This window comes from Mastigoproctus giganteus, chromosome 2 (assembly GCF_048544385.1).
Source record: "Mastigoproctus giganteus isolate SK-2022 chromosome 2, ASM4854438v1, whole genome shotgun sequence".
NCBI classification, from domain to species: Eukaryota; Metazoa; Arthropoda; class Arachnida; order Uropygi; family Thelyphonidae; genus Mastigoproctus; species Mastigoproctus giganteus.
This window is the reverse complement of record NC_143576.1, coordinates 246309539-246453717: the sequence shown is the minus strand read 5'-3', so window position 1 is coordinate 246453717 and position 144179 is coordinate 246309539.

Genomic DNA, 144179 nt, shown 5'->3' with positions numbered 1-144179 from the left:
GTCATACTCTATGGGGCCGAAGTCTGGACTTCAACTGCTACGGCCCATTTTAGACGGATTTTCGCGGGAGCATACTGGCTACTCAAATGGGCCATATGGAAATGTCGGCTGCCCCCTGCACCAAGGACAACCCAGATGGCGACAGCCCTCAACATCAGACTTCCTCCTGCCATCATTCACCAGAGAAGACTCGTCTTTGCCATCAAAATGAAGGTCGGCATTATTTCAGTACCAGATTTCTGGGCTAACTGCGGATGGAGGATCCCGGTCCCAAGCCTTAGGGCTAATCCAATCCTACAGGCCATTCCAAACCGGTTAAAGTTATCTGACCGGTGCAAATGCTGCAAGACATACGGATGGAGGATCCCGGTCCCAAGCCTTAGGGCTAATCCAATCCTACAGGCCATTCCAAACCGGTTAAAGTTATCTGACCGGTGCAAATGCTGCAAGACATACACTCCTTCGACGGCGACCTCTACAAATTCGCAGTCGACAAGAAATATAGGCAGAAAATACTCGGTCGACTTCCTTCCCAGGTCCACGTCAGAGGGCAGTAGAACCTGCTCCCATCACTGCCATGGTTCCATCACTCCAGTGTTCAAACCTTTCTGGAGTCCTATTTTTTTTTTTCTTTCTGTTTATTATGTTTTGTTATTTCTTTCATGTAAACCCCTGGCTTGCAGCAGTGAAGGGAGTTCTGCATAGCAATGTGCCTTCTGTATATAATAAAGAGTCCTTCTACTTCTAGCCATTAATATGAACTCTCTCCTAGCTAATCAAACACCTCTTCCACACCAGTAACTTACATCTATTTTCACACTGCTCTAGTTTGTACAGAAGTTGTATGTGGATCATTATCAAACACATTACTGAAATCTGCGCGCGTGATGTCAAAATTATTACTATACCCCCTTCCTCTGGGGCTATTAGCAAATGAGCACCATCAGACATAATCTTCTTTTAGCAGATCCGCGCAGACAGTGACACATAAATGCGTTCATGCACAGATTATCGTGCGTTACTTGTTCAACCACTATGCCCATTATTTTCCTTATCACTGGATACAGCTAACAGATCCGTAATTACTCACTTCGCCCTTTCCTCATTTTCACATCTCCATTCTGCAAGGATTTTCTCCTACTCCAAGGATGTTCTCATAGTTATGGTTAACACAATGCACACCTCCTTCACTGATTCTTTTAATATAATTGTATTGATTTGTCTGGCCGAGGAGCCTTATTTACTTTTTCTTGGCTTCAGTGGTTTCTATTCCATTTTCAGTTATCACAAAATCATTCAGAGCAGTCTGGACAAGTTCATTAATATTTACACCATGCATATTTAGAGGATCGGTCTGGTTCATCCCTTTCTTTCCAGTGCTAGTGAAATACCGATAATTCTCTTTCTCCCTCTCAGAAAGAGACGACGCCATCCTGAAGTAAGGCAGCTTGTGGAAATTGCAATGAACACTGATTATTCCAACGGATGAAATTATAAAGACGTGTGCGAGAATCAATCATTGTGCATTTAAGGTATTTTATGTAAAAAAATTAAAACCGAAAAAGTTCTATCATACCTCTGTGTATTATCCAGCATTCAAAAGAACAGAAGAACGATATTTTAAAGGCAGTGTACTTTACTTTCCCCCTAAGAGCAGTACTATTTATAATAGTGCAATACGAAGGCAACTCGTGAAGTGCCTAAACAGTATGATATCGGTGTAGTAAATAGCAAACCCAGTTTACTGAAAGCTTACAGAAAAAGGTTAAGCTCAGCATTTACAGTAACATTCTTATGGAAAATTTCTTTATAACCGCCCTATAGAACAAACATTTAAAAGTTAAACTGCCTCACTTAAGTCCGGTTCTCGGGGGTTCTTTGCGTTCTGAGACACCGTCCTCTTAACTACATGTTTTTGTCTCAGATGGATTATCTAATCACGGAGAAACACCAATAGGTGAAAGTTTCTGTGTAGATGTTTTTGATAGCAGCACAGTCGAGTTGTTCAGCGTTCACTCTGAATGGTGTTAGACAACGGATGGTCTTTTAAGAAATTTTCCTTTATCGTATATGCACAGTAAAAACTTTTACTCTTAGGTGAAATCCCCACTATGAACATCAGCTGCCACTGCTTGAGTGGTCTTGCTATTTTGCGCAATTTCCTTCAACTAGCAGGAAATTGATGTTGACTGTTAATGGATTGCCGAATTTGGGATTCGTGTCATATCACGCAAAGCTCAAGTAGTTCTCGAGACTACGATAATCATACATTTATACGCTTACATTTCTAAACAAGAAATAGTGTCCCAGGTGAACCGTGAGAGATCACTGAATAATGATCACCTTACTAATACCGTGTTGAGCTATAATTCGCACGGATTATTATCGCCATTTGCACAGGCATTGAGTCCAATAGATGTCTCAAGACGTCCGTAGGGATCTGTAGCCATGTTGCCTGCAAGGCTTTCTACAGTGTCGGAATAGATGGTGGTTGCGTATCCATACTCCTTACTTCCGTTTCAAAACATCCCACTGACGTGCAGTTGGAGCGAGTTAAGGCAAATTTGCAGGCCAGTTAAGATGGATGATATCTTTACTGTGTTCCTCGAACAAAATTCCGTTTCTCTCCGAGAAAAAAATGCAATACGACACATGGTCTCCAACAGCCTCAACGAGATCTCACCAGATTGGCGTATGGGGGAATCCCTGGAAACCGGAAACAAGATCTCACCAGTGAAAGGGTTGTCCATACGTATCAAAGGTCCTAGTTCTTACCAGCAACACTGTCCATAGATCCATGCACGATGGATCTATGGACAGTGTTGCTTGTACCAAACCAGAAGGCGTGCGTCGGCGTGTTGTACAATGTATTTGGACTCATACGACCAGCATTCTCGTTTCCACTTCTTCCTTGTCCGACCAGTGTGTTGTAGACACCACAGCATTCACCTTCGATGATTGGTGATGAGGAGAGGGTGTCTCTTGGGTCTCGTCTGTTGTGGAATCCCATATGTCTGAGCGGATGGTGAGTCGTCATTTGGGATATTGTTCTTGCATTACCTATATTCAATTGGATATCATTGAGACTTACAAAGCGCTGCATCCTTCGTTCACCAGGAATTTTATATCAGATATTCGCCGAAGTCGAATATCTATTATAAAAATAGACATCCTGGCATCAAAATTCCGAGTATTCAATAGAAATCGATCTACCACCTTGCAGAGCCGCACATTATGCAAATTATTAATGCATATGAAAACACAGGTTGCGGCCACATCACTCTCCTTTTTTTTGGCTTGCTCTGTGGGAGAGTCACATCTGGAGTGCCCAGGATGGAAAGTCATCGTCTTTTACATGATTCTGCGAGATGGCACGTCGTCCGTCACTTGACCCCTCAACATGGGCACCTGCACGTGGTGAGGGGACCTCCCAGTGATGCTGCTGGCTTTTTCAGATTAGCATCACTGGGATCTAACGTCCATACCTTGGTTCCAGGGTTACATCGTTGGAATCCGGCCTGTGGAGCCGTGCGCCGCGACCCGTGGAATTGGGAAAGGGGGATCCTGGTGGTTGAGGGGTTCCACCACTTTGGGCCCTGCTCCGACAAGACGGGTGGCTTGGTCCGGCCCGACTGGGATCAATCGGCGGGTGGTTCTTACTGCTAGGGGCAACTGCGTTTCAATAAGTCTCTCTCCCTTTGGTCCTGGGACGGGATCAGGGCTTATTGGAAACGTGGGTATGGTGCTCCTAGGCGAACTTGGCGTCCCGTTCGTGTACGCAGTACCTGCAAGTTCACGAGTGGGCGTCCCCTTGTAGGGCTCCGTGGTGGGTGAGGTACTTAGGACATCGGAAATTTTCATCTTACTCATATGAGTAATTTAAATTCTATTTCTTCTGGGGCCATAACAAGGCCCATACCTAATCGAGACGATAACACAGACAAAACCTCTGTCAAAAGAGCCAGAACTGAGGATAAAACACGATCTGTAACACCGCTTTTTCTCATTCTCCATTCGACCGGAGGGCAGTCAATTGGAAAGATGTCAACCTTCTTTATCCAGAAAGGATTAGAAGAGTTGGCAGGATCACCTAAATCTGTAAAACGACTGCGTTCTGGCGACCTTTTGGTCGAAGCTACAACTATGAAACAGGCGGAAAAAATCCTGAAAGCCACATCAATAGGGGGATTACCTATCACCGTAACCCCCCACAAAACTTTGAACTCTTCACGAGGTGTCATTTCAGGGTGGGACTTGTCTTCTTGTCTCTGAAGAAGATCCCTGAAGAAGGCAGGGATCTTCTTGTCTCTGAAGAAGATCCCTGCTCTGAATTGAAAGAACAAGGAGTGATGGCTGTCAAAAGAATATCAATGCGAAAGGATGGGAATCTCGTCCCTATCCGAGTTCTCATCATAACATTTAACACCCCACGGGCTCCAAGTTCCATCAAGGCAGGGTACATAAACTGCCCAGTGAGGATTTATATTCCAAGTCGACTGAGGTGTTTTAAATGCCAAAAATACGGCCACTCACAACCCTGCCTGTGCTCGATTTGGTGCAAAAGACCACAATAACAGAAACAATGGATTTAGAAGAAAAGGAGGTACTCGATGAATCAGTCTTGGAACTGTTTACAGAGGAAGAAATGGAGACGGGACAGCGTCCATTCTTCCCCAAAAACGTTAAATCCAAGACTGACAAAAGTAAGCCTTCAGCACATCGGAAGCCGCTTGATGGACCCACCAAGCCAAAATAATGGCTAAATTCCTACAATGGAATTGTCGTGGATTTCGGCTAAATACTGATGTCATCATCAAGGCCATCCTGTAAAAGCATGAGCCAGTTTGCGTTTGCTTTCAGGAGACTTATCTAAAGGCAAATGATGATCCCACCATGCATAATATCACAATAATTTTTCGTAAGGATAGAATTGCGGATGGTCCTGCTTACAGAGGAACAGCTATCCTTGTGGGCAACCAAACCCCAGTTCAGCGCTTGCTAGTTACAACCAGCATAGAGGCGGTTGCAATTCGCCTTAGAGTGGGATTTTTATTAACCGTCTGCTCTATTTATTTGCCACCTGGGACTGACAACTCCCAGGAAGATCTTAATGATCTGGTAACGCAGTTTCCCCCCCCCCCTTCTTACTTCTCGGGGATTTTAATGGACATAAACACCCTGTGCAGTAGTGCTAGCATCAATAGAAGGGGACGAGTCATAGAGCATATGCTAAATAACAATGATGTTTCCCTTTTAAATATTAGAACAAACACCTTCTGCCACATCCCTACGCGTACGTTTTCTGCCATTGATCTCTCTCTATCTGCTCCCCTTCTCTTACTCTCTTCACTCACTTGGGAAGTGGAGGAGAATCCATACGGAAGTGATCACTTCCCTGTGATAACCTCATTACACAGTGGGAGACCGTGTCTTCCTTTCAGGTTACCACGGTGGAAGACTGATCAGGCTGACTGGACTGCCTTCCAACATCAGGCAAATTTTGACCACAGTACCGTCGGTCAGGAGCCTATCAATGACGCAGTAACGTACATCACAGAAAATATCGTCCAAGGAGAATGCCATCCCAAAAACATCTGGCCGGTTTCCACCATTTCCCAAACCATGGTGGAATTCACAATGCACAGCAGCAAAAAAGACTCCAAACAAAGCGTGGGGGATATTCGGCCGATATCTTACCACGACCAACCTTATAGACTTTAAACGCGCAGGAGCCAAAGCACGCTACATCCGCTGTCAGAATCAAAAGGAATCGTGGATCGGTTTTACTTCATCAATTACTCAGTCCACTAGTACTAAGTTAATCTGGGATAAAATCCGGAGAATGAAAGGAAAATATACATCCACACTTCTTCAATCCTAGATTATAATGGATGCACTATTACAGATCCAACTGCAATAGCCAATTCTCTTGGGGAAACATTCTCTAACATCTCTGCAACATCTTCGTATTCCGCAGAGTTCCTGGTCCTGAAACATAAAATCTAAAAACAGGCACTTCATTTTAAGTTTAAGAACGTTTATCCCTACAACGCATCATTCGCTATACAGGAACTGAAAAGAGCTCTCATTCTTTCCAAAGCAAGTGCTGTTGGAACAGTTGGCAACCATTATGAAATGATTAAGCATCTTTCACCAAAATCTATGGATCATCTGCTCCTTCTATATAACAGACACTTTCTTGAAGGGCAGTTTCCGGATTCCTGACACAAGGCAATCGTTCTTGCCTTTCCTAAGCCAGGAAAGGATCCAAAAGTCACCATAAATTATCGTCCTATTGCTCTGACTAGCTGTCTGTGCAAAATCCTTTAGAGAATGGTTAATTATCGTTTAATCTGGTATTTAGAATCAAATGACCTTCTCTTCAACATCCAGTGCGGCTTCCGAAGGAACCGGTCCACTTTGGACCATTTTATTAGATTGGAAACATCCATCCGGGATGCTTTCCTAAAACGCGAACACTTGGTGTCAGTGTTCTTTGACATGGAGAAAGCGTATGATACATTCGAATGTTATATGCACGGATACGTTGTTGTCAGTGCCATGGGTTGTTCATGTTCCGTTAGGTTCAATATTTTAACCTATGATCAAATTTTGGAGAAAAGTAAACAATAAAAGTGACTACAATGAGAATCTGTTGCCTTCGAACAATAATAAGTGATTTGGTTGAATTGTTCAGTTAACAATAGAATGTATATCTGACATAATACGTACGTCATTGCTCTAATGTATATATACTGTGGGTGTAGAGGTATTCTTGCCTTGCTACTCGATGCAAGCGAGGTCCAGCGGAGTGAAAGAGGTGACGCGAGGAACTTTAATGGGCTTTTTTTCACTCCGTGGCTCACTTAATGTAAATGTAAAATGTAAATGTATTACCCCAGAGGCTCACATCTGGTAAGTATGGGCTTGGCACACCCAGGGTCCTCAGCTGGATATCATCATTCTTCTCTTTCTTGGTGATTTCCTTACTTCTCTCTCTCTCTCTCTCTCTCTCTCTCTCTCTCTCTCTCTCTCTCTCTCTCTCTCTCACACACACACACACACACACATCTCTCTCTCTCTCTCTCTCACACACACACACACACACACACACACACACATGGCGCCTCCGTAGCCAGGTGGGCAGAAGCAGCAGTGCGTAGCACACGCTTCTTGATTAGACCGGGGTACGAGCCCGTCACCACCAAATACGGAGGATGCGGAAAGGTCAGGCAATGACCACCGCATATCCCGGAGCAATATGGCCTTAGTTGCTAATGCTCCTAAAAACCAAATAACAAACAAACAAATAACAATCACACACACTTGTAACTCAAATTTTTTTTTTTTTTTGTTTTTTTTGCCTGGTGCAGCAGAAGCCTCAGGCTTGCACCACATGTCTAATAATAATAATAATAATAATAATAGTAAAATGTAAATGTACAATGCAAATGTAAATGTAAAACAAATGTAAATCTGCTGGTTTTCCATACTACACTGGTGTACAAAACTTAAGGACCAACACTATTTCTAAATGTTACAAGCACAAAATGTTTACTTAAGTTACTCGTTCTGATGAGGGTAGATTCAGTCTCAGCAGCGATTCTGGACGTCAGCTAATCTGGCGAGAGGTTGGCACATGGTATCACCCCGCAAACATCACTGAAAGAATCGATATGGCGGTCGAAGTGTTCTTGTCTGGGAAGGCGTTGTCTTGGAGGGACATACAGAACTCCAGATACTGGAAGGCGGTGGTACTATAACTGGTGCACGCTACTGTACTGAGATAAGCCTTCCCCACGTGCGTCTGTTCCGAGGTGCCACGGTAATCTGACTGGTCTTTAAGATTTAGTCTGCGTGGGTAGCACAGTGGTATCATCACCGTCCTGCCCACACCGGGTGGAAAAGGCCCGGGTTCAAATCCCGTCGATAACGCGAGGAACTTTAGTGGGCTTTTTCCACTCCGTGGCTGAGTTAGTCGGTCTCAGGCGTAGATAGCACGGTTTTTTCCCTCATAAACTGGGGTTTTTTCGCCCAGCAAAACAGGCAAATCGACCAGAGAACACGCAATTTACAGACACGAATACGGGTTGACGTAATCATTTACGGGTAACCCTAAAATAGTAATAGTAATTTTTTTGGTCTTTAAGATTTGCACATCACTGTAATAAAACTTCTAATTTTAGCCAAAATTAGAAGTTTTATGAGTGGTGATACACGTACCTAGAAGGTACGTTTCAGTGATTTATTACAGTAATATCATGTGGGGAGGGTGGAGCAGAACTCCTTTGAGGAAATAGCCGAGGAAACTCTGAAGGCTGGTAGCATCGATCCAGTTTGACTTCAGCTGTTTCATTTTGTTGCTAGAGGTGAGGTGAGGTTGTTAGTCGGAGAAGGTGAGGTGTGGCGAGGGTTTTCTGCATGTGGACATTCGTGGCGAGGAAGTGGTGGGCTGTTATTTCGTACATTTTGAATTTGATTGCAACATTTTGAATTTCACAACTCTTTCTTTGTCTCTTTTATCTGCCGGATATTTGTGTAGGGCGAAGACGTATTTGGATGTTTACTTGCGAATAAGCGTTTCTTCGAAATCACCCATGTTATGCACGTTTGCTAGCAACCATTGCGATTCTTGAATGAAGGCGTGATAGGTTTCTCAGCACCACAGTTGTCTACGTAGTAGTATAATCCATTTATATTACACAGTCGAATGTCGTTAATACAAAGTTCAAGGGACCTAAATTTTCACGTTTCGTAATAAAGGTTTGTAGTAACGAGGTCTCTCAAAGTGTAAAGAAAAAAAATGTTTTTTTTTTTTTTTTTTTTTGGTACATACTGAATATTTAAGAATAACAAAATCGAAAATTAATTTAAATTAAAAAATAAAATAATTAAAATTCTGTACCGGGTAGTAATAGCACACTGGTGTGCAAAATTTTAGGACATCCTAATTAATTTCACAAATATATGTGGTCTCAATTCTAATCTCAACGATGTCCATTTCCACTTGCAGTCTGCCAAACCCATGTACTTTTTCTTAGGTCCTTTAGGAGAGAATGCTGTTTCGAAAATCCTGTGAAGGCGTCTTCACAGGATTTTCCCTTAATGTCTCCATCCCAAGCCAAATTGGGATGGAGACATTAAGTTTTGACCTTCAATTAAATCTGCTATTCTGGGTGCTAACAATCTTTCAAATAGTTTGCCAAGATTTGAGAAAAGGGAGATGGGTCTGTATGCTTTGGGATCAGATTTTACCTAATCTCTGGAAGCTACCTTCCAGAGATTAGGTAATATCCCTCCAGTAAGACATTTGTTGTACATAGAAGTATTTCTGGAAAGATTTCGGCAAATTTGATAATTACAGCATTTTCTATAAGATCTAAACCCGGACATTTATGAATATTTATTTTACTTAGGGCCAGCTTTAGCTCGGGAAGAGTGAAGAGATCCGTTTCATATGAGGAATGGAAGGTTGAGTTGTTATTCCTGATAGATATTTGTTCTTGAGATTCTGTGGTGAGGTCATCCACTTCATGAGAGTGATACTTGTTTTTTCTAATTTTATATAATAGACTCCAGCGATCAGAATTTCCTGTGGAGTGAACTAAGTGTTGCCAGGAGGCAAGTTTTTGTTTAGCAATTGTATTTACGTATTCGTTCCGCTGGCCTTTATAGATATTTTTTAGTCTGGTGACTTTTGGTTCAGAGCAGGACCTGCTCCGTTGAAAGTTTCTGCGTGCTTTGTGTACTTTTTTGCGCAGAGTGGAAAGTTCAGCTGTCCACCATGGAACTGTAGTATGCTTGCTAATTTTCTTCTTAGCGGAGCGTTCTGTAACACAAAGTAAGGCAGGCCTGTACACAGAATGCATATTCTGAGGCATTGAACTGGTTCAAAGACTGGCGAGCATCAACGTTAAAATCCTGGTGGATTGAAGACATAAATAAAGGCCATCTTTATTGAGGTAGACTTTCGACAACCTTATAGTACATGTTACAGGATTTTCATGGATTAGAGTTGCTCGCTCCATAAATGGAAATGTGACGAATCATGGCAAACATGTCCCGTTTTCTTTGGCTCCAATATACCGAATTGGGAATGGATTCGAAAAAGGCCACATTTGGTCCTAGTGACTTCATCAATTCCTTTGATTTCAACATAGCACAATGTTCGCATAATGAACACATTACGCAAACGGACACGTGCATTGATGGCAAAAGTCTTATGCAATTCTCTAGGACCATTGTATCTACATCGACTCGAACCTTGATAACTTGTCCGATGAAGCCATCTTGTCTGTGTTCATACCACAAACGACGAAACTGCAAAAATGGAAGTCGTGGTGAATTCAGATTCAATTGAACAAGATAAGCAGGGTGTCCAAGAGCCTGATGACATCGAATGGATCTTGGTGTCAGAAAGAGAGCAAAACAGTGTGAGTTTTCGTATATGTATATGAAAACACTGACACCATCCTGTTTTCTTAGACAACAAGAGAATTTTTTTCCGTATACGGCTTATATTATACACATACAATTACAACATATACGCCGTTGCAATTAATCGACGTGTTGTCCCTTGTGCTCGCCGTCCACGTGGTTCTAGTTCGAGCTCATTTTGTCTCCCATGATCCTTTGCTCAAACTTTTCTCAATGCTTTTTTGTATTTTCTGTGTTCAACGTTTCTCTTGTTGCACCTAGACAACAAGAGAAACGAATGGCAACTATGAATTCATAGACGTGATATTAGGAATTTCACTAAAACTCATCTGAAATAATTTTTCTTATGAAAAGTGTCTATAAAAGAATAATTGAAAACATTGAATAATTGAAAACCAGTTGGACTAAAAAACGTAATTTTGGAAAAACGTCTTTCCTAGATATAGAGTGGATTTGTCTACTCTATATCTAGGAAATGGACGATGGATTGGTCCATCTATGCGAATGTCCGTATTCCGTTATGAATCTGGAGATTAACTTTAATCCAATTAAAACAAAAACACACTACGCACGAGTTTCACATGAGAAACAATTAATTAGTCCAAAATTCGTGCAGTGTTGTACAATTGGTGGCTCAGTAATATTTTGGTGACGTTTTTGCTGCTAATAGTTAAATGAATTGTGCTAATGTGATTAGGCCAACCAGGCCTAATCACATTAGCTAAGATTATTTTTGCCAGTCATGATTTCGGTCCTCTTTTATTCTAGGATGACAACTCTTATTCCGCAGGGCCTGGACTATCAAAGTTTCTTGCGACGACCGGCTAACTGATTAAAATAAGCTGACTTGTTATACTGAAGAACACCATTCACACACTAGCTGATGAAGAGGCACTCCGTGTCGAAAGCTACTATCTATGTATTTTAACAGACACGAGATATTTTAACTCTCTTATCTTGTTGTATTTTAACGCTTTTATCTTATTTTTTTTCTGTTTTATCTTATCTATATATCATTTTAATTTTAATAAAATAGATTTTAACCAGTTAGTCGGTCGTCGCAAGAAACTTTGATGATATAAAAGAATCCGACGCACAAGGCCTGTTTTCTAAGGGCCTGGACTGTTTAAAATTGGCACGAAGAACAGAAATTCCCCGTCATTTCAATCGGCCAGTCGAATCAAGCTGAAATGCTATAGACTAATTAAATTCTAATGAATTAATGGTTAAATTTCTTTCAGAGTGGAATATTGAAGTGGAAAATTTTTTTGTTGTGACCATTGTTAATACTAAAATACTAAATTAATGTGTTAAACTGAGTAAAATATTTCCTCGTGCCGTTCTTTCAGTTTCCTTTGGCACTGTGACATGAACAAAGGTTTTCCAAGATTACAAAAGTTTTTAAGTTTGTAATCCTTTGATTTTAAAATATATATTTATAATATATGGTGTGCACTCTCAATTCTATAATCAGCAGCTGATTTTTTTGGGCTGAAGTTTCGTTCAGTTTCACCGACACAAGTTAATTCTTTTTTTAACGAGAAAAATTACGATAATGAAATCATGTTTCTTGGCTTACATATAAACAGATATAAACAAATTGCAGTGTTTACATGTGAGGAATAACATTTATCCAACACTGCTTAACTGAAGGCATTAACTTTTCATCCGCCTAAATATCCCTCCCTCCCTCTCCACTTCAATTCTCCACTTCAAATTTAATCCCTCGCCGCACCTCTCCTTCATATGTCCGATTGGCTTTTTAATGACTTCAAGCTTATTGTAAGTCCTGAAAGGGTTACAGTGATCCACCCGATGGTGCACCTGTTCGAGTGGAAAGAAGCCATCAACACACTTTTGCATGGCCCGATAGATGTGTGGTGATTGTGCACCTGCCATATGTCACTGGACAGAAGTCCATTTGTGCTTATGGCGAAATCAACATTCATTCACATCTTTCTGAATCCATGCGCTGTGTATTGACTGAAGCCACAAAATGCCTACCTACAATACCCCTCACCTCTCCTCTCCTAAATGGTATGTAGAAAGTGTGGATCGCTAACCGCAATCAACTGAAGATGAACCAGAACCAGTGGAATAGGAGACTGGTAAGCACCCGACCTGTTACGCTATCATTCTAAATTTGTATTAGTTTATATATAATTTATTCCCTACCAACTTGTTAAATTATCAGCTAATTCAAACTAGTCAACCTATTTCATCCACCGATTCAGTTCGAGTTAGCAGGAAGGAGCAGTCCTATTTATATCCAGACAATAATGAACTCAATATTACGTAACAATTCAATCCAAATTTCATTTGATGTCGCGACATTTTAAATATTCTTCGAAAGATTTTAATAGTTACGTCACAACAGCAAACAATGTAGTAGCAGTAACTGTCCACAAGAAATTGTAGGTTATTGAGGAACCAGTGACGATATAATATCCCATGATGCGCACGAATACTGGACTGACCGCAGAAATTTGCAGTAGTCTTTTGTAAATTATCATGGTTGTATCAGCGAGTCCATTTGAATCCGAACAAGTAGGTGACTTTCTGAAATACTTTCCAAAGACTGGCATGAGCAAAGTAAGTATTTGTTGTAAATGCGATTCAAGGTCAGGTAAGTGTGAACTAGTATATAAAAAGAGGCTTTTAAGTGGATACGTGGGTTCCTGATGACTGAAAATGGGAATGTTTCGTTTGCTAAAGGGAATCGTTGCATTTCTTCACATGTAGATAATTCTGATCACGAGAAGGATTCTTCAAAGGAAAAAGCCACAATTGAAATTAGCGGATACGACCTATCCGTCATTTCTCCTCTAGTTTCAGCTATCCCTGATAATATTAATTTAATTGAATTTTCAATTGTCAACATTTTTTCTTCACCTATTCGGCAAATAGAAGCTTTTCGTTGCTATCAGCTATTAATTATATGGTAATTGTTTCATAGACAGAAAGTCTTGCTAAATGATTGGCAAATTGGCATAGTGTATCGAGGATTCAAAAAGAAATTTCAAAAAAAAATTTCCGTCACTTAATGGTAGTTAATTTGATAACAAACTCGCTAGAAAATAATAAAACACTAATTGCGATCCTTGTGTAATGATGAGTTTTACTGCCATTAGCCAAATTCACACTTGCATCCTCTCTATAAGCATATATGTTCGACCTGTAATTGTCTTTATGCATATAACGAGACCTTAAAATTTGTTCAAAAACCACGAGCAATGACGTAAGTCTTTATTCAGTATCCAGTAGGGCCACATTTTGCCCTACTGCATACTGGAATGGCGTCGTGGAATGAATTCCCCAGGTGTCTCAAGGAACATAGGTCCAGATTTTAATATTCTTCCATCACACTATTTCTCAGCTGCTGTATTACGGTAGGCAAAAAACTGCGATGCCTAAATGCCATTTTTAATTGTCAACTGGATTTACTTGAGAATTGAAATTTTGCATCCACCCATGCATTAAGATCATGAAATAGGAATGCCTGTCGAGCTCTTAAAATACCATTTTTGCACGGTGAATAATTCCATGGTATATTTGAAAGAATCCATCGAAACCACTTAAAAATGAAGCATTGCAGATAGTCCGATACGACAAAGAGATTTGGTGGTAGCACGATGTTAAAGCATGAGCGGACGCAGTCCTCACCAATAGAAGAAGCACCATACAAAGCAATACAATCAACTTACTATGCAATAATTAACAGGTGACATTATATTTGTAAATGTTTAGAAATATTTATTCCTTGTTCAATGGTGATTGGTCAAGATTGAGGTCAGTATTACTCCATTACAATAATTAGCCGGTGACGTCAAATCTGGGGATCTTTGGGCTCTTAAATTTTTATGAATGAAACGATTATCGAAATATACTAAGCATTGTAACTGTTACACTGGATGTTTGAGATATCTTGCGGTATTTCTAACATTTTTCATTGTCATGTAGTGAAGTAAACTGGCATATAAAGAACACCAAAGCCCAATTTTTTAAAAAAATTGCTGAAATGGTTTCAATCAAAAACAAGGGGAAAATGCAATTCCATTTCAATCAATAAATACACAACTGCAATCGTTCGCTTTTTAAATCCTTTTAAGTCAATTATCATTTACATGGTAAATTTGGCAATTTAGCATGTACATAATTTTTATATATGAATCTCAGACAGCAGAACCTTTAAAATAATGGGTTGTTTCGAAAAAATTCGAAAGATGCGTGATCATCTAATTCCAGTGATTCGTGCATCATTTTATATTTCTTTCCACAGGCCGATCTTCGAGTGTCTGTTGAACCCATTTGGATTAAAGTATGAGTTTGATATAGACCGAAATGGTGCTTCAAATTGACATTCTTGCTCTTTCGTTCTTATTTTTATTGCCAGTAAACGAATTTTATATTGCTGCAATTTTGCATATTTAGGATTTTTTCAGCAGAAAATAAAGAATCTTTGCCTCTTCCTACTCGCATTTTCTACCTAACGTGGTGATATAGGTGATTTGTTTAACCGTAATATGTGCATGTAGACCACCTCTGTGTTAAAATTCAATTCTTTTGAAATAATCTACAACATAATATTCTCTTTATTGAGGTAGACTTTCGACAACCTTATAGTACATGTTACAGGATTTTCATGGATTAGAGTTGCTCGCTGAATATGGTAATGTGACGAATCATGGCAAACACGTCCCGTTTTCTTTGGCTCCAATATACCGAATTAGGAATGGATTCGAAAAAGGCCAAATTTGGTCCTAGTGTGTTTATAAATTCCTTTGATTGGAACATGGCACACAGAATGTTCGCATAATGAACACATTACGCAGAATGCCTAATGAACGGACACGTGCATTGATGGCAAAAGCCTTATGTAATTCTCTACGTAATTGTAGTACAATTGTATCTACATCGACTCGTATGTTTATAACCTGTCCGATGAAGCCATCTTGTCCGTGTTTAGGTCCGCCGTAGCCTAGTGGTCAGGCGCGCGGGTGCATAAGTACACGTGCCTTGAGTGACCGGGGTTCAAGCCCGTGACTGCTGAATACGGTGCTGTTTCTTGTATTCTGTGTATCTTGTAAACTCCTCTGGTCGTCCCGGAGTATAAACAGAAAATTTATTTTTATTTATTTATTTATACCACAAACGACGAAACTGCATAAATGGAAGTCGTGTGTGAAATCAAACGCTGTCACCAGATTCAATTGAGCAAGATAAGCAGGGTGTTCAGGAGGCTTTTGACATCAAATGGATCCGGGTGTCAGAAAGAGTGCATGAGTGTTTTCATATATACTTTCAATGAGAAAATTAATTTTTTCTATATACATTGTGTCTTATATTATACACATTGCTATCATTTCAACATATACGCGTAGTATTGTTAAATATTGCGATTAATGGACGTGTGCCTACCATGATCCTTTGCGTGATTCAGCTCGAACTTGATCCTCGTTTTCTCTTGTGCTCATCGTCCTCGTGGCTCTAGTTCGAGCTCATTTTGTTTCCCATTGTCCTTTGCGCAAACTTTTCTCAATGCTTTTTGTAAATTGTTACCTCTCTGAATTATCTTACCTTATTCAGAAATATTAGTTAAATGAATAATAATTAAATGAAACCTGACCCAATAATTTCATAAGGTAGATGCACATAGCTGGATGCAACAAGAGAAACGAATGGCAACAATGATTGGATTCATAAACGTGAAATTAGGAATTTCACTAAAACTCATCTGAAGCAATTTTTCTTATGAAAAAGAATTTTAATTGAAAACATCACGTCTTATTTAACCAGTTGGACTAAAAACGTCTTTCCTAGATATAGAGACGATGGATTGGTCCATCTGTGCCAATGTCCCGTATTCTATTAAGGATCTAGGAATTAACTTTAATCCAATTAATACAAACTGACCCTACGCACCAAGTTCACATGAGAAACAATGAAGCATTAGTGCAGATTCGTGCAGTGTCATACAAATTGGTGGGTCAGTAATATTTTGATGTTGTTTACTACTAATAGTTAAATGAATTCTCTCACTTGATATATCAACCAGGACTAGTCACATTAGCTATACAAATAATCCAGATTAGTTTTTTCTTACATCTGAGGAAAAGTCATGATTTCGGTCCTCCTTTATTCCGGGATGACGATTCTTGGTCCGCAGGGCCTGGACTGTTTAAAATTGGCACGAAGAACAGAGAGAATTCTGGGTGATTTCAATTGGTCAGTCAAATCAAACTGAAATGCAAAAGTTTTTAAGTTTGTAATCCTTTAATTTTAAAATATATATTTATAATATATAGTGTACACTCTCAATTCTATAATCAGTAGCTGATTTTTTTTGGGCTGAAATCCGTTCAGTTTCACCGACACAAGTTAATTCATTTTTTTAACAAGAAAAATTCCGATAACTAAATCACGTTTCTTGTCTTACAGATAAACAGATCAAAACAAATTGCAGTGTTTACATGCGTGGAATGACATTTATCCAACACTGCTTAACTGAAGACATTAACTTTCCATCCGCCTAAATATCCCTCCCTCCCTCTCCACTTCAACTCTCCACTTCAAATTTAATCCCTCGCCGCACCTCTCCTTCATATGTCCGATTGGCGTTTTAATGACTTCAAGCTTATTGTAAGTTCCGAAAGGGTTACAATGATCCACCCGATGGTGCACCTGTTCGAGTGGAAAGAAACCGTCAACACACTTTTGCATGGCCCGATAGATGTGTGGTGATTGTGCACCTGCCATATGTCAATGGACAGAAGTCCATTTGTGCTTATGGCGAAATCAACATTCATTCTCATCTTTCTTAATCCATGCGCTCTGTATTGACTGAAGCCACAAAATGCCTACCTACAATACCCCTCACCTCTCCTCTCCTAAATGGTATGTAGAAAGTTTGAATCGCTATTAGCGATTAACTGCAGATGCAGATGAAACGGAACTAGTGGAATAGGAGAATGGTAAGCACCTGACCGGTTAGGCCATCTTTCGAAATCTGTATTAATTAAAATATAATTTATTCCCTAACAACTTGTTAAATTATCAGCTAATTCAAACCAGTCAACCTATTTCATCCACCGATTCAGTTCGAGTTAGCAGGAAGGAGCAGTCCTATTTATATCATACACAAATACGAACTGAATGTTACGTAACAATGCAATCCAAATTCCATTTGATGTGGCGAAATTTTAAATATTCGGCGAAAGGTTTTAATAGTTACGTCACTACAGCAAACAATGTAGTAGCAGCAACTGTCCACAAGAAATTGTAGGTTTTTGAGGAACCAGTGACGATATAATATCCCATGATTCGCGCGAATACTGGACTGACCGGAGAAATTTGTAGTCTTTTGTAAATTATCATGGTTGTACCAGCGTGCCCATTTGAATCCAAAGAAGTAGGTGACTTCCTGAAATACTTTCCAAAGACTGGCATGAGCACTCGAATTCATCACTGATTTCGATGTGATCTCAACAAAGGAAGGTTCGAACAAATAACCCACTAGATGAAAAATGTAGTTTGTCAACAGGTTAGTCCATCGCTGCGAAATACGAAGTAAGCATTTGTTGTAAATGCGATTCAAGGTCAAGTAAGTGTGAATTAGTTTATAACATGAGGCTTTTAAGTGGATACGTGGGTTCGTGATGACTGAAAATTGGGATGTTTAATTTGCTAAAGGGAATAGTTCATTTCTTCACATGTAGATAATTCTGATCACGAGAAGGCTGCTTCAAGAGAAAGAGCCACCACTGGAATTAGCGGATACGAGCTATCCGAGCGGATATCGTAGCCACGAGCTGCTGTCCGCTCGTATCCGTCATTTCTCCTTTAGTTTCAGCTACCACTGATATTAATATAATTGGTCTAGCTGCTCTCTGACATCGTCAGACATTTCTCTTCACCTGTTTGCCAAATAGACGATATTCATTGCTATCAGCTATTAATTATATGCTAATTTTTCCATAGACAGAAAGTCTTGATAAATGATTGGCAATTTGGCATAGTGTATCGATGATTCAAAAAAAACTTCCGCCATTTAATGGTAGTTAATTTGATAACAAAATCAACAGAAAATAATAATACACTTCCTGCCATCTTTGTATAATGATGAATTTTACTGCCATTAGCCAAATTCACATCTGCATCCTCTCTGTAAGCATATACGTTCGACTTGTAATTGCCTTTATGCACATAACGAGACCTTAAATTTTTCTCAAAAACCACGATCAATGATAAGTCTTTATTCAGTATCTAGTAGGGTCACATTTTGCCTGACGTACAACCTGTACACATCGTGGAATGAATTCCCCCAGATGTGTCAAGGAAAATAGGTCCAGATTTTAATATTCTTCCATCACATTATTTCTCAGCTGCAATATTACGATAGGCAGAAAACTGCGATGGCTAAATGCCATTTTCAATTGTCAACTGGATTTAGTTGAGAATTGAAATTTTGCGTCCGCTGATGCTTTAAGATCGTGCTATCGGAATTCCTGTCGAACCCTCAAAATACTATTTTTTCACGATGAATAGTTCCTTGGTAGCTTTGAAAGAATCCATCGCAACCGCATAAAAATGGAGCATTGCAACAGTCCGATACGACAAAGATTTGGTGGTAGCACGATCTTAAAGCATGAGTGGACGCAGTCCTCACCAATAGAACAAGAACCATACAAAGCAATACCATCAACTTACCATGCAATAATTAGCTGGTGACGTTAAATCTGTAAATATTTTGAAATATTTATTCATATTTCAATGGTGATTGGTCAAGGTTGAGGTCCCTATTACTCCGTTACAATAATTAATCAGTGAACCTCAAATCTGGGGATCTTTGGGCTCATAAATGTTTATTAATAAAACGATTATCGAAAAATTCTAAGCATTGTAACTGTTACGCTGGATGTTTGAGATGTTTTATTTTTTTATTTTATTTTATTTTATTAACAACAAGATACACAACAGGTAACCATTAACAGTGTATCTGAGAGGAGAACAATGAACACAATTGATAACAAAAATTGAAATCCAACAGGAAGATAAACGTTGATATAGATTTAAAAATTAAAATCATATGTACAAAAGAGGATTGCATTAAGTTAAGTTACGGTAAAATAAATAATAAATTAATTAGTTAGAGAATAGAAAAATAATTTTAAAAAAAATAATAATAAACTACAATAATTAGATGAGAGCTAGTCATTTTGCAGTTTAAGAGAAGAGGAAAACTTGTGGATGGAGTTCATCAGTGATTGGGAGTTGTCAAAGAAGTCAATGAGAGAGTCATTTGTTGATTTGCTGATTCTGTTCAGTGGTCTGAACTTCATAAAGTCCGTGGTGGCAGAGTCAAGGCGAAACAGTGTAAGGTTCCTAACTTGTCTACAAGGAGCACTGAAGTTTATTTTACTAAGGATATCAGATGCTTCATAAGTTCCAGCGATTACTTTGGCTAGAAGGGTGATGCCAGCAGTAACTCTTCTAGTGCATAGAGGCCTCAGATGAAAGTAATCGCACAGCGATTCATAGTACACTGTGTGATAAAATAGAGGATTACGGAACGTAAGGTAACGGACAAAATTTTTTTGACTGCTTCAATTTTGTTAATTAAAGTTTTCGTGTGAGGATTCCAGATGGGTGAGCTGAATTCCAGGATTGGGAGAACTATAGTTTTATAAAGGATGACAGCATATCTGTAGTTTTTGAACTCGTAGGTGTTATTATTATTATTATTATTATTATTATTATTATTATTATTATTAATGGCCATATGGTACAAGGAAGCCTGAGGCTTATGCTGCACCAGCCAAAAAAAAAAAAAAAAAAAAAAAATTCCCAAGTTACCCCCCTGTGAGAGAGAGAGAGAGAGAGAGAGAGAGAGAGAGAGAGAGAGAGAGAAGTAGAAAGGAATCACCAAGAAAGAGAAGAATGATGATATCCAGCTCAGGACCCTGGGTGTCTTGTGGTCTTGCTCATATTCTTCATTGTTATGTAGTGCAGTAAACTGGCATATAAAGAACACCAAAGCACAATTTTCTTGAAATTGCTGGATAGTTTCATAACCAATCACCAGGTTTTTCACGGACGAAAACAATGATAAAATGCAGTTCCATTTGAATCAATAAATACATAACTGCAATCATTATCTCAGCCAGCAGAACCTTTAAAATAATGGGTTGTAACTACTAATTTTTCCTTCCCTTGTGCGCCGAAGAAATATATGCGATCGTGTGATACCGGCTCTCAAAATGTTTAAATATTCTTCTTCCCATTAATGTCGATTATCTTCGATAAATTTTTCGAAAGGTGCGTGATCATGGAGTGAAAATTGGGTGCAGATATATTAAGACACGTGTTTATCCGGTCATACTCTATGGGGCCGAAGTCTGGACTTCAACTGCTACGGCCCATTTTAGACGGATTTTCGCGGGAGCATACTGGCTGCTCAAATGGGCCATATGGAAATGTCGGCTGCCCCCTGCACCAAGGACAACCCAGATGGCGGCAGCCCTCAACATCAGACTTCCTCCTGCCATCATTCACCAGAGAAGACTCGTCTTTGCCATCAAAATGAAGGTCGGCATTATTTCAGTACCAGATTTCTGGGCTAACTGCGGATGGAGGATCCCGGTCCCAAGCCTTAGGGCTAATCCAATCCTACAGGCCATTCCAAACCGGTTAAAGTTATCTGACCGGTGCAAATGCTGCAAGACATACACTCCTTCGACGGCGACCTCTACAAATTCGCAGTCGACAAGAAATATAGGCAGAAAATACTCGGTCGACTTCCTTCCCAGGTCCACGTCAGAGGGCAGTAGAACCTGCTCCCATCACTGCCATGGTTCCATCACTCCAGTGTTCAAACCTTTCTGGAGTCCTATTTTTTTTTTTTTTTTCTTTCTGTTTATTATGTTTTGTTATTTCTTTCATGTTAACCCCTGGCTTGTAGCAGTGAAGGGAGTTCTGCATAGCAATGTGCCTTCTGTATATAATAAAGAGTCCTTCTACTTCTAGCCATTAATAAGAACTCTCTCCTAGCTAATCAAACACCTCTTCCACACCAGTAACTTACATCTATTTTCACACTGCTCTAGTTTGTACAGAAGTTGTATGTGGATCATTATCAAACACATTACTGAAATCTGCGCGCGTGATGTCAAAATTATTACTATACCCCCTTCCTCTGGGGCTATTAGCAAATGAGCACCATCAGACATAATCTTCTTTTAGCAGATCCGCGCAGACAGTGACACATAAATGCGTTCATGCACAGATTATCGTGCGTTACTTGTTCAACCACTATGCCCATTATTTTCCTTATCACTGGATACAGCTAACAGATCCGTAATTACTCACTTCGCCCTTTCCTCATTTTCACATCTCGATTCTGCAAGGATTTTCTCCTACTCCAAGGATGTTCTCATAGTTATGGTTAACACAATGCACACCTCCTTCACTGATTCTTTTAATATAATTGTATAGATTTGTCTGGCCGAGGAGCCTTATTTACTTTTTTCTTGGCTTCAGTGGTTTCTATTCCATTTTCAGTTATCACAAAATCATTCAGAGCAGTCTGTACAAGTTCATTAATATTTACACCATGCATATTTAGAGGATCGGTCTGGTTCATCCCTTTCTTTCCAGTGCTAGTGAAATACCGATAATTCTCTTCCTCCCTCTCAGAAAGAGACGACGCCATCCTGAAGTAAGGCAGCTTGTGGAAATTGCAATGAACACTGATTATTCCAACGGATGAAATTATAAAGACGTGTGCGAGAATCAATCATTGTGCATTTAAGGTATTTTATGTAAAAAAATTAAAACCGAAAAAGTTCTATCATACCTCTGTGTATTATCCAGCATTCAAAAGAACAGAAGAACGATATTTTAAAGGCAATGTACTTTACTTTCCCCCTAAGAGCAGTACTATTTATAATAGTGCAATACGAAGGCAACTCGTGAAGTGCCTAAACAGTATGATATCGGTGTAGTAAATAGCAAACCCAGTTTACTGAAAGCTTACAGAAAAAGGTTAAGCTCAGCATTTACAGTAACATTCTTATGGAAAATTTCTTTATAACCGCCCTATAGAACAAACATTTAAAAGTTAAACTGCCTCACTTAAGTCCGGTTCTCGCGGGTTCTTTGCGTTCTGAGACACCGTCCTCTTAACTACATGTTTTTGTCTCAGATGGATTATCTAATCACGGAGAAACACCAATAGGTGAAAGTTTCTGTGTAGATGTTTTTGATAGCAGCACAGTCGAGTTGTTCAGCGTTCACTCTGAATGGTGTTAGACAACGGATGGTCTTTTAAGAAATTTTCCTTTATCGTATATGCACAGTAAAAACTTTTACTCTTAGGTGAAATCCCCACTATGAACATCAGCTGCCACTGCTTGAGTGGTCTTGCTATTTTGCGCAATTTCCTTCAACTAGCAGGAAATTGATGTTGACTGTTAATGGATTGCCGAATTTGGGATTCGTGTCATATCACGCAAAGCTCAAGTAGTTCTCGAGACTACGATAATCATACATTTATACGCTTACATTTCTAAACAAGAAATAGTGTCCCAGGTGAACCGTGAGAGATCACTGAATAATGATCACCTTACTAATACCGTGTTGAGCTATAATTCGCACGGATTATTATCGCCATTTGCACAGGCATTGAGTCCAATAGATGTCTCAAGACGTCCGTAGGGATCTGTAGCCATGTTGCCTGCAAGGCTTTCTACAGTGTCGGAATAGATGGTGGTTGCGTATCCATACTCCTTACTTCCGTTTCAAAACATCCCACTGACGTGCAGTTGGAGCGAGTTAAGGCAAATTTGCAGGCCAGTTAAGATGGATGATATCTTTATTGTGTTCCTCGAACAAAATTCCGTTTCTCTCCGAGAAAAAAATGCAATACGACACATGGTCTCCAACAGCCTCAACGAGATCTCACCAGATTGGCGTATGGGGGAATCCCTGGAAACCGGAAACAAGATCTCACCAGTGAAAGGGTTGTCCATACGTATCAAAGGTCCTAGTTCTTACCAGCAACACTGTCCATAGATCCATGCACGATGGATCTATGGACAGTGTTGCTTGTACCAAACCAGAAGGCGTGCGTCGGCGTGTTGTACAATGTATTTGGACTCATACGACCAGCATTCTCGTTTCCACTTCTTCCTTGTCCGACCAGTGTGTTGTAGACACCACAGCATTCACCTTCGATGATTGGTGATGAGGAGAGGGTGTCTCTTGGGTCTCGTCTGTTGTGGAATCCCATATGTCTGAGCGGATGGTGAGTCGTCATTTGGGATATTGTTGTTGCATTACCTATATTCAATTGGATATCATTGAGACTTACAAAGCGCTGCATCCTTCGTTCACCAGGAATTTTATATCAGATATTCGCCGAAGTCGAATATCTATTATAAAAATAGACATCCTGGCATCAAAATTCCGAGTATTCAATAGAAATCGATCTACCACCTTGCAGAGCCGCACATTATGCAAATTATTAATGCATATGAAAACACGGGTTGCGGCCACATCACTCTCCTTTTTTTTGGCTTGCTCTGTGGGAGAGTCACATCTGGAGTGCCCAGGATGGAAAGTCATCGTCTTTTACATGATTCTGCGAGATGGCACGTCGTCCGTCACTTGACCCCTCAACATGGGCACCTGTACGTGGTGAGGGGACCTCCCAGTGATGCTGCTGGCTTTTTCAGATTAGCATCACTGGGATCTAACGTCCGTACCTTGGTTCCAGGGTTACATCGTTGGAATCCGGCCTGTGGAGCCGTGCGCCGCGACCCGTGGAATTGGGAAAGGGGGATCCTGGTGGTTGAGGGGTTCCACCACTTTGGGCCCTGCTTCGACAAGACGGGTGGCTTGGTCCGGCCCGACTGGGATCAATCGGCGGGTGGTTCTTACTGCTAGGGGCAACTGCGTTCCAATAAGTCTCTCTCCCTTTGGTCCTGGGACGGGATCAGGGCTTATTGGAAACGTGGGTATGGTGCTCCTAGGCGAACTTGGCGTCCCGTTCGTGTACGCAGTACCTGCAAGTTCACGAGTGGGCGTCCCCTTGTAGGGCTCCGTGGTGGGTGAGGTACTTAGGACATCGGAAATTTTCATCTTACTCATATGAGTAATTTAAATTCTATTTCTTCTGGGGCCATAACAAGGCCCATACCTAATCGAGACGATAACACAGACAAAACCTCTGTCAAAAGAGCCAGAACTGAGGATAAAACACGATCTGTAACACCGCTTTTTCTCATTCTCCATTCGACCGGAGGGCAGTCAATTGGAAAGATGTCAACCTTCTTTATCCAGAAAGGATTAGAAGAGTTGGCAGGATCACCTAAATCTGTAAAACGACTGCGTTCTGGCGACCTTTTGGTCGAAGCTACAACTATGAAACAGGCGGAAAAAATCCTGAAAGCCACATCAATAGGGGGATTACCTATCACCGTAACCCCCCACAAAACTTTGAACTCTTCACGAGGTGTCATTTCAGGGTGGGACTTGTCTTCTTGTCTCTGAAGAAGATCCCTGCTCTGAATTGAAAAAACAAGGAGTGATGGCTGTCAAAAGAATATCAATGCGAAAGGATGGGAATCTCGTCCCTATCCGAGTTCTCATCATAACATTTAACACCCCACGGGCTCCAAGTTCCATCAAGGCAGGGTACATAAACTGCCCAGTGAGGATTTATATTCCAAGCCGACTGAGGTGTTTTAAATGCCAAAAATACGGCCACTCACAACCCTGCCTGTGCTCGATTTGGTGCAAAAGACCACAAGAGCAAGGAATATTCAGCTTCCAAACCGATCTGTATAAATTGCCAAGGAGAGCACCCTGTCTGCTCCAGAGCATGCCAGCGGTCGAAGGATGAAAAAGAGATCCAAAAACTAAAAACAGAGCTCAATATCTCCTACCCAGAGGATAGAAAACGCATACAACCAATAAATAGCGGGAAGCCCAGGAGGTTTCTGCGAAGTGCATTATCGGTACGCAAACTGAGATGACTGTACCACCAAGAGAGTCATTCACTCCGATTTCACGCTATTTATTGAGTTCACAAAAACCCACCAAAAAAACACAGTCAGCTGCCACTCCTATATCCGTACCTCCTAGTGCTCCACCACTATCAAAACCAAGTGGTAAAGAGCCACAAGTAATAACAGAAACAATGGATTTAGAAGAGAAGGAGGTACTCGATGAATCAGTCTTGGAACTGTTTACAGAGGAAGAAATGGAGACGGGACAGCGTCCATTCTTCCCCAAAAAAGTTAAATCCAAGACTGACAAAAGTAAGCCCTCAGCACATCGGAAGCCGCCTGATGGACCCACCAAGCCAAAATAATGGCTAAATTCCTACAATGGGATTGTCGTGGATTTCGGCTAAATACTGATGTCATCATCAAGGCCATCCTGTAAAAGCATGAGCCAGTTTGCTTTTGCTTGCAGGAGACTTATCTAAAGGCAAATGATGATCCCACCATGCATAATATCACAATAATTTTTCGTAAGGATAGAATTGCGGATGATCCTGCTTACAGAGGAACGGCTATCCTTGTGGGCAACCAAACCCCAGTTCAGCGCTTGCTAGTTACAACCAGCATAGAGGCGGTTGCAATTCGCCTTAGAGTGGGATTTTTATTAACCGTCTGCGCTATTTATTTGCCACCTGGGACTGACAACTCCCAGGAAGATCTTAATGATCTGGTAACGCAGTTTCCCCCCCCCCTTCTTACTTCTCGGGGATTTTAATGGACATAAACACCCTGTGCAGTAGTGCTAGCATCAATAGAAGGGGACGAGTCATAGAGCATATGCTAAATAACAATGATGTTTCCCTTTTAAATATTAGAACAAACACCTTCTGCCACATCCCTACGCGTACGTTTTCTGCCATTGATCTCTCTCTATCTGCTCCCCTTCTCTTACTCTCTTCACTCACTTGGGAAGTGGAGGAGAATCCATACGGAAGTGATCACTTCCCTGTGATAACCTCATTACACAGTGGGAGACCGTGTCTTCCTTTCAGGTTACCACGGTGGAAGACTGATCAGGCTGACTGGACTGCCTTCCAACATCAGGCAAATTCTGACCACAGTACCGTCGGTCAGGAGCCTATCAATGACGCAGTAACGTACATCACAGAAAATATCGTCCAAGGAGAATGCCATCCCAAAAACATCTGGCCGGTTTCCACCATTTCCCAAACCATGGTGGAATTCACAATGCACAGCAGCAAAAAAGACTCCAAACAAAGCGTGGGGGATATTCGGCCGATATCTTACCACGACCAACCTTATAGACTTTAAACGCGCAGGAGCCAAAGCACGCTACATCCGCTGTCAGAATCAAAAGGAATCGTGGATCGGTTTTACTTCATCAATTACTCAGTCCACTAGTACTAAGTTAGTCTGGGATAAAATCCGGAGAATGAAAGGAAAATATACATCCACACTTCTTAAATCCTAGATTATAATGGATGCACTATTACAGATCCAACTGCAATAGCCAATTCTCTTGGGGAAACATTCTCTAACATCTCTGCAACATCTTCGTATTCCCCAGATTTCCTGGTCCTGAAACATAAAATCTAAAAACAGGCACTTCATTTTAAGTTTAAGAACGTTTATCCCTACAACGCATCATTCGCTATACAGGAACTGAAAAGAGCTCTCATTCTTTCCAAAGCAAGTGCTGTTGGAACAGTTGGCAACCATTATGAAATGATTAAGCATCTTTCACCAAAATCTATGGATCATCTGCTCCTTCTATATAACAGACACTTTCTTGAAGGGCAGTTTCCGGATTCCTGACGCAAGGCAATCGTTCTTGCCTTTCCTAAGCCAGGAAAGGATCCAAAAGTCACCATAAATTATCGTCCTATTGCTCTGACTAGCTGTCTGTGCAAAATCCTGGAGAGAATGGTTAATTATCGTTTAATCTGGTATTTAGAATCAAATGACCTTCTCTTCAACATCCAGTGCGGCTTCCGAAGGAACCGGTCCCCTTTGGACCATTTTATTAGATTGGAAACATCCATCCGGGATGCTTTCCTAAAACGCGAACACTTGGTGTCAGTGTTCTTTGACATGGAGAAAGCGTATGACACATTCGAATGTTATATGCACGGATACGTTGTTGTCAGTGCCATGGGTTGTTCATGTTCCGTTAGGTTCAATATTTTAACCTATGATCAAATTTTGGAGAAAAGTAAACAATAAAAGTGACTACAATGAGAATCTGTTGCCTTCGAACAATAATAAGTGATTTGGTTGAATTGTTCAGTTAACAATAGAATGTATATCTGACATAATACGTACGTCATTGCTCTAATGTATATATACTGTGGGTGTAGAGGTATTCTTGCCTTGCTACTCGATGCAAGCGAGGTCCAGCGGAGTGAAAGAGGTGACGCGAGGAACTTTAATGGGCTTTTTTTCACTCCGTGGCTCACTTAATGTAAATGTAAAATGTAAATGTATTACCCCAGAGGCTCACATCTGGTAAGTATGGGCTTGGCACACCCAGGGTCCTCAGCTGGATATCATCATTCTTCTCTTTCTTGGTGATTTCCTTACTTCTCTCTCTCTCTCTCTCTCTCTCTCTCTCTCTCTCTCTCTCTCTCTCTCTCTCTCTCTCTCTCTCTCACACACACACACACACACACACACACACACACACATGGCGCCTCCGTAGCCAGGTGGGCAGAAGCAGCAGTGCGTAGCACACGCTTCTTGATTAGACCGGGGTACGAGCCCGTCACCACCAAATACGGAGGATGCGGAAAGGTCAGGCAATGACCACCGCATATCCCGGAGCAATATGACTTTAGTTGCTAATGCTCCTAAAAACCAAATAACAAACAAACAAATAACAATCACACACACTTGTAACTCAAAATTTTTTTTTTTTTGCCTGGTGCAGCAGAAGCTTGCACCACATGTCTAATAATAATAATAATAATAATAATAATAATAATAATAGTAAAATGTAAATGTACAATGCAAATGTAAATGTAAAACAAATGTAAATCTGCTGGTTTTCCATACTACACTGGTGTACAAAACTTAAGGACCAACACTATTTCTAAATGTTACAAGCACAAAATGTTTACTTAAGTTACTCGTTCTGATGAGGGTAGATTCAGTCTCAGCAGCGATTCTGGACGTCAGCTAATCTGGCGAGAGGTTGGCACATGGTATCACCCCGCAAACATCACTGAAAGAATCGATATGGCGGTCGAAGTGTTCTTGTCTGGGAAGGCGTTGTCTTGGAGGGACATACAGAACTCCAGATACTGGAAGGCGGTGGTACTATAACTGGTGCACGCTACTGTACTGAGATAAGCCTTCCCCACGTGCGTCTGTTCCGAGGTGCCACGGTAATCTGACTGGTCTTTAAGATTTAGTCTGCGTGGGTAGCACAGTGGTATCATCACCGTCCTGCCCACACCGGGTGGAAAAGGCCCGGGTTCAAATCCCGTCGATGACGCGAGGAACTTTAGTGGGCTTTTTCCACTCCGTGGCTGAGTTAGTCGGTCTCAGGCGTAGATAGCACGGTTTTTTCCCTCATAAACTGGGGTTTTTTCGCCCAGCAAAACAGGCAAATCGACCAGAGAACACGCAATTTACAGACACGAATACGGGTTAACGTAATCATTTACGGGTAACCCTAAAATAGTAATAGTAATTTTTTTGGTCTTTAAGATTTGCACATCACTGTAATAAAACTTCTAATTTAAGCCAAAATTAGAAGTTTTATGAGTGGTGATACACGTACCTAGAAGGTACGTTTCAGTGATTTATTACAGTAATATCATGTGGGGAGGGTGGAGCAGAACTCCTTTGAGGAAAATAGCCGAGGAAACTCTGAAGGCTGGTAGCATCGATCCAGTTTGACTTCAGCTGTTTCATTTTGTTGCTAGAGGTGAGGTGAGGTTGTTAGTCGGAGAAGGTGAGGTGTGGCGAGGGTTTTCTGCATGTGGACATTCGTGGCGAGGAAGTGGTGGGCTGTTATTTTTTACATTTTGAATTTGATTGCAACATTTTGCATTTCACAACTCTTTCTTTGTCTCTTTTATCTGCGGGATATTTGTGTAGGGCGAAGACGTATTTGGATGTTTACTTGCGAATAAGCGTTTCTTCGAAATCACCCATGTTATGCACGTTTGCTAGCAACCATTGCGATTCTTGAATGAAGGCGTGATAGGTTTCTCAGCACCACAGTTGTCTACGTAGTAGTATAATCCATTTACATTACACAGTGGAATGTCGTTAATACAAAGTTCAAGGGACCTAAATTTTCACGTTTCGTAATAAAGGTTTGTAGTAACGAGGTCTGTCAAAGTGTAAAGAAAAAAAATGTTTTTTTTTTTTTTTTGGTACATACTGAATATTTAAGAATAACAAAATCGAAAATTAATTTAAATTAAAAAATAGAATAATTAAAATTCTGTACCGGGTAGTAATAGCACACGGGTGTGCAAAATTTTAGGACATCCTAATTAATTTCACAAATATATGTGGTCTCAATTCTAATCTCAACGATGTCCATATCCACTTGCAGTCTGCCAAACCCATGTACTTTTTCTTAGTTCCTTTAGGAGAGAATGCTGTTTCGAAAATCCTGTGAAGGCGTCTTCACAGGATTTTCCCTTAATGTCATAAACTCGGACATTTATGAATATTTATTTTACTTAGGGCCAGCTTTAGCTCGGGAAGAGTGAAGAGATCCGTTTCATATGAGGAATGGAAGGTTTGAGTTGTTATTCCTGATAGATATTTGTTCTTGAGATTCTGTGGTGAGATCATCCAGGAGAAGCAAGCGATCCAGGATGGCATTAACTGAGTCATTCCAGTTAGTGGTTTCTGTGTCGTTATTCACTACAGTTTTGTACACTTCATGAGAGTGATACTTGTTTTTTCTAATTATATATAATAGACTCCAGCGATCAGAATTTCCTGTGGAGTGAACTAAGTGTTGCCAGGAGGCAAGTTTTTGTTTAGCAATTGTATTTACGTATTCGTTCCGCTGGCCTTTAGATATTTTTTAGTCTGGTGACTTTTGGTTCAGAGCAGGACCTGCTCCGTTGAAAGTTTCTGCGTGCTTTGTGTATTTTTTTGCGCAGAGTGGAAAGTTCAGCTGTCCACCATGGAACTGTAGTATGCTTGCTAATTTTCTTCTTAGCGGAGCGTTCTGTAACACAAAGTAAGGCAGGCCTGTACACAGAATGCATATTCTGAGGCATTGAACTGGTTCAAAGACTGGCGAGCATCAACGTTAAAATCCTGGTGGATTGAAGACATAAATAAAGGCCATCTTTATTGAGGTAGACTTTCGACAACCTTATAGTACATGTTACAGGATTTTCATGGATTAGAGTTGCTCGCTCCATAAATGGAAATGTGACGAATCATGGCAAACATGTCCCGTTTTCTTTGGCTCCAATATACCGAATTGGGAATGGATTCGAAAAAGGCCACATTTGGTCCTAGTGACTTCATCAATTCCTTTGATTTCAACATAGCACAATGTTCGCATAATGAACACATTACGCAAACGGACACGTGCATTGATGGCAAAAGTCTTATGCAATTCTCTAGGACCATTGTATCTACATCGACTCGTACCTTTATAACTTGTCCGATGAAGCCATCTTGTATGTGTTCATACCACAAACGACGAAACTGCAAAAATGGAAGTCGTGGTGAAATCCAACGTTGTCACCAGATTCAATTGAACAAGATAAGCAGGGTGTCCAAGAGCCTGATGACATCGAATGGATCTTGGTGTCAGAAAGAGAGCAAAACAGTGTGAGTTTCCGTATATGTAATGAAAACACTGACACCATCCTGTTTTCTTAGACAACAAGAGAATTTTTTTCCGTATACGGCTTATATTATACACATACCATTACAACATATACGCCGTTGCAATTAATCGACGTGTTGTCCCTTGTGCTCGCCGTCCACGTGGCTCTAGTTCGAGCTCATTTTGTCTCCCATGATCCTTTGCTCAAACTTTTCTCAATGCTTTTTTTGTAAATTGTTACATCTGAATTATCTTACCTTATTCCAAATATTTTATTCCAAGACCACTAATTGAAAACGTCTTCAAAATTACCTACCAACTTTATAAGCTAGATGCACCTAGACAACAAGAGAAACGAATGGCAACTATAAATTCATAGACGTGATATTAGGAATTTCACTAAAACTCATCTGAAATAATTTTTCTTATGAAAAGTGTCTATAAAAGAATAATTGAAAACATTGAATAATTGAAAACCAGTTGGACTAAAAAACGTAATTTTGGACTATATTGGTCCACTCTATATCTAGGAAATGGACGATGGATTGGTCCATCTATGCGAATGTCCGTATTCCGTTATGAATCTGGAGATTAACTTTAATCCAATTAAAACAAAAAGACACTACGCACGAGTTTCACATGAGAAACAATTAATTAGTCCAAAATTCGTGCAGTGTTGTACAATTGGTGGCTCAGTAATATTTTGGTGACGTTTTTGCTGCTAATAGTTAAATGAATTGTGTGTCCTACGTTAAACACCAACCAGGCCTAATCACATTAGCTAAGATTATTTTTGCCTTGAGGAAAAGTCATGATTTCGGTCCTCTTTTATTCTAGGATGACAACTCTTATTCCGCAGGGCCTGGACTATCAAAGTTTCTTCCGACGACCGGCTAACTGATTAAAATAAGCTGACTTGTGCTATTGTAACCATTAATATATACTGAAGAACACCATTCACACACTAGCTGATGAAGAGGCACTCCGTGTCGAAAGCTACTATCTATGTATTTTAACGCTTTTATTATATATATTTTAACTCTCTTATCTTTTTGTATTTTAACGCTTTTATCTTATTTTTTTTTTCTGTTTTATCTTATCTATATATCATTTTAATTTTAATAAAATAGATTTTAACCAGTTAGTCGGTCTTCGCAAGAAACTTTGATGATATAAAAGAATCCGACGCACAAGGCCTGTTTTCTAAGGGCCTGGACTGTTTAAAATTGGCACGAAGAACAGAAATTCCCCGTCATTTCAATCGGCCAGTCGAATCAAGCTGAAATGCTATAGACTAATTAAATTCTAATGAATTAATGGTTAAATTTCTTTCAGAGTGGAATATTGATAAAATTTGTGCAGCCATAGGCTTTTCTGCACCATGTGACCATTGTTAATACTAAAATACTAAATTAATGTGTTAAACTGAGTAAAATATTTCCTCGTGCCGTTCTTTCAGTTTCCTTTGGCACTGTGACATGAACAAAGGTTTTCCAAGATTACAAAAGTTTTTAAGTTTGTAATCCTTTGATTTTAAAATATATATTTATAATATATGGTGTGCACTCTCAATTCTATAATCAGCAGCTGATTTTTTTGGGCTGAAGTTTCGTTCAGTTTCACCGACACAAGTTAATTCTTTTTTTAACGAGAAAAATTACGATAATGAAATCATGTTTCTTGGCTTACATATAAACAGATATAAACAAATTGCAGTTTACATGTGAGGAATAACATTTATCCAACACTGCTTAACTGAAGGCATTAACTTTTCATCCGCCTAAATATCCCTCCCTCCCTCTCCACTTCAATTCTCCACTTCAAATTTAATCCCTCGCCGCACCTCTCCTTCATATGTCCGATTGGCGTTTTAATGACTTCAAGCTTATTGTAAGTTCCGAAAGGGTTACAATGATCCACCCGATGGTGCACCTGTTCGAGTGGAAAGAAGCCATCAACACACTTTTGCATGGCCCGATAGATGTGTGGTGATTGTGCACCTGCCATATGTCACTGGACAGAAGTCCATTTGTGCTTATGGCGAAATCAACATTCATTCACATCTTTCTGAATCCATGCGCTGTGTATTGACTGAAGCCACAAAATGCCTACCTACAATACCCCTCACCTCTCCTCTCCTAAATGGTATGTAGAAAGTGTGGATCGCTAACCGCAATCAACTGAAGATGAACCAGAACCAGTGGAATAGGAGACTGGTAAGCACCCGACCTGTTACGCTATCATTCTAAATTTTTATTAGTTTATATATAATTTATTCCCTACCAACTTGTTAAATTATCAGCTAATTCAAACTAGTCAACCTATTTCATCCACCGATTCAGTTCGAGTTAGCAGGAAGGAGCAGTCCTATTTATATCCAGACAATAATGAACTCAATATTACGTAACAATTCAATCCAAATTTCATTTGATGTCGCGACATTTTAAATATTCTTCGAAAGATTTTAATAGTTACGTCACAACAGCAAACAATGTAGTAGCAGTAACTGTCCACAAGAAATTGTAGGTTATTGAGGAACCAGTGACGATATAATATCCCATGATGCGCACGAATACTGGACTGACCGCAGAAATTTGCAGTAGTCTTTTGTAAATTATCATGGTTGTATCAGCGAGTCCATTTGAATCCGAACAAGTAGGTGACTTTCTGAAATACTTTCCAAAGACTGGCATGAGCAAAGTAAGTATTTGTTGTAAATGCGATTCAAGGTCAGGTAAGTGTGAACTAGTATATAAAAAGAGGCTTTTAAGTGGATACGTGGGTTCCTGATGACTGAAAATGGGAATGTTTCGTTTGCTAAAGGGAATCGTTGCATTTCTTCACATGTAGATAATTCTGATCACGAGAAGGATTCTTCAAAGGAAAAAGCCACAATTGAAATTAGCGGATACGACCTATTCGTCATTTCTCCTCTAGTTTCAGCTATCCCTGATAATATTAATTTAATTGAATTTTCAATTGTCAACATTTTTTCTTCACCTATTCGGCAAATAGAAGCTTTTCGTTGCTATCAGCTATTAATTATATGGTAATTGTTTCATAGACAGAAAGTCTTGCTAAATGATTGGCAAATTGGCATAGTGTATCGAGGATTCAAAAAGAAATTTCAAAAAAAAACTTCCGTCACTTAATGGTAGTTAATTTGATAACAAACTCGCTAGAAAATAATAAAACACTAATTGCGATCCTTGTGTAATGATGAGTTTTACTGCCATTAGCCAAATTCACACTTGCATCCTCTCTATAAGCATATATGTTCGACCTGTAATTGTCTTTATGCATATAACGAGACCTTAAAATTTGTTCAAAAACCACGAGCAATGACGTAAGTCTTTATTCAGTATCCAGTAGGGCCACATTTTGCCCTACTGGATACTGGAATGGCGTCGTGGAATGAATTCCCCAGGTGTCTCAAGGAACATAGGTCCAGATTTTAATATTCTTCCATCACACTATTTCTCAGCTGCTGTATTACGGTAGGCAAAAAACTGCGATGCCTAAATGCCATTTTTAATTGTCAACTGGATTTACTTGAGAATTGAAATTTTGCATCCACCCATGCATTAAGATCGTGAAATAGGAATGCCTGTCGAGCTCTTAAAATACCATTTTTGCACGGTGAATAATTCTATGGTATATTTGAAAGAATCCATCGAAACCACTTAAAAATGAAGCATTGCAGATAGTCCGATACGACAAAGAGATTTGGTGGTAGCACGATCTTAAAGCATGAGCGGACGCAGTCCTCACCAATAGAAGAAGCACCATACAAAGCAATACAATCAACTTACTATGCAATAATTAACAGGTGACATTATATTTGTAAATGTTTAGAAATATTTATTCCTTGTTCAATGGTGATTGGTCAAGATTGAGGTCAGTATTACTCCATTACAATAATTAGCCGGTGACGTCAAATCTGGGGATCTTTGGGCTCTTAAATTTTTATGAATGAAACGATTATCGAAATATACTAAGCATTGTAACTGTGTCACTGGATGTTTGAGATATCTTGCGGTATTTCTAACATTTTTCATTGTCATGTAGTGAAGTAAACTGGCATATAAAGAACACCAAAGCCCAATTTTTTAAAAAAATTGCTGAAATGGTTTCATAACCAATTACCAGGTTTTTCATTGAAGAAAACAAGGGGAAAATGCAATTCCATTTCAATCAATAAATACACAACTGCAATCGTTCGCTTTTTAAATCCTTTTAAGTCAATTATCATTTACATGGTAAATTTGGCAATTTAGCATGTACATAATTTTGATATATGAATCTCAGACAGCAGAACCTTTAAAATAATGGGTTGTTTCGAAAAAATTCGAAAGATGCGTGATCATCTAATTCCAGTGATTCGTGCATCATTTTATATTTCTTTCCACAGGCCGATCTTCGAGTGTCTGTTGAACCCATTTGGATTAAAGTATGAGTTTGATATAGACCAAAATGGTGCTTCAAATTGACATTCTTGCTCTTTCGTTCTTATTTTTATTGCCAGTAAACGAATTTTATATTGCTGCAATTTTGCATATTTAGGATTTTTTCAGCAGAAAATAAAGAATCTTAGCCTCTTCCTACTCGCATTTTCTTCCTAACGTGGTGATTTAGGTGTTTTGTTTAACCGTAATATGTGCATGTAGACCACCTCTGTGTTAAAATTCAATTCTTTTGAAATAATCTACAACATAATATTCTCTTTATTGAGGTAGACTTTCGACAACCTTATAGTACATGTTACAGGATTTTCATGGATTAGAGTTGCTCGCTGAATATGGTAATGTGACGAATCATGGCAAACACGTCCCGTTTTCTTTGGCTCCAATATACCGAATTAGGAATGGATTCGAAAAAGGCCAAATTTGGTCCTAGTGTGTTTATAAATTCCTTTGATTGGAACATGGCACACAGAATGTTCGCATAATGAACACATTACGCAGAATGCCTAATGAACGGACACGTGCATTGATGGCAAAAGCCTTATGTAATTCTCTACGTAATTGTAGTACCATTGTATCTACATCGACTCGTATGTTTATAACCTGTCCGATGAAGCCATCTTGTCCGTGTTTAGGTCCGCCGTAGCCTAGTGGTCAGGCGCGCGGGTGCATAAGTACACGTGCCTTGAGTGACCGGGGTTCAAGCCCGTGACTGCTGAATACGGTGCTGTTTCTTGTATTCTGTGTATCTTGTAAACTCCTCTGGTCGTCCCGGAGTATAAACAGAAAATTTATTTTTATTTATTTATTTATACAACAAACGACGAAACTGCATAAATGGAAGTCGTGTGTGAAATCAAACGCTGTCACCAGATTCAATTGAGCAAGATAAGCAGGGTGTTCAGGAGGCTTTTGACATCGAATGGATCCGGGTGTCAGAAAGAGTGCATGAGTGTTTTCATATATACTTTCAATGAGAAAATTAATTTTTTCTATATACATATTGTCTTATATTATACACATTGCTATCATTTCAACATATACGCGTAGTATTGTTAAATATTGCGATTAATGGACGTGTGCCTACCATGATCCTTTGCGTGATTCAGCTCGAACTTGATCCTCGTTTTCTCTTGTGCTCATCGTCCTCGTGGCTCTAGTTCGAGCTCATTTTGTTTCCCATTGTCCTTTGCGCAAACTTTTCTCAATGCTTTTTGTAAATTGTTACCTCTCTGAATTATCTTACCTTATTCAGAAATATTAGTTAAATGAATAATAATTAAATGAAACCTGACCCAATAATTTCATAAGGTAGATGCACATAGCTGGATGCAACAAGAGAAACGAATGGCAACAATGATTGGATTCATAAACGTGAAATTAGGAATTTCACTAAAACTCATCTGAAGCAATTTTTCTTATGAAAAAGAATTTTAATTGAAAACATCACGTCTTATTTAACCAGTTGGACTAAAAACGTCTTTCCTAGATATAGAGACGATGGATTGGTCCATCTGTGCCAATGTCCCGTATTCTATTAAGGATCTAGGAATTAACTTTAATCCAATTAATACAAACTGACCCTACGCACCAAGTTCACATGAGAAACAATGAAGCATTAGTGCAGATTCGTGCAGTGTCATACAAATTGGTGGGTCAGTAATATTTTGATGTTGTTTACTACTAATAGTTAAATGAATTCTCTCACTTGATATATCAACCAGGACTAGTCACATTAGCTATACAAATAATCCAGATTAGTTTTTTTCTTACATCTGAGGAAAAGTCATGATTTCGGTCCTCCTTTATTCCGGGATGACGATTCTTGGTCCGCAGGGCCTGGACTGTTTAAAATTGGCACGAAGAACAGAGAGAATTCTGGGTGATTTCAATTGGTCAGTCAAATCAAACTGAAATGCAAAAGTTTTTAAGTTTGTAATCCTTTAATTTTAAAATATATATTTATAATATATAGTGTACACTCTCAATTCTATAATCAGTAGCTGATTTTTTTTGGGCTGAAATCCGTTCAGTTTCACCGACACAAGTTAATTCATTTTTTTAACAAGAAAAATTCCGATAACTAAATCACGTTTCTTGTCTTACAGATAAACAGATCAAAACAAATTGCAGTGTTTACATGCGTGGAATGACATTTATCCAACACTGCTTAACTGAAGACATTAACTTTCCATCCGCCTAAATATCCCTCCCTCCCTCTCCACTTCAACTCTCCACTTCAAATTTAATCCCTCGCCGCACCTCTCCTTCATATGTCCGATTGGCGTTTTAATGACTTCAAGCTTATTGTAAGTTCCGAAAGGGTTACAATGATCCACCCGATGGTGCACCTGTTCGAGTGGAAAGAAACCGTCAACACACTTTTGCATGGCCCGATAGATGTGTGGTGATTGTGCACCTGCCATATGTCAATGGACAGAAGTCCATTTGTGCTTATGGCGAAATCAACATTCATTCTCATCTTTCTTAATCCATGCGCTCTGTATTGACTGAAGCCACAAAATGCCTACCTACAATACCCCTCACCTCTCCTCTCCTAAATGGTATGTAGAAAGTTTGAATCGCTATTAGCGATTAACTGCAGATGCAGATGAAACGGAACTAGTGGAATAGGAGAATGGTAAGCACCTGACCGGTTAGGCCATCTTTCGAAATCTGTATTAATTAAAATATAATTTATTCCCTAACAACTTGTTAAATTATCAGCTAATTCAAACCAGTCAACCTATTTCATCCACCGATTCAGTTCGAGTTAGCAGGAAGGAGCAGTCCTATTTATATCATACACAAATACGAACTGAATGTTACGTAACAATGCAATCCAAATTCCATTTGATGTGGCGAAATTTTAAATATTCGGCGAAAGGTTTTAATAGTTACGTCACTACAGCAAACAATGTAGTAGCAGCAACTGTCCACAAGAAATTGTAGGTTTTTGAGGAACCAGTGACGATATAATATCCCATGATTCGCGCGAATACTGGACTGACCGGAGAAATTTGGAGTAGTCTTTTGTAAATTATCATGGTTGTACCAGCGTGCCCATTTGAATCCAAAGAAGTAGGTGACTTCCTGAAATACTTTCCAAAGACTAGCATGAGCACTCGAATTCATCACTGATTTCGATGTGATCTCAACAAAGGAAGGTTCAAACAAATAACCCAATAGATGAAAAATGTAGTTTGTCAACAGGTTAGTCCATCGCTGCGAAATACGAAGTAAGCATTTGTTGTAAATGCGATTCAAGGTCAAGTAAGTGTGAATTAGTTTATAACATGAGGCTTTTAAGTGGATACGTGGGTTCGTGATGACTGAAAATTGGGATGTTTAATTTGCTAAAGGGAATAGTACATTTCTTCACATGTAGATAATTCTGATCACGAGAAGGCTGCTTCAAGAGAAAGAGCCACCACTGGAATTAGCAGATACGAGCTATCCGAGCGGATATCGTAGCCGCGAGCTGCTGTCCGCTCGTATCCGTCATTTCTCCTTTAGTTTCAGCTACCACTGATATTAATATAATTGGTCTAGCTGCTCTCTGACATCGTCAGACATTTCTCTTCACCTGTTTGCCAAATAGACGATATTCATTGCTATCAGCTATTAATTATATGCTAATTTTTCCATACACAGAAAGTCTTGATAAATGATTGGCAATTTGGCATAGTGTATCGATGATTCAAAAAAAACTTCCGCCATTTAATGGTAGTTAATTTGATAACAAAATCAATAGAAAATAATAATACACTTCCTGCCATCTTTGTATAATGATGAATTTTACTGCCATTAGCCAAATTCACATCTGCATCCTCTCTGTAAGCATATACGTTCGACTTGTAATTGCCTTTATGCACATAACGAGACCTTAAATTTTTCTCAAAAACCACGATCAATGATAAATCTTTATTCAGTATCTAGTAGGGTCACATTTTGCCTGACGTACAACCTGTACACATCGTGGAATGAATTCCCCCAGATGTGTCAAGGAAAATAGGTCCAGATTTTAATATTCTTCCATCACATTATTTCTCAGCTGCAATATTACGATAGGCAGAAAACTGCGATGGCTAAATGCCATTTTCAATTGTCAACTGGATTTAGTTGAGAATTGAAATTTTGCGTCCGCTGATGCTTTAAGATCGTGCTATCGGAATTCCTGTCGAACCCTCAAAATACTATTTTTTCACGATGAATAGTTCCTTGGTAGCTTTGAAAGAATCCATCGCAACCGCATAAAAATGGAGCATTGCAACAGTCCGATACGACAAAGATTTGGTGGTAGCACGATCTTAAAGCATGAGCGGACGCAGTCCTCACCAATAGAACAAGAACCATACAAAGCAATACCATCAACTTACCATGCAATAATTAGCTGGTGACGTTAAATCTTTAAATATTTTGAAATATTTATTCATATTTCAATGGTGATTGGTCAAGGTTGAGGTCCCTATTACTCCGTTACAATAATTAATCAGTGAACGTCAAATCTGGGGATCTTTGGGCTCATAAATGTTTATTAATAAAACGATTATCGAAAAATTCTAAGCATTGTAACTGTTACGCTGGATGTTTGAGATGTTTTATTTTTTTTATTTTATTTTATTTTATTAACAACAAGATACACAACAGGTAACCATTAACAGTGTATCTGAGAGGAGAACAATGAACACAATTGATAACAAAAATTGAAATCCAACAGGAAGATAAACGTTGATATAGATTTAAAAATTAAAATCATATGTACAAAAGAGGATTGCATTAAGTTAAGTTACGGTAAAATAAATAATAAATTAATTAGTTAGAGAATAGAAAAATAATTTAAAAAAAATAATAATAAACTACAATAATTAGATGAGAGCTAGTCATTTTGCAGTTTAAGAGAAGAGGAAAACTTGTGGATGGAGTTCATCAGTGATTGGGAGTTGTCAAAGAAGTCAATGAGAGAGTCATTTGTTGATTTGCTGATTCTGTTCAGTGGTCTGAACTTCATAAAGTCCGTGGTGGCAGAGTCAAGGCGAAACAGTGTAAGGTTCCTAACTTGTCTACAAGGAGCACTGAAGTTTATTTTACTAAGGATATCAGATGCTTCATAAGTTCCAGCGATTACTTTGGCTAGAAGGGTGATGCCAGCAGTAACTCTTCTAGTGCACAGAGGCCTCAGATGAAAGTAATCGCACAGCGATTCATAGTACACTGTGTGATAAAATAGAGGATTACGGAACGTAAGGTAACGGACAAAATTTTTTTGACTGCTTCAATTTTGTTAATTAAAGTTTTCGTGTGAGGATTCCAGATGGGTGAGCTGAATTCCAGGATTGGGAGAACTATAGTTTTATAAAGGATGACAGCATATCTGTAGTTTTTGAACTCGTAGGTGTTATTATTATTATTATTATTATTATTATTAATGGCCATATGGTACAAGGAAGCCTGAGGCTTATGCTGCACCAGCCAAAAAAAAAAAAAAAAAAAAAATTCCCAAGTTACCCCCCTGTGAGAGAGAGAGAGAGAGAGAGAGAGAGAGAGAGAGAAGTAGAAAGGAATCACCAAGAAAGAGAAGAATGATGATATCCAGCTCAGGACCCTGGGTGTCTTGTGGTCTTGCTCATATTCTTCATTGTTATGTAGTGCAGTAAACTGGCATATAAAGAACACCAAAGCACAATTTTCTTGAAATTGCTGGATAGTTTCATAACCAATCACCAGGTTTTTCACGGACGAAAACAATGATAAAATGCAGTTCCATTTGAATCAATAAATACATAACTGCAATCATTATCTCAGCCAGCAGAACCTTTAAAATAATGGGTTGTAACTACTAATTTTTCCTTCCCTTGTGCGCCGAAGAAATATATGCGATCGTGTGATACCGGCTCTCAAAATGTTTAAATATTCTTCTTCCCATTAATGTCGATTATCTTCGATAAATTTTTCGAAAGGTGCGTGATCATGGAGTGAAAATTGGGTGCAGATATATTAAGACACGTGTTTATCCGGTCATACTCTATGGGGCCGAAGTCTGGACTTCAACTGCTACGGCCCATTTTAGACGGATTTTCGCGGGAGCATACTGGCTGCTCAAATGGGCCATATGGAAATGTCGGCTGCCCCCTGCACCAAGGACAACCCAGATGGCGGCAGCCCTCAACATCAGACTTCCTCCTGCCATCATTCACCAGAGAAGACTCGTCTTTGCCATCAAAATGAAGGTCGGCATTATTTCAGTACCAGATTTCTGGGCTAACTGCGGATGGAGGATCCCGGTCCCAAGCCTTAGGGCTAATCCAATCCTACAGGCCATTCCAAACCGGTTAAAGTTATCTGACCGGTGCAAATGCTGCAAGACATACACTCCTTCGACGGCGACCTCTACAAATTCGCAGTCGACAAGAAATATAGGCAGAAAATACTCGGTCGACTTCCTTCCCAGGTCCACGTCAGAGGGCAGTAGAACCTGCTCCCATCACTGCCATGGTTCCATCACTCCAGTGTTCAAACCTTTCTGGAGTCCTATTTTTTTTTTTTTTTTCTTTCTGTTTATTATGTTTTGTTATTTCTTTCATGTTAACCCCTGGCTTGTAGCAGTGAAGGGAGTTCTGCATAGCAATGTGCCTTCTGTATATAATAAAGAGTCCTTCTACTTCTAGCCATTAATAAGAACTCTCTCCTAGCTAATCAAACACCTCTTCCACACCAGTAACTTACATCTATTTTCACACTGCTCTAGTTTGTACAGAAGTTGTATGTGGATCATTATCAAACACATTACTGAAATCTGCGCGCGTGATGTCAAAATTATTACTATACCCCCTTCCTCTGGGGCTATTAGCAAATGAGCACCATCAGACATAATCTTCTTTTAGCAGATCCGCGCAGACAGTGACACATAAATGCGTTCATGCACAGATTATCGTGCGTTACTTGTTCAACCACTATGCCCATTATTTTCCTTATCACTGGATACAGCTAACAGATCCGTAATTACTCACTTCGCCCTTTCCTCATTTTCACATCTCGATTCTGCAAGGATTTTCTCCTACTCCAAGGATGTTCTCATAGTTATGGTTAACACAATGCACACCTCCTTCACTGATTCTTTTAATATAATTGTATAGATTTGTCTGGCCGAGGAGCCTTATTTACTTTTTTCTTGGCTTCAGTGGTTTCTATTCCATTTTCAGTTATCACAAAATCATTCAGAGCAGTCTGTACAAGTTCATTAATATTTACACCATGCATATTTAGAGGATCGGTCTGGTTCATCCCTTTCTTTCCAGTGCTAGTGAAATACCGATAATTCTCTTCCTCCCTCTCAGAAAGAGACGACGCCATCCTGAAGTAAGGCAGCTTGTGGAAATTGCAATGAACACTGATTATTCCAACGGATGAAATTATAAAGACGTGTGCGAGAATCAATCATTGTGCATTTAAGGTATTTTATGTAAAAAAATTAAAACCGAAAAAGTTCTATCATACCTCTGTGTATTATCCAGCATTCAAAAGAACAGAAGAACGATATTTTAAAGGCAATGTACTTTACTTTCCCCCTAAGAGCAGTACTATTTATAATAGTGCAATACGAAGGCAACTCGTGAAGTGCCTAAACAGTATGATATCGGTGTAGTAAATAGCAAACCCAGTTTACTGAAAGCTTACAGAAAAAGGTTAAGCTCAGCATTTACAGTAACATTCTTATGGAAAATTTCTTTATAACCGCCCTATAGAACAAACATTTAAAAGTTAAACTGCCTCACTTAAGTCCGGTTCTCGCGGGTTCTTTGCGTTCTGAGACACCGTCCTCTTAACTACATGTTTTTGTCTCAGATGGATTATCTAATCACGGAGAAACACCAATAGGTGAAAGTTTCTGTGTAGATGTTTTTGATAGCAGCACAGTCGAGTTGTTCAGCGTTCACTCTGAATGGTGTTAGACAACGGATGGTCTTTTAAGAAATTTTCCTTTATCGTATATGCACAGTAAAAACTTTTACTCTTAGGTGAAATCCCCACTATGAACATCAGCTGCCACTGCTTGAGTGGTCTTGCTATTTTGCGCAATTTCCTTCAACTAGCAGGAAATTGATGTTGACTGTTAATGGATTGCCGAATTTGGGATTCGTGTCATATCACGCAAAGCTCAAGTAGTTCTCGAGACTACGATAATCATACATTTATACGCTTACATTTCTAAACAAGAAATAGTGTCCCAGGTGAACCGTGAGAGATCACTGAATAATGATCACCTTACTAATACCGTGTTGAGCTATAATTCGCACGGATTATTATCGCCATTTGCACAGGCATTGAGTCCAATAGATGTCTCAAGACGTCCGTAGGGATCTGTAGCCATGTTGCCTGCAAGGCTTTCTACAGTGTCGGAATAGATGGTGGTTGCGTATCCATACTCCTTACTTCCGTTTCAAAACATCCCACTGACGTGCAGTTGGAGCGAGTTAAGGCAAATTTGCAGGCCAGTTAAGATGGATGATATCTTTACTGTGTTCCTCGAACAAAATTCCGTTTCTCTCCGAGAAAAAAATGCAATACGACACATGGTCTCCAACAGCCTCAACGAGATCTCACCAGATTGGCGTATGGGGGAATCCCTGGAAACCGGAAACAAGATCTCACCAGTGAAAGGGTTGTCCATACGTATCAAAGGTCCTAGTTCTTACCAGCAACACTGTCCATAGATCCATGCACGATGGATCTATGGACAGTGTTGCTTGTACCAAACCAGAAGGCGTGCGTCGGCGTGTTGTACAATGTATTTGGACTCATACGACCAGCATTCTCGTTTCCACTTCTTCCTTGTCCGACCAGTGTGTTGTAGACACCACAGCATTCACCTTCGATGATTGGTGATGAGGAGAGGGTGTCTCTTGGGTCTCGTCTGTTGTGGAATCCCATATGTCTGAGCGGATGGTGAGTCGTCATTTGGGATATTGTTGTTGCATTACCTATATTCAATTGGATATCATTGAGACTTACAAAGCGCTGCATCCTTCGTTCACCAGGAATTTTATATCAGATATTCGCCGAAGTCGAATATCTATTATAAAAATAGACATCCTGGCATCAAAATTCCGAGTATTCAATAGAAATCGATCTACCACCTTGCAGAGCCGCACATTATGCAAATTATTAATGCATATGAAAACACGGGTTGCGGCCACATCACTCTCCTTTTTTTTGGCTTGCTCTGTGGGAGAGTCACATCTGGAGTGCCCAGGATGGAAAGTCATCGTCTTTTACATGATTCTGCGAGATGGCACGTCGTCCGTCACTTGACCCCTCAACATGGGCACCTGTACGTGGTGAGGGGACCTCCCAGTGATGCTGCTGGCTTTTTCAGATTAGCATCACTGGGATCTAACGTCCGTACCTTGGTTCCAGGGTTACATCGTTGGAATCCGGCCTGTGGAGCCGTGCGCCGCGACCCGTGGAATTGGGAAAGGGGGATCCTGGTGGTTGAGGGGTTCCACCACTTTGGGCCCTGCTTCGACAAGACGGGTGGCTTGGTCCGGCCCGACTGGGATCAATCGGCGGGTGGTTCTTACTGCTAGGGGCAACTGCGTTCCAATAAGTCTCTCTCCCTTTGGTCCTGGGACGGGATCAGGGCTTATTGGAAACGTGGGTATGGTGCTCCTAGGCGAACTTGGCGTCCCGTTCGTGTACGCAGTACCTGCAAGTTCACGAGTGGGCGTCCCCTTGTAGGGCTCCGTGGTGGGTGAGGTACTTAGGACATCGGAAATTTTCATCTTACTCATATGAGTAATTTAAATTCTATTTCTTCTGGGGCCATAACAAGGCCCATACCTAATCGAGACGATAACACAGACAAAACCTCTGTCAAAAGAGCCAGAACTGAGGATAAAACACGATCTGTAACACCGCTTTTTCTCATTCTCCATTCGACCGGAGGGCAGTCAATTGGAAAGATGTCAACCTTCTTTATCCAGAAAGGATTAGAAGAGTTGGCAGGATCACCTAAATCTGTAAAACGACTGCGTTCTGGCGACCTTTTGGTCGAAGCTACAACTATGAAACAGGCGGAAAAAATCCTGAAAGCCACATCAATAGGGGGATTACCTATCACCGTAACCCCCCACAAAACTTTGAACTCTTCACGAGGTGTCATTTCAGGGTGGGACTTGTCTTCTTGTCTCTGAAGAAGATCCCTGCTCTGAATTGAAAAAACAAGGAGTGATGGCTGTCAAAAGAATATCAATGCGAAAGGATGGGAATCTCGTCCCTATCCGAGTTCTCATCATAACATTTAACACCCCACGGGCTCCAAGTTCCATCAAGGCAGGGTACATAAACTGCCCAGTGAGGATTTATATTCCAAGCCGACTGAGGTGTTTTAAATGCCAAAAATACGGCCACTCACAACCCTGCCTGTGCTCGATTTGGTGCAAAAGACCACAAGAGCAAGGAATATTCAGCTTCCAAACCGATCTGTATAAATAGCCAAGGAGAGCACCCTGTCTGCTCCAGAGCATGCCAGCGGTCGAAGGATGAAAAAGAGATCCAAAAACTAAAAACAGAGCTCAATATCTCCTACCCAGAGGATAGAAAACGCATACAACCAATAAATAGCGGGAAGCCTTCATATGCCCAGGAGGTTTCTGCGAAGTGCATTATCGGTACGCAAACTGAGATGACTGTACCACCAAGAGAGTCATTCACTCCGATTTCACGCTATTTATTGAGTTCACAAAAACCCACCAAAAAAACACAGTCAGCTGCCACTCCTATATCCGTACCTCCTAGTGCTCCACCACTATCAAAACCAAGTGGTAAAGAGCCACAAGTAATAACAGAAACAATGGATTTAGAAGAAAAGGAGGTACTCGATGAATCAGTCTTGGAACTGTTTACAGAGGAAGAAATGGAGACGGGACAGCGTCCATTCTTCCCCAAAAAAGTTAAATCCAAGACTGACAAAAGTAAGCCCTCAGCACATCGGAAGCCGCCTGATGGACCCACCAAGCCAAAATAATGGCTAAATTCCTACAATGGGATTGTCGTGGATTTCGGCTAAATACTGATGTCATCATCAAGGCCATCCTGTAAAAGCATGAGCCAGTTTGCTTTTGCTTGCAGGAGACTTATCTAAAGGCAAATGATGATCCCACCATGCATAATATCACAATAATTTTTCGTAAGGATAGAATTGCGGATGATCCTGCTTACAGAGGAACGGCTATCCTTGTGGGCAACCAAACCCCAGTTCAGCGCTTGCTAGTTACAACCAGCATAGAGGCGGTTGCAATTCGCCTTAGAGTGGGATTTTTATTAACCGTCTGCTCTATTTATTTGCCACCTGGGACTGACAACTCCCAGGAAGATCTTAATGATCTGGTAACGCAGTTTCCCCCCCCCTTCTTACTTCTCGGGGATTTTAATGGACATAAACACCCTGTGCAGTAGTGCTAGCATCAATAGAAGGGGACGAGTCATAGAGCATATGCTAAATAACAATGATGTTTCCCTTTTAAATATTAGAACAAACACCTTCTGCCACATCCCTACGCGTACGTTTTCTGCCATTGATCTCTCTCTATCTGCTCCCCTTCTCTTACTCTCTTCACTCACTTGGGAAGTGGAGGAGAATCCATACGGAAGTGATCACTTCCCTGTGATAACCTCATTACACAGTGGGAGACCGTGTCTTCCTTTCAGGTTACCACGGTGGAAGACTGATCAGGCTGACTGGACTGCCTTCCAACATCAGGCAAATTCTGACCACAGTACCGTCGGTCAGGAGCCTATCAATGACGCAGTAACGTACATCACAGAAAATATCGTCCAAGGAGAATGCCATCCCAAAAACATCTGGCCGGTTTCCACCATTTCCCAAACCATGGTGGAATTCACAATGCACAGCAGCAAAAAAGACTCCAAACAAAGCGTGGGGGATATTCGGCCGATATCTTACCACGACCAACCTTATAGACTTTAAACGCGCAGGAGCCAAAGCACGCTACATCCGCTGTCAGAATCAAAAGGAATCGTGGATCGGTTTTACTTCATCAATTACTCAGTCCACTAGTACTAAGTTAGTCTGGGATAAAATCCGGAGAATGAAAGGAAAATATACATCCACACTTCTTAAATCCTAGATTATAATGGATGCACTATTACAGATCCAACTGCAATAGCCAATTCTCTTGGGGAAACATTCTCTAACATCTCTGCAACATCTTCGTATTCCCCAGATTTCCTGGTCCTGAAACATAAAATCTAAAAACAGGCACTTCATTTTAAGTTTAAGAACGTTTATCCCTACAACGCATCATTCGCTATACAGGAACTGAAAAGAGCTCTCATTCTTTCCAAAGCAAGTGCTGTTGGAACAGTTGGCAACCATTATGAAATGATTAAGCATCTTTCACCAAAATCTATGGATCATCTGCTCCTTCTATATAACAGACACTTTCTTGAAGGGCAGTTTCCGGATTCCTGACGCAAGGCAATCGTTCTTGCCTTTCCTAAGCCAGGAAAGGATCCAAAAGTCACCATAAATTATCGTCCTATTGCTCTGACTAGCTGTCTGTGCAAAATCCTGGAGAGAATGGTTAATTATCGTTTAATCTGGTATTTAGAATCAAATGACCTTCTCTTCAACATCCAGTGCGGCTTCCGAAGGAACCGGTCCCCTTTGGACCATTTTATTAGATTGGAAACATCCATCCGGGATGCTTTCCTAAAACGCGAACACTTGGTGTCAGTGTTCTTTGACATGGAGAAAGCGTATGACACATTCGAATGTTATATGCACGGATACGTTGTTGTTAGTGCCATGGGTTGTTCATGTTCCGTTAGGTTCAATATTTTAACCTATGATCAAATTTTGGAGAAAAGTAAACAATAAAAGTGACTACAATGAGAATCTGTTGCCTTCGAACAATAATAAGTGATTTGGTTGAATTGTTCAGTTAACAATAGAATGTATATCTGACATAATACGTACGTCATTGCTCTAATGTATATATACTGTGGGTGTAGAGGTATTCTTGCCTTGCTACTCGATGCAAGCGAGGTCCAGCGGAGTGAAAGAGGTGACGCGAGGAACTTTAATGGGCTTTTTTTCACTCCGTGGCTCACTTAATGTAAATGTAAAATGTAAATGTATTACCCCAGAGGCTCACATCTGGTAAGTATGGGCTTGGCACACCCAGGGTCCTCAGCTGGATATCATCATTCTTCTCTTTCTTGGTGATTTCCTTACTTCTCTCTCTCTCTCTCTCTCTCTCTCTCTCTCTCTCTCTCTCTCTCTCTCTCTCTCACACACACACACACACACACACACACACACATGGCGCCTCCGTAGCCAGGTGGGCAGAAGCAGCAGTGCGTAGCACACGCTTCTTGATTAGACCGGGGTACGAGCCCGTCACCACCAAATACGGAGGATGCGGAAAGGTCAGGCAATGACCACCGCATATCCCGGAGCAATATGACTTTAGTTGCTAATGCTCCTAAAAACCAAATAACAAACAAACAAATAACAATCACACACACTTGTAACTCAAAATTTTTTTTTTTTTGCCTGGTGCAGCAGAAGCTTGCACCACATGTCTAATAATAATAATAATAATAATAATAATAATAATAGTAAAATGTAAATGTACAATGCAAATGTAAATGTAAAACAAATGTAAATCTGCTGGTTTTCCATACTACACTGGTGTACAAAACTTAAGGACCAACACTATTTCTAAATGTTACAAGCACAAAATGTTTACTTAAGTTACTCGTTCTGATGAGGGTAGATTCAGTCTCAGCAGCGATTCTGGACGTCAGCTAATCTGGCGAGAGGTTGGCACATGGTATCACCCCGCAAACATCACTGAAAGAATCGATATGGCGGTCGAAGTGTTCTTGTCTGGGAAAGCGTTGTCTTGGAGGGACATACAGAACTCCAGATACTGGAAGGCGGTGGTACTATAACTGGTGCACGCTACTGTACTGAGATAAGCCTTCCCCACGTGCGTCTGTTCCGAGGTGCCACGGTAATCTGACTGGTCTTTAAGATTTAGTCTGCGTGGGTAGCACAGTGGTATCATCACCGTCCTGCCCACACCGGGTGGAAAAGGCCCGGGTTCAAATCCCGTCGATGACGCGAGGAACTTTAGTGGGCTTTTTCCACTCCGTGGCTGAGTTAGTCGGTCTCAGGCGTAGATAGCACGGTTTTTTCCCTCATAAACTGGGGTTTTTTCGCCCAGCAAAACAGGCAAATCGACCAGAGAACACGCAATTTACAGACACGAATACGGGTTAACGTAATCATTTACGGGTAACCCTAAAATAGTAATAGTAATTTTTTTGGTCTTTAAGATTTGCACATCACTGTAATAAAACTTCTAATTTAAGCCAAAATTAGAAGTTTTATGAGTGGTGATACACGTACCTAGAAGGTACGTTTCAGTGATTTATTACAGTAATATCATGTGGGGAGGGTGGAGCAGAACTCCTTTGAGGAAAATAGCCGAGGAAACTCTGAAGGCTGGTAGCATCGATCCAGTTTGACTTCAGCTGTTTCATTTTGTTGCTAGAGGTGAGGTGAGGTTGTTAGTCGGAGAAGGTGAGGTGTGGCGAGGGTTTTCTGCATGTGGACATTCGTGGCGAGGAAGTGGTGGGCGGTTATTTTTTACATTTTGAATTTGATTGCAACATTTTGCATTTCACAACTCTTTCTTTGTCTCTTTTATCTGCGGGATATTTGTGTAGGGCGAAGACGTATTTGGATGTTTACTTGCGAATAAGCGTTTCTTCGAAATCACCCATGTTATGCACGTTTGCTAGCAACCATTGCGATTCTTGAATGAAGGCGTGATAGGTTTCTCAGCACCACAGTTGTCTACGTAGTAGTATAATCCATTTACATTACACAGTGGAATGTCGTTAATACAAAGTTCAAGGGACCTAAATTTTCACGTTTCGTAATAAAGGTTTGTAGTAACGAGGTCTGTCAAAGTGTAAAGAAAAAAAATGTTTTTTTTTTTTTTTTGGTACATACTGAATATTTAAGAATAACAAAATCGAAAATTAATTTAAATTAAAAAATAGAATAATTAAAATTCTGTACCGGGTAGTAATAGCACACGGGTGTGCAAAATTTTAGGACATCCTAATTAATTTCACAAATATATGTGGTCTCAATTCTAATCTCAACGATGTCCATATCCACTTGCAGTCTGCCAAACCCATGTACTTTTTCTTAGTTCCTTTAGGAGAGAATGCTGTTTCGAAAATCCTGTGAAGGCGTCTTCACAGGATTTTCCCTTAATGTCATAAACTCGGACATTTATGAATATTTATTTTACTTAGGGCCAGCTTTAGCTCGGGAAGAGTGAAGAGATCCGTTTCATATGAGGAATGGAAGGTTTGAGTTGTTATTCCTGATAGATATTTGTTCTTGAGATTCTGTGGTGAGATCATCCAGGAGAAGCAAGCGATCCAGGATGGCATTAACTGAGTCATTCCAGTTAGTGGTTTCTGTGTCGTTATTCACTACAGTTTTGTACACTTCATGAGAGTGATACTTGTTTTTTCTAATTTTATATAATAGACTCCAGCGATCAGAATTTCCTGTGGAGTGAACTAAGTGTTGCCAGGAGGCAAGTTTTTGTTTAGCAATTGTATTTACGTATTCGTTCCGCTGGCCTTTATAGATATTTTTTAGTCTGGTGACTTTTGGTTCAGAGCAGGACCTGCTCCGTTGAAAGTTTCTGCGTGCTTTGTGTATTTTTTTGCGCAGAGTGGAAAGTTCAGCTGTCCACCATGGAACTGTAGTATGCTTGCTAATTTTCTTCTTAGCGGAGCGTTCTGTAACACAAAGTAAGGCAGGCCTGTACACAGAATGCATATTCTGAGGCATTGAACTGGTTCAAAGACTGGCGAGCATCAACGTTAAAATCCTGGTGGATTGAAGACATAAATAAAGGCCATCTTTATTGAGGTAGACTTTCGACAACCTTATAGTACATGTTACAGGATTTTCATGGATTAGAGTTGCTCGCTCCATAAATGGAAATGTGACGAATCATGGCAAACATGTCCCGTTTTCTTTGGCTCCAATATACCGAATTGGGAATGGATTCGAAAAAGGCCACATTTGGTCCTAGTGACTTCATCAATTCCTTTGATTTCAACATAGCACAATGTTCGCATAATGAACACATTACGCAAACGGACACGTGCATTGATGGCAAAAGTCTTATGCAATTCTCTAGGACCATTGTATCTACATCGACTCGTACCTTTATAACTTGTCCGATGAAGCCATCTTGTATGTGTTCATACCACAAACGACGAAACTGCAAAAATGGAAGTCGTGGTGAAATCCAACGTTGTCACCAGATTCAATTGAACAAGATAAGCAGGGTGTCCAAGAGCCTGATGACATCGAATGGATCTTGGTGTCAGAAAGAGAGCAAAACAGTGTGAGTTTCCGTATATGTATATGAAAACACTGACACCATCCTGTTTTCTTAGACAACAAGAGAATTTTTTTCCGTATACGGCTTATATTATACACATACCATTACAACATATACGCCGTTGCAATTAATCGACGTGTTGTCCCTTGTGCTCGCCGTCCACGTGGCTCTAGTTCGAGCTCATTTTGTCTCCCATGATCCTTTGCTCAAACTTTTCTCAATGCTTTTTTGTAAATTGTTACATCTGAATTATCTTACCTTATTCCAAATATTTTATTCCAAGACCACTAATTGAAAACGTCTTCAAAATTACCTACCAACTTTATAAGCTAGATGCACCTAGACAACAAGAGAAACGAATGGCAACTATGAATTCATAGACGTGATATTAGGAATTTCACTAAAACTCATCTGAAATAATTTTTCTTATGAAAAGTGTCTATAAAAGAATAATTGAAAACATTGAATAATTGAAAACCAGTTGGACTAAAAAACGTAATTTTGGACTATATTGGTCCACTCTATATCTAGGAAATGGACGATGGATTGGTCCATCTATGCGAATGTCCGTATTCCGTTATGAATCTGGAGATTAACTTTAATCCAATTAAAACAAAAAGACACTACGCACGAGTTTCACATGAGAAACAATTAATTAGTCCAAAATTCGTGCAGTGTTGTACAATTGGTGGCTCAGTAATATTTTGGTGACGTTTTTGCTGCTAATAGTTAAATGAATTGTGTGTCTTACGTTAAACACCAACCAGGCCTAATCACATTAGCTAAGATTATTTTTGCCTTGAGGAAAAGTCATGATTTCGGTCCTCTTTTATTCTAGGATGACAACTCTTATTCCGCAGGGCCTGGACTATCAAAGTTTCTTCCGACGACCGGCTAACTGATTAAAATAAGCTGACTTGTGCTATTGTAACCATTAATATATACTGAAGAACACCATTCACACACTAGCTGATGAAGAGGCACTCCGTGTCGAAAGCTACTATCTATGTATTTTAACGCTTTTATTATATATATTTTAACTCTCTTATCTTTTTGTATTTTAACGCTTTTATCTTATTTTTTTTTTCTGTTTTATCTTATCTATATATCATTTTAATTTTAATAAAATAGATTTTAACCAGTTAGTCGGTCGTCGCAAGAAACTTTGATGATATAAAAGAATCCGACGCACAAGGCCTGTTTTCTAAGGGCCTGGACTGTTTAAAATTGGCACGAAGAACAGAAATTCCCCGTCATTTCAATCGGCCAGTCGAATCAAGCTGAAATGCTATAGACTAATTAAATTCTAATGAATTAATGGTTAAATTTCTTTCAGAGTGGAATATTGATAAAATTTGTGCAGCCATAGGCTTTTCTGCACCATGTGACCATTGTTAATACTAAAATACTAAATTAATGTGTTAAACTGAGTAAAATATTTCCTCGTGCCGTTCTTCCAGTTTCCTTTGGCACTGTGACATGAACAAAGGTTTTCCAAGATTACAAAAGTTTTTAAGTTTGTAATCCTTTGATTTTAAAATATATATTTATAATATATGGTGTGCACTCTCAATTCTATAATCAGCAGCTGATTTTTTTGGGCTGAAGTTTCGTTCAGTTTCACCGACACAAGTTAATTCTTTTTTTAACGAGAAAAATTACGATAATGAAATCATGTTTCTTGGCTTACATATAAACAGATATAAACAAATTGCAGTTTACATGTGAGGAATAACATTTATCCAACACTGCTTAACTGAAGGCATTAACTTTTCATCCGCCTAAATATCCCTCCCTCCCTCTCCACTTCAATTCTCCACTTCAAATTTAATCCCTCGCCGCACCTCTCCTTCATATGTCCGATTGGCGTTTTAATGACTTCAAGCTTATTGTAAGTTCCGAAAGGGTTACAATGATCCACCCGATGGTGCACCTGTTCGAGTGGAAAGAAGCCATCAACACACTTTTGCATGGCCCGATAGATGTGTGGTGATTGTGCACCTGCCATATGTCACTGGACAGAAGTCCATTTGTGCTTATGGCGAAATCAACATTCATTCACATCTTTCTGAATCCATGCGCTGTGTATTGACTGAAGCCACAAAATGCCTACCTACAATACCCCTCACCTCTCCTCTCCTAAATGGTATGTAGAAAGTGTGGATCGCTAACCGCAATCAACTGAAGATGAACCAGAACCAGTGGAATAGGAGACTGGTAAGCACCCGACCTGTTACGCTATCATTCTAAATTTGTATTAGTTTATATATAATTTATTCCCTACCAACTTGTTAAATTATCAGCTAATTCAAACTAGTCAACCTATTTCATCCACCGATTCAGTTCGAGTTAGCAGGAAGGAGCAGTCCTATTTATATCCAGACAATAATGAACTCAATATTACGTAACAATTCAATCCAAATTTCATTTGATGTCGCGACATTTTAAATATTCTTCGAAAGATTTTAATAGTTACGTCACAACAGCAAACAATGTAGTAGCAGTAACTGTCCACAAGAAATTGTAGGTTATTGAGGAACCAGTGACGATATAATATCCCATGATGCGCACGAATACTGGACTGACCGCAGAAATTTGCAGTAGTCTTTTGTAAATTATCATGGTTGTATCAGCGAGTCCATTTGAATCCGAACAAGTAGGTGACTTTCTGAAATACTTTCCAAAGACTGGCATGAGCAAAGTAAGTATTTGTTGTAAATGCGATTCAAGGTCAGGTAAGTGTGAACTAGTATATAAAAAGAGGCTTTTAAGTGGATACGTGGGTTCCTGATGACTGAAAATGGGAATGTTTCGTTTGCTAAAGGGAATCGTTGCATTTCTTCACATGTAGATAATTCTGATCACGAGAAGGATTCTTCAAAGGAAAAAGCCACAATTGAAATTAACGGATACGACCTATTCGTCATTTCTCCTCTAGTTTCAGCTATCCCTGATAATATTAATTTAATTGAATTTTCAATTGTCAACATTTTTTCTTCACCTATTCGGCAAATAGAAGCTTTTCGTTGCTATCAGCTATTAATTATATGGTAATTGTTTCATAGACAGAAAGTCTTGCTAAATGATTGGCAAATTGGCATAGTGTATCGAGGATTCAAAAAGAAATTTCAAAAAAAAACTTCCGTCACTTAATGGTAGTTAATTTGATAACAAACTCGCTAGAAAATAATAAAACACTAATTGCGATCCTTGTGTAATGATGAGTTTTACTGCCATTAGCCAAATTCACACTTGCATCCTCTCTATAAGCATATATGTTCGACCTGTAATTGTCTTTATGCATATAACGAGACCTTAAAATTTGTTCAAAAACCACGAGCAATGACGTAAGTCTTTATTCAGTATCCAGTAGGGCCACATTTTGCCCTACTGGATACTGGAATGGCGTCGTGGAATGAATTCCCCAGGTGTCTCAAGGAACATAGGTCCAGATTTTAATATTCTTCCATCACACTATTTCTCAGCTGCTGTATTACGGTAGGCAAAAAACTGCGATGCCTAAATGCCATTTTTAATTGTCAACTGGATTTACTTGAGAATTGAAATTTTGCATCCACCCATGCATTAAGATCGTGAAATAGGAATGCCTGTCGAGCTCTTAAAATACCATTTTTGCACGGTGAATAATTCTATGGTATATTTGAAAGAATCCATCGAAACCACTTAAAAATGAAGCATTGCAGATAGTCCGATACGACAAAGAGATTTGGTGGTAGCACGATCTTAAAGCATGAGCGGACGCAGTCCTCACCAATAGAAGAAGCACCATACAAAGCAATACAATCAACTTACTATGCAATAATTAACAGGTGACATTATATTTGTAAATGTTTAGAAATATTTATTCCTTGTTCAATGGTGATTGGTCAAGATTGAGGTCAGTATTACTCCATTACAATAATTAGCCGGTGACGTCAAATCTGGGGATCTTTGGGCTCTTAAATTTTTATGAATGAAACGATTATCGAAATATACTAAGCATTGTAACTGTTACACTGGATGTTTGAGATATCTTGCGGTATTTCTAACATTTTTCATTGTCATGTAGTGAAGTAAACTGGCATATAAAGAACACCAAAGCCCAATTTTTTAAAAAAATTGCTGAAATGGTTTCATAACCAATTACCAGGTTTTTCATTGAAGAAAACAAGGGGAAAATGCAATTCCATTTCAATCAATAAATACACAACTGCAATCGTTCGCTTTTTAAATCCTTTTAAGTCAATTATCATTTACATGGTAAATTTGGCAATTTAGCATGTACATAATTTTTATATATGAATCTCAGACAGCAGAACCTTTAAAATAATGGGTTGTTTCGAAAAAATTCGAAAGATGCGTGATCATCTAATTCCAGTGATTCGTGCATCATTTTATATTTCTTTCCACAGGCCGATCTTCGAGTGTCTGTTGAACCCATTTGGATTAAAGTATGAGTTTGATATAGACCGAAATGGTGCTTCAAATTGACATTCTTGCTCTTTCGTTCTTATTTTTATTGCCAGTAAACGAATTTTATATTGCTGCAATTTTGCATATTTAGGATTTTTTCAGCAGAAAATAAAGAATCTTTGCCTCTTCCTACTCGCATTTTCTACCTAACGTGGTGATATAGGTGATTTGTTTAACCGTAATATGTGCATGTAGACCACCTCTGTGTTAAAATTCAATTCTTTTGAAATAATCTACAACATAATATTCTCTTTATTGAGGTAGACTTTCGACAACCTTATAGTACATGTTACAGGATTTTCATGGATTAGAGTTGCTCGCTGAATATGGTAATGTGACGAATCATGGCAAACACGTCCCGTTTTCTTTGGCTCCAATATACCGAATTAGGAATGGATTCGAAAAAGGCCAAATTTGGTCCTAGTGTGTTTATAAATTCCTTTGATTGGAACATGGCACACAGAATGTTCGCATAATGAACACATTACGCAGAATGCCTAATGAACGGACACGTGCATTGATGGCAAAAGCCTTATGTAATTCTCTACGTAATTGTAGTACAATTGTATCTACATCGACTCGTATGTTTATAACCTGTCCGATGAAGCCATCTTGTCCGTGTTTAGGTCCGCCGTAGCCTAGTGGTCAGGCGCGCGGGTGCATAAGTACACGTGCCTTGAGTGACCGGGGTTCAAGCCCGTGACTGCTGAATACGGTGCTGTTTCTTGTATTCTGTGTATCTTGTAAACTCCTCTGGTCGTCCCGGAGTATAAACAGAAAATTTATTTTTATTTATTTATTTATACCACAAACGACGAAACTGCATAAATGGAAGTCGTGTGTGAAATCAAACGCTGTCACCAGATTCAATTGAGCAAGATAAGCAGGGTGTTCAGGAGGCTTTTGACATCAAATGGATCCGGGTGTCAGAAAGAGTGCATGAGTGTTTTCATATATACTTTCAATGAGAAAATTAATTTTTTCTATATACATTGTGTCTTATATTATACACATTGCTATCATTTCAACATATACGCGTAGTATTGTTAAATATTGCGATTAATGGACGTGTGCCTACCATGATCCTTTGCGTGATTCAGCTCGAACTTGATCCTCGTTTTCTCTTGTGCTCATCGTCCTCGTGGCTCTAGTTCGAGCTCATTTTGTTTCCCATTGTCCTTTGCGCAAACTTTTCTCAATGCTTTTTGTAAATTGTTACCTCTCTGAATTATCTTACCTTATTCAGAAATATTAGTTAAATGAATAATAATTAAATGAAACCTGACCCAATAATTTCATAAGGTAGATGCACATAGCTGGATGCAACAAGAGAAACGAATGGCAACAATGATTGGATTCATAAACGTGAAATTAGGAATTTCACTAAAACTCATCTGAAGCAATTTTTCTTATGAAAAAGAATTTTAATTGAAAACATCACGTCTTATTTAACCAGTTGGACTAAAAACGTCTTTCCTAGATATAGAGACGATGGATTGGTCCATCTGTGCCAATGTCCCGTATTCTATTAAGGATCTAGGAATTAACTTTAATCCAATTAATACAAACTGACCCTACGCACCAAGTTCACATGAGAAACAATGAAGCATTAGTGCAGATTCGTGCAGTGTCATACAAATTGGTGGGTCAGTAATATTTTGATGTTGTTTACTACTAATAGTTAAATGAATTCTCTCACTTGATATATCAACCAGGACTAGTCACATTAGCTATACAAATAATCCAGATTAGTTTTTTCTTACATCTGAGGAAAAGTCATGATTTCGGTCCTCCTTTATTCCGGGATGACGATTCTTGGTCCGCAGGGCCTGGACTGTTTAAAATTGGCACGAAGAACAGAGAGAATTCTGGGTGATTTCAATTGGTCAGTCAAATCAAACTGAAATGCAAAAGTTTTTAAGTTTGTAATCCTTTAATTTTAAAATATATATTTATAATATATAGTGTACACTCTCAATTCTATAATCAGTAGCTGATTTTTTTTGGGCTGAAATCCGTTCAGTTTCACCGACACAAGTTAATTCATTTTTTTAACAAGAAAAATTCCGATAACTAAATCACGTTTCTTGTCTTACAGATAAACAGATCAAAACAAATTGCAGTGTTTACATGCGTGGAATGACATTTATCCAACACTGCTTAACTGAAGACATTAACTTTCCATCCGCCTAAATATCCCTCCCTCCCTCTCCACTTCAACTCTCCACTTCAAATTTAATCCCTCGCCGCACCTCTCCTTCATATGTCCGATTGGCGTTTTAATGACTTCAAGCTTATTGTAAGTTCCGAAAGGGTTACAATGATCCACCCGATGGTGCACCTGTTCGAGTGGAAAGAAACCGTCAACACACTTTTGCATGGCCCGATAGATGTGTGGTGATTGTGCACCTGCCATATGTCAATGGACAGAAGTCCATTTGTGCTTATGGCGAAATCAACATTCATTCTCATCTTTCTTAATCCATGCGCTCTGTATTGACTGAAGCCACAAAATGCCTACCTACAATACCCCTCACCTCTCCTCTCCTAAATGGTATGTAGAAAGTTTGAATCGCTATTAGCGATTAACTGCAGATGCAGATGAAACGGAACTAGTGGAATAGGAGAATGGTAAGCACCTGACCGGTTAGGCCATCTTTCGAAATCTGTATTAATTAAAATATAATTTATTCCCTAACAACTTGTTAAATTATCAGCTAATTCAAACCAGTCAACCTATTTCATCCACCGATTCAGTTCGAGTTAGCAGGAAGGAGCAGTCCTATTTATATCATACACAAATACGAACTGAATGTTACGTAACAATGCAATCCAAATTCCATTTGATGTGGCGAAATTTTAAATATTCGGCGAAAGGTTTTAATAGTTACGTCACTACAGCAAACAATGTAGTAGCAGCAACTGTCCACAAGAAATTGTAGGTTTTTGAGGAACCAGTGACGATATAATATCCCATGATTCGCGCGAATACTGGACTGACCGGAGAAATTTGTAGTCTTTTGTAAATTATCATGGTTGTACCAGCGTGCCCATTTGAATCCAAAGAAGTAGGTGACTTCCTGAAATACTTTCCAAAGACTGGCATGAGCACTCGAATTCATCACTGATTTCGATGTGATCTCAACAAAGGAAGGTTCGAACAAATAACCCACTAGATGAAAAATGTAGTTTGTCAACAGGTTAGTCCATCGCTGCGAAATACGAAGTAAGCATTTGTTGTAAATGCGATTCAAGGTCAAGTAAGTGTGAATTAGTTTATAACATGAGGCTTTTAAGTGGATACGTGGGTTCGTGATGACTGAAAATTGGGATGTTTAATTTGCTAAAGGGAATAGTTCATTTCTTCACATGTAGATAATTCTGATCACGAGAAGGCTGCTTCAAGAGAAAGAGCCACCACTGGAATTAGCAGATACGAGCTATCCGAGCGGATATCGTAGCCGCGAGCTGCTGTCCGCTCGTATCCGTCATTTCTCCTTTAGTTTCAGCTACCACTGATATTAATATAATTGGTCTAGCTGCTCTCTGACATCGTCAGACATTTCTCTTCACCTGTTTGCCAAATAGACGATATTCATTGCTATCAGCTATTAATTATATGCTAATTTTTCCATACACAGAAAGTCTTGATAAATGATTGGCAATTTGGCATAGTGTATCGATGATTCAAAAAAAACTTCCGCCATTTAATGGTAGTTAATTTGATAACAAAATCAACAGAAAATAATAATACACTTCCTGCCATCTTTGTATAATGATGAATTTTACTGCCATTAGCCAAATTCACATCTGCATCCTCTCTGTAAGCATATACGTTCGACTTGTAATTGCCTTTATGCACATAACGAGACCTTAAATTTTTCTCAAAAACCACGATCAATGATAAGTCTTTATTCAGTATCTAGTAGGGTCACATTTTGCCTGACGTACAACCTGTACACATCGTGGAATGAATTCCCCCAGATGTGTCAAGGAAAATAGGTCCAGATTTTAATATTCTTCCATCACATTATTTCTCAGCTGCAATATTACGATAGGCAGAAAACTGCGATGGCTAAATGCCATTTTCAATTGTCAACTGGATTTAGTTGAGAATTGAAATTTTGCGTCCGCTGATGCTTTAAGATCGTGCTATCGGAATTCCTGTCGAACCCTCAAAATACTATTTTTTCACGATGAATAGTTCCTTGGTAGCTTTGAAAGAATCCATCGCAACCGCATAAAAATGGAGCATTGCAACAGTCCGATACGACAAAGATTTGGTGGTAGCACGATCTTAAAGCATGAGTGGACGCAGTCCTCACCAATAGAACAAGAACCATACAAAGCAATACCATCAACTTACCATGCAATAATTAGCTGGTGACGTTAAATCTGTAAATATTTTGAAATATTTATTCATATTTCAATGGTGATTGGTCAAGGTTGAGGTCCCTATTACTCCGTTACAATAATTAATCAGTGAACCTCAAATCTGGGGATCTTTGGGCTCATAAATGTTTATTAATAAAACGATTATCGAAAAATTCTAAGCATTGTAACTGTTACGCTGGATGTTTGAGATGTTTTATTTTTTTATTTTATTTTATTTTATTAACAACAAGATACACAACAGGTAACCATTAACAGTGTATCTGAGAGGAGAACAATGAACACAATTGATAACAAAAATTGAAATCCAACAGGAAGATAAACGTTGATATAGATTTAAAAATTAAAATCATATGTACAAAAGAGGATTGCATTAAGTTAAGTTACGGTAAAATAAATAATAAATTAATTAGTTAGAGAATAGAAAAATAATTTTAAAAAAAATAATAATAAACTACAATAATTAGATGAGAGCTAGTCATTTTGCAGTTTAAGAGAAGAGGAAAACTTGTGGATGGAGTTCATCAGTGATTGGGAGTTGTCAAAGAAGTCAATGAGAGAGTCATTTGTTGATTTGCTGATTCTGTTCAGTGGTCTGAACTTCATAAAGTCCGTGGTGGCAGAGTCAAGGCGAAACAGTGTAAGGTTCCTAACTTGTCTACAAGGAGCACTGAAGTTTATTTTACTAAGGATATCAGATGCTTCATAAGTTCCAGCGATTACTTTGGCTAGAAGGGTGATGCCAGCAGTAACTCTTCTAGTGCATAGAGGCCTCAGATGAAAGTAATCGCACAGCGATTCATAGTACACTGTGTGATAAAATAGAGGATTACGGAACGTAAGGTAACGGACAAAATTTTTTTGACTGCTTCAATTTTGTTAATTAAAGTTTTCGTGTGAGGATTCCAGATGGGTGAGCTGAATTCCAGGATTGGGAGAACTATAGTTTTATAAAGGATGACAGCATATCTGTAGTTTTTGAACTCGTAGGTGTTATTATTATTATTATTATTATTATTATTATTATTATTATTATTAATGGCCATATGGTACAAGGAAGCCTGAGGCTTATGCTGCACCAGCCAAAAAAAAAAAAAAAAAAAAAAAATTCCCAAGTTACCCCCCTGTGAGAGAGAGAGAGAGAGAGAGAGAGAGAGAGAGAGAGAAGTAGAAAGGAATCACCAAGAAAGAGAAGAATGATGATATCCAGCTCAGGACCCTGGGTGTCTTGTGGTCTTGCTCATATTCTTCATTGTTATGTAGTGCAGTAAACTGGCATATAAAGAACACCAAAGCACAATTTTCTTGAAATTGCTGGATAGTTTCATAACCAATCACCAGGTTTTTCACGGACGAAAACAATGATAAAATGCAGTTCCATTTGAATCAATAAATACATAACTGCAATCATTATCTCAGCCAGCAGAACCTTTAAAATAATGGGTTGTAACTACTAATTTTTCCTTCCCTTGTGCGCCGAAGAAATATATGCGATCGTGTGATACCGGCTCTCAAAATGTTTAAATATTCTTCTTCCCATTAATGTCGATTATCTTCGATAAATTTTTCGAAAGGTGCGTGATCATGGAGTGAAAATTGGGTGCAGATATATTAAGACACGTGTTTATCCGGTCATACTCTATGGGGCCGAAGTCTGGACTTCAACTGCTACGGCCCATTTTAGACGGATTTTCGCGGGAGCATACTGGCTGCTCAAATGGGCCATATGGAAATGTCGGCTGCCCCCTGCACCAAGGACAACCCAGATGGCGGCAGCCCTCAACATCAGACTTCCTCCTGCCATCATTCACCAGAGAAGACTCGTCTTTGCCATCAAAATGAAGGTCGGCATTATTTCAGTACCAGATTTCTGGGCTAACTGCGGATGGAGGATCCCGGTCCCAAGCCTTAGGGCTAATCCAATCCTACAGGCCATTCCAAACCGGTTAAAGTTATCTGACCGGTGCAAATGCTGCAAGACATACACTCCTTCGACGGCGACCTCTACAAATTCGCAGTCGACAAGAAATATAGGCAGAAAATACTCGGTCGACTTCCTTCCCAGGTCCACGTCAGAGGGCAGTAGAACCTGCTCCCATCACTGCCATGGTTCCATCACTCCAGTGTTCAAACCTTTCTGGAGTCCTATTTTTTTTTTTTTTTTCTTTCTGTTTATTATGTTTTGTTATTTCTTTCATGTTAACCCCTGGCTTGTAGCAGTGAAGGGAGTTCTGCATAGCAATGTGCCTTCTGTATATAATAAAGAGTCCTTCTACTTCTAGCCATTAATAAGAACTCTCTCCTAGCTAATCAAACACCTCTTCCACACCAGTAACTTACATCTATTTTCACACTGCTCTAGTTTGTACAGAAGTTGTATGTGGATCATTATCAAACACATTACTGAAATCTGCGCGCGTGATGTCAAAATTATTACTATACCCCCTTCCTCTGGGGCTATTAGCAAATGAGCACCATCAGACATAATCTTCTTTTAGCAGATCCGCGCAGACAGTGACACATAAATGCGTTCATGCACAGATTATCGTGCGTTACTTGTTCAACCACTATGCCCATTATTTTCCTTATCACTGGATACAGCTAACAGATCCGTAATTACTCACTTCGCCCTTTCCTCATTTTCACATCTCGATTCTGCAAGGATTTTCTCCTACTCCAAGGATGTTCTCATAGTTATGGTTAACACAATGCACACCTCCTTCACTGATTCTTTTAATATAATTGTATAGATTTGTCTGGCCGAGGAGCCTTATTTACTTTTTTCTTGGCTTCAGTGGTTTCTATTCCATTTTCAGTTATCACAAAATCATTCAGAGCAGTCTGTACAAGTTCATTAATATTTACACCATGCATATTTAGAGGATCGGTCTGGTTCATCCCTTTCTTTCCAGTGCTAGTGAAATACCGATAATTCTCTTCCTCCCTCTCAGAAAGAGACGACGCCATCCTGAAGTAAGGCAGCTTGTGGAAATTGCAATGAACACTGATTATTCCAACGGATGAAATTATAAAGACGTGTGCGAGAATCAATCATTGTGCATTTAAGGTATTTTATGTAAAAAAATTAAAACCGAAAAAGTTCTATCATACCTCTGTGTATTATCCAGCATTCAAAAGAACAGAAGAACGATATTTTAAAGGCAATGTACTTTACTTTCCCCCTAAGAGCAGTACTATTTATAATAGTGCAATACGAAGGCAACTCGTGAAGTGCCTAAACAGTATGATATCGGTGTAGTAAATAGCAAACCCAGTTTACTGAAAGCTTACAGAAAAAGGTTAAGCTCAGCATTTACAGTAACATTCTTATGGAAAATTTCTTTATAACCGCCCTATAGAACAAACATTTAAAAGTTAAACTGCCTCACTTAAGTCCGGTTCTCGCGGGTTCTTTGCGTTCTGAGACACCGTCCTCTTAACTACATGTTTTTGTCTCAGATGGATTATCTAATCACGGAGAAACACCAATAGGTGAAAGTTTCTGTGTAGATGTTTTTGATAGCAGCACAGTCGAGTTGTTCAGCGTTCACTCTGAATGGTGTTAGACAACGGATGGTCTTTTAAGAAATTTTCCTTTATCGTATATGCACAGTAAAAACTTTTACTCTTAGGTGAAATCCCCACTATGAACATCAGCTGCCACTGCTTGAGTGGTCTTGCTATTTTGCGCAATTTCCTTCAACTAGCAGGAAATTGATGTTGACTGTTAATGGATTGCCGAATTTGGGATTCGTGTCATATCACGCAAAGCTCAAGTAGTTCTCGAGACTACGATAATCATACATTTATACGCTTACATTTCTAAACAAGAAATAGTGTCCCAGGTGAACCGTGAGAGATCACTGAATAATGATCACCTTACTAATACCGTGTTGAGCTATAATTCGCACGGATTATTATCGCCATTTGCACAGGCATTGAGTCCAATAGATGTCTCAAGACGTCCGTAGGGATCTGTAGCCATGTTGCCTGCAAGGCTTTCTACAGTGTCGGAATAGATGGTGGTTGCGTATCCATACTCCTTACTTCCGTTTCAAAACATCCCACTGACGTGCAGTTGGAGCGAGTTAAGGCAAATTTGCAGGCCAGTTAAGATGGATGATATCTTTACTGTGTTCCTCGAACAAAATTCCGTTTCTCTCCGAGAAAAAAATGCAATACGACACATGGTCTCCAACAGCCTCAACGAGATCTCACCAGATTGGCGTATGGGGGAATCCCTGGAAACCGGAAACAAGATCTCACCAGTGAAAGGGTTGTCCATACGTATCAAAGGTCCTAGTTCTTACCAGCAACACTGTCCATAGATCCATGCACGATGGATCTATGGACAGTGTTGCTTGTACCAAACCAGAAGGCGTGCGTCGGCGTGTTGTACAATGTATTTGGACTCATACGACCAGCATTCTCGTTTCCACTTCTTCCTTGTCCGACCAGTGTGTTGTAGACACCACAGCATTCACCTTCGATGATTGGTGATGAGGAGAGGGTGTCTCTTGGGTCTCGTCTGTTGTGGAATCCCATATGTCTGAGCGGATGGTGAGTCGTCATTTGGGATATTGTTGTTGCATTACCTATATTCAATTGGATATCATTGAGACTTACAAAGCGCTGCATCCTTCGTTCACCAGGAATTTTATATCAGATATTCGCCGAAGTCGAATATCTATTATAAAAATAGACATCCTGGCATCAAAATTCCGAGTATTCAATAGAAATCGATCTACCACCTTGCAGAGCCGCACATTATGCAAATTATTAATGCATATGAAAACACGGGTTGCGGCCACATCACTCTCCTTTTTTTTGGCTTGCTCTGTGGGAGAGTCACATCTGGAGTGCCCAGGATGGAAAGTCATCGTCTTTTACATGATTCTGCGAGATGGCACGTCGTCCGTCACTTGACCCCTCAACATGGGCACCTGTACGTGGTGAGGGGACCTCCCAGTGATGCTGCTGGCTTTTTCAGATTAGCATCACTGGGATCTAACGTCCGTACCTTGGTTCCAGGGTTACATCGTTGGAATCCGGCCTGTGGAGCCGTGCGCCGCGACCCGTGGAATTGGGAAAGGGGGATCCTGGTGGTTGAGGGGTTCCACCACTTTGGGCCCTGCTTCGACAAGACGGGTGGCTTGGTCCGGCCCGACTGGGATCAATCGGCGGGTGGTTCTTACTGCTAGGGGCAACTGCGTTCCAATAAGTCTCTCTCCCTTTGGTCCTGGGACGGGATCAGGGCTTATTGGAAACGTGGGTATGGTGCTCCTAGGCGAACTTGGCGTCCCGTTCGTGTACGCAGTACCTGCAAGTTCACGAGTGGGCGTCCCCTTGTAGGGCTCCGTGGTGGGTCAGGTACTTAGGACATCGGAAATTTTCATCTTACTCATATGAGTAATTTAAATTCTATTTCTTCTGGGGCCATAACAAGGCCCATACCTAATCGAGACGATAACACAGACAAAACCTCTGTCAAAAGAGCCAGAACTGAGGATAAAACACGATCTGTAACACCGCTTTTTCTCATTCTCCATTCGACCGGAGGGCAGTCAATTGGAAAGATGTCAACCTTCTTTATCCAGAAAGGATTAGAAGAGTTGGCAGGATCACCTAAATCTGTAAAACGACTGCGTTCTGGCGACCTTTTGGTCGAAGCTACAACTATGAAACAGGCGGAAAAAATCCTGAAAGCCACATCAATAGGGGGATTACCTATCACCGTAACCCCCCACAAAACTTTGAACTCTTCACGAGGTGTCATTTCAGGGTGGGACTTGTCTTCTTGTCTCTGAAGAAGATCCCTGCTCTGAATTGAAAAAACAAGGAGTGATGGCTGTCAAAAGAATATCAATGCGAAAGGATGGGAATCTCGTCCCTATCCGAGTTCTCATCATAACATTTAACACCCCACGGGCTCCAAGTTCCATCAAGGCAGGGTACATAAACTGCCCAGTGAGGATTTATATTCCAAGCCGACTGAGGTGTTTTAAATGCCAAAAATACGGCCACTCACAACCCTGCCTGTGCTCGATTTGGTGCAAAAGACCACAAGAGCAAGGAATATTCAGCTTCCAAACCGATCTGTATAAATTGCCAAGGAGAGCACCCTGTCTGCTCCAGAGCATGCCAGCGGTCGAAGGATGAAAAAGAGATCCAAAAACTAAAAACAGAGCTCAATATCTCCTACCCAGAGGATAGAAAACGCATACAACCAATAAATAGCGGGAAGCCCAGGAGGTTTCTGCGAAGTGCATTATCGGTACGCAAACTGAGATGACTGTACCACCAAGAGAGTCATTCACTCCGATTTCACGCTATTTATTGAGTTCACAAAAACCCACCAAAAAAACACAGTCAGCTGCCACTCCTATATCCGTACCTCCTAGTGCTCCACCACTATCAAAACCAAGTGGTAAAGAGCCACAAGTAATAACAGAAACAATGGATTTAGAAGAGAAGGAGGTACTCGATGAATCAGTCTTGGAACTGTTTACAGAGGAAGAAATGGAGACGGGACAGCGTCCATTCTTCCCCAAAAAAGTTAAATCCAAGACTGACAAAAGTAAGCCCTCAGCACATCGGAAGCCGCCTGATGGACCCACCAAGCCAAAATAATGGCTAAATTCCTACAATGGGATTGTCGTGGATTTCGGCTAAATACTGATGTCATCATCAAGGCCATCCTGTAAAAGCATGAGCCAGTTTGCTTTTGCTTGCAGGAGACTTATCTAAAGGCAAATGATGATCCCACCATGCATAATATCACAATAATTTTTCGTAAGGATAGAATTGCGGATGATCCTGCTTACAGAGGAACGGCTATCCTTGTGGGCAACCAAACCCCAGTTCAGCGCTTGCTAGTTACAACCAGCATAGAGGCGGTTGCAATTCGCCTTAGAGTGGGATTTTTATTAACCGTCTGCGCTATTTATTTGCCACCTGGGACTGACAACTCCCAGGAAGATCTTAATGATCTGGTAACGCAGTTTCCCCCCCCCCTTCTTACTTCTCGGGGATTTTAATGGACATAAACACCCTGTGCAGTAGTGCTAGCATCAATAGAAGGGGACGAGTCATAGAGCATATGCTAAATAACAATGATGTTTCCCTTTTAAATATTAGAACAAACACCTTCTGCCACATCCCTACGCGTACGTTTTCTGCCATTGATCTCTCTCTATCTGCTCCCCTTCTCTTACTCTCTTCACTCACTTGGGAAGTGGAGGAGAATCCATACGGAAGTGATCACTTCCCTGTGATAACCTCATTACACAGTGGGAGACCGTGTCTTCCTTTCAGGTTACCACGGTGGAAGACTGATCAGGCTGACTGGACTGCCTTCCAACATCAGGCAAATTCTGACCACAGTACCGTCGGTCAGGAGCCTATCAATGACGCAGTAACGTACATCACAGAAAATATCGTCCAAGGAGAATGCCATCCCAAAAACATCTGGCCGGTTTCCACCATTTCCCAAACCATGGTGGAATTCACAATGCACAGCAGCAAAAAAGACTCCAAACAAAGCGTGGGGGATATTCGGCCGATATCTTACCACGACCAACCTTATAGACTTTAAACGCGCAGGAGCCAAAGCACGCTACATCCGCTGTCAGAATCAAAAGGAATCGTGGATCGGTTTTACTTCATCAATTACTCAGTCCACTAGTACTAAGTTAGTCTGGGATAAAATCCGGAGAATGAAAGGAAAATATACATCCACACTTCTTAAATCCTAGATTATAATGGATGCACTATTACAGATCCAACTGCAATAGCCAATTCTCTTGGGGAAACATTCTCTAACATCTCTGCAACATCTTCGTATTCCCCAGATTTCCTGGTCCTGAAACATAAAATCTAAAAACAGGCACTTCATTTTAAGTTTAAGAACGTTTATCCCTACAACGCATCATTCGCTATACAGGAACTGAAAAGAGCTCTCATTCTTTCCAAAGCAAGTGCTGTTGGAACAGTTGGCAACCATTATGAAATGATTAAGCATCTTTCACCAAAATCTATGGATCATCTGCTCCTTCTATATAACAGACACTTTCTTGAAGGGCAGTTTCCGGATTCCTGACGCAAGGCAATCGTTCTTGCCTTTCCTAAGCCAGGAAAGGATCCAAAAGTCACCATAAATTATCGTCCTATTGCTCTGACTAGCTGTCTGTGCAAAATCCTGGAGAGAATGGTTAATTATCGTTTAATCTGGTATTTAGAATCAAATGACCTTCTCTTCAACATCCAGTGCGGCTTCCGAAGGAACCGGTCCCCTTTGGACCATTTTATTAGATTGGAAACATCCATCCGGGATGCTTTCCTAAAACGCGAACACTTGGTGTCAGTGTTCTTTGACATGGAGAAAGCGTATGACACATTCGAATGTTATATGCACGGATACGTTGTTGTCAGTGCCATGGGTTGTTCATGTTCCGTTAGGTTCAATATTTTAACCTATGATCAAATTTTGGAGAAAAGTAAACAATAAAAGTGACTACAATGAGAATCTGTTGCCTTCGAACAATAATAAGTGATTTGGTTGAATTGTTCAGTTAACAATAGAATGTATATCTGACATAATACGTACGTCATTGCTCTAATGTATATATACTGTGGGTGTAGAGGTATTCTTGCCTTGCTACTCGATGCAAGCGAGGTCCAGCGGAGTGAAAGAGGTGACGCGAGGAACTTTAATGGGCTTTTTTTCACTCCGTGGCTCACTTAATGTAAATGTAAAATGTAAATGTATTACCCCAGAGGCTCACATCTGGTAAGTATGGGCTTGGCACACCCAGGGTCCTCAGCTGGATATCATCATTCTTCTCTTTCTTGGTGATTTCCTTACTTCTCTCTCTCTCTCTCTCTCTCTCTCTCTCTCTCTCTCTCTCTCTCTCTCTCTCTCTCTCTCTCTCTCTCTCTCTCTCATACACACACACACACATGGCGCCTCCGTAGCCAGGTGGGCAGAAGCAGCAGTGCGTAGCACACGCTTCTTGATTAGACCGGGGTACGAGCCCGTCACCACCAAATACGGAGGATGCGGAAAGGTCAGGCAATGACCACCGCATATCCCGGAGCAATATGACTTTAGTTGCTAATGCTCCTAAAAACCAAATAACAAACAAACAAATAACAATCACACACACTTGTAACTCAAAATTTTTTTTTTTTTGCCTGGTGCAGCAGAAGCTTGCACCACATGTCTAATAATAATAATAATAATAATAATAATAATAATAATAGTAAAATGTAAATGTACAATGCAAATGTAAATGTAAAACAAATGTAAATCTGCTGGTTTTCCATACTACACTGGTGTACAAAACTTAAGGACCAACACTATTTCTAAATGTTACAAGCACAAAATGTTTACTTAAGTTACTCGTTCTGATGAGGGTAGATTCAGTCTCAGCAGCGATTCTGGACGTCAGCTAATCTGGCGAGAGGTTGGCACATGGTATCACCCCGCAAACATCACTGAAAGAATCGATATGGCGGTCGAAGTGTTCTTGTCTGGGAAGGCGTTGTCTTGGAGGGACATACAGAACTCCAGATACTGGAAGGCGGTGGTACTATAACTGGTGCACGCTACTGTACTGAGATAAGCCTTCCCCACGTGCGTCTGTTCCGAGGTGCCACGGTAATCTGACTGGTCTTTAAGATTTAGTCTGCGTGGGTAGCACAGTGGTATCATCACCGTCCTGCCCACACCGGGTGGAAAAGGCCCGGGTTCAAATCCCGTCGATGACGCGAGGAACTTTAGTGGGCTTTTTCCACTCCGTGGCTGAGTTAGTCGGTCTCAGGCGTAGATAGCACGGTTTTTTCCCTCATAAACTGGGGTTTTTTCGCCCAGCAAAACAGGCAAATCGACCAGAGAACACGCAATTTACAGACACGAATACGGGTTAACGTAATCATTTACGGGTAACCCTAAAATAGTAATAGTAATTTTTTTGGTCTTTAAGATTTGCACATCACTGTAATAAAACTTCTAATTTAAGCCAAAATTAGAAGTTTTATGAGTGGTGATACACGTACCTAGAAGGTACGTTTCAGTGATTTATTACAGTAATATCATTTGGGGAGGGTGGAGCAGAACTCCTTTGAGGAAAATAGCCGAGGAAACTCTGAAGGCTGGTAGCATCGATCCAGTTTGACTTCAGCTGTTTCATTTTGTTGCTAGAGGTGAGGTGAGGTTGTTAGTCGGAGAAGGTGAGGTGTGGCGAGGGTTTTCTGCATGTGGACATTCGTGGCGAGGAAGTGGTGGGCTGTTATTTTTTACATTTTGAATTTGATTGCAACATTTTGCATTTCACAACTCTTTCTTTGTCTCTTTTATCTGCGGGATATTTGTGTAGGGCGAAGACGTATTTGGATGTTTACTTGCGAATAAGCGTTTCTTCGAAATCACCCATGTTATGCACGTTTGCTAGCAACCATTGCGATTCTTGAATGAAGGCGTGATAGGTTTCTCAGCACCACAGTTGTCTACGTAGTAGTATAATCCATTTACATTACACAGTGGAATGTCGTTAATACAAAGTTCAAGGGACCTAAATTTTCACGTTTCGTAATAAAGGTTTGTAGTAACGAGGTCTGTCAAAGTGTAAAGAAAAAAAATGTTTTTTTTTTTTTTTTTGGTACATACTGAATATTTAAGAATAACAAAATCGAAAATTAATTTAAATTAAAAAATAGAATAATTAAAATTCTGTACCGGGTAGTAATAGCACACGGGTGTGCAAAATTTTAGGACATCCTAATTAATTTCACAAATATATGTGGTCTCAATTCTAATCTCAACGATGTCCATATCCACTTGCAGTCTGCCAAACCCATGTACTTTTTCTTAGTTCCTTTAGGAGAGAATGCTGTTTCGAAAATCCTGTGAAGGCGTCTTCACAGGATTTTCCCTTAATGTCATAAACTCGGACATTTATGAATATTTATTTTACTTAGGGCCAGCTTTAGCTCGGGAAGAGTGAAGAGATCCGTTTCATATGAGGAATGGAAGGTTTGAGTTGTTATTCCTGATAGATATTTGTTCTTGAGATTCTGTGGTGAGATCATCCAGGAGAAGCAAGCGATCCAGGATGGCATTAACTGAGTCATTCCAGTTAGTGGTTTCTGTGTCGTTATTCACTACAGTTTTGTACACTTCATGAGAGTGATACTTGTTTTTTCTAATTATATATAATAGACTCCAGCGATCAGAATTTCCTGTGGAGTGAACTAAGTGTTGCCAGGAGGCAAGTTTTTGTTTAGCAATTGTATTTACGTATTCGTTCCGCTGGCCTTTAGATATTTTTTAGTCTGGTGACTTTTGGTTCAGAGCAGGACCTGCTCCGTTGAAAGTTTCTGCGTGCTTTGTGTATTTTTTTGCGCAGAGTGGAAAGTTCAGCTGTCCACCATGGAACTGTAGTATGCTTGCTAATTTTCTTCTTAGCGGAGCGTTCTGTAACACAAAGTAAGGCAGGCCTGTACACAGAATGCATATTCTGAGGCATTGAACTGGTTCAAAGACTGGCGAGCATCAACGTTAAAATCCTGGTGGATTGAAGACATAAATAAAGGCCATCTTTATTGAGGTAGACTTTCGACAACCTTATAGTACATGTTACAGGATTTTCATGGATTAGAGTTGCTCGCTCCATAAATGGAAATGTGACGAATCATGGCAAACATGTCCCGTTTTCTTTGGCTCCAATATACCGAATTGGGAATGGATTCGAAAAAGGCCACATTTGGTCCTAGTGACTTCATCAATTCCTTTGATTTCAACATAGCACAATGTTCGCATAATGAACACATTACGCAAACGGACACGTGCATTGATGGCAAAAGTCTTATGCAATTCTCTAGGACCATTGTATCTACATCGACTCGTACCTTTATAACTTGTCCGATGAAGCCATCTTGTATGTGTTCATACCACAAACGACGAAACTGCAAAAATGGAAGTCGTGGTGAAATCCAACGTTGTCACCAGATTCAATTGAACAAGATAAGCAGGGTGTCCAAGAGCCTGATGACATCGAATGGATCTTGGTGTCAGAAAGAGAGCAAAACAGTGTGAGTTTCCGTATATGTAATGAAAACACTGACACCATCCTGTTTTCTTAGACAACAAGAGAATTTTTTTCCGTATACGGCTTATATTATACACATACCATTACAACATATACGCCGTTGCAATTAATCGACGTGTTGTCCCTTGTGCTCGCCGTCCACGTGGCTCTAGTTCGAGCTCATTTTGTCTCCCATGATCCTTTGCTCAAACTTTTCTCAATGCTTTTTTTGTAAATTGTTACATCTGAATTATCTTACCTTATTCCAAATATTTTATTCCAAGACCACTAATTGAAAACGTCTTCAAAATTACCTACCAACTTTATAAGCTAGATGCACCTAGACAACAAGAGAAACGAATGGCAACTATGAATTCATAGACGTGATATTAGGAATTTCACTAAAACTCATCTGAAATAATTTTTCTTATGAAAAGTGTCTATAAAAGAATAATTGAAAACATTGAATAATTGAAAACCAGTTGGACTAAAAAACGTAATTTTGGACTATATTGGTCCACTCTATATCTAGGAAATGGACGATGGATTGGTCCATCTATGCGAATGTCCGTATTCCGTTATGAATCTAACTTTAATCCAATTAAAACAAAAAGACACTACGCACGAGTTTCACATGAGAAACAATTAATTAGTCCAAAATTCGTGCAGTGTTGTACAATTGGTGGCTCAGTAATATTTTGGTGACGTTTTTGCTGCTAATAGTTAAATGAATTGTGTGTCCTACGTTAAACACCAACCAGGCCTAATCACATTAGCTAAGATTATTTTTGCCTTGAGGAAAAGTCATGATTTCGGTCCTCTTTTATTCTAGGATGACAACTCTTATTCCGCAGGGCCTGGACTATCAAAGTTTCTTCCGACGACCGGCTAACTGATTAAAATAAGCTGACTTGTGCTATTGTAACCATTAATATATACTGAAGAACACCATTCACACACTAGCTGATGAAGAGACACTCCGTGTCGAAAGCTACTATCTATGTATTTTAACGCTTTTATTATATATATTTTAACTCTCTTATCTTTTTGTATTTTAACGCTTTTATTATATATATTTTAACTCTCTTATCTTTTTGTATTTTAACGCTTTTATCTTATTTTTTTTTTCTGTTTTATCTTATCTATATATCATTTTAATTTTAATAAAATAGATTTTAACCAGTTAGTCGGTCTTCGCAAGAAACTTTGATGATATAAAAGAATCCGACGCACAAGGCCTGTTTTCTAAGGGCCTGGACTGTTTAAAATTGGCACGAAGAACAGAAATTCCCCGTCATTTCAATCGGCCAGTCGAATCAAGCTGAAATGCTATAGACTAATTAAATTCTAATGAATTAATGGTTAAATTTCTTTCAGAGTGGAATATTGATAAAATTTGTGCAGCCATAGGCTTTTCTGCACCATGTGACCATTGTTAATACTAAAATACTAAATTAATGTGTTAAACTGAGTAAAATATTTCCTCGTGCCGTTCTTTCAGTTTCCTTTGGCACTGTGACATGAACAAAGGTTTTCCAAGATTACAAAAGTTTTTAAGTTTGTAATCCTTTGATTTTAAAATATATATTTATAATATATGGTGTGCACTCTCAATTCTATAATCAGCAGCTGATTTTTTTGGGCTGAAGTTTCGTTCAGTTTCACCGACACAAGTTAATTCTTTTTTTAACGAGAAAAATTACGATAATGAAATCATGTTTCTTGGCTTACATATAAACAGATATAAACAAATTGCAGTTTACATGTGAGGAATAACATTTATCCAACACTGCTTAACTGAAGGCATTAACTTTTCATCCGCCTAAATATCCCTCCCTCCCTCTCCACTTCAATTCTCCACTTCAAATTTAATCCCTCGCCGCACCTCTCCTTCATATGTCCGATTGGCGTTTTAATGACTTCAAGCTTATTGTAAGTTCCGAAAGGGTTACAATGATCCACCCGATGGTGCACCTGTTCGAGTGGAAAGAAGCCATCAACACACTTTTGCATGGCCCGATAGATGTGTGGTGATTGTGCACCTGCCATATGTCACTGGACAGAAGTCCATTTGTGCTTATGGCGAAATCAACATTCATTCACATCTTTCTGAATCCATGCGCTGTGTATTGACTGAAGCCACAAAATGCCTACCTACAATACCCCTCACCTCTCCTCTCCTAAATGGTATGTAGAAAGTGTGGATCGCTAACCGCAATCAACTGAAGATGAACCAGAACCAGTGGAATAGGAGACTGGTAAGCACCCGACCTGTTACGCTATCATTCTAAATTTGTATTAGTTTATATATAATTTATTCCCTACCAACTTGTTAAATTATCAGCTAATTCAAACTAGTCAACCTATTTCATCCACCGATTCAGTTCGAGTTAGCAGGAAGGAGCAGTCCTATTTATATCCAGACAATAATGAACTCAATATTACGTAACAATTCAATCCAAATTTCATTTGATGTCGCGACATTTTAAATATTCTTCGAAAGATTTTAATAGTTACGTCACAACAGCAAACAATGTAGTAGCAGTAACTGTCCACAAGAAATTGTAGGTTATTGAGGAACCAGTGACGATATAATATCCCATGATGCGCACGAATACTGGACTGACCGCAGAAATTTGCAGTAGTCTTTTGTAAATTATCATGGTTGTATCAGCGAGTCCATTTGAATCCGAACAAGTAGGTGACTTTCTGAAATACTTTCCAAAGACTGGCATGAGCAAAGTAAGTATTTGTTGTAAATGCGATTCAAGGTCAGGTAAGTGTGAACTAGTATATAAAAAGAGGCTTTTAAGTGGATACGTGGGTTCCTGATGACTGAAAATGGGAATGTTTCGTTTGCTAAAGGGAATCGTTGCATTTCTTCACATGTAGATAATTCTGATCACGAGAAGGATTCTTCAAAGGAAAAAGCCACAATTGAAATTAGCGGATACGACCTATTCGTCATTTCTCCTCTAGTTTCAGCTATCCCTGATAATATTAATTTAATTGAATTTTCAATTGTCAACATTTTTTCTTCACCTATTCGGCAAATAGAAGCTTTTCGTTGCTATCAGCTATTAATTATATGGTAATTGTTTCATAGACAGAAAGTCTTGCTAAATGATTGGCAAATTGGCATAGTGTATCGAGGATTCAAAAAGAAATTTCAAAAAAAAACTTCCGTCACTTAATGGTAGTTAATTTGATAACAAACTCGCTAGAAAATAATAAAACACTAATTGCGATCCTTGTGTAATGATGAGTTTTACTGCCATTAGCCAAATTCACACTTGCATCCTCTCTATAAGCATATATGTTCGACCTGTAATTGTCTTTATGCATATAACGAGACCTTAAAATTTGTTCAAAAACCACGAGCAATGACGTAAGTCTTTATTCAGTATCCAGTAGGGCCACATTTTGCCCTACTGGATACTGGAATGGCGTCGTGGAATGAATTCCCCAGGTGTCTCAAGGAACATAGGTCCAGATTTTAATATTCTTCCATCACACTATTTCTCAGCTGCTGTATTACGGTAGGCAAAAAACTGCGATGCCTAAATGCCATTTTTAATTGTCAACTGGATTTACTTGAGAATTGAAATTTTGCATCCACCCATGCATTAAGATCGTGAAATAGGAATGCCTGTCGAGCTCTTAAAATACCATTTTTGCACGGTGAATAATTCTATGGTATATTTGAAAGAATCCATCGAAACCACTTAAAAATGAAGCATTGCAGATAGTCCGATACGACAAAGAGATTTGGTGGTAGCACGATCTTAAAGCATGAGCGGACGCAGTCCTCACCAATAGAAGAAGCACCATACAAAGCAATACAATCAACTTACTATGCAATAATTAACAGGTGACATTATATTTGTAAATGTTTAGAAATATTTATTCCTTGTTCAATGGTGATTGGTCAAGATTGAGGTCAGTATTACTCCATTACAATAATTAGCCGGTGACGTCAAATCTGGGGATCTTTGGGCTCTTAAATTTTTATGAATGAAACGATTATCGAAATATACTAAGCATTGTAACTGTGTCACTGGATGTTTGAGATATCTTGCGGTATTTCTAACATTTTTCATTGTCATGTAGTGAAGTAAACTGGCATATAAAGAACACCAAAGCCCAATTTTTTAAAAAAATTGCTGAAATGGTTTCATAACCAATTACCAGGTTTTTCATTGAAGAAAACAAGGGGAAAATGCAATTCCATTTCAATCAATAAATACACAACTGCAATCGTTCGCTTTTTAAATCCTTTTAAGTCAATTATCATTTACATGGTAAATTTGGCAATTTAGCATGTACATAATTTTGATATATGAATCTCAGACAGCAGAACCTTTAAAATAATGGGTTGTTTCGAAAAAATTCGAAAGATGCGTGATCATCTAATTCCAGTGATTCGTGCATCATTTTATATTTCTTTCCACAGGCCGATCTTCGAGTGTCTGTTGAACCCATTTGGATTAAAGTATGAGTTTGATATAGACCAAAATGGTGCTTCAAATTGACATTCTTGCTCTTTCGTTCTTATTTTTATTGCCAGTAAACGAATTTTATATTGCTGCAATTTTGCATATTTAGGATTTTTTCAGCAGAAAATAAAGAATCTTAGCCTCTTCCTACTCGCATTTTCTTCCTAACGTGGTGATTTAGGTGTTTTGTTTAACCGTAATATGTGCATGTAGACCACCTCTGTGTTAAAATTCAATTCTTTTGAAATAATCTACAACATAATATTCTCTTTATTGAGGTAGACTTTCGACAACCTTATAGTACATGTTACAGGATTTTCATGGATTAGAGTTGCTCGCTGAATATGGTAATGTGACGAATCATGGCAAACACGTCCCGTTTTCTTTGGCTCCAATATACCGAATTAGGAATGGATTCGAAAAAGGCCAAATTTGGTCCTAGTGTGTTTATAAATTCCTTTGATTGGAACATGGCACACAGAATGTTCGCATAATGAACACATTACGCAGAATGCCTAATGAACGGACACGTGCATTGATGGCAAAAGCCTTATGTAATTCTCTACGTAATTGTAGTACCATTGTATCTACATCGACTCGTATGTTTATAACCTGTCCGATGAAGCCATCTTGTCCGTGTTTAGGTCCGCCGTAGCCTAGTGGTCAGGCGCGCGGGTGCATAAGTACACGTGCCTTGAGTGACCGGGGTTCAAGCCCGTGACTGCTGAATACGGTGCTGTTTCTTGTATTCTGTGTATCTTGTAAACTCCTCTGGTCGTCCCGGAGTATAAACAGAAAATTTATTTTTATTTATTTATTTATACCACAAACGACGAAACTGCATAAATGGAAGTCGTGTGTGAAATCAAACGCTGTCACCAGATTCAATTGAGCAAGATAAGCAGGGTGTCCAGGAGGCTTTTGACATCGAATGGATCCGGGTGTCAGAAAGAGTGCATGAGTGTTTTCATATATACTTTCAATGAGAAAATTAATTTTTTCTATATACATATTGTCTTATATTATACACATTGCTATCATTTCAACATATACGCGTAGTATTGTTAAATATTGCGATTAATGGACGTGTGCCTACCATGATCCTTTGCGTGATTCAGCTCGAACTTGATCCTCGTTTTCTCTTGTGCTCATCGTCCTCGTGGCTCTAGTTCGAGCTCATTTTGTTTCCCATTGTCCTTTGCGCAAACTTTTCTCAATGCTTTTTGTAAATTGTTACCTCTCTGAATTATCTTACCTTATTCAGAAATATTAGTTAAATGAATAATAATTAAATGAAACCTGACCCAATAATTTCATAAGGTAGATGCACATAGCTGGATGCAACAAGAGAAACGAATGGCAACAATGATTGGATTCATAAACGTGAAATTAGGAATTTCACTAAAACTCATCTGAAGCAATTTTTCTTATGAAAAAGAATTTTAATTGAAAACATCACGTCTTATTTAACCAGTTGGACTAAAAACGTCTTTCCTAGATATAGAGACGATGGATTGGTCCATCTGTGCCAATGTCCCGTATTCTATTAAGGATCTAGGAATTAACTTTAATCCAATTAATACAAACTGACCCTACGCACCAAGTTCACATGAGAAACAATGAAGCATTAGTGCAGATTCGTGCAGTGTCATACAAATTGGTGGGTCAGTAATATTTTGATGTTGTTTACTACTAATAGTTAAATGAATTCTCTCACTTGATATATCAACCAGGACTAGTCACATTAGCTATACAAATAATCCAGATTAGTTTTTTTCTTACATCTGAGGAAAAGTCATGATTTCGGTCCTCCTTTATTCCGGGATGACGATTCTTGGTCCGCAGGGCCTGGACTGTTTAAAATTGGCACGAAGAACAGAGAGAATTCTGGGTGATTTCAATTGGTCAGTCAAATCAAACTGAAATGCAAAAGTTTTTAAGTTTGTAATCCTTTAATTTTAAAATATATATTTATAATATATAGTGTACACTCTCAATTCTATAATCAGTAGCTGATTTTTTTTGGGCTGAAATCCGTTCAGTTTCACCGACACAAGTTAATTCATTTTTTTAACAAGAAAAATTCCGATAACTAAATCACGTTTCTTGTCTTACAGATAAACAGATCAAAACAAATTGCAGTGTTTACATGCGTGGAATGACATTTATCCAACACTGCTTAACTGAAGACATTAACTTTCCATCCGCCTAAATATCCCTCCCTCCCTCTCCACTTCAACTCTCCACTTCAAATTTAATCCCTCGCCGCACCTCTCCTTCATATGTCCGATTGGCGTTTTAATGACTTCAAGCTTATTGTAAGTTCCGAAAGGGTTACAATGATCCACCCGATGGTGCACCTGTTCGAGTGGAAAGAAACCGTCAACACACTTTTGCATGGCCCGATAGATGTGTGGTGATTGTGCACCTGCCATATGTCAATGGACAGAAGTCCATTTGTGCTTATGGCGAAATCAACATTCATTCTCATCTTTCTTAATCCATGCGCTCTGTATTGACTGAAGCCACAAAATGCCTACCTACAATACCCCTCACCTCTCCTCTCCTAAATGGTATGTAGAAAGTTTGAATCGCTATTAGCGATTAACTGCAGATGCAGATGAAACGGAACTAGTGGAATAGGAGAATGGTAAGCACCTGACCGGTTAGGCCATCTTTCGAAATCTGTATTAATTAAAATATAATTTATTCCCTAACAACTTGTTAAATTATCAGCTAATTCAAACCAGTCAACCTATTTCATCCACCGATTCAGTTCGAGTTAGCAGGAAGGAGCAGTCCTATTTATATCATACACAAATACGAACTGAATGTTACGTAACAATGCAATCCAAATTCCATTTGATGTGGCGAAATTTTAAATATTCGGCGAAAGGTTTTAATAGTTACGTCACTACAGCAAACAATGTAGTAGCAGCAACTGTCCACAAGAAATTGTAGGTTTTTGAGGAACCAGTGACGATATAATATCCCATGATTCGCGCGAATACTGGACTGACCGGAGAAATTTGGAGTAGTCTTTTGTAAATTATCATGGTTGTACCAGCGTGCCCATTTGAATCCAAAGAAGTAGGTGACTTCCTGAAATACTTTCCAAAGACTAGCATGAGCACTCGAATTCATCACTGATTTCGATGTGATCTCAACAAAGGAAGGTTCAAACAAATAACCCAATAGATGAAAAATGTAGTTTGTCAACAGGTTAGTCCATCGCTGCGAAATACGAAGTAAGCATTTGTTGTAAATGCGATTCAAGGTCAAGTAAGTGTGAATTAGTTTATAACATGAGGCTTTTAAGTGGATACGTGGGTTCGTGATGACTGAAAATTGGGATGTTTAATTTGCTAAAGGGAATAGTTCATTTCTTCACATGTAGATAATTCTGATCACGAGAAGGCTGCTTCAAGAGAAAGAGCCACCACTGGAATTAGCAGATACGAGCTATCCGAGCGGATATCGTAGCCGCGAGCTGCTGTCCGCTCGTATCCGTCATTTCTCCTTTAGTTTCAGCTACCACTGATATTAATATAATTGGTCTAGCTGCTCTCTGACATCGTGAGACATTTCTCTTCACCTGTTTGCCAAATAGACGATATTCATTGCTATCAGCTATTAATTATATGCTAATTTTTCCATACACAGAAAGTCTTGATAAATGATTGGCAATTTGGCATAGTGTATCGATGATTCAAAAAAAAACTTCCGCCATTTAATGGTAGTTAATTTGATAACAAAATCAATAGAAAATAATAATACACTTCCTGCCATCTTTGTATAATGATGAATTTTACTGCCATTAGCCAAATTCACATCTGCATCCTCTCTGTAAGCATATACGTTCGACTTGTAATTGCCTTTATGCACATAACGAGACCTTAAATTTTTCTCAAAAACCACGATCAATGATAAATCTTTATTCAGTATCTAGTAGGGTCACATTTTGCCTGACGTACAACCTGTACACATCGTGGAATGAATTCCCCCAGATGTGTCAAGGAAAATAGGTCCAGATTTTAATATTCTTCCATCACATTATTTCTCAGCTGCAATATTACGATAGGCAGAAAACTGCGATGGCTAAATGCCATTTTCAATTGTCAACTGGATTTAGTTGAGAATTGAAATTTTGCGTCCGCTGATGCTTTAAGATCGTGCTATCGGAATTCCTGTCGAACCCTCAAAATACTATTTTTTCACGATGAATAGTTCCTTGGTAGCTTTGAAAGAATCCATCGCAACCGCATAAAAATGGAGCATTGCAACAGTCCGATACGACAAAGATTTGGTGGTAGCACGATCTTAAAGCATGAGCGGACGCAGTCCTCACCAATAGAACAAGAACCATACAAAGCAATACCATCAACTTACCATGCAATAATTAGCTGGTGACGTTAAATCTTTAAATATTTTGAAATATTTATTCATATTTCAATGGTGATTGGTCAAGGTTGAGGTCCCTATTACTCCGTTACAATAATTAATCAGTGAACGTCAAATCTGGGGATCTTTGGGCTCATAAATGTTTATTAATAAAACGATTATCGAAAAATTCTAAGCATTGTAACTGTTACGCTGAATGTTTGAGATGTTTTATTTTTTTTATTTTATTTTATTTTATTAACAACAAGATACACAACAGGTAACCATTAACAGTGTATCTGAGAGGAGAACAATGAACACAATTGATAACAAAAATTGAAATCCAACAGGAAGATAAACGTTGATATAGATTTAAAAATTAAAATCATATGTACAAAAGAGGATTGCATTAAGTTAAGTTACGGTAAAATAAATAATAAATTAATTAGTTAGAGAATAGAAAAATAATTTAAAAAAAATAATAATAAACTACAATAATTAGATGAGAGCTAGTCATTTTGCAGTTTAAGAGAAGAGGAAAACTTGTGGATGGAGTTCATCAGTGATTGGGAGTTGTCAAAGAAGTCAATGAGAGAGTCATTTGTTGATTTGCTGATTCTGTTCAGTGGTCTGAACTTCATAAAGTCCGTGGTGGCAGAGTCAAGGCGAAACAGTGTAAGGTTCCTAACTTGTCTACAAGGAGCACTGAAGTTTATTTTACTAAGGATATCAGATGCTTCATAAGTTCCAGCGATTACTTTGGCTAGAAGGGTGATGCCAGCAGTAACTCTTCTAGTGCACAGAGGCCTCAGATGAAAGTAATCGCACAGCGATTCATAGTACACTGTGTGATAAAATAGAGGATTACGGAACGTAAGGTAACGGACAAAATTTTTTTGACTGCTTCAATTTTGTTAATTAAAGTTTTCGTGTGAGGATTCCAGATGGGTGAGCTGAATTCCAGGATTGGGAGAACTATAGTTTTATAAAGGATGACAGCATATCTGTAGTTTTTGAACTCGTAGGTGTTATTATTATTATTATTATTATTATTATTAATGGCCATATGGTACAAGGAAGCCTGAGGCTTATGCTGCACCAGCCAAAAAAAAAAAAAAAAAAAAAATTCCCAAGTTACCCCCCTGTGAGAGAGAGAGAGAGAGAGAGAGAGAGAGAGAGAGAGAGAAGTAGAAAGGAATCACCAAGAAAGAGAAGAATGATGATATCCAGCTCAGGACCCTGGGTGTCTTGTGGTCTTGCTCATATTCTTCATTGTTATGTAGTGCAGTAAACTGGCATATAAAGAACACCAAAGCACAATTTTCTTGAAATTGCTGGATAGTTTCATAACCAATCACCAGGTTTTTCACGGACGAAAACAATGATAAAATGCAGTTCCATTTGAATCAATAAATACATAACTGCAATCATTATCTCAGCCAGCAGAACCTTTAAAATAATGGGTTGTAACTACTAATTTTTCCTTCCCTTGTGCGCCGAAGAAATATATGCGATCGTGTGATACCGGCTCTCAAAATGTTTAAATATTCTTCTTCCCATTAATGTCGATTATCTTCGATAAATTTTTCGAAAGGTGCGTGATCATGGAGTGAAAATTGGGTGCAGATATATTAAGACACGTGTTTATCCGGTCATACTCTATGGGGCCGAAGTCTGGACTTCAACTGCTACGGCCCATTTTAGACGGATTTTCGCGGGAGCATACTGGCTGCTCAAATGGGCCATATGGAAATGTCGGCTGCCCCCTGCACCAAGGACAACCCAGATGGCGGCAGCCCTCAACATCAGACTTCCTCCTGCCATCATTCACCAGAGAAGACTCGTCTTTGCCATCAAAATGAAGGTCGGCATTATTTCAGTACCAGATTTCTGGGCTAACTGCGGATGGAGGATCCCGGTCCCAAGCCTTAGGGCTAATCCAATCCTACAGGCCATTCCAAACCGGTTAAAGTTATCTGACCGGTGCAAATGCTGCAAGACATACACTCCTTCGACGGCGACCTCTACAAATTCGCAGTCGACAAGAAATATAGGCAGAAAATACTCGGTCGACTTCCTTCCCAGGTCCACGTCAGAGGGCAGTAGAACCTGCTCCCATCACTGCCATGGTTCCATCACTCCAGTGTTCAAACCTTTCTGGAGTCCTATTTTTTTTTTTTTTTCTTTCTGTTTATTATGTTTTGTTATTTCTTTCATGTTAACCCCTGGCTTGTAGCAGTGAAGGGAGTTCTGCATAGCAATGTGCCTTCTGTATATAATAAAGAGTCCTTCTACTTCTAGCCATTAATAAGAACTCTCTCCTAGCTAATCAAACACCTCTTCCACACCAGTAACTTACATCTATTTTCACACTGCTCTAGTTTGTACAGAAGTTGTATGTGGATCATTATCAAACACATTACTGAAATCTGCGCGCGTGATGTCAAAATTATTACTATACCCCCTTCCTCTGGGGCTATTAGCAAATGAGCACCATCAGACATAATCTTCTTTTAGCAGATCCGCGCAGACAGTGACACATAAATGCGTTCATGCACAGATTATCGTGCGTTACTTGTTCAACCACTATGCCCATTATTTTCCTTATCACTGGATACAGCTAACAGATCCGTAATTACTCACTTCGCCCTTTCCTCATTTTCACATCTCGATTCTGCAAGGATTTTCTCCTACTCCAAGGATGTTCTCATAGTTATGGTTAACACAATGCACACCTCCTTCACTGATTCTTTTAATATAATTGTATAGATTTGTCTGGCCGAGGAGCCTTATTTACTTTTTTCTTGGCTTCAGTGGTTTCTATTCCATTTTCAGTTATCACAAAATCATTCAGAGCAGTCTGTACAAGTTCATTAATATTTACACCATGCATATTTAGAGGATCGGTCTGGTTCATCCCTTTCTTTCCAGTGCTAGTGAAATACCGATAATTCTCTTCCTCCCTCTCAGAAAGAGACGACGCCATCCTGAAGTAAGGCAGCTTGTGGAAATTGCAATGAACACTGATTATTCCAACGGATGAAATTATAAAGACGTGTGCGAGAATCAATCATTGTGCATTTAAGGTATTTTATGTAAAAAAATTAAAACCGAAAAAGTTCTATCATACCTCTGTGTATTATCCAGCATTCAAAAGAACAGAAGAACGATATTTTAAAGGCAGTGTACTTTACTTTCCCCCTAAGAGCAGTACTATTTATAATAGTGCAATACGAAGGCAACTCGTGAAGTGCCTAAACAGTATGATATCGGTGTAGTAAATAGCAAACCCAGTTTACTGAAAGCTTACAGAAAAAGGTTAAGCTCAGCATTTACAGTAACATTCTTATGGAAAATTTCTTTATAACCGCCCTATAGAACAAACATTTAAAAGTTAAACTGCCTCACTTAAGTCCGGTTCTCGCGGGTTCTTTGCGTTCTGAGACCCCGTCCTCTTAACTACATGTTTTTGTCTCAGATGGATTATCTAATCACGGAGAAACACCAATAGGTGAAAGTTTCTGTGTAGATGTTTTTGATAGCAGCACAGTCGAGTTGTTCAGCGTTCACTCTGAATGGTGTTAGACAACGGATGGTCTTTTAAGAAATTTTCCTTTATCGTATATGCACAGTAAAAACTTTTACTCTTAGGTGAAATCCCCACTATGAACATCAGCTGCCACTGCTTGAGTGGTCTTGCTATTTTGCGCAATTTCCTTCAACTAGCAGGAAATTGATGTTGACTGTTAATGGATTGCCGAATTTGGGATTCGTGTCATATCACGCAAAGCTCAAGTAGTTCTCGAGACTACGATAATCATACATTTATACGCTTACATTTCTAAACAAGAAATAGTGTCCCAGGTGAACCGTGAGAGATCACTGAATAATGATCACCTTACTAATACCGTGTTGAGCTATAATTCGCACGGATTATTATCGCCATTTGCACAGGCATTGAGTCCAATAGATGTCTCAAGACGTCCGTAGGGATCTGTAGCCATGTTGCCTGCAAGGCTTTCTACAGTGTCGGAATAGATGGTGGTTGCGTATCCATACTCCTTACTTCCGTTTCAAAACATCCCACTGACGTGCAGTTGGAGCGAGTTAAGGCAAATTTGCAGGCCAGTTAAGATGGATGATATCTTTACTGTGTTCCTCGAACAAAATTCCGTTTCTCTCCGAGAAAAAAATGCAATACGACACATGGTCTCCAACAGCCTCAACGAGATCTCACCAGATTGGCGTATGGGGGAATCCCTGGAAACCGGAAACAAGATCTCACCAGTGAAAGGGTTGTCCATACGTATCAAAGGTCCTAGTTCTTACCAGCAACACTGTCCATAGATCCATGCACGATGGATCTATGGACAGTGTTGCTTGTACCAAACCAGAAGGCGTGCGTCGGCGTGTTGTACAATGTATTTGGACTCATACGACCAGCATTCTCGTTTCCACTTCTTCCTTGTCCGACCAGTGTGTTGTAGACACCACAGCATTCACCTTCGATGATTGGTGATGAGGAGAGGGTGTCTCTTGGGTCTCGTCTGTTGTGGAATCCCATATGTCTGAGCGGATGGTGAGTCGTCATTTGGGATATTGTTGTTGCATTACCTATATTCAATTGGATATCATTGAGACTTACAAAGCGCTGCATCCTTCGTTCACCAGGAATTTTATATCAGATATTCGCCGAAGTCGAATATCTATTATAAAAATAGACATCCTGGCATCAAAATTCCGAGTATTCAATAGAAATCGATCTACCACCTTGCAGAGCCGCACATTATGCAAATTATTAATGCATATGAAAACACGGGTTGCGGCCACATCACTCTCCTTTTTTTTGGCTTGCTCTGTGGGAGAGTCACATCTGGCGTGCCCAGGATGGAAAGTCATCGTCTTTTACATGATTCTGCGAGATGGCACGTCGTCCGTCACTTGACCCCTCAACATGGGCACCTGTACGTGGTGAGGGGACCTCCCAGTGATGCTGCTGGCTTTTTCAGATTAGCATCACTGGGATCTAACGTCCGTACCTTGGTTCCAGGGTTACATCGTTGGAATCCGGCCTGTGGAGCCGTGCGCCGCGACCCGTGGAATTGGGAAAGGGGGATCCTGGTGGTTGAGGGGTTCCACCACTTTGGGCCCTGCTTCGACAAGACGGGTGGCTTGGTCCGGCCCGACTGGGATCAATCGGCGGGTGGTTCTTACTGCTAGGGGCAACTGCGTTCCAATAAGTCTCTCTCCCTTTGGTCCTGGGACGGGATCAGGGCTTATTGGAAACGTGGGTATGGTGCTCCTAGGCGAACTTGGCGTCCCGTTCGTGTACGCAGTACCTGCAAGTTCACGAGTGGGCGTCCCCTTGTAGGGCTCCGTGGTGGGTGAGGTACTTAGGACATCGGAAATTTTCATCTTACTCATATGAGTAATTTAAATTCTATTTCTTCTGGGGCCATAACAAGGCCCATACCTAATCGAGACGATAACACAGACAAAACCTCTGTCAAAAGAGCCAGAACTGAGGATAAAACACGATCTGTAACACCGCTTTTGCTCATTCTCCATTCGACCGGAGGGCAGTCAATTGGAAAGATGTCAACCTTCTTTATCCAGAAAGGATTAGAAGAGTTGGCAGGATCACCTAAATCTGTAAAACGACTGCGTTCTGGCGACCTTTTGGTCGAAGCTACAACTATGAAACAGGCGGAAAAAATCCTGAAAGCCACATCAATAGGGGGATTACCTATCACCGTAACCCCCCACAAAACTTTGAACTCTTCACGAGGTGTCATTTCAGGGTGGGACTTGTCTTCTTGTCTCTGAAGAAGATCCCTGCTCTGAATTGAAAAAACAAGGAGTGATGGCTGTCAAAAGAATATCAATGCGAAAGGATGAGAATCTCGTCCCTATCCGAGTTCTCATCATAACATTTAACACCCCACGGGCTCCAAGTTCCATCAAGGCAGGGTACATAAACTGCCCAGTGAGGATTTATATTCCAAGCCGACTGAGGTGTTTTAAATGCCAAAAATACGGCCACTCACAACCCTGCCTGTGCTCGATTTGGTGCAAAAGACCACAAGAGCAAGGAATATTCAGCTTCCAAACCGATCTGTATAAATAGCCAAGGAGAGCACCCTGTCTGCTCCAGAGCATGCCAGCGGTCGAAGGATGAAAAAGAGATCCAAAAACTAAAAACAGAGCTCAATATCTCCTACCCAGAGGATAGAAAACGCATACAACCAATAAATAGCGGGAAGCCTTCATATGCCCAGGAGGTTTCTGCGAAGTGCATTATCGGTACGCAAACTGAGATGACTGTACCACCAAGAGAGTCATTCACTCCGATTTCACGCTATTTATTGAGTTCACAAAAACCCACCAAAAAAACACAGTCAGCTGCCACTCCTATATCCGTACCTCCTAGTGCTCCACCACTATCAAAACCAAGTGGTAAAGAGCCACAAGTAATAACAGAAACAATGGATTTAGAAGAAAAGGAGGTACTCGATGAATCAGTCTTGGAACTGTTTACAGAGGAAGAAATGGAGACGGGACAGCGTCCATTCTTCCCCAAAAAAGTTAAATCCAAGACTGACAAAAGTAAGCCCTCAGCACATCGGAAGCCGCCTGATGGACCCACCAAGCCAAAATAATGGCTAAATTCCTACAATGGGATTGTCGTGGATTTCGGCTAAATACTGATGTCATCATCAAGGCCATCCTGTAAAAGCATGAGCCAGTTTGCTTTTGCTTGCAGGAGACTTATCTAAAGGCAAATGATGATCCCACCATGCATAATATCACAATAATTTTTCGTAAGGATAGAATTGCGGATGGTCCTGCTTACAGAGGAACGGCTATCCTTGTGGGCAACCAAACCCCAGTTCAGCGCTTGCTAGTTACAACCAGCATAGAGGCGGTTGCAATTCTCCTTAGAGTGGGATTTTTATTAACCGTCTGCTCTATTTATTTGCCACCTGGGACTGACAACTCCCAGGAAGATCTTAATGATCTGGTAACGCAGTTTCCCCCCCCCCTCCTTCTTACTTCTCGGGGATTTTAATGGACATAAACACCCTGTGCAGTAGTGCTAGCATCAATAGAAGGGGACGAGTCATAGAGCATATGCTAAATAACAATGATGTTTCCCTTTTAAATATTAGAACAAACACCTTCTGCCACATCCCTACGCGTACGTTTTCTGCCATTGATCTCTCTCTATCTGCTCCCCTTCTCTTACTCTCTTCACTCACTTGGGAAGTGGAGGAGAATCCATACGGAAGTGATCACTTCCCTGTGATAACCTCATTACACAGTGGGAGACCGTGTCTTCCTTTCAGGTTACCACGGTGGAAGACTGATCAGGCTGACTGGACTGCCTTCCAACATCAGGCAAATTCTGACCGTCGGTCAGGAGCCTATCAATGACGCAGTAACGTACATCACAGAAAATATCGTCCAAGGAGAATGCCATCCCAAAAACATCTGGCCGGTTTCCACCATTTCCCAAACCATGGTGGAATTCACAATGCACAGCAGCAAAAAAGACTCCAAACAAAGCGTGGGGGATATTCGGCCGATATCTTACCACGACCAACCTTATAGACTTTAAACGCGCAGGAGCCAAAGCACGCTACATCCGCTGTCAGAATCAAAAGGAATCGTGGATCGGTTTTACTTCATCAATTACTCAGTCCACTAGTACTAAGTTAGTCTGGGATAAAATCCGGAGAATGAAAGGAAAATATACATCCACACTTCTTCAATCCTAGATTATAATGGATGCACTATTACAGATCCAACTGCAATAGCCAATTCTCTTGGGGAAACATTCTCTAACATCTCTGCAACATCTTCGTATTCCCCAGAGTTCCTGGTCCTGAAACATAAAATCTAAAAACAGGCACTTCATTTTAAGTTTAAGAACGTTTATCCCTACAACGCATCATTCGCTATACAGGAACTGAAAAGAGCTCTCATTCTTTCCAAAGCAAGTGCTGTTGGAACAGTTGGCAACCATTATGAAATGATTAAGCATCTTTCACCAAAATCTATGGATCATCTGCTCCTTCTATATAACAGACACTTTCTTGAAGGGCAGTTTCCGGATTCCTGACGCAAGGCAATCGTTCTTGCCTTTCCTAAGCCAGGAAAGGATCCAAAAGTCACCATAAATTATCGTCCTATTGCTCTGACTAGCTGTCTGTGCAAAATCCTGGAGAGAATGGTTAATTATCGTTTAATCTGGTATTTAGAATCAAATGACCTTCTCTTCAACATCCAGTGCGGCTTCCGAAGGAACCGGTCCCCTTTGGACCATTTTATTAGATTGGAAACATCCATCCGGGATGCTTTCCTAAAACGCGAACACTTGGTGTCAGTGTTCTTTGACATGGAGAAAGCGTATGACACATTCGAATGTTATATGCACGGATACGTTGTTGTCAGTGCCATGGGTTGTTCATGTTCCGTTAGGTTCAATATTTTAACCTATGATCAAATTTTGGAGAAAAGTAAACAATAAAAGTGACTACAATGAGAATCTGTTGCCTTCGAACAATAATAAGTGATTTGGTTGAATTGTTCAGTTAACAATAGAATGTATATCTGACATAATACGTACGTCATTGCTCTAATGTATATATACTGTGGGTGTAGAGGTATTCTTGCCTTGCTACTCGATGCAAGCGAGGTCCAGCGGAGTGAAAGAGGTGACGCGAGGAACTTTAATGGGCTTTTTTTCACTCCGTGGCTCACTTAATGTAAATGTAAAATGTAAATGTATTACCCCAGAGGCTCACATCTGGTAAGTATGGGCTTGGCACACCCAGGGTCCTCAGCTGGATATCATCATTCTTCTCTTTCTTGGTGATTTCCTTACTTCTCTCTCTCTCTCTCTCTCTCTCTCTCTCTCTCTCTCTCTCTCTCTCTCTCTCTCTCTCTCTCTCTCTCATACACACACACACACATGGCGCCTCCGTAGCCAGGTGGGCAGAAGCAGCAGTGCGTAGCACACGCTTCTTGATTAGACCGGGGTACGAGCCCGTCACCACCAAATACGGAGGATGCGGAAAGGTCAGGCAATGACCACCGCATATCCCGGAGCAATATGACTTTAGTTGCTAATGCTCCTAAAAACCAAATAACAAACAAACAAATAACAATCACACACACTTGTAACTCAAAATTTTTTTTTTTTTGCCTGGTGCAGCAGAAGCTTGCACCACATGTCTAATAATAATAATAATAATAATAATAATAATAATAGTAAAATGTAAATGTACAATGCAAATGTAAATGTAAAACAAATGTAAATCTGCTGGTTTTCCATACTACACTGGTGTACAAAACTTAAGGACCAACACTATTTCTAAATGTTACAAGCACAAAATGTTTACTTAAGTTACTCGTTCTGATGAGGGTAGATTCAGTCTCAGCAGCGATTCTGGACGTCAGCTAATCTGGCGAGAGGTTGGCACATGGTATCACCCCGCAAACATCACTGAAAGAATCGATATGGCGGTCGAAGTGTTCTTGTCTGGGAAGGCGTTGTCTTGGAGGGACATACAGAACTCCAGATACTGGAAGGCGGTGGTACTATAACTGGTGCACGCTACTGTACTGAGATAAGCCTTCCCCACGTGCGTCTGTTCCGAGGTGCCACGGTAATCTGACTGGTCTTTAAGATTTAGTCTGCGTGGGTAGCACAGTGGTATCATCACCGTCCTGCCCACACCGGGTGGAAAAGGCCCGGGTTCAAATCCCGTCGATGACGCGAGGAACTTTAGTGGGCTTTTTCCACTCCGTGGCTGAGTTAGTCGGTCTCAGGCGTAGATAGCACGGTTTTTTCCCTCATAAACTGGGGTTTTTTCGCCCAGCAAAACAGGCAAATCGACCAGAGAACACGCAATTTACAGACACGAATACGGGTTAACGTAATCATTTACGGGTAACCCTAAAATAGTAATAGTAATTTTTTTGGTCTTTAAGATTTGCACATCACTGTAATAAAACTTCTAATTTAAGCCAAAATTAGAAGTTTTATGAGTGGTGATACACGTACCTAGAAGGTACGTTTCAGTGATTTATTACAGTAATATCATGTGGGGAGGGTGGAGCAGAACTCCTTTGAGGAAATAGCCGAGGAAACTCTGAAGGCTGGGAGCATCGATCCAGTTTGACTTCAGCTGTTTCATTTTGTTGCTAGAGGTGAGGTGAGGTTGTTAGTCGGAGAAGGTGAGGTGTGGCGAGGGTTTTCTGCATGTGGACATTCGTGGCGAGGAAGTGGTGGGCTGTTATTTCGTACATTTTGAATTTGATTGCAACATTTTGAATTTCACAACTCTTTCTTTGTCTCTTTTATCTGCGGGATATTTGTGTAGGGCGAAGACGTATTTGGATGTTCACTTGCGAATAAGCGTTTCTTCGAAATCACCCATGTTATGCACGTTTGCTAGCAACCATTGCGATTCTTGAATGAAGGCGTGATAGGTTTCTCAGCACCACAGTTGTCTACGTAGTAGTATAATCCATTTACATTACACAGTCGAATGTCGTTAATACAAAGTTCAAGGGACCTAAATTTTCACGTTTCGTAATAAAGGTTTGTAGTAACGAGGTCTCTCAAAGTGTAAAGAAAAAAAAATGTTTTTTTTTTTTTTTTGGTACATACTGAATATTTAAGAATAACAAAATCGAAAATTAATTTAAATTAAAAAATAAAATAATTAAAATTCTGTACCGGGTAGTAATAGCACACTGGTTTGCAAAATTTTAGGACATCCTAATTAATTTCACAAATATATGTGGTCTCAATTCTAATCTCAACGATGTCCATTTCCACTTGCAGTCTGCCAAACCCATGTACTTTTTCTTAGTTCCTTTAGGAGAGAATGCTGTTTCGAAAATCCTGTGAAGGCGTCTTCACAGGATTTTCCCTTAATGTCATAAACTCGGACATTTATGAATATTTATTTTACTTAGGGCCAGCTTTAGCTCGGGAAGAGTGAAGAGATCCGTTTCATATGAGGAATGGAAGGTTGAGTTGTTATTCCTGATAGATATTTGTTCTTGAGATTCTGTGGTGAGATCATCCAGGAGAAGCAAGCGATCCAGGATGGCGTTAACTGAGTCATTCCAGTTAGTGGTTTCTGTGTCGTTATTCACTACAGTTTTGTACACTTCATGAGAGTGATACTTGTTTTTTCTAATTTTATATAATAGACTCCAGCGATCAGAATTTCCTGTGGAGTGAACTAAGTGTTGCCAGGAGGCAAGTTTTTGTTTAGCAATTGTATTTTACGTATTCGTTCCGCTGGCCTTTAGATATTTTTTAGTCTGGTGACTTTTGGTTCAGAGCAGGACCTGCTCCGTTGAAAGTTTCTGCGTGCTTTGTGTACTTTTTTGCGCAGAGTGGAAAGTTCAGCTGTCCACCATGGAACTGTAGTATGCTTGCTAATTTTCTTCTTAGCGGAGCGTTCTGTAACACAAAGGCAGGCCTGTACACAGAATGCATATTCTGAGGCATTGAACTGGTTCAAAGACTGGCGAGCATCAACGTTAAAATCCTGGTGGATTGAAGACATAAATAAAGGCCATCTTTATTGAGGTAGACTTTCGACAACCTTATAGTACATGTTACAGGATTTTCATGGATTAGAGTTGCTCGCTCCATAAATGGAAATGTGACGAATCATGGCAAACATGTCCCGTTTTCTTTGGCTCCAATATACCGAATTGGGAATGGATTCGAAAAAGGCCACATTTGGTCCTAGTGACTTCATCAATTCCTTTGATTTCAACATAGCACAATGTTCGCATAATGAACACATTACGCAAACGGACACGTGCATTGATGGCAAAAGTCTTATGCAATTCTCTAGGACCATTGTACCTACATCGACTCGTACCTTTATAACTTGTCCGATGAAGCCATCTTGTCTGTGTTCATACCACAAACGACGAAACTGCAAAAATGGAAGTCGTGGTGAAATCCAACGTTGTCACCAGATTCAATTGAACAAGATAAGCAGGGTGTCCAAGAGCCTGATGACATCGAATGGATTTTGGTGTCAGAAAGAGAGCAAAACAGTGTGAGTTTCCGTATATGTATATGAAAACACTGACACCATCCTGTTTTCTTAGACAACAAGAGAATTTTTTTCCGTATACGGCTTATATTATACACATACCATTACAACATATACGCCGTTGCAATTAATCGACGTGTTGTCCCTTGTGCTCGCCGTCCACGTGGCTCTAGTTCGAGCTCATTTTGTCTCCCATGATCCTTTGCTCAAACTTTTCTCAATGCTTTTTTGTAAATTGTTACATCTGAATTATCTTACCTTATTCCAAATATTTTACATATAAGACACATCCAAGACCACTAATTGAAAACGTCTTGAAAATTACCTACCAACTTTATAAGCTAGATGCACCTAGACAACAAGAGAAACGAATGGCAACTATGAATTCATAGACGTGATATTAGGAATTTCACTAAAACTCATCTGAAATAATTTTTCTTATGAAAAGTGTCTATAAAAGAATAATTGAAAACCAGTTGGACTAAAAAACTTCCACCTGTAATTGTCTTTATGCATATAACGAGACCTTAAAATTTGTTCAAAAACCACGAGCAATGACGTAAGTCTTTATTCAGTATCCAGTAGGGCCACATTTTGCCCTACTGGATACTGGAATGGCGTCGTGGAATGAATTCCCCAGGTGTCTCAAGGAACATAGGTCCAGATTTTAATATTCTTCCATCACACTATTTCTCAGCTGCTGTATTACGGTAGGCAAAAACTGCGATGCCTAAATGCCATTTTTAATTGTCAACTGGATTTACTTGAGAATTGAAATTTTGCATCCACCCATGCATTAAGATCGTGAAATAGGAATGCCTGTCGAGCTCTTAAAATACCATTTTTGCACGGTGAATAATTCCATGGTATATTTGAAAGAATCCATCGAAACCACTTAAAAATGAAGCCTTGCAGATAGTCCGATACGACAAAGAGATTTGGTGGTAGCACGATCTTAAAGCATGAGCGGACGCAGTCCTCACCAATAGAAGAAGCACCATACAAAGCAATACAATCAACTTACTATGCAATAATTAACAGGTGACATTATATTTGTAAATGTTTAGAAATATTTATTCCTTGTTCAATGGTGATTGGTCAAGATTGAGGTCAGTATTACTCCATTACAATAATTAGCCGGTGACGTCAAATCTGGGGATCTTTGGGCTCTTAAATTTTTATGAATGAAACGATTATCGAAATATACTAAGCATTGTAACTGTTACACTGGATGTTTGAGATATCTTGCGGTATTTCTAACATTTTTCATTGTCATGTAGTGAAGTAAACTGGCATATAAAGAACACCAAAGCCCAATTTTTTAAAAAAATTGCTGAAATGGTTTCATAACCAATTACCAGGTTTTTCATTGAAGAAAACAAGGGGAAAATGCAATTCCATTTCAATCAATAAATACACAACTGCAATCGTTCGCTTTTTAAATCCTTTTAAGTCAATTATCATTTACATGGTAAATTTGGCAATTTAGCATGTACATAATTTTTATATATGAATCTCAGACAGCAGAACCTTTAAAATAATGGGTTGTTTCGAAAAAATTCGAAAGATGCGTGATCATCTAATTCCAGTGATTCGTGCATCATTTTATATTTCTTTCCACAGGCCGATCTTCGAGTGTCTGTTGAACCCATTTGGATTAAAGTATGAGTTTGATATAGACCAAAATGGTGCTTCAAATTGACATTCTTGCTCTTTCGTTCTTATTTTTATTGCCAGTAAACGAATTTTATATTGCTGCAATTTTGCATATTTAGGATTTTTTCAGCAGAAAATAAAGAATCTTTGCCTCTTCCTACTCGCATTTTCTTCCTAACGTGGTGATTTAGGTGTTTTGTTTAACCGTAATATGTGCATGTAGACCACCTCTGTGTTAAAATTCAATTCTTTTGAAATAATCTACAACATAATATTCTCTTTATTGAGGTAGACTTTCGACAACCTTATAGTACATGTTACAGGATTTTCATGGATTAGAGTTGCTCGCTGAATATGGTAATGTGACGAATCATGGCAAACACGTCCCGTTTTCTTTGGCTCCAATATACCGAATTAGGAATGGATTCGAAAAAGGCCAAATTTGGTCCTAGTGTGTTTATAAATTCCTTTGATTGGAACATGGCACACAGAATGTTCGCATAATGAACACATTACGCAGAATGCCTAATGAACGGACACGTGCATTGATGGCAAAAGCCTTATGTAATTCTCTACGTAATTGTAGTACCATTGTATCTACATCGACTCGTATGTTTATAACCTGTCCGATGAAGCCATCTTGTCCGTGTTTAGGTCCGCCGTAGCCTAGTGGTCAGGCGCGCGGGTGCATAAGTACACGTGCCTTGAGTGACCGGGGTTCAAGCCCGTGATTGCTGAATACGGTGCTGTTTCTTGTATTCTGTGTATCTTGTAAACTCCTCTGGTCGTCCCGGAGTATAAACAGAAAATTTATTTATTTATACCACAAACGACGAAACTGCATAAATGGAAGTCGTGTGTGAAATCAAACGCTGTCGCCACATTCAATTGAGCAAGATAAGCAGGGTGTTCAGGAGGCTTTTGACATCGAATGGATCCGGGTGTCAGAAAGAGTGCATGAGTGTTTTCATATATACTTTCAATGAGAAAATTAATTTTTTCTATATACATTGTGTCTTATATTATACACATTGATATCATTTCAACATATACGCGTAGTATTGTTAAATATTGCGATTAATGGACGTGTGCCTACCATGATCCTTTGCGTGATTCAGCTCGAACTTGATCCTCGTTTTCTCTTGTGCTCATCGTCCTCGTGGCTCTAGTTCGAGCTCATTTTGTTTCCCATTGTCCTTTGCGCAAACTTTTCTCAATGCTTTTTGTAAATTGTTACCTCTCTGAATTATCTTACCTTATTCAGAAATATTAGTTAAATGAATAATAATTAAATGAAACCTGACCCAATAATTTCATAAGGTAGATGCACATAGCTGGATGCAACAAGAGAAACGAATGGCAACAATGATTGGATTCATAAACGTGAAATTAGGAATTTCACTAAAACTCATCTGAAGCAATTTTTCTTATGAAAAAGAATTTTAATTGAAAACATCACGTCTTATTTAACCAGTTGGACTAAAAACGTCTTTCCTAGATATAGAGACGATGGATTGGTCCATCTGTGCCAATGTCCCGTATTCTATTAAGGATCTAGGAATTAACTTTAATCCAATTAATACAAACTGACCCTACGCACCAAGTTCACATGAGAAACAATGAAGCATTAGTGCAGATTCGTGCAGTGTCATACAAATTGGTGGGTCAGTAATATTTTGATGTTGTTTACTACTAATAGTTAAATGAATTCTCTCACTTGATATATCAACCAGGACTAGTCACATTAGCTATACAAATAATCCAGATTAGTTTTTTCTTACATCTGAGGAAAAGTCATGATTTCGGTCCTCCTTTATTCCGGGATGACGATTCTTGGTCCGCAGGGCCTGGACTGTTTAAAATTGGCACGAAGAACAGAGAGAATTCTGGGTGATTTCAATTGGTCAGTCAAATCAAACTGAAATGCAAAAGTTTTTAAGTTTGTAATCCTTTAATTTTAAAATATATATTTATAATATATAGTGTACACTCTCAATTCTATAATCAGTAGCTGATTTTTTTTGGGCTGAAATCCGTTCAGTTTCACCGACACAAGTTAATTCATTTTTTTAACAAGAAAAATTCCGATAACTAAATCACGTTTCTTGTCTTACAGATAAACAGATCAAAACAAATTGCAGTGTTTACATGCGTGGAATGACATTTATCCAACACTGCTTAACTGAAGACATTAACTTTCCATCCGCCTAAATATCCCTCCCTCCCTCTCCACTTCAACTCTCCACTTCAAATTTAATCCCTCGCCGCACCTCTCCTTCATATGTCCGATTGGCGTTTTAATGACTTCAAGCTTATTGTAAGTTCCGAAAGGGTTACAATGATCCACCCGATGGTGCACCTGTTCGAGTGGAAAGAAACCGTCAACACACTTTTGCATGGCCCGATAGATGTGTGGTGATTGTGCACCTGCCATATGTCAATGGACAGAAGTCCATTTGTGCTTATGGCGAAATCAACATTCATTCTCATCTTTCTTAATCCATGCGCTCTGTATTGACTGAAGCCACAAAATGCCTACCTACAATACCCCTCACCTCTCCTCTCCTAAATGGTATGTAGAAAGTTTGAATCGCTATTAGCGATTAACTGCAGATGCAGATGAAACGGAACTAGTGGAATAGGAGAATGGTAAGCACCTGACCGGTTAGGCCATCTTTCGAAATCTGTATTAATTAAAATATAATTTATTCCCTAACAACTTGTTAAATTATCAGCTAATTCAAACCAGTCAACCTATTTCATCCACCGATTCAGTTCGAGTTAGCAGGAAGGAGCAGTCCTATTTATATCATACACAAATACGAACTGAATGTTACGTAACAATGCAATCCAAATTCCATTTGATGTGGCGAAATTTTAAATATTCGGCGAAAGGTTTTAATAGTTACGTCACTACAGCAAACAATGTAGTAGCAGCAACTGTCCACAAGAAATTGTAGGTTTTTGAGGAACCAGTGACGATATAATATCCCATGATTCGCGCGAATACTGGACTGACCGGAGAAATTTGGAGTAGTCTTTTGTAAATTATCATGGTTGTACCAGCGTGCCCATTTGAATCCAAAGAAGTAGGTGACTTCCTGAAATACTTTCCAAAGACTAGCATGAGCACTCGAATTCATCACTGATTTCGATGTGATCTCAACAAAGGAAGGTTCAAACAAATAACCCAATAGATGAAAAATGTAGTTTGTCAACAGGTTAGTCCATCGCTGCGAAATACGAAGTAAGCATTTGTTGTAAATGCGATTCAAGGTCAAGTAAGTGTGAATTAGTTTATAACATGAGGCTTTTAAGTGGATACGTGGGTTCGTGATGACTGAAAATTGGGATGTTTAATTTGCTAAAGGGAATAGTTCATTTCTTCACATGTAGATAATTCTGATCACGAGAAGGCTGCTTCAAGAGAAAGAGCCACCACTGGAATTAGCAGATACGAGCTATCCGAGCGGATATCGTAGCCGCGAGCTGCTGTCCGCTCGTATCCGTCATTTCTCCTTTAGTTTCAGCTACCACTGATATTAATATAATTGGTCTAGCTGCTCTCTGACATCGTCAGACATTTCTCTTCACCTGTTTGCCAAATAGACGATATTCATTGCTATCAGCTATTAATTATATGCTAATTTTTCCATAGACAGAAAGTCTTGATAAATGATTGGCAATTTGGCATAGTGTATCGATGATTCAAAAAAAACTTCCGCCATTTAATGGTAGTTAATTTGATAACAAAATCAATAGAAAATAATAATACACTTCCTGCCATCTTTGTATAATGATGAATTTTACTGCCATTAGCCAAATTCACATCTGCATCCTCTCTGTAAGCATATACGTTCGACTTGTAATTGCCTTTATGCACATAACGAGACCTTAAATTTTTCTCAAAAACCACGATCAATGATAAATCTTTATTCAGTATCTAGTAGGGTCACATTTTGCCTGACGTACAACCTGTACACATCGTGGAATGAATTCCCCCAGATGTGTCAAGGAAAATAGGTCCAGATTTTAATATTCTTCCATCACATTATTTCTCAGCTGCAATATTACGATAGGCAGAAAACTGCGATGGCTAAATGCCATTTTCAATTGTCAACTGGATTTAGTTGAGAATTGAAATTTTGCGTCCGCTGATGCTTTAAGATCGTGCTATCGGAATTCCTGTCGAACCCTCAAAATACTATTTTTTCACGATGAATAGTTCCTTGGTAGCTTTGAAAGAATCCATCGCAACCGCATAAAAATGGAGCATTGCAACAGTCCGATACGACAAAGATTTGGTGGTAGCACGATCTTAAAGCATGAGCGGACGCAGTCCTCACCAATAGAACAAGAACCATACAAAGCAATACCATCAACTTACCATGCAATAATTAGCTGGTGACGTTAAATCTTTAAATATTTTGAAATATTTATTCATATTTCAATGGTGATTGGTCAAGGTTGAGGTCCCTATTACTCCGTTACAATAATTAATCAGTGAACGTCAAATCTGGGGATCTTTGGGCTCATAAATGTTTATTAATAAAACGATTATCGAAAAATTCTAAGCATTGTAACTGTTACGCTGGATGTTTGAGATGTTTTATTTTTTTTATTTTATTTTATTTTATTAACAACAAGATACACAACAGGTAACCATTAACAGTGTATCTGAGAGGAGAACAATGAACACAATTGATAACAAAAATTGAAATCCAACAGGAAGATAAACGTTGATATAGATTTAAAAATTAAAATCATATGTACAAAAGAGGATTGCATTAAGTTAAGTTACGGTAAAATAAATAATAAATTAATTAGTTAGAGAATAGAAAAATAATTTAAAAAAAAATAATAATAAACTACAATAATTAGATGAGAGCTAGTCATTTTGCAGTTTAAGAGAAGAGGAAAACTTGTGGATGGAGTTCATCAGTGATTGGGAGTTGTCAAAGAAGTCAATGAGAGAGTCATTTGTTGATTTGCTGATTCTGTTCAGTGGTCTGAACTTCATAAAGTCCGTGGTGGCAGAGTCAAGGCGAAACAGTGTAAGGTTCCTAACTTGTCTACAAGGAGCACTGAAGTTTATTTTACTAAGGATATCAGATGCTTCATAAGTTCCAGCGATTACTTTGGCTAGAAGGGTGATGCCAGCAGTAACTCTTCTAGTGCACAGAGGCCTCAGATGAAAGTAATCGCACAGCGATTCATAGTACACTGTGTGATAAAATAGAGGATTACGGAACGTAAGGTAACGGACAAAATTTTTTTGACTGCTTCAATTTTGTTAATTAAAGTTTTCGTGTGAGGATTCCAGATGGGTGAGCTGAATTCCAGGATTGGGAGAACTATAGTTTTATAAAGGATGACAGCATATCTGTAGTTTTTGAACTCGTAGGTGTTCCAATGTCTTGTGGTCTTGCTCATATTCTTCATTGTTATGTAGTGCAGTAAACTGGCATATAAAGAACACCAAAGCACAATTTTCTTGAAATTGCTGGATAGTTTCATAACCAATCACCAGGTTTTTCACGGACGAAAACAATGATAAAATGCAGTTCCATTTGAATCAATAAATACATAACTGCAATCATTATCTCAGCCAGCAGAACCTTTAAAATAATGGGTTGTAACTACTAATTTTTCCTTCCCTTGTGCGCCGAAGAAATATATGCGATCGTGTGATACCGGCTCTCAAAATGTTTAAATATTCTTCTTCCCATTAATGTCGATTATCTTCGATAAATTTTTCGAAAGGTGCGTGATCATGGAGTGAAAATTGGGTGCAGATATATTAAGACACGTGTTTATCCGGTCATACTCTATGGGGCCGAAGTCTGGACTTCAACTGCTACGGCCCATTTTAGACGGATTTTCGCGGGAGCATACTGGCTGCTCAAATGGGCCATATGGAAATGTCGGCTGCCCCCTGCACCAAGGACAACCCAGATGGCGGCAGCCCTCAACATCAGACTTCCTCCTGCCATCATTCACCAGAGAAGACTCGTCTTTGCCATCAAAATGAAGGTCGGCATTATTTCAGTACCAGATTTCTGGGCTAACTGCGGATGGAGGATCCCGTTCCCAAGCCTTAGGGCTAATCCAATCCTACAGGCCATTCCAAACCGGTTAAAGTTATCTGACCGGTGCAAATGCTGCAAGACATACACTCCTTCGACGGCGACCTCTACAAATTCGCAGTCGACAAGAAATATAGGCAGAAAATACTCGGTCGACTTCCTTCCCAGGTCCACGTCAGAGGGCAGTAGAACCTGCTCCCATCACTGCCATGGTTCCATCACTCCAGTGTTCAAACCTTTCTGGAGCCCTATTTTTTTTTTTTCTTTCTGTTTATTATGTTTTGTTATTTCTTTCATGTAAACCCCTGGCTTGTAGCAGTGAAGGGAGTTCTGCATAGCAATGTGCCTTCTGTATATAATAAAGAGTCCTTCTACTTCTAGCCATTAATAAGAACTCTCTCCTAGCTAATCAAACACCTCTTCCACACCAGTAACTTACATCTATTTTCACACTGCTCTAGTTTGTACAGAAGTTGTATGTGGATCATTATCAAACACATTACTGAAATCTGCGCGCGTGATGTCAAAATTATTACTATACCCCCTTCCTCTGGGGCTATTAGCAAATGAGCACCATCAGACATAATCTTCTTTTAGCAGATCCGCGCAGACAGTGACACATAAATGCGTTCATGCACAGATTATCGTGCGTTACTTGTTCAACCACTATGCCCATTATTTTCCTTATCACTGGATACAGCTAACAGATCCGTAATTACTCACTTCGCCCTTTCCTCATTTTCACATCTCGATTCTGCAAGGATTTTCTCCTACTCCAAGGATGTTCTCATAGTTATGGTTAACACAATGCACACCTCCTTCACTGATTCTTTTAATATAATTGTATAGATTTGTCTGGCCGAGGAGCCTTATTTACTTTTTTCTTGGCTTCAGTGGTTTCTATTCCATTTTCAGTTATCACAAAATCATTCAGAGCAGTCTGTACAAGTTCATTAATATTTACACCATGCATATTTAGAGGATCGGTCTGGTTCATCCCTTTCTTTCCAGTGCTAGTGAAATACCGATAATTCTCTTCCTCCCTCTCAGAAAGAGACGACGCCATCCTGAAGTAAGGCAGCTTGTGGAAATTGCAATGAACACTGATTATTCCAACGGATGAAATTATAAAGACGTGTGCGAGAATCAATCATTGTGCATTTAAGGTATTTTATGTAAAAAAATAAAAACCGAAAAAGTTCTATCATACCTCTGTGTATTATCCAGCAATCAAAAGAATAGAAGAACGATATTTTAAAGGCAGTGTACTTTACTTTCCCCCTAAGAGCAGTACTATTTATAATAGTGCAATACGAAGGCAACTCGTGAAGTGCCTAAACAGTATGATATCGCTGTAGTAAATAGCAAACCCAGTTTACTGAAAGCTTACAGAAAAAGGTTAAGCTCAGCATTTACAGTAACATTCTTATGGAAAATTTCTTTATAACCGCCCTATAGAACAAACATTTAAAAGTTAAACTGCCTCACTTAAGTCCGGTTCTCGCGGGTTCTTTGCGTTCTGAGACACCGTCCTCTTAACTACATGTTTTTGTCTCAGATGGATTATCTAATCACGGAGAAACACCAATAGGTGAAAGTTTCTGTGTAGATGTTTTTGATAGCAGCACAGTCGAGTTGTTCAGCGTTCACTCTGAATGGTGTTAGACAACGGATGGTCTTTTAAGAAATTTTCCTTTATCGTATATGCACAGTAAAAACTTTTACTCTTAGGTGAAATCCCCACTATGAACATCAGCTGCCACTGCTTGAGTGGTCTTGCTATTTTGCGCAATTTCCTTCAACTAGCAGGAAATTGATGTTGACTGTTAATGGATTGCCGAATTTGGGATTCGTGTCATATCACGCAAAGCTCAAGTAGTTCTCGAGACTACGATAATCATACATTTATACGCTTACATTTCTAAACAAGAAATAGTGTCCCAGGTGAACCGTGAGAGATCACTGAATAATGATCACCTTACTAATACCGTGTTGAGCTATAATTCGCACGGATTATTATCGCCATTTGCACAGGCATTGAGTCCAATAGATGTCTCAAGACGTCCGTAGGGATCTGTAGCCATGTTGCCTGCAAGGCTTTCTACAGTGTCGGAATAGATGGTGGTTGCGTATCCATACTCCTTACTTCCGTTTCAAAACATCCCACTGACGTGCAGTTGGAGCGAGTTAAGGCAAATTTGCAGGCCAGTTAAGATGGATGATATCTTTACTGTGTTCCTCGAACAAAATTCCGTTTCTCTCCGAGAAAAAAATGCAATACGATACATGGTCTCCAACAGCCTCAACGAGATCTCACCAGATTGGCGTATGGGGGAATCCCTGGAAACCGGAAACAAGATCTCACCAGTGAAAGGGTTGTCCATACGTATCAAAGGTCCTAGTTCTTACCAGCAACACTGTCCATAGATCCATGCACGATGGATCTATGGACAGTGTTGCTTGTACCAAACCAGAAGGCGTGCGTCGGCGTGTTGTACAATGTATTTGGACTCATACGACCAGCATTCTCGTTTCCACTTCTTCCTTGTCCGACCAGTGTGTTGTAGACACCACAGCATTCACCTTCGATGATTGGTGATGAGGAGAGGGTGTCTCTTGGGTCTCGTCTGTTGTGGAATCCCATATGTCTGAGCGGATGGTGAGTCGTCATTTGGGATATTGTTCTTGCATTACCTATATTCAATTGGATATCATTGAGACTTACAAAGCGCTGCATCCTTCGTTCACCAGGAATTTTATATCAGATATTCGCCGAAGTCGAATATCTATTATAAAAATAGACATCCTGGCATCAAAATTCCGAGTATTCAATAGAAATCGATCTACCACCTTGCAGAGCCGCACATTATGCAAATTATTAATGCATATGAAAACACAGGTTGCGGCCACATCACACTCCTTTTTTTTGGCTTGCTCTGTGGGAGAGTCACATCTGGAGTGCCCAGGATGGAAAGTCATCGTCTTTTACATGATTCTGCGAGATGGCACGTCGTCCGTCACTTGACCCCTCAACATGGGCACCTGCACGTGGTGAGGGGACCTCCCAGTGATGCTGCTGGCTTTTTCAGATTAGCATCACTGGGATCTAACGTCCATACCTTGGTTCCAGGGTTACATCGTTGGAATCCGGCCTGTGGAGCCGTGCGCCGCGACCCGTGGAATTGGGAAAGGGGGATCCTGGTGGTTGAGGGGTTCCACCACTTTGGGCCCTGCTCCGACAAGACGGGTGGCTTGGTCCGGCCCGACTGGGATCAATCGGCGGGTGGTTCTTACTACTAGGGGCAACTGCGTTCCAATAAGTCTCTCTCCCTTTGGTCCTGGGACGGGATCAGGGCTTATTGGAAACGTGGGTATGGTGCTCCTAGGCGAACTTGGCGTCCCGTTCGTGTACGCAGTACCTGCAAGTTCACGAGTGGGCGTCCCCTTGTAGGGCTCCGTGGTGGGTGAGGTACTTAGGACATCGGAAATTTTCATCTTACTCATATGAGTAATTTAAATTCTATTTCTTCTGGGGCCATAACAAGGCCCATACCTAATCGAGACGATAACACAGACAAAACCTCTGTCAAAAGAGCCAGAACTGAGGATAAAACACGATCTGTAACACCGCTTTTTCTCATTCTCCATTCGACCGGAGGGCAGTCAATTGGAAAGATGTCAACCTTCTTTATCCAGAAAGGATTAGAAGAGTTGGCAGGATCACCTAAATCTGTAAAACGACTGCGTTCTGGCGACCTTTTGGTCGAAGCTACAACTATGAAACAGGCGGAAAAAATCCTGAAAGCCACATCAATAGGGGGATTACCTATCACCGTAACCCCCCACAAAACTTTGAACTCTTCACGAGGTGTCATTTCAGGGTGGGACTTGTCTTCTTGTCTCTGAAGAAGATCCCTGAAGAAGGCAGGGATCTTCTTGTCTCTGAAGAAGATCCCTGCTCTGAATTGAAAAAACAAGGAGTGATGGCTGTCAAAAGAATATCAATGCGAAAGGATGGGAATCTCGTCCCTATCCGAGTTCTCATCATAACATTTAACACCCCACGGGCTCCAAGTTCCATCAAGGCATGGTACATAAACTGCCCAGTGAGGATTTATATTCCAAGCCGACTGAGGTGTTTTAAATGCCAAAAATACGGCCACTCACAACCCTGCCTGTGCTCGATTTGGTGCAAAAGACCACAAGAGCAAGGAATATTCAGCTTCCAAACCGATCTGTATAAATTGCCAAGGAGAGCAAACTGTCTGCTCCAGAGCATGCCAGCGGTCGAAGGATGAAAAAGAGATCCAAAAACTAAAAACAGAGCTCAATATCTCCTACACAGAGGATAGAAAACGCATACAACCAATAAATAGCGGGAAGCCTTCATATGCCCAGGAGGTTTCTGCGCAGTGCATTATCGGTACGCAAACTGAGATGACTGTACCACCAAGAGAGTCATTCACTCCGATTTCACGCTATTTATTGAGTTCACAAAAACCCACCAAAAAAACACAGTCAGCTGCCACTCCTATATCCGTACCTCCTAGTGCTCCACCACTATCAAAACCAAGTGGTAAAGAGCCACAAGTAATAACAGAAACAATGGATTTAGAAGAAAAGGAGGTACTCGATGAATCAGTCTTGGAACTGTTTACAGAGGAAGAAATGGAGACGGGACAGCGTCCATTCTTCCCCAAAAAAGTTAAATCCAAGACTGACAAAAGTAAACTCTCAGCACATCGGAAGCCGCCTGATGGACCCACCAAGCGAAAATAATGGCTAAATTCCTACAATGGGATTGTCGTGGATTTCGGCTAAATACTGATGTCATCATCAAGGCCATCCTGTAAAAGCATGAGCCAGTTTGCTTTTGCTTGCAGGAGACTTATCTAAAGGCAAATGATGATCCCACCATGCATAATATCACAATAATTTTTCGTAAGGATAGAATTGCGGATGGTCCTGCTTACAGAGGAACGGCTATCCTTGTGGGCAACCAAACCCCAGTTCAGCGCTTGCTAGTTATAACCAGCATAGAGGCGGTTGCAATTCGCCTTAGAGTGGGATTTTTATTAACCGTCTGCTCTATTTATTTGCCACCTGGGACTGACAACTCCCAGGAAGATCTTAATGATCTGGTAACGCAGTTTCCCCCCCCCTTCTTACTTCTCGGGGATTTTAATGGACATAAACACCCTGTGCAGTAGTGCTAGCATCAATAGAAGGGGACGAGTCATAGAGCATATGCTAAATAACAATGATGTTTCCCTTTTAAATATTAGAACAAACACCTTCTGCCACATCCCTACGCGTACGTTTTCTGCCATTGATCTCTCTCTATCTGCTCCCCTTCTCTTACTCTCTTCACTCACTTGGGAAGTGGAGGAGAATCCATACGGAAGTGATCACTTCCCTGTGATAACCTCATTACACAGTGGGAGACCGTGTCTTCCTTTCAGGTTACCACGGCGGAAGACTGATCAGGCTGACTGGACTGCCTTCCAACATCAGGCAAATTTTGACCACAGTACCGTCGGTCAGGAGCCTATCAATGACGCAGTAACGTACATCACAGAAAATATCGTCCAAGGAGAATGCCATCCCAAAAACATCTGGCCGGTTTCCACCATTTCCCAAACCATGGTGGAATTCACAATGCACAGCAGCAAAAAAGACTCCAAACAAAGCGTGGGGGATATTCGGCCGATATCTTACCACGACCAACCTTATAGACTTTAAACGCGCAGGAGCCAAAGCACGCTACATCCGCTGTCAGAATCAAAAGGAATCGTGGATCGGTTTTACTTCATCAAGTACTCAGTCCACTAGTACTAAGTTAGTCTGGGATAAAATCCGGAGAATGAAAGGAAAATATACATCCACACTTCTTCAATCCTAGATTATAATGGATGCACTATTACAGATCCAACTGCAATAGCCAATTCTCTTGGGGAAACATTCTCTAACATCTCTGCAACATCTTCGTATTCCCCAGATTTCCTGGTCCTGAAACATAAAATCTAAAAACAGGCACTTCATTTTAAGTTTAAGAACGTTTATCCCTACAACGCATGATTCGCTATACAGGAACTGAAAAGAGCTCTCATTCTTTCCAAAGCAAGTGCTGTTGGAACAGTTGGCAACCATTATGAAATGATTAAGCATCTTTCACCAAAATCTATGGATCATCTGCTCCTTCTATATAACGGACACTTTCTTGAAGGGCAGTTTCCGGATTCCTGACGCAAGGCAATCGTTCTTGCCTTTCCTAAGCCAGGAAAGGATCCAAAAGTCACCATAAATTATCGTCCTATTGCTCTGACTAGCTGTCTGTGCAAAATCCTGGAGAGAGTGGTTAATTATCGTTTAATCTGGTATTTAGAATCAAATGACCTTCTCTTCAACATCCAGTGCGGCTTCCGAAGGAACCGATCCACTTTGGACCATTTTATTAGATTGGAAACATCCATCCGGGATGCTTTCCTAAAACGCGAACACTTGGTGTCAGTGTTCTTTGACATGGAGAAAGCGTATGACACATTCGAATGTTATATGCACGGATACGTTGTTGTCAGTGCCATGGGTTGTTCATGTTCCGTTAGGTTCAATATTTTAACCTATGATCAAATTTTGGAGAAAAGTAAACAATAAAAGTGACTACAATGAGAATCTTCGAACAATAATAAGTGATTTGGTTGAATTGTTCAGTTAACAATGGAATGTATATCTGACATAATACGTACGTCATTGCTCTAATGTATATATACTGTGAGTGCAGAGGTATTCTTGCCTTGCTACTCGATGCAAGCGAGGTCCAGCGGAGTGAAAGAGGTGACGCGAGGAACTTTAATGGGCTTTTTTTCACTCCGTGGCTCACTTAATGTAAATGTAAAATGTAAATGTATTACCCCAGAGGCTCACATCTGGTAAGTATGGGCTTGGCACACGTAGGGTCCTCAGCTGGATATCATCATTCTTCTCTTTCTTGGTGATTTCCTTACTTCTCTCTCTCTCTCTCTCTCTCTCTCTCTCTCTCTCTCTCTGTGTCTCTCTCTCACACACACACACACACACACACACACACACACACACACATGGCGCCTCCGTAGCTAGGTGGGCAGAAGCAGCAGTGCGTAGCACACGCTTCTTGATTAGACCGGGGTACGAGCCCGTCACCACCAAATACGGAGGATGCGGAAAGGTCAGGCAATGACCACCGCATATCCCGGAGCAATATGGCCTTAGTTGCTAATGCTCCTAAAAACCAAATAACAAACAAACAAATAACAATCACACACACTTGTAACTCAAAATTTTTTTTTTTTTGCCTGGTGCAGCAGAAGCTTGCACCACATGTCTAATAATAATAATAATAATAATAATAATAATAATAATAATAATAATAGTAAAATGTAAATGTACAATGCAAATGTAAATGTAAAACAAATGTAAATCTGCTGGTTTTCCATACTACACTGGTGTACAAAACTTAAGGACCAACACTATTTCTAAATGTTACAAGCACAAAATGTTTACTTAAGTTACTCGTTCTGATGAGGGTAGATTCAGTCTCAGCAGCGATTCTGGACGTCAGCTAATCTGGCGAGAGGTTGGCACATGGTATCACCCCGCAAACATCACTGAAAGAATCGATATGGCGGTCGAAGTGTTCTTGTCTGGGAAGGCGTTGTCTTGGAGGGACATACAGAACTCCAGATACTGGAAGGCGGTGGTACTATAACTGGTGCACGCTACTGTACTGAGATAAGCCTTCCCCACGTGCGTCTGTTCCGAGGTGCCACGGTAATCTGACTGGTCTTTAAGATTTAGTCTGCGTGGGTAGCACAGTGGTATCATCACCGTCCTGCCCACACCGGGTGGAAAAGGCCCGGGTTCAAATCCCGTCGATGACGCGAGGAACTTTAGTGGGCTTTTTCCACTCCGTGGCTGAGTTAGTCGGTCTCAGGCGTAGATAGCACGGTTTTTTCCCTCATAAACTGGGGTTTTTTCGCCCAGCAAAACAGGCAAATCGACCAGAGAACACGCAATTTACAGACACGAATACGGGTTAACGTAATCATTTACGGGTAACCCTAAAATAGTAATAGTAATTTTTTTGGTCTTTAAGATTTGCACATCACTGTAATAAAACTTCTAATTTAAGCCAAAATTAGAAGTTTTATGAGTGGTGATACACGTACCTAGAAGGTACGTTTCAGTGATTTATTACAGTAATATCATGTGGGGAGGGTGGAGCAGAACTCCTTTGAGGAAATAGGCGAGGAAACTCTGAAGGCTGGTAGCATCGATCCAGTTTGACTTCAGCTGTTTCATTTTGTTACTAGAGGTGAGGTGAGGTTGTTAGTCGGAGAAGGTGAGGTGTGGCGAGGGTTTTCTGCATGTGGACATTCGTGGCGAGGAAGTGGTGGGCTGTTATTTCGTACATTTTGAATTTGATTGCAACATTTTGAATTTCACAACTCTTTCTTTGTCTCTTTTATCTGCGGGATATTTGTGTAGGGCGAAGACGTATTTGGATGTTTACTTGCGAATAAGCGTTTCTTCGAAATCACCCATGTTATGCACGTTTGCTAGCACCCATTGCGATTCTTGAATGAAGGCGTGATAGGTTTCTCAGCAACACAGTTGTCTACGTAGTAGTATAATCCATTTACATTACACAGTCGAATGTCGTTAATACAAAGTTCAAGGGACCTAAATTTTCACGTTTCGTAATAAAGGTTTGTAGTAACGAGGTCTCTCAAAGTGTAAAGAAAAAAATGTTTTTTTTTTTTTTTTTTGGTACATACTGAATATTTAAGAATAACAAAATCGAAAATTAATTTAAATTAAAAAATAAAATAATTAAAATTCTGTACCGGGTAGTAATAGCACACTGGTGTGCAAAATTTTAGGACATCCTAATTAATTTCACAAATATATGTGGTCTCAATTCTAATCTCAACGATGTCCATTTCCACTTGCAGTCTGCCAAACCCATGTACTTTTTCTTAGGTCCTTTAGGAGAGAATGCTGTTTCGAAAATCCTGTGAAGGCGTTTTCACAGGATTTTCCCTTAATGTCTCCATCCCAAGCCAAATTGGGATGGAGACATTAAGTTTTGACCTTCAATTAAATCTGCTATTCTGGATGCTAACAATCTTTCAAATAGTTTGCCAAGATTTGCCAAAAGGGAGATGGGTCTGTATGCTTTTGGGATCAGATTTTACCTAATCTCTGGAAGCTACCTTCCAGAGATTAGGTAATATCCCTCCAGTAAGACATTTGTTGTACATAGAAGTATTTCTGGAAAGATTTCGGCAAATTTGATAATTACAGCATTTTCTATAAGATCTAAACCCGGACATTTATGAATATTTATTTTACTTAGGGCCAGCTTTAGCTCGGGAAGAGTGAAGAGATCCGTTTCATATGAGGAATGGAAGGTTGAGTTGTTATTCCTGATAGATATTTGTTCTTGAGATTCTGTGGTGAGATCATCCAGGAGAAGCAAGCGATCCAGGATGGCGTTAACTGAGTCATTCCAGTTAGTGGTTTCTGAGTCGTTATTCACTACAGTTTTGTACACTTCATGAGAGTGATACTTGTTTTTTCTAATTTTATATAATAGACTCCAGCGATCAGAATTTCCTGTGGAGTGAACTAAGTGTTGCCAGGAGGCAAGTTTTTGTTTAGCAATTGTATTTACGTATTCGTTCCGCTGGCCTTTATAGATATATTTTAGTCTGGTGACTTTTGGTTCAGAGCAGGACCTGCTCCGTTGAAAGTTTCTGCGTGCTTTGTGTACTTTTTTGCGCAGAGTGGAAAGTTCAGCTGTCCACCATGGAACTGTAGTATGCTTGCTAATTTTCTTCTTAGCGGAGCGTTCTGTAACACAAAGTAAGGCAGGCCTGTACACAGAATGCATATTCTGAGGCATTGAACTGGTTCAAAGACTGGCGAGCATCAACGTTAAAATCCTGGTGAATTGAAGACATAAATAAAGGCCATCTTTATTGAGGTAGACTTTCGACAACCTTATAGTACATGTTACAGGATTTTCATGGATATTTGACCTTCAAATATCCATGAAAATTCCATGAAAATAAATGGAAACATTTCCATTTATGGCAAACGGGACATGTTTGCCATAAATGGAAATGTGACGAATCATGGCAAACATGTCCCGTTTTCTTTGGCTCCAATATACCGAATTGGGAATGGATTCGAAAAAGGCCACATTTGGTCCTAGTGACTTCATCAATTCCTTTGATTTCAACATAGCACAATGTTCGCATAATGAACACATTACGCAAACGGACACGTGCATTGATGGCAAAAGTGACACAGACAAGATGGCTTCATTGTATCTACATCGACTCCACTTCAAATTTAATCCCTCGCCGCACCTCTCCTTCATATGTCCGATTGGCTTTTTAATGACTTCAAGCTTATTGTAAGTCCTGAAAGGGTTACAGTGATCCACCCGATGTAAATCCAATCTTTAATCCAATTAAAACAAAAAGACACTACGCACGAGTTTCACATGAGAAACAATTAATTAGTCCAAAATTCGTGCAGTGTTGTACAATTGGTGGCTCAGTAATATTTTGGTGACGTTTTTGCTGCTAATAGTTAAATGAATTGTGTGTCCTACGTTAAACACCAACCAGGCCTAATCACATTAGCTAAGATTATTTTTGCCTTGAGGAAAAGTCATGATTTCGGTCCTCTTTTATTCTAGGATGACAACTCTTATTCCGCAGGGCCTGGACTATCAAAGTTTCTTGCGACGACCGGCTAACTGATTAAAATAAGCTGACTTGTGCTATTGTAACCATTAATATATACTGAAGAACACCATTCACACACTAGCTGATGAAGAGGCACTCCGTGTCGAAAGCTACTATCTATGTATTTTAAGGCTTTTCTTATATATATTTTAACTCTCTTATCTTGTTGTATTTTAACGCTTTTATCTTATTTTTTTTCTGTTTTATCTTATCTATATATCATTTTAATTTTAATAAAATAGATTTTAACCAGTTAGTCGGTCGTCGCAAGAAACTTTGATGATATAAAAGAATCCGACGCACAAGGCCTGTTTTCTAAGGGCCTGGACTGTTTAAAAGTGGCACGAAGAACAGAAATTCCCCGTCATTTCAATCGGCCAGTCGAATCAAGCTGAAATGCTATAGACTAATTAAATTCTAATGAATTAATGGTTAAATTTCTTTCAGAGTGGAATATTGATAAAATTTGTGCAGCCATAGGCTTTTCTGCACCATGTGACCATTGTTAATACTAAAATACTAAATTAATGTGTTAAACTGAGTAAAATATTTCCTCGTGCCGTTCTTTCAGTTTCCTTTGGCACTGTGACATGAACAAAGGTTTTCCAAGATTACAAAAGTTTTTAAGTTTGTAATCCTTTGATTTTAAAATATATATTTATAATATATGGTGTGCACTCTCAATTCTATAATCAGCAGCTGATTTTTTTGGGCTGAAGTTTCGTTCAGTTTCACCGACACAAGTTAATTCTTTTTTTAACGAGAAAAATTACGATAATGAAATCATGTTTCTTGGCTTACATATAAACAGATATAAACAAATTGCAGTGTTTACATGTGAGGAATAACATTTATCCAACACTGCTTAACTGAAGGCCAAAAAAATCAGCTGCTGATTTTTTTGGCCTTTAACACCAAAGCCCAATTTTTTAAAAAAATTGCTGAAATGGTTTCATAACCAATTACCAGGTTTTTCATTGAAGAAAACAAGGGGAAAATGCAATTCCATTTCAATCAATAAATACACAACTGCAATCGTTCGCTTTTTAAATCCTTTTAAGTCAATTATCATTTACATGGTAAATTTGGCAATTTAGCATGTACATAATTTTTATATATGAATCTCAGACAGCAGAACCTTTAAAATAATGGGTTGTTTCGAAAAAATTCGAAAGATGCGTGATCATCTAATTCCAGTGATTCGTGCATCATTTTATATTTCTTTCCACAGGCCGATCTTCGAGTGTCTGTTGAACCCATTTGGATTAAAGTATGAGTTTGATATAGACCAAAATGGTGCTTCAAATTGACATTCTTGCTCTTTCGTTCTTATTTTTATTGCCAGTAAACGAATTTTATATTGCTGCAATTTTGCATATTTAGGATTTTTTCAGCAGAAAATAAAGAATCTTTGCCTCTTCCTACTCGCATTTTCTTCCTAACGTGGTGATTTAGGTGTTTTGTTTAACCGTAATATGTGCATGTAGACCACCTTTGTGTTAAAATTCAATTCTTTTGAAATAATCTACAACATAATATTCTCTTTATTGAGGTAGACTTTCGACAACCTTATAGTACATGTTACAGGATTTTCATGGATTAGAGTTGCTCGCTGAATATGGTAATGTGACGAATCATGGCAAACACGTCCCGTTTTCTTTGGCTCCAATATACCGAATTAGGAATGGATTCGAAAAAGGCCAAATTTGGTCCTAGTGTGTTTATAAATTCCTTTGATTGGAACATGGCACACAGAATGTTCGCATAATGAACACATTACGCAGAATGCCTAATGAACGGACACGTGCATTGATGGCAAAAGCCTTATGTAATTCTCTACGTAATTGTAGTACCATTGTATCTACATCGACTCGTATGTTTATAACCTGTCCGATGAAGCCATCTTGTCCGTGTTTAGGTCCGCCGTAGCCTAGTGGTCAGGCGCGCGGGTGCATAAGTACACGTGCCTTGAGTGACCGGGGTTCAAGCCCGTGACTGCTGAATACGGTGCTGTTTCTTGTATTCTGTGTATCTTGTAAACTCCTCTGGTCGTCCCGGAGTATAAACAGAAAATTTATTTTTATTTATTTATTTATACCACAAACGACGAAACTGCATAAATGGAAGTCGTGTGTGAAATCAAACGCTGTCACCAGATTCAATTGAGCAAGATAAGCAGGGTGTTCAGGAGGCTTTTGACATCAAATGGATCCGGGTGTCAGAAAGAGTGCATGAGTGTTTTCATATATACTTTCAATGAGAAAATTAATTTTTTCTATATACATTGTGTCTTATATTATACACATTGCTATCATTTCAACATATACGCGTAGTATTGTTAAATATTGCGATTAATGGACGTGTGCCTACCATGATCCTTTGCGTGATTCAGCTCGAACTTGATCCTCGTTTTCTCTTGTGCTCATCGTCCTCGTGGCTCTAGTTCGAGCTCATTTTGTTTCCCATTGTCCTTTGCGCAAACTTTTCTCAATGCTTTTTGTAAATTGTTACCTCTCTGAATTATCTTACCTTATTCAGAAATATTAGTTAAATGAATAATAATTAAATGAAACCTGACCCAATAATTTCATAAGGTAGATGCACATAGCTGGATGCAACAAGAGAAACGAATGGCAACAATGATTGGATTCATAAACGTGAAATTAGGAATTTCACTAAAACTCATCTGAAGCAATTTTTCTTATGAAAAAGAATTTTAATTGAAAACATCACGTCTTATTTAACCAGTTGGACTAAAAACGTCTTTCCTAGATATAGAGACGATGGATTGGTCCATCTGTGCCAATGTCCCGTATTCTATTAAGGATCTAGGAATTAACTTTAATCCAATTAATACAAACTGACCCTACGCACCAAGTTCACATGAGAAACAATGAAGCATTAGTGCAGATTCGTGCAGTGTCATACAAATTGGTGGGTCAGTAATATTTTGATGTTGTTTACTACTAATAGTTAAATGAATTCTCTCACTTGATATATCAACCAGGACTAGTCACATTAGCTATACAAATAATCCAGATTAGTTTTTTCTTACATCTGAGGAAAAGTCATGATTTCGGTCCTCCTTTATTCCGGGATGACGATTCTTGGTCCGCAGGGCCTGGACTGTTTAAAATTGGCACGAAGAACAGAGAGAATTCTGGGTGATTTCAATTGGTCAGTCAAATCAAACTGAAATGCAAAAGTTTTTAAGTTTGTAATCCTTTAATTTTAAAATATATATTTATAATATATAGTGTACACTCTCAATTCTATAATCAGTAGCTGATTTTTTTTGGGCTGAAATCCGTTCAGTTTCACCGACACAAGTTAATTCATTTTTTTAACAAGAAAAATTCCGATAACTAAATCACGTTTCTTGTCTTACAGATAAACAGATCAAAACAAATTGCAGTGTTTACATGCGTGGAATGACATTTATCCAACACTGCTTAACTGAAGACATTAACTTTCCATCCGCCTAAATATCCCTCCCTCCCTCTCCACTTCAACTCTCCACTTCAAATTTAATCCCTCGCCGCACCTCTCCTTCATATGTCCGATTGGCGTTTTAATGACTTCAAGCTTATTGTAAGTTCCGAAAGGGTTACAATGATCCACCCGATGGTGCACCTGTTCGAGTGGAAAGAAACCGTCAACACACTTTTGCATGGCCCGATAGATGTGTGGTGATTGTGCACCTGCCATATGTCAATGGACAGAAGTCCATTTGTGCTTATGGCGAAATCAACATTCATTCTCATCTTTCTTAATCCATGCGCTCTGTATTGACTGAAGCCACAAAATGCCTACCTACAATACCCCTCACCTCTCCTCTCCTAAATGGTATGTAGAAAGTTTGAATCGCTATTAGCGATTAACTGCAGATGCAGATGAAACGGAACTAGTGGAATAGGAGAATGGTAAGCACCTGACCGGTTAGGCCATCTTTCGAAATCTGTATTAATTAAAATATAATTTATTCCCTAACAACTTGTTAAATTATCAGCTAATTCAAACCAGTCAACCTATTTCATCCACCGATTCAGTTCGAGTTAGCAGGAAGGAGCAGTCCTATTTATATCATACACAAATACGAACTGAATGTTACGTAACAATGCAATCCAAATTCCATTTGATGTGGCGAAATTTTAAATATTCGGCGAAAGGTTTTAATAGTTACGTCACTACAGCAAACAATGTAGTAGCAGCAACTGTCCACAAGAAATTGTAGGTTTTTGAGGAACCAGTGACGATATAATATCCCATGATTCGCGCGAATACTGGACTGACCGGAGAAATTTGGAGTAGTCTTTTGTAAATTATCATGGTTGTACCAGCGTGCCCATTTGAATCCAAAGAAGTAGGTGACTTCCTGAAATACTTTCCAAAGACTGGCATGAGCACTCGAATTCATCACTGATTTCGATGTGATCTCAACAAAGGAAGATTTAAACAAATAACCCACTAGATGAAAAATGTAGTTTGTCAACAGGTTAGTCCATCGCTGCGAAATACGAAGTAAGCATTTGTTGTAAATGCGATTCAAGGTCAAGTAAGTGTGAATTAGTTTATAACATGAGGCTTTTAAGTGGATACGTGGGTTCGTGATGACTGAAAATTGGGATGTTTAATTTGCTAAAGGGAATCGTTCATTTCTTCACATGTAGATAATTCTGATCACGAGAAGGCTGCTTCAAGAGAAAGAGCCACCACTGGAATTAGCGGATACGAGCTATCCGAGCGGATATCGTAGCCACGAGCTGTCCGCTCGTATCCGTCATTTCTCCTTTAGTTTCAGCTACCACTGATATTAATATAATTGGTCTAGCTGCTCTCTGACATCGTCAGACATTTCTCTTCACCTGTTTGCCAAATAGATGATATTCATTGCTATCAGCTATTAATTATATGCTAATTTTTCCATAGACAGAAAGTCTTGATAAATGATTGGCAATTTGGCATAGTGTATCGATGATTCAAAAAAAACTTCCGCCATTTAATGGTAGTTAATTTGATAACAAAATCAATAGAAAATAATAATACACTTCCTGCCATCTTTGTATAATGATGAATTTTACTGCCATTAGCCAAATTCACATCTGCATCCTCTCTGTAAGCATATACGTTCGACTTGTAATTGCCTTTATGCACATAACGAGACCTTAAATTTTTCTTAAAAACCACGATCAATGATAAGTCTTTATTCAGTATCTAGTAGGGTCACATTTTGCCTGACGTACAACCTGTACACATCGTGGAATGAATTCCCCCAGATGTGTCAAGGAAAATAGGTCCAGATTTTAATATTCTTCCATCACATTATTTCTCAGCTGCAATATTACGATAGGCAGAAAACTGCGATGGCTAAATGCCATTTTCAATTGTCAACTGGATTTAGTTGAGATTTGAAATTTTGCGTCCGCTGATGCTTTAAGATCGTGCTATCGGAATTCCTGTCGAACCCTCAAAATACTATTTTTTCACGATGAATAGTTCCTTGTTAGCTTTGAAAGAATCCATCGCAACCGCATAAAAATGGAGCATTGCAACAGTCCGATACGACAAAGATTTGGTGGTAGCACGATCTTAAAGCATGAGCGGACGCAGTCCTCACCAGTAGAACAAGAACCATACAAAGCAATACCATCAACTTACCATGCAATAATTAGCTGGTGACGTTAAATCTGTAAATATTTTGAAATATTTATTCATATTTCAATGGTGATTGGTCAAGGTTGAGGTCCCTATTACTCCGTTACAATAATTAATCAGTGAACGTCAAATCTGGGGATCTTTGGGCTCATAAATGTTTATTAATAAAACGATTATCGAAAAATTCTAAGCATTGTAACTGTTACGCTGGATGTTTGAGATGTTTTATTTTTTTATTTTATTTTATTTTATTAACAACAAGATACACAACAGGTAACCATTAACAGTGTATCTGAGAGGAGAACAATGAACACAATTGATAACAAAAATTGAAATCCAACAGGAAGATAAACGTTGATATAGATTTAAAAATTAAAATCATATGTACAAAAGAGGATTGCATTAAGTTAAGTTAAGGTAAAATAAATAATAAATTAATTAGTTAGAGAATAGAAAAATAATTTAAAAAAAAATAATAATAAACTACAATAATTAGATGAGAGCTAGTCATTTTGCAGTTTAAGAGAAGAGGAAAACTTGTGGATGGAGTTCATCAGTGATTGGGAGTTGTCAAAGAAGTCAATGAGAGAGTCATTTGTTGATTTGCTGATTCTGTTCAGTGGTCTGAACTTCATAAAGTCCGTGGTGGCAGAGTCAAGGCGAAACAGTGTAAGGTTCCTAACTTGTCTACAAGGAGCACTGAAGTTTATTTTACTAAGGGTATCAGATGCTTCATAAGTTCCAGCGATTACTTTGGCTAGAAGGGTGATGCCAGCAGTAACTCTTCTAGTGCACAGAGGCTTCAGATGAAAGTAATCGCACAGCGATTCATAGTACACTGTGTGATAAAATAGAGGATTACGGAACGTAAGGTAACGGACAAAATTTTTTTGACTGCTTCAATTTTGTTAATTAAAGTTTTCGTGTGAGGATTCCAGATGGGTGAGCTGAATTCCAGGATTGGGAGAACTATAGTTTTATAAAGGATGACAGCATATCTGTAGTTTTTGAACTCGTAGGTGTTCCAATGTCTTGTGGTCTTGCCCATATTCTTCATTGTTATGTAGTGCAGTAAACTGGCATATAAAGAACACCAAAGCACAATTTTCTTGAAATTGCAGGATAGTTTCATAACCAATCACCAGGTTTTTCACTGACGAAAACAATGATAAAATGCAGTTCCATTTGAATCAATAAATATATAACTGCAATCATTATCTCAGCCAGCAGAACCTTTAAAATAATGGGTTGTAACTACTAATTTTTCCTTTCCTTGTGCACCGAAGAAATATATGCGATCGTGTGATACCGGCTCTCAAAATGTTTAAATATTCTTCTTCCCATTAATGTCGATTAGCTTCGATAAATTTTTCGAAAGGTGCGTGATCATCTAATTCCAATGATTCGTCATTTTATATTTCTTTCCACAGGCCGATCTTCGAGTGTCTGTTGAACCCATGGGGATTAAACTACGAGTTTGATATTGACCACACTTCCTTTGAGTACACCTCCTTGAGGAATATTTGTTGTGTTGATCATGAGAACATCATCAGTACTAGTGAGGAATTGGAGATATCAGCGATTTAGGCTGTATTGTAGATTGGAGATTACCACTATGTCCATGAAAAAATAATTTTTTACTGTGTCGACAGCTTTCTTGTGATCTATGTTGTCGATCGCACCTCTGATGTCTAATAAAAGACATCGCATTGTGCCTTATCTTCAAATGCAGTTTGGATGCGCACAATGGTGTCAGCTAGGCTTGTTGTCAAGCGCCTTCTAGGACTAAAACGCATGTTGACAGGTGCATTAGCGGAGATTATATCTTGAAGATATGCAATTTTATCAATGGTTTTAGTTATTATTGACGAAACAGAAATTGGTCGATATCTTTTATGGTTATTAGCTTGTTTAGGAATCAGGGTATTCCTGAAAGGTCTTCCTTTGTCTTGGAAGAAAAGCTTGTAAATGTACCTGGTAATGATATGCACTAAACAATCAATGATTAATGAATTACACAATTTACTAAGAAAACTAGGAATACCATCAGGGCCTTCATCACTATCAAGGCATAAATGGTTAATTATCCGCTGTACTGCATTCTTGTTCACAAGTGGTTAGTCAGCAGGGCTTGACTAGGAGGCATTTCATGTTGCACGCAATCTGCTTTATGCTGTTTGTAAGAATTGAATTCTTGAAATCTCTGGTACTGAATATCTTCAGGGTAGATGACAGAATCTCTTATTTCCATATTGTACTTTATCCATTGTACAACTTGATCATGATGTAATATAGCTCTCGTTTTTGTAGAAACTGCTGTTTTATTGTGTGTTTGTTTGAACATTAAATAATTTCTAAACAAGTGAATTTTTTTTTAGTTGAATTAATGCGCTGTTTTTTTATATTTTATATGTGCTGATGAAGCGCCATATTTCTTCCACTGCCTGTGGTATTTTTTTTAACTTTTAAAGTATGATTTTAGAAGGGGTTTGAAACAAGGTTTGGAATAGCAAGGTATGGATCCAAATTTGAAAATTTTGAATAAACGTTTTTGAATCAACTGAAGAAAAAATTGGTGCCACATTGTTTAATGCCTGCAGTGAAGCACGTTGGTGGTTCCATCATGATCTCGGTTTGCTTCTGTTTTTCTGGAGTGGGTTGTTGTTGTTGTAACAGGGTTTTAGGAGTATTGGCGACTAAGACCATATTGCTCCATATGTACTGTCTCTAAATTGCATATGGTCGATTTTCTGTTTGCTGGAAGAAAAACTCACTTTTCCAGGAGAAAATAACCATGCTACCCTTTGCCCGAGACTGACTAACTCAGCCACGTTGTGAAAAAGGCACATAAAAATTCCTCACGTCTTCGACAGGACTTGAACACAGTTCTTTTCCACCCTGTATTGGGAGGACTGCTCTGGAGTGGATAACATCGTCAAAATTGACGGAATTTTACAAAAAAAAGGCTCTAAAAACATTCTTGAAAATAATGCAATATCCTCCAGACTCCAATTTTGAAGAAGAAATTTTTTAATTACAATAAAACAAAGACCCGAAATACTTCTCAACGAACGCGCACAGGTGGCGCTGGTACATTTTTGCGTACTTTCTAGTTCTAGTGTTTAGCAGAATAGTATTCTCGAATCTCTGGACCTTTCTAGAAACTATGCAATTTTACTCATTGGCATTGGATGAAAGCACGGATTTAACCGATGCAGCTCAGTTGGCTATTTTTATTCATGGGATCGACGAAGAACTTGAAGTCTTTGAAGAACTGTTGGCTTTGTGTTCCTTGAAAGGAACCACGAAGGGAACAGACATTCCGGTAGCTACGAAAACGACTCTTGCTAGATATCACCTCAGTCTGAAAAACCTCGCAGGGTTGTCGACGGATGGCTGGAACAAAAGCGGGATTGGTAGCACTTTAAAAAAAAAAAAAACAAGAAATACTAGCAGATTTTCCAGCTACCATTGCATCATTCACCAGCAAAATTTGTGTGCCAAATCTCTCGGTTTTGAAAATGTCATGAAAGTTATCACAGACATTGTGAGTTTCTTCCGAGCGAAGGGTTTGAATCATCGACAGTTTCAAAATTTTCAACAGACGGATTGGGATGCTGATCATGGCAATGTTGTATACTTCTCCGACGTGCGATGGTGAAGCTGTTCAAAAGTGCTCACGAGGATTTTTGAGTTGAAAGATGCTATCCAAGAGTTCATGACAGCAAAAGACAAGCCAGTATCAGAGTTCGACGATCCGAAGTGGTTGGCCGACTTTGCCTTCCTCACGGACATTTCTTCTCATTTGAATGAGTTAAATTTGAAGCACCAGTCAAAAGATCAACTGGTGCATGTCCTGTTTAATCATATCAAAGCTTTTCATATGAACTTAGAACCCTTTAAGTGCCAACTTCAAGACCAGAATTTAACTCATTTCAAGGAATGTTGAAATTGCAGTCTGCAAAATATTATCCTCAATATGTGGCTGCAATATCTCAGCTCCATACCGAGTTCCAAGAGAGATTCCAAGATTTCCGCGCTCAAGAAAGGACCCTGAATGTGGTAACTAACCACTTATCTATGAATGTGATTGAGAGTCCAGGGGACCTCCAAATGGAAATCATTCCAAGATTTCCGCGCACAAGAAAGGCTTTTGAATTCGAGCGAAAACTTCTCTATTGTATGGCCCGCGACGTGTACCAAATTTTCAAATTGGCACGCGACTTCCAAAAGGTTGAGCACTCTTGATCTAGACCGTCAAGTTCGAGTAGTCTGTCCAGCTTCACCAAATTTATGGGAAACCTTGCAGATCAAGTGGAATAATGTTAGTCAAGACACTATCAAACACTTAGCGAAAACACTATTATAAAATAAATAGTCAGAATGGCACGTTTGTGTAAACCACAAATTTTTCAATGTTTATTAAAAAATCTTAAATTACTTTGCAATTCTGTTGTTGTTTTATATTAAACCTTACACTGTCCTAGATAATTTCAAAAAAAAAAATAATAAATAAATAACGAAAACTGTTGTCATACGCTGTGATTCCAAACTTTTAGGTTGGAGTGTATTTATTAATGAAAAATAGGCTTATTTTATTTTTCATCATTAAATCAATATGATACATCACTGTTTCTCTGGAAACACTGATGTATCATAATATTATTGATTTTTATGTATGATAAACTCGGGCGATTTTAAAATCGTGTTGTCATGGTGAAACGCACTGTACTGTCCACGTGCAGCGTTCATGTCTTTAGAGACGGACTTGATCACGTGCACAGAGTTGATTGCAAAACGACTGATTAATACTGTAAACACGCAGTGGGTTTCGATGCAGAGCTGATGCCGATTTCGAAAGATTCCGAAAGTGAAATACGATCCTTACCAATGTTGGACGTATCCAGTTTCAGAGGGCTTCTTCGTCACGAGATAGTGCGTATTAGAATATTAGGGTTAGTATATGGGTCATGTTGTGACACAACTTTATTGAAACTATTCGTTTTTAGTTATGGTTATTAATAGGAATCTTCCCCTTGGTTCCTTACGAAATGTGGCTATATGATAGGGCAATGACCACTAACTGTTCGCCCAAGCTAGTTCGCGAACAGCTCTCTGTTAATTCACTGCCCATTAGGCCCTCCTTGGTAGCACAGTTGGTAGAATTGTTGTCTTCCCTGCATCGGGTGTAAAAGACCTGAGTTCAAATCCTGTCGATGACGTGACGAATTTTTATGGGCCTTTTTCAAATGTAGCTGAGTTCGTGGATCTCAGGCGAGGGTAACATGGGATAACCAGCAAACAAAAAATCGACTATAGAACACGTGTAATTTACCGACGGCTTCTTAGTCGCTGATGCGCTAAGAAGCTAGAAACCCCTGCAGCAAACAAATATTGTCAGTTGGGCTCGATATCATGTTTTGAGAAATTTGATGATTTTACGTTTAGTTCTTACAGTGGTGTACAAAACGTAAGGACCAACACTGTTTATAAAGGTTAACACCACAAAATATTTACTTAAGGTACTCTTTACTGATGAGAGTAGATTCAGTCTCAGCAGCGATTCTGGACGTCAGCTAATCTGGCGAGAGGTTGGCACACGGTATCACCCCGCAAACATCACTGAAAGGGATCGATATGGCGGTCGGTCGAGGTGTTCTCGTCTAGGGAGGCGTTATCTTGGATGGACGTACACAACTCCAGATACTGGAAGGTGGTACTGTAACCCGTGCACGCTATTGTACTGAGGTAATCCTTCCCTATGTGCGTCTGTTCCGAGTTGCCATTGGTCCCAAGTTCGTGTTTATGGATGAAAACGCCACACTCCATCGCACTACAGCTGTTGATATGATTTTGGAAAGTGAGGACATTGTTTGTATGGATTGGCCTGTCAGTTTCCTCGACCGACCGATCTAAATCCCATCGAACACATATGGGACGCTCTGGGAAGACACTTAGCGGCACGTCCACACCCACCAGAAAATGTTCACCAGCTGAAGGTGGCGCTGACAGAGGAATGAACGATGTTACCGCAAGAACTTATCAACAACATTGTTCTAAAGTATGGACAGGCGGTGCGAAGCCTGCACCTACATTAGGGGTGGCCATATCTCCTGCTGAGGACCACCTCTTCCTTTCGTTCCATTTTTGGCAGTGATGCATCTGTATCATGGCAGCCAGTGGTATGTTGCCATTTTTGAATAAAGTCCCTCTGTACCGTTTTGTTTCCTTCATCATTTCTGTACCTCACGAGGTTCCTTTGGTATGCTTTTCCCATATCCAAGCCACTCCTATGAGAAACTATAGGTGAAAACCTGACTGGTCCTTAAATTTTGCACACCAGTGTATTATTATGCTGGTATAAAGCCACTTGCGAGTAGCATAGCGGTTAGGAGCGTTGAGAGGGGTAGGCGGATCAGCTTCTCCCGACTGTGATCTAGAGAGAGAAAAGAGAGGAAGTATAGAGAAAAGGAGACGATTTCTGTGCTTCCATATCATGTGAAAAGGCTTCGGTTCGAATTTATTATTAATGGACTTTTATCATGTCGTGGCCGAGTTAATCGGTCTCGGGCAATGCTACCACCTTTTCCAAAAAGATAAACAAAAAAAGATTATGGATTCTCATCCAGCACAACAAACAAACAAACAAACCAACCTATAATGCACACGATCACAGTTTGGAGACACACAATATCGCTTTAATTGCTTTGAAGCATAAACAAAAAGGCATAAAAGAAATACGAAGTTAATGACATGTGAATGGCATTCTGATATTTCTTTAAACATCTGAGCGCATTTCTCTATAATACTGTACTCCAGCTGTTGGAAAATAGGAAACACGGAGATCGACTCAGGTAGTGTTCTGATTAGTTATATATTTGTATTTTTCATACGATTTTTAGAAAAAGGTAAATTGTTATTGTGCTTAGTTAAAAGGTCCTATTTTTCAGAACAGTATTTTAAAACTGAAAATGCTATATTGAAAGCGTCACTCCGTGTTTTAAATTTATTTTCTGTATTAATATGCAAAACATGAGATAAAATAACACTGTACAACAAATTTTAAGCTTTTGGTTCTTTTCCCTCTTGAAATATGGTAAATCTCACGGATCTCATGTTGAGCTGAATCCAAATTTGAAGTCAGATATACCTGGATGGTGAGAAACATCTCTGATCAATATCGAGCAATAGTCTGCTAGCATACAGGGTATCCTCTTGCTATCTATGGCACAATTAATCGGTCTTGGGAACTTACAATACGTCAAATTTACAGATACAATATATTGAGGCCCTTTGTCTTTGTTGCTTCAGTGCATACTCTAAACAAACAAGCAAGCAGTCTGCGCGGGGTAGCACAGTGGTTACGATCATCATCCTCCCTACAAAGGGTGGAAAAGGCTCCGATTTGAACTTTTATGACCTTTTTTTACTCTGTGGCTGAGTTAGTCGGTCTCAGGCGTGGACAGCAAGGTTTTTCGTTTAGCAAAACAGGTAAATCGACTAGAGAACACGCAATTTATGATTACAATACGCATAGACAGCTGAGAACGTTCTCGTCTATGTGACAGCTATCTCTCACGTAGTATGACAGCTTTTTAGAAAATATTCTAAACAAACAGGATATGCATGAGTACAAAGGTAGTTGAGTAAATCTCTGCCGTTACAACCTTATCATTAAATTGTATTACACAATTTTTACATCAAAAACCTATACATAAGTCATCGTAAATGAGATATGATAAGGTCTCCAAGAGTAGCGCAGTGATTACGTTTATGCTCTCTGGCCACTCGTGCAAAAGGTGTAAATTCAGTTCTAATGTGAGAAATAGTTGCCGAAACGGGTTCAATCTTAAAACTGAAAGAAAGAAAAAAAAAAAAACTATTCCACTACGGTCACAGGGAACCAAAGGAGTTCTGAACTCCATCGTAATTTCTTAATTTATTTGTGGGCTGTACAGTTTGAATTGGTAATGTGGATGTTCACGTCCACGGACTTTACCTCATGAGCTCAGCCAGCCCTATTGCAAAGCAGTTGCACTATCAGGTGATAAGCACGCGACTACATGGTTCCCACTAGCTGCGGCAGACTGAGCAGTCAGGAGGTATTAACGGACTTTCAGAGAGATGGGACAGTAACATGTCATGTCATATTGTAAAAAATCAGTCCTTGTATTGCGTAGCAGCTGAACATCCCCAAGTCGATTGTTGGCAGTGTGTTGAGAAAAAGGGAAAAGGAAAGATGATCCTCAGATGAAGAAATGACCATGTAGGCTCCAGTTCCTTACTCCAAGTGCCCAGCAGACGCTGCGAAGACTGTGTATTTTTATTCATTCCAATAGGTTCAAAAATAATGGTACAGTACTGAATCCAGATTACAAAATGGGCAAATGGACCGTTGGAGACAAGCTATGGAGATCCAAGGGGTCACTGATAGCCCTTTAAGCGCTTCCACAACTTGCAGAGAGCTTCACCACGAAGTTCTACTGCATAGCTGCAACGATTATGCATGCCATTTAATACCAGATCCAACGCAATGCCAGTTGATATGCCGCAGAGCATTGGATCATTGAAAAATAGTACTGTGGAGTGGAGCCACTCTATACAATACTTCCATCACATGGACGCCCCCCTTTACAAAAATTATTATCAAGGAAAAGGGAATTTATCTTCCTCTGGGGATTTGCTAAAGTTTTTGATGCACTTGCGAACCTAAAAAAAAAAATTTTTAAAAATACGCTTATTATACAAAAACACGTGATATTATCACGAGGTAATTAAATTGAAATTGGACACTTTTTACCACGTGCAAGTACTGTTACACTCGTAACTATAGCAGATTTGCGCAGTGTATATTTTCAATTAAAAAAAATACTTTTATTTCTTAGGGGAGCATTTCTTTCAGGTCTGACCCTACCATAGAATGTGCCCTAATAGCATCAGCAAATGACCGTATAGTGGTATTGTTACTTGTCACTGGCTTGGAGAGGCCTGTATGGAGGAATTTCTAAAAGCCTCTTCAATAAGGGTTAGCCAGTCTCGGGCGGGAGGAGTTGGGTTTTCTACCATGAGTTCAGACGGGTTTTTCACCCAAAACAACACATGCAAATCTGCCTGCGAGTCAAACAATTGGACAAGTATGATTGGAGGCCATTAATACCAATATACACTGACGCATGCACACACATACACACTGGCGCAGTATGAACTAAGATGCTGATACGTTGTAAAACCAAAAACAATATCTTTATTGCAGGCAGTGAATGGTTCCATGACACCAAGCCAGCAAGCCTTATCCCATGGCATAAACATCTGTCTCTACAAGTTTATGTGCACAAGTGTGCAATCTTTTTGCACAATTGCCTCTTCTATATGTCACGTTGTTCTATAAAAGAACTGAAAAACCCTCTTGTTTGATAATCTGGGCGCCTATTTTACCTCGATAAATGTTAAGCTAGAAGTGGTGAAACCACCTTACTGACAGGTCCACCACTGCTGGGGGAGGGGGCGAGAAGGCGACCCAAAGGCATCAGGAGGCCCGACAAACTGGATTGGTGGTTAAAGATCATGTGGGGCATGCTCAGCAACGGCGAGAGTTGGAGAATTTAGTTTCGCCACTGATTGGAGATCTTCCAAGGGTCCAAGGATTAAACTGATGGTCTATAACAATGCTTTCCAATCTTTCCAGTACTAAGGACCCATTTTATTCCTTTTTTTTTTTCATTTTTGCTACGAAATAAAATACATAAAATAAAAATCAATTTATTTTTGCCATTAATTTTACCTTTATTGGGTAAAAAGCCGCAAGTTTTTATATATATTTTTTGAAGTATTTCGAAGTTCACATTTTTTCCTTTTGCTGTTTGCATGTATTTGCATAATTCACTTCTATTAAATCAATGTTCAAAGATAGCACCGTCGGACGTGATAAACCGCAGGTGCTTGCCGATAAACTGGCAACATGTTCTATGCTCTCTGTAAACAATGGCAACGTTTATCAGTTTGCTATTGGTCCAAGCGTTGTCAAGTGGACTTTGCGAAATACAGTTCGCTGTTGTTGACCGTACGATTTAGGATAATCAACAAGAAAATGAAAATTTATCGCTTCTCTGACTTGGGTCCTAATGATAATTTGTTATTTGCAAATTCGAACCCTATAACAAATGGAAAAATAGGCTGGAGAGAGAGAGAGAGAGAGAGAGAGAGAGAGAGAGAGAGAGAGAGAGAGAGAGAGAGAGAGAGACTCTCTGTTAGAAGTAGTTTTGGTAGTCTCTCTAGAATCTGAATATATGTCCAAACCAATGTATTTGTTTCTTCTTTATAATTCTGATAAAGATTCTGTGTAGTTCAGTTCTCTTCTTATTGTTATCATTAGTTTTCTTCTTCTTTGTCCAGCTGGTTCTGTTTATTGTTCTGGGACATTTCATATGTAAAGTTTTATTTCGTGGATATGCTGCTATTCTTCCATTCTTTCGAAAGTTTTCCCATAACCAACCGTGACTAATTTGGCCTTTGACCAACTTCATATAGTTGATGTTTTCTCTTAGTTGATAGGTAAGTGAAGCTGTGTACTTGTTCTGTTGTATGTTTATTGATAATCAGATGGATATTTTCTCGGTTTCTACTTATTTTAACGATCTTGATTTTGTTTAAGTTCATGTGCCTGTCGTATGATGCGTGTTGAGTTGACTATTTAGAGATTTTTACAGTTTGGCCAGGTTTTCTGCTACAACTGCTATTTATACACTGCAGCCACAACTACTTCTCTAAACTACAACAAATATAACTACCAAACCCGAATTCGATGTTCATGAGCTTTATTACTGTGTCAATGAAAGATTCAGTTAAAAAGATTCAATTTCTATAAGAGTCAAAGGCTTGTTTGGAGTACAATATATGAAGCAACAATGCAGGTCTTCGTTTCTAAACGGAATCTAGATAAACGGAATCTAGAAGATTCCGATCTAGATTCCGGAATCTGGAGAATAGATATCTAAGTTCAGATCTGAGGATCTAGCCTATCACATCAGCCAGATTCGAAACCCTAAAAACACAGGCGTGAGATGCTCTAGGTTCGCGAAATGTAAGCCGCTACTGTTGTTGTTGACGGGTTTTAGGAGCATTAGCGACTAAGATCATTGCCCCGATATACTGTCTGTAAACTTCATGTGTTGTGTGGTCGATTTTCTATTTGGTGGACGAAAAACTCCGAGTCCGGGAAAAAAAAAAAAACATACCACCCTCGTCTGACACCGACTAACTCAGCCACGTTGTTAAAAATACCCATAAAATTTCCTCACGTCATTGACGGGACTCGAACTCAGGTCTGTCCCCCCGTGTGGGGAAACGCTGATTCTACTAACTGTGCTACCCGTGAGGGCAATGAGGCCATCTATATTCTGCTGTCTGATTCTCATCGGGTCCTGTTATGACATGGAAGAGGAACTGAAACAACCTTCGTACTTACAGGAACACAATCATCTAGGTGGAGGTAGAGCTATGGAACAGTATTGATCTCTGCATTCATACCGAACTCCACTTCTATAGAAATAGAACGCTAACTGCAGTCAAGTATCTTATTCTCTTCAGTGTGCCGTCTCTTTACAGAAGTTGGCTGTCATTTTTGCATGGACGAACGTGAGGTAGAAGCCCTAAACAAATCCTCGTTACTCTGATCATACCACTCTCTGAGGTTTGCCACCCAAGGTTTCCTTCTATTCCTCGACTTCTTTTTCTATTGATCTTGCCCTGGATTGTCATTTGCAACAGTTATATTTGTCGTTCCTCGTCATATGTCCTAAATATTTTAGTTTCCTTTCCTTAATGGTGCTAGTTATTTCTGTCTTTTTCTTCATCCGTGTCATGATCTCATAATTCTTTATCTTATCCGTCCATGACACTCTTAGCATTCGTCTCTAACACCACATCTCAAAAGCATTTAACTTATACTGTGCCATCTTTTGTCAGTGTCTAGGCCTCAGCTCCACAAAGGAGGACAGAAAAGACAAAACATCTCAATATACTTGTTCTTAAAGGAAGCGTAAGATCACTGTGGCATAGAAGATTCTTCATCTTAAGGATGGCTGCACCTGATTGCACACAGGTATAGAAGATTCGGCAAAAGAAGTAAGAGTTTTCTTACTTTCTTTGCCTCATCCTTTAATATAACTGGATAGATACCATCAATCCCAGGTGCCTTACTTGTAACTTCAACAATTTCTCCTCTACTTCGATCTCAGTTATTGCAAAATCATTTAACTCCCTTTTAGAGTTTGATAAACTTCTGGCCTTCCCCTCCTTGAATAACTCCATTTTTTTTGGCTGTATAAGCTTGCTTTCTTGCATCATGTGCCTCTACTAATGCTAATTCTAAGAGAATGAAATCTTGTGTGGTCAGACGAAGAGTTCGTTCTGATGAACGACAACTTCCAACATACATATTTTTGACGACAAGTAGTCAAAAATATGTTGGAAGATGAGGATATCGTCTGTACGGACTGGCCTGTGCTCGGGGTAGCACAGTGGTTGTAATTACCGTCCTCCTCGCAGTGGGTGGAAAAGCCCTGAGTTCGAATTCCGTCAATGATATGAGGAATTTTCGTTTTTTCCTCCAGGAAACTTATGTTTTTTTGCTAGATAAGCAGACTTGGTTGGTTACAACCCGGGTTTCCTGGCGGTAAAACCATGCTTCCCTCATCTGAGACCAACTAACTCAGCCACGTTGTGAAAAAGATCCATAGAAATTCCTCCCGTTATTGACGGGATTCGAACTCAAGTCTTTTCCATCCGGTATGGGGAGGACCGTATTATATCAACTGTGCTACCACGAGAGCACAAAACAGAAAAACCGACCAGATAAAACATGTAATTTATGGACATAATGAATATAATATACGTAGGTAGGTGAGCTTTTCCTCGAGTGGCCGTAATAAGACTTTTTTTTTTGTATTGACAAGCCTGTCGGCTCCTCTGACTTGAATCCAATCGAGCGCATCTGGGATGGATGCCCTATAAAGACTTAATAAGGATCGTTTGGACTGTCCGGTGACATACAATCGATTGCCTTTTTAGTGCAACTGCTTTTCACCTTTTCACGTTCGGCGCACTTTTCTCCAATCAGAGGAGTGTTCCATTACTTTTGTTAGGGCAGTGTACTGCAACTAGATTGAACACTTCCGTACAAAATTCCACAAAATGGCGGTTTTTAAACGTTCATGCATTACGGGTTCAAAGTGATGATACAATACAGTTATTTTTAAATGTAAATTTTAAAAAAATACTGGCCGAAAAATAATTTATTTTACGGATGCTGTTTGTTCTTGTAAACTGCTCCACGTGTTGGAACTATTGATTTATTTTCTTCCTTTCTAGAGTTCATTCCCTGTACTTCTCTGTAAAGTAATAGCCTCCCAAAGGTGGCGCCCGAATTCGTTTTAATAATTGATATTTTTGTTCAATCACACGAAAGATGATATCACACGCAAGCGCCATTGTAGGAACTGAAGAGATATAAAAAGACAGAGTAATAAAGAACGGTATAAATAATTTAGTTTTTATCGAGATTTTCAGAGGTAAAAAACGACAGCATTAATAAAGACATAAATAATTTATAACTGATGAAAGGAAGGCATTCAGAGATGAGATAGAGATCAAAGGAGATATGGTAAAATAAGTTTGAGCCTCACACAGAACTGAACTACAAAAAAGAAATGGCGGTTTAAGATATTGCTGGAGTATGTATGACTCTGATGAGTAGGTTTGCCTCGGCATTTCTTTAGTTTCAAATAAATAGAACTGCTCAAAAGGAAAGTGTTTTTTTTTTCCGTTTTTATATACAGTATACTCAAAACTTGAAAATTCCTACCTATTTCACAATCAGAACAATTTTATTTATTTTAAAGTATCTTTTAAAAAAACACACACAAAAAAAGAGTTAATAATCCTCTACGCTTGTTTGTACATACTAAGTGACCACTTTATTAGGTGCACCTACCTAACAGCGAGTAGGTCGCACTTTAGCCAACAGAATAACCTGGATTCGCTATGGAATAGACTCAACGAGGTGTCGAAAGTGTGACACAGGGGTGCCGGTCTGCGTTGACTCAACTACTTTCCAAAGTACTATTATATGCTGCACTACTAAGTAATACTTCTCCAAAAAGAGCAGTGTAATGTTATTTATTATTAATAGTGCAGCACAGAGTACCTCCTAGTGGTAGACTTAAAATTTGAGGGATCAATGCCTTTTAGGATAGCATCTTTCATTACTGCCTGTATTATTTGAAAGTAGTGCTCTCTGTGTACTACTAACGCAACTGATTGTGAAAAAGAAATGTGAAAATCATCACACAAAGTTTCATTAGAGATTCAAATATTTTGTACCACAAACGATGACGAAAAGGGATATAAAAGGCTAGGGGCTTATGTACAAAGCGTGGTGAAGGGATCTTGAAATCTATGTAGATCTGTAACTTCCCGAACAACGTTTTGAACAAATCAGTGCGGATGGTGCACACATTTAGTTAAAATAGTTGATGCATTCGCATCTCCTGTGGAATTTCGAGGACAACTAGATCGAACCTTCTCTGAAACGTTTTCTACTCTCATGAGTCAAACATTATGACTACCTAATAGCGTGTCGGGTCTCCTTTCGCCGTGATAACCGATTGCGTTCGGCATAGCACCGACTCCAAGGGACCGCAGGTATCCTGGATGAACAGGACAGAAGGACATTTCGGAATTCCGCAACGGAGTGAGGCACTGGCGTGGACTGGCGAATTCTGCTTTCCACCGTGTCCCACAAATGTTCGATGGGATTGATGTAGAGGGAAGTTTGCGGCCAAGGGACACAGGAAATGCTTGGACATGATTCTCGACCCATCCCTGCACAATGCGGATCTTGTGACATGGGCCGTTGTCTTGTTGAAAGAGTCCAGTGCCATCTGGATACATGGTCGTTATGTAGGACGAAACTTGGTCCAAAACAATGCTGAGGTAGGATCTCGAGGTGAGGGTGTGTTCACTGGGGCCGAGGGGACCCAGTGATGTCCATGAAAAACATTCCTAAAACCATCGTACCACCGCCGCCAGCCTTTTTCGTCCAACCCTGCAGTCTGGTTGCAGCTGTTCACCTGCTCACCATTGAATATGCACCTGTCCATAGTGCTCTGTGGTCGATTTGATTGTTTGCTGGACGAAAAATCCGAGTTTCCAAGAGGAAAACCGTGCAACCCTCTCCTGAGACGAACTAAGAGTCATGTTGCGAAAAAGACCCATGAAAATACCTCACGTTATCGACGGGATTCGAATTCAGGTCTTTACCAGCCGATGCTGCGAGGACAGCCATTCTATGATCTACCCACAAGGGCTGTTGTTTCGGACAGCACTTGTCAACAGTCGTTCACTTCGACTGCCAACCAGTGGTAGTCTCCCCATCCTGGCATCTTGGGTGGGTGGTGGTGTATCCCTCTTCGGATTATTCCCATCACACCTTCACCGTTGTGGCCCTTAAACAGCCGACAATGACTGCAGTTGTTCAGATGCTGGCCCTACTTTCCTAGTGCTACAAATCGTTCCCCGTTCAAACTCCATTAGATCCTTCCCTTTCCCCATTGCATGGGATTCGTACTGACGAACTTACAGGCGGTAATCGCGCCGTTACTATATATGCTGCGCCGGTCGGTGACATCAATCTTGGGTGCTATGGGATGCGTTAACTCGTGGAGACATGGGAGGTCATAATGTTTTGGCTCATGATTGTATATCTTTGAAACGTGATAAATTCTCAACGAACGTGCGGCCTGGCTTTTGAACACAGATCAGATCGTATCAGAGGTCTTCTAACAACAGTTGTTACAACATCTCAAATTATCTCAAAACAAACTTCTGCTACAAACTTCTTCTTCCACTGTATAATCTCTGGACTGTATGTTGAGATTGTTTGTGGTATTCCCTTTACTGTTAAGTGTTAAGTGCTGTACTATTGGAACGATTCAGGTTTGAAGAAAAGTTGGCATCTTCATTGTGACTATAATTCCTCGTTTAGACATCTACTTCCTGGATTGGACTTCACCTCATTTTGAATGTTCATAGTGGACCTATAAGTGTCAATTGGATCCTCAGAGATCTTCGCAACCTTATGTTGAGACTTTATAGTGCTGGACATCTTCATGGCATTAACATTGTGATATGGACATTATATTGAGAACGAATTGACCCTCTACGAGGTAATCTGAGATAATTGTACATCAACATTGTTAGTGGTACATGATTATATATATAGGTTGCCAGGAAAGCTGAATGGGACTGCATAGTACAATAAATAAATAAAACAAACTTCAGCTAATATCGAGATCAGCTGCTGTCACTGTATCCTTCTAGGGGTGGTTCTAAATGAAAAGATTATTTTTGCATTTTATGGTGGGATTGGGCTTTTACAAATGGACAGATTTTTAACCTACCAGCACTGCTTTTTGAACTTTTTTTTGAAGCTGATGTTATGCAAGCCTGTCTCATTTTGTTGATGCTATTACTAAATGTATCCAGATTTAGCAGAACACGTTGGTTTTTGTTTTAAATTGCTTTGCCACATTCTCAGCTCTCATCTGATTTCCAAACCCCTCATGTATCATAGGGAAGATGTTTTTTTTTTGTGCGTGTGTGCGTCATTCCCATTTTGACGGGTGCAAACGACCTTGTAACACTGTTGGCAGCCAAGTTAACCGCAATGGAAGCCAGGCGACATTGTTCTAAATGCATCAAAGTACAAGGCGATGTGGGAGGGTCAGTGACTGATGTCGGTATCGTATCACCCAGCATTTCATCAACCTTTACACTCTGATTGAATCGAACGGTAGATTTTATAGCCGGGATGGGGAGGGGAGGGGAGCGGGGTGAACGTGTACACCATTACGCCAACGTTGTTACGAAAAGTGCAGATAAGTACTATTTGTAAGTGAGCATTAAATGAGCGCGATCGGATCTGTACAATTGTGTTAAATGATAAGAGCTGAAGAAATCTCATTTAGACGATAGTCAAGTCAATAGATTCTTTTTATAAACAAGTTTAACAGACTGTCTCGGTCTGTTCAAGCATCAAATGAATAAAAAGGTTTGAGGGGCTTTAGAGCGAACTGATTCCGTCCATTGATTTGGCATGTTTTGGTGGCTTAGTGGTTGTACTAGGGAGCAACTGTCATAGTAGGGCCACTGAAGGACTATATTATCTGTCCATGTGTATTAGCAGTAGGAAGAAAAACAATATGCAGCTCTAGGCCACCCATTTCGATCCCTCTCCCATCGAGTAGTATGAAGTGGGAAGCAAAGTTAGTGACCTTGAGCCGCCCATTGTTTTACACCCTTCTTTGTGCGAGCTTGACTCTGTTCTTATGCTAAAATCATAATCATTTTATCATCGGAATTTATATTTGGATCCAGTAGAAAGATTTTTCAAATTTCATTATATTCGGACCAAGAAACCAAATTTTAAGGGCAGGTATGTTCTGTTTCAAATCGATAGTCTCTTTCCCCAGTTCCTTCCCCTTACAGGAATCTACAGTGGCTGGACAAAATAATGGAAACACCTGATAAGAAAGTTGTAATTTTTGTAATGACTGTATGGCGTATTTATGAATATGAAGTAGTGATGATTTTTTTTTTGTTTTGTTTCAAATTGATGGAAAAATAAAATCTGAAATAGTGGCAGAAAATTCAAGCTGACTGAAAGGAACACTGAAAAGGATTGTATTTACACTTATTGACCTGGACTGGACACCACGATTGGAAACGATATTTTCAGACGAATCATCATTCACACTTTTTCCAACATTAAGGAGAGTTTGTGTCAAGAGAATGCCAAAGGAAGTGCATCATCGTGATTGTCTTGTGCCGTCAAACATGAAGCAGGGCAACAATCCTTTGGGCAGCAATATCTTGGTTTTCTTTGGATCCTATCATCACCTTGAACGGGCAGATAACTGCCATTGATTACTTTGATATTTTGAGTGGCCAGGTTATTCCAATAGTGACGTTCATCCAATCTTTCCCACAAATTATGCCATTTTTTAAACCGATAATGCTCCAATGTCCACAGCCAGATGTGTCCACTGTTTGTCGAAGGATCATGCAGGTCAGTGTGAGCATCTCTCATTTTCTGCACAATCACCAGACTTATTTGGAGAAGACAGTAAGAAGCAGATTTTCTCTATCTTCATCACTCAAGGCGCTTGAAACATTTGTCAGTGAAGAATGGTCCAATATTTCTCTTAAGACAGTTCAAGATTTCTTTTAATCCATTTCACGTGGAATACAGCTGTTTTTAAAGCAAAAGGTGGTCCAATATCGCATTAGTGCATGCCTGTAACTCTTATCACAGGTCTTTCCATTATTTTGTTCATCCCCTGTATATATTTCGGATGTTCGAGCATTACTCGAAAAGGAAAAGTCAGATCAACACCAAGTTTTAATATACGTTCCGTTTGGTGTCTGGGAAGATATTAAAGCCCCCTTCCCCTTCCGCCTGGGTTTCCCCCACTTCAACAGAAATCTATATATGCGTTTCGGGCATTATTTGAGACGGAAAAGTCGAATCGACACCAATATTTAGCATATGGTTTGTGGGACCCTAAGGAGATTTTAGACCCAATTCCCATTCCATAGCCTTCAGTTTCCTTCCTCTCAAGAAATATTGCAATAAATTTGGAGCAACAGCCCCCAGTGCTCTCGCGGTAGCACAGTTGGTTGGATCGCCTTCGTCCCCACATTGGGTGCAAAGACCCGAGTTCGAGCCATGTCGATGACGGGAGGAATTTTTATGGGCCTTTTTCACAACGTGGTTGAGTTAGTTGGTTTCAGGCCAAGGTAGCATAGTCTGTTTCCCGGCAACTCGGGGTTTTTCGTCCAGCAAACAGAAAATCGACTACAGAATACATCAATTTACAGACAAAATACTTCGAAAACAGAAAAGCAATCCTTGCAACATACATATTGACTGAAATAAAAATATTCCTATCGAGATGCCATAAGGACGTTCTCACAAATGCAGTGTATTGTACATTTTTTTTGGATCGAACTGTGAACGCCCAGTTCTCAATGAGTGGTGCTTTTTATTCTAGTTTTATTTGTAAAATTATTTTACAAATATTATTATTATCAACGTAGAACGTATTGAGTATTACAGCTCTGATTCATACTATGTAATTCTAGTTTTATTGCATAAGTCAATAGTTCCAGTTTTACTGAAAATATCGTTTTCATTCCACTTCATTGATGAGGCATGTTTGAAACATGCCACAGCTAATCGTACGTATCACTATTGATAATCTGGTTGTGCCATGATGCCACAGTCAATGCCACTATACTGGAACAAGGGGGCAGTTACTGATGGTCATAAAAAGACAACGTCATCTTGTAAGCCCGCTTCGTTTTGGGTAGGCTAAAGTGCATGCTGAATTCGAACCATTAGAGACTGGTCTAGGCTTCAGATGATTGGAAACTTTCTCAGGATTTTAGCCAACCATTGTGTCAGCTAGTGGAGATTTTTAGAATATTTTGAATAATCTCTTAGTTTACCGACATGGTATTCAAGACGTCTCATGACTTGAGCTGTCTGGACAGCGTTTCTCGACCTTAGCAGTCCCTGCGTCAAAAACTCCAGACATATCACGAGGATGCCTTTCTTGACACTGTCACAGTATCTCGTGAATCAGAGTTTTGTAAATATACACATTCATTTAACATAAGAGAAATGGCTTCTGACCCATCAGAAGCAGATAAAAATATAAACAGTTAACGTACGAAAGTTGTAATGAGTTCTTATAAAAAAGAAGTGGAATCACATGTCTCGGTATAACGCGTAACCCAAGAGCCCTGTGACTGGCACGTGCTTTTTTAGATTTTAATGCCCTTTGAGAATAGACTAAGATGTTCCCCGTGAGTTATTATCACGTGCAGGCGCATTGCTCAGGGCACTCTATATGTCCCTTAGTTTGTTGACGTAAGCGAAGGCAACGAAATCGAAGATGAACTCAGATTTTTGAAGAGGGCTCGAAAGGACATGAAGCTGATAATACATTCCTAAGAAGCAATATTGCCGCAAACAAAGTGCTCCAAAAATTGGAAAATATCGAGTAGCTATCTTTTATTTTCTTTTTTATTTTTGCGAATTCGATAACTTGATTTTGTTGTTAATTATTATACCTCTGGGGTTCTGCATCACGAGGGACATCTTTCTGTTGACAAAATGGGTCTATAGCATCTTTTTTGAGGATGTAGAAGGTGCAAGTACCCTTGGTTCGAATAGAAGAGGGGTCGCCCACTGCCAGAAAAGGTAAAATGGCAGAGAGCTAGCGCAAATGCAATGTATTCTTCTAATGGATTACTGTAATGTGGAAAATCCTAAGATTTAATTACCATTTCAATTTCGAGAACTCCCACGAATACATATCACTGATAATTTTTAATAATTAATCTACAGGGTTGTTAAAATTAAAATATCCCTATGTAGAGGGCTCTGGAGCGAGTTCTAAGGCTCGTACTGAAGAGAAATTTGGACAACAGGTACAATAAAGAATGCGCTCGCTATTTATTGAAAAAAATCAGTTAAAATTTTCACTATATGGCGCTGTAGCTATATAAATCACTTGAACAGCGCTAAGATTGTTCAATATGTTCAACATTTTGGTCAACAACAGTTTCCATTCGAAGAACACCATTTTCTACAGCAGAACGTAACATGTCAACTGGGATACCCAGCACATGACGTCTAATTCTGTCCTTCAGATCTGCCAGAGTTTGACATCTTCCCGATACACCTGGTTCTTCAAAAAATCCCACAACCAGAAGTCGCATGGGGTGAGGTCTGGTGATCAGGGTGGCCAAGATGTCTGGAAACAACGGCTGATGACCCGCTCGTCTGTAAAGTGTTGCCTTCGCAATCTGTGGACACAACGGTGGATGTGGGGTGGCGCACCATCTTGCATGAATATGATATTATGACGGCACCCACGTTGTTCCAGCTGAGGTATTGCGAAATTTGTCAACATTTCATAATATCGTTGTCCAGTGACGGAACAGGTGTGGGGTCCAGTCGGTGTTGCCTGTTCAAAAAAATATGGTCCAATCATGAATGGGGCCGTAAATCCACACCACGCTGTCACTTTTGGAGAATGCAACGGGACCTCTTGGATAACTCGAGGGTTTTCTGCTGCCCAAATGCGACAGTTGTGCGTATTCACTTGTCCATTTAAGCAGAAGTGGGTTTCATCACTCCAAAGGATGTTCCGTGGCCAAGTGATATCCACTGTCATTCGCGCCAGAAACTGAAGTGCGTATGTGAAACGAATATCTGCATCACCATCTGGTAAGGATAGTACTGCAACACCTGACCCATTACTAGCCTTACAGTGGAATACAGCATGTCCACTTCACGAGAAACAGATGGTACACTTGCGCTACCACATGGAGATTGTCTTGATAAATCCACGACAGTCATAGCCACATCTTCAACACTAGAGGAGTCCACTCGTTTTCGACCTCTACCTGGTTGAACACCAAGATGTCCTGTCGCTTCAAATTTCGCAATCATTTTGCGGCAGCACAAACAATCATAGGTCCACGTGGGCCTTATACGCTTCTGACGCCGGAATTCTCTGATAGTACAGCTTCACAAATAGCGCCTTTTCCTGCAATGTTGTTGGCATTGCTGCTGTAGTGCAGGGAAATCTCTACTGTATGATTTTGAAGAGACTGCTTTGCTTTTATACAGTACAGTAGAGCTGAGTAGTGGCGCTGTGGCAATAACTTACGATTATGCTAATAACGTAAGTTATTAGCATAATCGTAACTAAGATAGTTACGCGCCATACAGTGACAAATTTTGTAACTATTTTTTTTTCTCCTATAAATGGCGAGCGCATTCTTTATTGTACCTGTTGTCCAAATTTCTCTTCAGTACGAGCCTTAGAACTCGCTCCAGAGTCCTCTACATAGGGATACTTTAATTTTAGCAACCCTGTATATTGTACGTAAAGGTACGATACAATGTACCCATCACGGCATGCTGCCAGGGGTTTCACATTGATGAATATAATAAGATATAGAATAACAAAATAATATAATAACGCTTATTATTATTATTAAAAATAACAATTGATTATAACAACATCAAAAATTAGCCAATAAAATCCGATCCAGGAACAGCTACCATATGAACCACTTCTCCATACATCTAGATTACAGGAGTTTGTGGTTCACAGAATAGAGTGACACAGATCGAGTTTTTCACAGTTCAGAGATAGATTTTATAGTTCAAATTCGTCCCCCTACTGGGCGGGCACAGATCATATGCTTTTATTAAGATCCTTCTCCTGTACTGCTTGTCGCAGGCAAACCGGTACAGATCAACGTCAAGCCATTGTGTAATCGACAGTCTGCGCGGTAGCACAGTGGTATCGTCACCGTCCTCCCTACACTGGGTAGAAAAAGGCCCAGGTTCGAATCCCGTCAATGACGCGAGGAACTTTAGTGGGCTTTTTTTCACTCCGTGGCTGAGTTAGTCGGTCTCAGGCGTAGATAGCAAGGTTTCCCCCCCAGAAACTGGATTTTTTTCGTCCAGAAAACAGGCAAATCGACCAGACACACGCAATTTACAGACAAAATAAATATGGGTAGATGTAATCATTTACAGGGGAAAATATCCTAATTTTTTTTGGTATAATCGACAACATTTGCGTGGTAAGAAATCTTTCACTCATGTGCAATCTCACATGGGTGAAGCACAATTGTGGCTATGCTCTCAGCGCAGGTGGAGAACCTCTCCAGCAGATCATGTCCCAGATATTGGGGGTGGAGATCTTTCCCGTGAGCATTTTCATAGTGAAGGTTAGGCGTCTCTGTTCCATCTTCACTGGCAAACGTTCCAGCCCGAGAGCCGTGGCCATCGCTGTAGTTCGTTGCTGTGGAGGTAACTGCGATTTCGTGGCCCATTTGAGTAACCAAAACTCGGCTGCATATAGTGATTTCAGCGTAGTTTTGGTCCTAGGACCCCAAATTTCTGTTCCGTAGAGAATGCGTTGGAAGATGAAATTTTGGAGGTACCTCTTGGTGCTGCCAGGGTTTATGACGGTTTATGACGTGCAGAAGGTGCTGTTTCGCCATGCAGCGATTTCGACTCATTTGAAGGCGCAGATTTTCAAGATGGTAGTTCAAGCGTAACTTTGGTCGAAGGTTACCCCGAAGTCACGACGTTTTGCTACACTTTTGATGATTTTCCCGTCATGTGTTGGGTGAATGACTGTCGTATCGGGCTTGAATCCAGACAAGTCCATGCAAGCGAGCTTGTCTGGATTAATTTTCAGAATTTCAGGTAGTTTCCTAATTGTGTAAGGCTGCTGTTAATTCCATATTCTCTATCTTACACTTTATCCGACGGCTTTATTGTGATTAACATCTTCAAATCGTCCGCATACGATATCATGTCAGCACTCTACAAGTATTAACAGGCTGTATCCCCATTGACCTACAAGCGGCCTTCACAGGGCTTTCCCATGCTATCAGAAAGAACAAAGAAACTGAATTCCTGGGGATAAAAACTATTGTCGATGCAGATCCGAAACAAGAACTCCAGCGTACTTGACAGGAACTTGTTTCCCTCTGGCAACTCCGTTGGGTTTATTCCACCAAAGGCAGTACTACCAAGCTATTTTTACCTAGTGTCTACTACCTCAACAAACAAAGGCGTGGCTGGTTCTTCCCTAATTTACATACTACCTTTCTTCTGACAGGACATGGGTCATTCAAAAAGCGACTTCAGACCCTGGAGACTAAACATGGGTTCCACCACTTCAAGCCTCCAATAAGCAAAGTGGTGGTATTGAACCGGTTAATTAGAGTCATATACCACCCAGTATTGCCGAGCAACACAGAGAAGTGGAATTCCTTTGTGCGGTGTGAGTGCCACACCTCGACCCCAGCTTACGTTGATTCACACCTGGGTGGTCACCTACAGTGTGCTTGCGAATGGGGGTTATATCCAGGATTACTAATAGTCCAGCCATCGTGAAGGTGCAAGCAGAAGATTTGGCTCTCAGCTCTCACAGACTGTCCGGATTTGACCAAAATTGGGTCCACTTGACTTGAGTGTCATCCAAATATCAGTTCCATCAGCGTTCTAGACTCCCAGGTAGCAAGCACAGCTTGTCTGGCATAACTGAGAGGTTTTTAAACGATGCCCATTGCGTATGTGGAGAACTGTAGGACTGGCACCACGAAATGCACTCGTGTAACATCTACCTGGACCTACGTAATCAACTGCTACTGGATATAAATTTAACCACACTTAGTCCGGAGAGCAACCCGTTAAAATCCAAAGAAGCGTTTTTAGCTTTTAGCAGGTATGCCTCAGCAGTCTTCAAAAGGCGTTGGTATCATCTCTCCACGTCTGATCCCAGAACGTAGACACCCAGACCAGACTTTCCTGAAACCGCCATGATCTCTCTCCTCGTAACTGCTCTTCCCTCATCACCGGCCACATTTAGAACTGAATGAACACCCAACTGGACATCTTCCTCGTAGACATGATGGCACCGAACTGATAGCAATCGAACTCACACACTACCCATTGCACCTACCCAACTTTGAAAACTTCCATTGTTCTGCAAGCTGTCTTCCTCTTCCTGGCCTTTGGTGGGTTCCCAGACCAGGCGCGGTTCCTACTTCTCCTTTCCCACTTCTTCTTTCTCATGGAGGATGCCTTCTTTCCTCATCCTCCTCCTTTTGCCTACTTTGACTTCACCGCTTGTACTATCTTTCCCACTCTCTTCCCTTTATTTTTTTATTTATTTCGTCTCCGTTCAGAAAGCTCAGGCAACCCTGGCGGAGATCAGCCAGAGTATGAGGGCAGCCTGGCTCACCTCCCAGTGGTGGCGGCGGGCAACGTAGGTCCCACTAGGGGCCCTGCTGCCAAGTAGCCAGAGACACAACAACAGAACATAACATAATACTGCATAAACCAGACACTACACTTTTTTCTGGCTTATGCAGTAGTTCTGCATTCCATCACAGAGCACATACGGCGCAGATGTGGGAAACCACAGGTGGCACCTAACCCTAAATACTACGCCACTATTAAATATTCAGAGTAGTGGATTGATAATGAACGGGGTCAAACACTTAATCATAAACTGAAGGTTTTTGTCCGTCCCCATAACGTTCGTCGTTGCCATGTTGTTGATTGCAGTAGTAAGTTGATGCTTTGTGATTGCGATCTTAAAGAGCATGTCCCTTTGCACTTCGCCATTAGAGATACGAAGCACTGCATCAGGATCTAGGCTTTTTCTGTCAAACCTCGTGATAAAGTTCATCCACAAATCAGGATTAATCTGATCCGGGAACTCCTTGTACTGAGAATGGGACAGAATTTCTTTTGCAAGTGTAGCGTCCATATGCTGCTTACTTGCCCTTGATTTTTTTACTTGCCCTTGTTTTACTTGCCTTTGCTGTTTACTACCCTTGATCGTGGTAGAGAATGAAAAGGACCTGGGGGTAATTGTGCAGGCAGATATGAAGTTCTCTGAGCAGTGCAGACGAGCTGCAAGAGTAGCTCATGGTGTCTTGTCAATGATATACAGGAATTTTTCTAGCAGGGATAAGGAGGTGATTATTCCCTTCTATAAGGCATTGGTCAGGCCACACCTTGAGTACTGTATACAGGTCTGGAGACCTCATTTCAAGAAGGATGTAGAACTGCTGGAACGAGTACAGAGGAGGGCAACAAGATTAGTGAATGGAACAAAGGATTGCTCTTACGAAGAAAGGCTTAAGTTTTGCAAATTACAGTGTCTGGAGACTAGGCATCGGCGAGGT